Below are 107755 nucleotides of genomic sequence, written 5' to 3'. Positions count from 1 at the left end.
GCTCTAGTGCTATTATATTTTTAATATAGTTAAATTTCCAGATAATTTGCGCATATATTGATTTTCAAAGACCACAATGCCTCATGAGTAAATCGTAAACTTGGTTTGTTGTTGACTATGGCAGTGTGAGAAAACGGTGCCACGTAGGCACCACATCAGAAAAACTAGTGTTTTAGAGAACGGTCTTTTATTTAATACCATTTTTTCAGAAAAAATGTTGCTTCAGACCACACCTTGGAAATCGGGAAAATGTGGTATGAAGAAATGCTAAATTCAATGATTTTTCAGAAAACAGCCCGTTGTTGCCAGCAGTGCAATGATGTAGCATCATCTTTGGTGTTGGATAATGTAGACTAATTCTGAAAACTGTTCTACAGCACTGGTATCAAACAAAACCAATGCTGTTTTCCCAGAAAACAGCTTATGTGGTAGCATCAATGCCAAACAAAAAATAAAGAGCCATTTTTTGAGAAAACTGTACAACAGACCCTCATGTATACAACACCATTTCCTCAGAAAACATCTCTGAAGCAACAGTATCAATCCCAAACACCTATTGTATATATAAACAATTGTATTATACAACACCGTTTTCTCATGTAACAGCAGTGTAATAATTGTTTTCAATTTTATTATACTATTTTATTTAATTATTGTATATATAAACAATTGTATACATCAAAATTCATATAAAATAAAAATTTCAAGATTTTTTCAATTTTTTTTAAATAAATAGCTTTGACCCGATCCATGGACCAACCTGGCCCGTGGCCTGACACGGGTCTGTACAGCCTCGGGCTGTGGGCTATGCTAGGCTGACCCCCAAAATATCAAGAGGAGGGAGGCACAGCCCGAGACGTTCTATGGGCTGAGACAACATGGCTTTCACTTTGCACAGGCCACACATGGGCCATGACTTGCTGAATTTGCCAACCTAACACAGCTTGTGACACGGGCGGGACCTGTACAGATTCGGGCATGGGCTGTGCCAAGCCAACCCCTAAAATATCCCAAAAAAAAGAGGCACAGTCGAGATGGCCTGTGGACCGGCATGGCATGGCTTGCACATTGCACGGGACACACGAGGGCCATGCCTTGCCAAATCTGCCGAGTCAACACGGGCCCGTTTTACAGCTCTAAGTTAAACTTAAACGCAAGAGCAATTAATGGAGCGCCTATCTATGTGTATACACATGGTATCTGTGCTGCATGCGTTTCCCAAGCATATATCTCCATGAATATCTTAAAAAAGAAAAATTGTAATTCTGAAACTGTGATGTTATCAATTACTTTGAAGTTTGAACCTTGGGTGGAGTGTGAAAGATGGATGAACTGGTGGCCAAAATTAGGATGTATGGAAAGATTGTAACCCGTTACCAAATTGAATGAATTGGACAGTGGATGCCTGGGGTATACTATCTATTAAGTTGTATCTATCATGTGCTTATCAAGTTGTATTTCTGAGCACCTATTTTAATTTCTCCGTTGAAGGCCAATAATTAACCAACCGCGCGCGGAAACCCTATTTCTATTCTACATTCACATTTTCAGATTTTCTAGAATTAGCCAGAGAGCAAAGGTGTGGCAGTTGAGATTTGGAAACCCGGCCGTCCCTAATTTGTTTGTTTGTTTCATTTGCCCAAGTTTCATGGAAAAAAGGTCTCTACCAGTCCAGAAAGCAGTCATGGTTTGGGCGGCCATATATGTATATGTTAATTTGGTTACTACGGAATTCGATTAGTCTTGTAAAACTGATGATCATAAGCTACAACAAACAAAGTTTTTTTTTTTTTTTTTTCTGAGTTATTTCCAGTTGCATGTAAAGCCTTGGTTCCATAAATCCATAATAATGTAGGGGGGTAGGGCACATCCACATGTGCAACTTGGGAGATATATGTGTATGGACTAGAGAGGGGTTGGCTTGGCTTCATGCATGCATGCCTCAAGACAACTACGAATCATAATCATACCACCAGGCACCAGATTCGTTGTTAGGTCAAAGTAGCCATTTCTTAATACCACTAGGCACCAGGGTTGTCTATACATTGTGCAGCTTTCAAATCAATAAATAGAAAAACACCACCAAACAAGAAAATATAAGACCTTATATTTGTTGACTGATGCATAATGCTTAATGCATGCATGGTGATCAGCTTCAGTAATTTTATGCATTATTTCATTTTACTAAAACTAGACTCATCATTATGTATGCCGTTGCTTAATTAATTAAATTAAATTACTTGCTTCAATTCAACTTCTTTCTTCGTAGGCTTTCGATATTCATGTAGCTAGGTGTGGGAACATCAGTCGTCTTTTGTTTTTAATTAATTTGATTTTTTGGAAATGCACGGGGACATCTTATTTATTATATGCATGTAATTAAAGAAGAAAAATTAATTAAACCAATGCCCATTAACAACCTAGCTAATTACCCACATATATAGTCCTCCTTGCAAAAATCCCATAGTTTATTTTGTTAACGAGAATTGATCGAAGTTGTTTTTAATTGGGTTGTCTGGGTTTTGGACTAGTTTTTTGTTTTTTTTAAAGGTCCACCCACTTGTGTCATTAAATGGCAACATTTGCGATTTGCCTGCCGGAAACAGATGAAGATTAGGCGATACCTACTCTTGTATAAAATTAGAAATGCGAGGAGCATCTGTCTCTTTTGTTCTCTACCATATATTATATATAAATAAAAACTGATGAAACCATTGTTTCCAACCTTGATACCAACCAATGCACCTTAATAACCATGCCCACGGCAGCAACAAATTCCCATTTTAAAACTGAGAGCCAGCCTTGATACTAACCAAATGCATCATCATCATCATCATCATCTTCTTCTTCTTCTTCTATCCAAGTGATGGAAACAGTGAAGCGCTAGCTTGGGCTACTGATGATCATTTCCAATTTATAATTATATATATAGTATAGTCCACCAATATTAATTAGCATGCCCACGGCGTAATCATTCTTTTAAGTATATAATATAAACAATAATTAATGCCATAATATAATTAATTGTTACAATATTGTTTGATCAGAGTACGTAATTAAGTATGGTGAGTGGTGAGGTTAAATGACAACTGAGAATGTGCATGCGTGTGCCCTTTCATTTCGTTGAAGGATCCAATGCTATTTGCTAATCTGTATGGCGTGATTAACAGCTAGCTAATGTAATTGTAATCAACAAACAATCATCATCTTGGGGAGGTATATTTGGACATCTTTTCGTATTAATTTCTGAGGAATCTATCAATCAATCATCTCACCCTTTCTCTCTCCCCTCTTGCATCCTATTAATATTGTTACTTTCTTACCTTGTACCAACAAGTTACTACGTACCTTCCTCATGGTCATGGGCTCTACTTTTGAATGCATGTGCCCACATCTCAGTCTGTACTACTTGTAGTATAGGCAGTTACAAGAGACACAAAGACAAAGGCCAAAGCCCATTTCTCAATGGGCCCTACCTACCAAAAAGGCTAGAAATCAACCACATCAGCCGTAATGTGTATGCATGTGTTATACCTAAAGCTGGGGACCAAGGTAATGTGATTCAATTTTAGAAATTAGATTAGATGGATTGCATGCTTTTGGCTTTTGGCTTTTGGCTTTTGGCTTTTGGGAAATCACATTCACACCACTACACCACATACATTTTCTCCTTTTAAGAAATAGTAAAATAAGAAGGGTGCATCCCTTCATGCAGCATGTAAAATATTAAAAGTCAGACTCACCGCTACCTGCTGCACTCAACCATACTTTAATTACTTTGTTAATTTCCACATTACAATTTATAATTAATTAGGTTGAGCTTCCAAGAAAAAAAAAGCACTAGTTACGACGAGGCACGTGCTGTAGCCTGTAAGAAGTTGAGGTGATGCTCCACAACCACGAGACAAAGTAAAAAAACTGGTGGGGCATGGCGAGGCACCCACACGGCCGCTGCACCACTAGCTTATCGGAGTAGGAATCGCCGAATCGGAATCGGATAGTGCTTACTGCTTTTTCAGGAACCCCCCAGATTGAAACTGAATCAAGGGATAGCGGATAGGGTTGTCCAGACTCTAGAGTCCAGACAGTAGTATCGTGTAGTGTGTGGTCCTGTCCCCACATGCTCGGATTGGGGTGGTACACCACATTATCTTCCACGTGATTCTTTTCTTCCCAAAACATCATTCTATGTATCTGGTTCTAAGACGAAGATAATGACGATGACGATGATAGGTCATAGCCTATTAGGGTTTAGGAGAGGAAAGTTTGTTGAGGGTTCCTTTTCCTTGTCAAAATCTATGTACATTCCAGCTCCAGTCCAGAGCTCCAGCCCCAGTAATACCATGTTTCCGGCCACCTACAGAATTCAGACTGTTGCCGATACCAGACCAGCCACGTGCCTCGTGGGTCCCTTACCAACTATATACATGCTTCCTTTTATATATTTATAAAACACAAAGTTAGGATATTAGGAAGAATGAATAATCAGCGTTCCTAATCCTCTCTCCTTTGGTCCTCTCACTCTTTTATACTCTTTTGTCAACAGTCTTCTCTTCTGTTGATTGAGAATTGGCCCTTAATCAATTGCTTCGCAAATCACAATACAATTACAATTACAATTACAATAGAGAGGCAGTGCACGGTGCACCTGCATGTCACGGTCGCCTCACTTTGGGCAAAAACAAAAACACTGAATTGGGCCCTTTTTCATACATATATGATGGGTCGGGCCGCCGGCCTTTATATAACTTTTGTCATCTCTCCTAATATTAATTTCACATACTACTTTTATTTAGATGGACGACCACGACGGAGATGAATATATATATTATTTTTCATTTTCGGATAGTTGTACAAAATACAAATAATGTCCGATAAATAAAATGTTTCTTTTATTCTTTTATCTGGTCCATAATAGTTTGTCTTGCCTCAGTCTCAGACTCAGACTCACTCTGTGTTGTGTGTTAAGTATTATGTAGTGAATAGTGCTGTAACCAATCTCCAGCTAGCGTCGCAGGTGGCAGCGTGGTAAAATTATTGAAAAATAACACCTACACCTACACTTACACTCGATCGGTAGAGAAGAAAAATTAATGTTAAGCTTTGAAATCTGGTCTATCCCAGTAGATGTAGGGTATCAATTTCCCAACCCACCTATGAGAATAAGAGCATAAATTCCAGTCAAACTACTTCTACTTGCGTATTTTGGAGATATTATTTTTAAATGGGATTGACACATAGTTAAGGTTGCAAACGATCATGTCGTAACTGGTTAAAGGGCTGTGTGCCTCTTCACTCTCCATATTTTTTATTTTATTATTTTTTATAAACAAAATAAAAAGTTCTAAATCTTCTTGCAATCAGCTTAAGCCCCCAAATTAAATATCAAAATGTTGATCAAATTGGGTGCCAAACATAGTAGTTGCGGACGTCGCATTCCTCTCTCTCTCTCTCTCCTCTCTCGTGTGTGTGTGTGTGTTAATAGTTAATACTTATGAACTTAAATCCAACCTCACCAAAGTATATATCATAGACAGTTCAACGTGGCAAGCAAATTATTGAAGCCCTCGAGTAGAGGCAGAAGCATAGCTGTATTGCCACCATAAAATTATTTTATATATTCCTTTCACAATGCGTCAAAAAAATAATATTTAATACTAATAATTTTTTTATGGATTTATTTAATACTAATAATAGTGGCACCATCAGCCTACAAAAGGACTTGCACACTGTCCCTTTTTTCCCACAGGGAACCCTTACCCTTTCTCTCATTCTCTCGCCCTCGCCTTCGGGGTAATCCACTTCCCTTCCATTTCTACTCTTTCGTTTCTCAGCGACTTTCCACTGCGTGGGTTTAAGAAAATTGCATTGCTTTTGTTTTTGTTTTGCAGAAATATGGCTTCTTTTCTCTGGGTTCTGTGTTTAGGTTTCTTGGCTCAGGGAACATTGGCTGCTCCACCAAGGAAGCCTGTGAATGTACCCTTTTATCGGAACTATGTTCCAACATGGGCTTTTGATCACATTAAGTACTTCAATGGAGGTAACGAGGTTCAGCTCTCATTGGATAAATACACAGGTAAGAAATCAGAAAACCATCCCATCAGAACATTTACTCAGATTGCTTTACCTACTCTAGAAACAACCTCATGGGCTTCTGCTTCATCGGTCTTTCTCTGCTTAGGTACTGGCTTTCAATCCAAGGGTTCTTACTTGTTTGGCCACTTCAGCATGGATATAAAGTTAGTTCCAGGGGACTCTGCTGGAACAGTAACTGCTTTCTATGTAAGTGGTTTCGTTCCAGTTGTATTCTAAACCCATCCATTAGAACAATATTGATTTTTCACCTCTTCTTTTGTCTGTGTTCTAATCTATCTTGTTGTTGCATTGGTTTTCCTTAGTTATCTTCTCAAAACTCGGAGCACGATGAGATAGACTTTGAGTTCTTGGGAAACAGGACAGGCCAACCATATATTTTACAGACAAATGTCTTCACTGGAGGGAAGGGTGACAGAGAACAAAGGATCTATCTCTGGTTTGACCCAACCAAAGACTTCCACTCCTACTCGGTTCTCTGGAACCTGTATCAGATAGTGTAAGCTTTTCTTTATCTCTTTCCATTGTGTTATTTTAAATGCTGAACGAACAATCCAAAATCTTTCTTCTTCACTGGGTTTAGAAATTGCTGATGATAAGAGCACAAATACTAAAGCCTTAGAACAGAAAATTTTGTTTTTTTTTTTTTTTTTAACATTAATGAACAATGATCATCGTGTCTTTCATTAGTAGTTATTAGCATTCACTGTTCTCATGTTCCCTATTAATTCTGGAAAAAAAAGGAAGAAATTCTAGAGGTTAAATTAAATCTCCACTAGAGAATGTGAATAAGAATGCCCAAATTCAAAAGAAAAGGGCATATTGTATTACAGAACCGTAAGCTCAGTAATATTTTGCTTTTAAGCTGTACTACACACCCCCACCTAGGGTCTCTTTTTTCTTTATTTCTTGTCAACAACAATCAGCATCCAAAGTTGAAACATAACCCCATGAAAGCTTTCTGTCAAAATTAAATGGACCAAATCGCCATGGGACGTGCTTTGTGAACTCTTATCCTGTAGCTTCTCACCCTTCAATAAATAAGATAAGAGGCTGAGAGTGAGAGGCTCACCCAGTCTTCCTTTTTCCCTTTTAATATATTTAATTTTTCCCATTTAGCAGCTGGAATTGGGTAATTGCTTAATTGGGTTTATATATTCCTCTTAGTTTCCTTTTTCTACTGCCTTTGCTTCACTACAAATGCCACTTTTATAGGATATGTGATATATGAGTATGATATGATATGGGGTTTGATTGGTGGATGCCACAGGTTTTTTGTGGACGATGTTCCAATCAGGACTTTCAAGAACTGCAAAGATTTGGGACTGAAGTTCCCTTTCTACCAGCCCATGAAGATATATTCGAGCTTGTGGAATGCGGATGACTGGGCCACGAGGGGTGGTCTTGAGAAGACGGACTGGTCCAGAGCTCCCTTCCTTGCTTCTTACAGGAGCTTCCACATAGATGGGTGTGAGGAGTCTGTGAATGCTAGGTTTTGTCGCACACAAGGAACCAAGTGGTGGGATCAGAAGGAGTTCCAAGATCTGGATGGTTTCCAGTACAGGAGGCTTAAGTGGGTCCGCGACAAATATACCATCTACAACTACTGTACTGATAGGGTGAGGTACCCTAAAATGCCACCTGAATGCCCAAGGGACAGGGATGTATAATTGATAATTCAAGCAAGCTCTGTTTGTTTCATTATATGGTATATTGCATCCGCTGGCTGGTGGCTGGATCATCTTCTATTCTCTACTTCTTGTCTCTATTGGGTTGGGTATATATGTATATGATGAAAAGTGTTGGGAAGAGAGATGACTTGGTGGATGTAAGATTGGAAGGGAATCCTACTTTTATGTATTTCTCCTCTCTGTCGAATCGAGCGTCGACTATGGTTATTGTTTGTGGTAATAAAGACTGAAATTAATATTATTATGTATTTCATTCATGTCTCTATAAATTTGATTCATGGGGGTGCCATTAACACTGCCAATATCGCAGAAAGCCAGCCAGCCTGATGAAGGTTTGGAGAAAGAGTGAAGCAGTGTTGCTCTTCTCACTGTCCATTTGATTTGCTCAACTTTTTTCTACCTTCTCTACTATCTTCTTAAGAGATAAAATTAAGGGGAATTCTTTGTAAACTGCAAAACAGGTTTGGTAATTAGTATGGTTCCTATCTTGTTTTCAGAGCAAGGTATTCAAGACGAACACCTCCCCTTTAATTTCAATTTAAATTGTGATTCTCTTCTTAACTCTTTTAGTTGAGCCAAGCGCTTTCTTCCAGCGGCATCGATTAATGCGCGATTTTAGGCGTATCCATATATGTAGTAATAATCTACTCTCTCTCTCTCTCTCTCTAAGTGGTGTTTTACTGTTTTATATAATTGACCCCTCCTAAATCTCCGCTGCTACCTCGTTGAATTACCCACTTTCATCAGTGCAGTGCAGAACCCAAGAACCGGGCCAACCGGCGCTTCATGAATCATGATAGGTTGCCATTTGCCATTTGCTTGAAGACAGGACTGAACCAGATGTCTTGGCCATAACCCATTCAAGCTTAGTCATCTCATTCTTGTGACTCCCCGTTTAGAGGAACTGAAGCTATGTTTTGGCGAAAAATCCGGATAAAACCCAATCGACTCATTTGGGAGGGCTTCTGTGTTTGGGTGGGGTGTAGTAATTGAGCTGTGGTTTGAGCATTTGAAAGCCCATGTCATATTGGCTTTCCGAAATTTTACCCCCCAATCCAAAACACCAGAAAGATAGGGACGGTCAGGGGGAGGGTTTTGTAAATTCTAGATTTTATCCGCCTCCTGCACCCGTTTCAAAACTCATTGTAGGTTGGATTTAAAAACCTGTATGTAATTTTCTATTATTTTTTGTAATATATAAACAATAAATAAGTAAAATAACACAAATAAACATCATGATTTCTAATTATTTGATAAAAAAATATAAAAAATATATATAAACTATTAATTATTCTTTATATAAAATTCAAAATATTATTAAATTTAGCACCTAATATATAAAGTTTAAATACTTTTTAATAATATATAAATCGGGGAAGATTGGATTTAACATAATACTTTATCCGTACCCATACATGTTATAAAATTGTAAAACCTATACCCGCCCCAAAACTCATCATTTAAGTAAAAAAACCTGCTCCATTGGAAAAGGTAAGAATAAATACCCCCGAATAGTATAGAAATTGCCATCCCTACAAAAAGCTTCCGAAACGCTTCATTCATCCAATTTAAAGAACCAGCTTAATTAAATCTTCAGCTCAGCCCTCTCTACTTTCAAATCAGCTGAAATCCACAACAACAATATCCATCCGAAATCTTAGGACTGCACGTGGACGGTAACACGGATCATTGCATTGGGGCCTTGGCTTCACGTCCAGACCACCACGTGAAAAAGTCTAATCCCCGCAGTCCACACTATCTACCATATAGGCATTGATAATGATACATGAGGTTTGGTTATGATTCCAAGTAAAGTAAGGCTCAGGTCATGTGAAGTGATCAATGATCAATCAAGTTGCTACGACTAGGTAATTGCAGCACAAGACTTTGGTAAAGCCGAGCCGTGCCATGTCGGTGCTCTCCAACGTCGGCACATAGTCCAATCCTTTGAATTTTGGAACAAATCAAGGCGCCCAACTACGCATTATGCATTGCACAATACTGTTCTGTTCTTATTTTCTCTATTCTATGTGTGCCATAGCTATAGCTGTGAGTTCACATCATCCCCCCCTTTGAGAGCACCCCAAAACGTCACACAGCACATCTCAGCTAGAGACACGGCTGAGATGCACTGTGGGTGCCCCCATATGAATAGCTGTTTCCTGTTGCGTTGGACCACCTGCACCCGGCCAGTTGAGTAACGTGGGTGCGTCGGCAGACAAAAAAAAAAAAAAAAAAAAAAGGAATACAACCAAAAGCAACTTTTTCTTAGGGCTCAACATATCATGGGGATATGGTCATATGGTCTGGTCTAAGAAGAAGGGATGCTCTATGACTTGACTTTAGTCTACAATGGGGACCCCCGCTTCTTAGAAAATTGAAGGAATGGGGAAGGGCCATTCCTGATTTTGGCTTGAAGGAATGGGGCAGGGCCATCCTGATGTTGGCTTTTTTCTTTTTGATTTGGCAAGCTAATCACACTTCATACACCTACCACCATCATTTCCAGGCTTTAAGTAAGTTTCCAAGTTTGAAACCCTAGGCTGAGCAACAGTAACTGGGAAAGAGAGCCAAGCCAAAAGGGCCAAAACAATACAAACTATCAGTATCATAGGCTTTGATTCAAAACCCAGGCACAAACCCAATTGGTACAGTGTGTGTGTTTAAACTTTAATCTTTAAATTAGGATGCTTTTGGCATTGCATCTAATTAAGCTGAGCGTGACCAACAAACCAATACCCTTCTTATTATGCAATCAAATACTGTTTTTTAATTAATTAACTATACACATATTATGTTTAGTAAACTTATATCACAATTAGGTGTTTATATAAATTAAGCGGAAATTTGTTAAACAAGTCACAGTAACACAACTCAAAACATTGGTATTTTTTACCTTGTTTATGTTCTAATGTTCCGTTTCCGCATCATGAGGACAAGGGCGTTGTGACAATGACAACTGATTGTGGAAATGCTACCCACACATCATTTCATGTTTCTACAATTGTCATTTGTCATAGTACAAAATTTTAGAGTCTAGCTACCATTGCATATTGCGTTCACGGTTTTGCACAAACGGACATAAACAAACATCAATTTTTGCGCACATATGCCCAAAACATTGGTGTGCCTAATTGCTTATTTATATGCTGTGGTAATTGGTAAATAAATACTTACCAAGATCAAGATGCCACAAACACTATATATATATAGTTGGGACAGGTTGGGATGAATTGGGACTGAGCCAGTGGAATTGGAGGTACCAACTGTTTTAATTACTTGTTGCGTCTTGCATCTTCTATCTTGACTTGAGTTGAGAATTATTCATAATTTGGAATGGCTCAAGAAAGCATTAGGCACACAAGTAGGGATATGAGCATCTGCCCATACCTGCACTGCTACACAACATCTTACTGGGTCAGGACGCAACCCTAATTCAGTCCAAGGTGCTGACGTAAGTGGATGGTCATGCATGAACCAGCCCAATTATGTACTACCAGCCTCAACTCACTACACCAATGTATTTGACTTGGTATTCTATGAGTAGCCAGTTGTGTTTGCAAAAAGTTTGGGCCGATTGGACAGCGCCTCAGGTCAGTTTATTTTTTTCCTTAAAAAGTCACTACTAGCATAATAGAAATAGGAGAGTGTAAAAGCCAAGGGTCTGACCACAGAGCTCACACAGAATCTCCCCTCCCCCTGCCCCCGCCCCCCTGAAAAACAAATGAAACATCTTATTTAAAAATGTGAGTTTCAATAATAATAATAATAATAATAATAATAATAATAATAATAATAATGATGATGATGATGATGATGATGATGATGATATAGTTTCTCATTTTTCATTATTATTTAAATTTTGTAAATATTACTGGTATAACCGTTTTTGGTCACGTACCATTTTTTGTGATGTATAAATTTTTTTGGCTAAGTACCTCGTTATTTGACCTAGTGGTGACGTGCCTTGGTGATGAGCTACTTGGTGGCGAACTCCCTGGTGGAGAATTGCCTGATGGCGAGCTCCCTGGTGGCGAACTGCCTGGTAGAGAGCTCCCTGATGGCGAACTGCCTGGTAGCGAGCTCCCTGGTGGAGAACTACTTGGTGGCAAACTCCCTAGTGGAGAACTGCCTTGTGGCAAGATTCCTGGTGGAGAACTGTCTGGTGGCGAACTCCCTAGTGACGAACTCCCTAGTGGAGAGCTACCTGGTGGCGAGCTCCCTAGTGGCGGCCTGTGACTCAGAGAATGGTGGAGCTCCCTGGTGCAGCACAACCCGACTACCCTCTGCATGAGGTGATCTTCTTTCCTTTGTAGGCAGTGGGAGCTGAGGGACTTGCGAGAACTCCATCTTTTCCTCCTTTTTGTAGGCGGCGAAAGCTGAGGACCTGCGAGAACTTTACCTTTTCCTCCTCTTTGTAGGCAGCAGGAGCTGAGGGACCTGCGAGAACTGAATCAGAGGACCCGGGGGTATTTTCCCGGCGGGGACTCTCCGACGCTTAAGTTAGCACTCTGATTGGAGAGAGCTTTGAAGATGATATTGGAGAAACGAGAGAGCTAGAAAGCAGGGATTACCTCCATTTTTTCCATCCTTCCCCCCTTTGGGGGGGTGAGGTCTTTATATACCAGAGTCCTCGCGGGTTAGGTGGGTGAAAAGCCTCCAAACGGTAAGACTCGTCACATCTCGTTAGAACCGGGGTATGGTGGGGAACTCCTCGAGGTCGTCAGGCTGGCGCTTGTGTCAGGCGGCCAGGTTGGCGCATGGGCCAGGTTGTCAGGGCGGCGCCTGCGTCAGCCGGCGGGTCGGTGTCTGGGCCAGGTTATCAGGTCAGCGCCTGTGTCAGTCGGTGGGTCAGTGTCTAGGCCAGGTTGTCAGGCATGAGATCTTCCTGCGATACGCCAAACTACTCTTGTACCGAGCTATCCAACAAGTGACAAGCTTCCCAGGGGAGCTATGCCGAGCTGCTTGTGGCGAGCTCTACCGAGCTGCCTGGCTCCTTGGCAAGCTCTTTGGTGAGCTACCGAGCTCCTTGGTGAGCTACCGAGCTCGCGGGGTATGCATGCCGAGTTTATCGGTGGGCGTCTTATGGGCAGCTAGGTCGGCCAGGTCGGATCATGTGCCAGGCTAATCCAGGTTGGATCATGTGCTAGGCTGATCCAGGCCGCACCAGGCCGCGCAGGTCACGCAGGCCACGTGCGGGCCACCCATAGGCCGCACCAAGGCCGGCCAGACTAGTGCCCGGGTGGGACACCAACTTGGTAAGTTGTTGCCTGGGTGTTTGCCTACTTGTCGCGAGGTGCCATGTGTTGCAATTTCACTAGAGGGCCAAATTTGCCCTCATCATTTGCCCCCCACTCCCGAGCTGAGAGTAACTCAGCGAAGGGAGTAGATTTCTTCTTTTGGCCCGTAAGTCGATGAGCTAGTAAGTGCTGATCCAATTCCTTGGGCTTTGGGAGTTGCCTATATGTGGCGAGCTGCCAGTAAGGTGAGGAGGTCTCTGCCAGTTCAGTAGTGTAGCCCTTAGGCTTTGGGGGCAAATTATAGTTCACTTTTGCTGATTTTGCTCATGCTGAGGAAGCGACTGGGTATTTAGCAATAGTGTGGCCCATAGGCTTTGGGAGCGACTCATAGTCCACTATTCTTGACTTTGCCCATGCTAAAGAGGCGATTGGGTCTTAAGCAGTAATGTGGCCCGTAGGCTTTGGGAGCGAATCATAGTCCACTCTTCTTTGACTTTGCCCGTGCCGAAGAGGCAATTGGGTCTTAAGTAGTAATGTGGACCGTAGGCTTTGCCTGTGAGGTGCCGAGCTGACCAGGTGCTGAGCTACCTGTGAGGTGCCGAACTGACCAGGTGTCGAGCTGCCTACTAGGTGCCAAGCTGACCAGGTGTCAAGCTACCAGTGAGGTGCCGAGCTGACCAAGTGTCGAGCTACCTGTAAGGTGCCGAGCTAACTAGGTCCCGAACTACCAATGAGGTGTCGAGCTGACCAGGTGCTGAGCTACCTGCAAGGTGCCAAGCTGATCAGGTCCCGAACTACCAGTGAGGTGCCGAGCTGACCAGGTGCCGAGCTACCTGCAAGGTGCCGAACTGACTAGGTCCCGAACTACCAATGAGGTGCCGAGTTGTGATTGCGCTGCATCAACTTCAAAATGTCGGTCACCCGCCCCTACAAGAAGCTACTAGGAGCTCGACCTTCGGGGACAACACTACTAACTTTAGGTCGCCAGCTCACACGGGAGCCTTGGAAGGCTCGACCAGTAAGGGCGTCTATGTAGTCTATTGGCCGCCAACTCTCGCGGAAGCCACGAAGAGCTCATCTTTGTAGGGGGGACCTTGCGGAGAGGACCGATGAGGCTTTATCCGAATTGAAAGTAAGGTTGGTAGAGCTACTTAGTCTGTTAGCTCCCTGCATAGTCTTCGAGTTCATAAAAAATGTAAACTATAAAGCGATAGCTTCAATTTCTCAAAAGTGAGGACTTAGCTTTGGTAAGATGAGAACTTAGCTTTTGTAGGATGAGAACTTAGCTTTTTGTAGCGTGTTCCCACAGATAACGCCAATTGATGTAACCGTTTCTGGTCACAAACCATTTTTTGTGATGTATAAATTTTTTTGGCTAAGTACCTCGTTATTTGACTCGGTGGTGACGTGCCTTGGTGATGAGCTACTTGGTGGCGAACTACCTGGTGGCGAACTACCTGATGGCAAACTGCCTAGTGGCGAACTGCCTGATGGCAAACTGCCTGGTGGCGAACTGCCTGATGGCAAACTGCCTGGTGGCGAACTACCTGGTGGCGAGTTCCCTGGTGGTGAACTGCCTGGTAGCGAGCTCCCTGGTGGAGAACTACTTGGTGGTGAACTCCCTGGTGGAGAACTGCTTGGTGGCAAGATCCCTGGTGGAGAACTGTCTGGTGGCGAACTCCCTGGTGGAGAGGTACCTGGTGGCAAGCTCCCTACTAGGCAGCTTATGACTCAGAGAATGGTGGAGTTCTCTGGTGCAACGCAATCCGACTACCCTCTGCATGAGGTGATCTTCTTTCCTTTGTAGGCAATGGGAGCTGAGGGACCTGCGAGAACTCCATCTTTTCCTCCTCTTTGTTGGTGACGGGAGCTGAGGGACCTGCAAGAACTCCACCTTTTCCTCCTCTTTGTAGGCGGCGGGAGCTGAGGGACCTGCGAGAACTGAATCAAAGGACTCGGGGGTATTTTCCCGGCGGGGACTCTCCGACGCTTAAATTAGCACTCTGATTGTAGAGAGTTTTGAAGATGATATTGGAGAAACGAGAGAGTTAGAGAGCAGGGATAACCTCCATTTTTTCCATCCTCCCCCCCTTTGGGGGGTGAGGTCTTTATATACCGGAGTCCTCACGGGTAAGGTGGGTGAAAAGCCTCCAGACGGTAAGACTCGTCACATCCCGTTAGAACTGGGGTACGATGGTGAACTCCTCGAGGTCGTCAGGCTGACGCTTGTGTTAGGCGGCCAGGTCGACGCCTGGGCCAGGTTGTCAAGGCGGCACCTGCGTCAGTCGCGGGTCGGTGTCTGGGCCAGGTTGTCAGGTTGGCGCCTGTGTCAGTTGGCGGGTCGGTGTCTAAGCCAGGTTGTCAGGCAGGAGATCTTCCTGCGATACGCCAAACTACTCCTGTACCGAGCTACCCTACAAGTGGCGAGCTGCCCGGGGAAGCTATGTCGAGCTGCTTGTGGCGAGCTCTGTCGAGCTGCCTGGCTCCTTGGCGAGCTCTTTGGTGAGCTACCGAGCTCCTTGGCGAGCTCCTTGGTGAGCTACCGAGCTTGCGGGGTATGCATGCCGAGTTTATTGGTGGGCCTCTTATGGGCGGCTAGGTTGGCCAGGTCGGATCATGTGCCAGGCTGATCCAGGTCGGCCAGGTCACACAGGTCGCGCGCCAGGCCACGCCAGGCTGCACCAGGCCACGCGCAGGTCGCGCCAGGCACATGCAGGCCGCGTTAGGCAGTGCGCAGGCCGCATGCAAGCCGCCCGTAGGCTGCGTGCAGGTCGTGCCAGGCCGCACCAAGGCCGGCCAGACCAGTGCCCGGGTGGGACACCAACTTGGTAAGTTATTGCCTAGGTATTTGCCTAATTGTCACGAGATGCCATATGTCACAATTTCACTGGAGGGCCGAATCTACCCTCATCACTTACCTTTTTCATTACTTATTATACATGTTTAGGTATTAAATTAAAGAAAAATGATCAAATCGCTTAAATGATTTATGCTCAAGTAAGACATGGTCTTTGTAATCATGAGTGTTTTGGTTCAAATTTTTATATCCCAAAGCATTTTGAGACTTATTTCAAGGCAAGTACCACTAAAGTCAACCAAGGCCAGTTCTCTAGGTTGGTTCAATTAGGGTAAACCCTTAGAGGCTTAGACCCTATAACTGGTATAAGTGGGCATTGATTCCAAGAATTTAGAATCATTCCCTGTCAATAACAGATTGTATAAGATCGATTCAAAGCAGATTCAAGATCAGTTGCATTGGGTGCCAACTTGAACTTACCCATTTACTCACCCTTACTTGCTATTTCCCCCGCCCCTAAAGGCCTTAACCCCGTAATTCGTATCATAATAATCATGGAAATTCAGAGAAAATGCTAAAAGATAGATCTATAAAGAAGGTTGTTTGTTAATGTCGGAGGTTCTTGAGAGGGATAGACTTGATGGATATGGAGTCTAGGGTGTAATTTAGCCGGGCTGGGGTTGAGTTGTTAAATTTTAAATGGACCCAGCCCATACGTCCGATTTCAATGCATTATAAAGATCCCGAGTTTTTAATCTTTAATGTTGTAGAACGAAGTGGTGGTCCTAACTAAACCAATTTAAAATAAAAACTAAAAAAAAATAAATGTGTAATTAGAGACCTACACTCAAATCTCCAATGTTTGACGACTTATCCTACAGTACTAGAAATGTTGCTGGAAACCGGTGATTTTGTCGTAAAAAAAAAAGGAAAACCATATGTAAGAGCACCCAAAAATACAGATTAAATGCTAATAAAAGTACCATGAGCTGATGGAATTTGATCCTATCTTATTCACCAAAAGAAAAAAAAAAAAAACCCGTTGAAATAATGAACCTATAAAAAATAATCAGTTTTTTTTTTTTTGGGCGGGTGAGGGGGAACTCAAATGATCCTTTCCAATCTTGATCCAGAAGAGATTGGCAAAAAAAAAAGTTGTCATGCACATATTTATTGTGAGATATAGAATGGACAGAAAAGGGAATTTGCTAATAAAAGTGAATTAGATAAAAGAGAAAGGACTAAGGAGAGACCATCTTAATTAGACCACGTACTAATAAATTAAGCCTCACTTTTTAGCAGCTGGAAATAGAATCAAAATATCGTATCGCATGCCAATTAGGCAATCACTATCGCTAGAAATTGGAGAATTTATTCAAGAATGTTGCGAGGGCCGAATGTATGGTGGGTTGATTAATTTTCTACTTTTTATCTTATTTCGGGTTATGAAATTTTGCCTATATGATGCCTAATGATACCTAGTGGTGTCCAATAAGCAATAACACTTGTCTAATAAAACAATATAATTGCTGCATGCATTACATTTGTGTCTAATAAACTGCCTCCCAATTTCCATTGCATGAACACAAAGCACACACAACACCATAAAACTAAACATGCTCAACTAAAGTGTACTACATTTCTACTTTTTTTTTTTTGGCAATAAAATAAAATGAGAACTTGGTTCACTCTGGAGTGAACTTAGTCTGTAATTTGTATATTTATAAATACGCCAAGGTCCACTGCATGTATGCTATATACAGTAAACCGGTATGTAGTGCGGCACGGCGAAATTAGATTTTTTTTTCATATTTCAAATTTCAAAATAAATTAATTAAATGCAAAAGAAGGCTAACTAACTTAGGCTCGTTGGGTTTGTATTTTCAGGGTGGGTAAAAGTTCGTTGAAGAGACTTTCTAAGGTTTGAGGCAGAAACTGACAAGGCGCGAGATAAAAGGAAGACTTGGTAGTTATGATGAAGAGTTTTTGGCAGACAGTAAGGGATTTAGGTTTGGTGGGCTCCCCTGAAGTAAAAAATTACAAAGACATTATTTTTTTTTTTTGTGGATGCTTCATTAAAGCAGAATTGAGAAGAAAGAAGGCGGTAAGGGATAGAGGAAGAGGTAAGTCGTTTTGATAAGCTTGTACACTGAATTAGGGCTGTTCACGGGTCAAGTTGGGTTAGTTTACTGATGTTTTTTCAATTGATCCAACATGATCGGGATACTTGAAATTGAAACTGAAACTGATCCTATGTTAAGCAAAACTGACCTAATCGGTTTGAGTCGGTTTTGGCTCCACTTAGTGGTGACTTAATTGTTGTACAACCTAACTTAAAGTTAGGTTGTAACTAGAATAGAGACAAATTAATTAAGTAAGAACTAAGTAGGTAATAACTACTAAGTAGGAACTGACTACTAAGTCGATTCGGTTTGAATCGGTTTCGATTTTCACACACGAAAATCAAAATCGAATCGAATCAGCGGTTTATGATTTTTTATAACCCGAAACCGACTGGTACTGAAAAAAACCCGGCCAACTCAGGTTGAATCGATCCAGATTGATCGGTTTGGTCGGATTGGATCTTCTTATGAACAGCCCTAACTGAATGTTGGGTTGTTATTGGAAGTCCTGGTTTCGGTTTCAGTAGTGTTTGACCTTTGGAGTCATTGGTTATATCTTTGTGCTTTTTGAGTTTTTGTGTCGCCTAGTTAGTTTCGGTTTGTATTATATTCTTTTCTTATTATTATTCAAAAAAATGTTTAACAAAGATAAAGTGAAAAAAAAAAAAGCAATTAAGGAAAGAAGAAATAAAAAAAAAAAAGAACAAAGTTTACATTATTTCAATACATTTTTGACAAATTAGATCGATAGAGCTCGTTTTAAAAATGCATGCATGGCACCCTCCTGAATGGTGACTCATGACGGAGCTGATTACTGAAAGAGTAGTAATGTATTTGGTCATTTCCAGTTGTTGGCAACGATGTCGGCCAAATCAACCACCCTTTGAGAGTAACCCCACTCGTTATCATACCAAGCAATCACCTTAACCATGTCATCTCCCATAACCATGGTGAGGGAAGCATCAACAGTTGAAGAGACATCACTGCACCTGAAGTCCACGGAAACAAGTGGCTCGTCACAGACGGAGAGGATGCCCTTGAGTTCCTTGTCGGCAGATTCCCTGAATGCAGCATTAACCTCCTCAGCAAAGGTCTTCTTGGACACCTGGACAACCAGGTCCACGACGGAGACATTGGGAGTGGGGACACGAAGAGCAATTCCGTTGAGCTTGCCCTTGAGGGTCGGCAGAACAAGCGCCACGGCCTTGGCAGCACCTGTTGATGTTGGGACAATGTTGAGGGCTGCAGCTCTTGCACGTCGGAGGTCTCGGTGACTTGCATCAAGTAGTCTCTGGTCTCCGGTGTAGGAGTGAGTGGTGGTCATGGTACCCTTAATGATGCCTGCAACAGCAGAAGCCATATATATATATATATATATATGTGTGTGTATATGATGATCATTGACTTGCTAATTAATGTTAATGAATCGATCGAGTTTCGAGTCATGCAAGCATGGCGACTACTGCTAGCTAGGCTAGCTGCATGTATGTGTAGCTCTAGTATCGATCAATTATTAATTTAATCAGTAGTGGTGCTTACCAAACTTCTGATCCAAGACCTTGACGAAAGGTGCAAGGCAGTTGGTGGTGCAAGATGCATTACTGATAATGGTCTCGTCCGGGTTATAGGTGTCGGCATTGACCCCAACCACATAGGTTGGGATATCACCCTTCCCGGGGGCTGTTATCAGCACCTTCTTGGCCCCAGCTTGGATATGCTTCCCTGCACCTTCCCTGTCAACGAACACACCCGTTCCTTCGATCACCAGATCGATCCCTAGATCCCTGCGGTGATATATTTATATAGCTAATTAATTTGAAGGTACGGTCGAGACCAGAAAAAAAAAAGGGGAAAAACATTAATATCGAATTCGAAAGTGGGTCTTGCTTGCTTACTTCCAAGGGAGGTTGACGGGGTTACGATCCGAGACAACCTTTATGATCTTACCATCGACCGAGATGGCTTTGTCACCAGCAGGTTTGACATCAGCCTCAAAGATGCCGAGGGTGGAGTCGTACTTGAGGAGATGTGAGGCCTGCTTCACACCGCCGGTGTCATTGATGGCGATGACATCCAGCGGGGAGTCCTTCCGCCCGTGCCAACACCTCAAGAAATTCCTCCCTATTCTTCCAAACCCATTGATTGCCACTTTCAGCTTCGCCTCTACCACTCCTCTCTTCTGACCGTTTCCTCCAACCTACACAGCGACAGGGCAAAATATTTAAATTATATATATATTTGATCTTCAAGCCTCAATTCATATCCCCTGCCTATAGGGAATTTAGATTGTATTGATTCTACATCACAATACCCCGGCTAAGGGCTAAGGGTCCCAGATTTAAAGACTCGTTGACAGATCTGAAATCTAACAAAACAACTGTTACCGGATAATTAATTACATAACCACAATGATTAATCGTGGACAGGTAAGCGGGGGAGGGTGATATTCTGGCCCATGGGAATTGGGATGGATTAGGCCTAAGAATATATGTATGCTGGGCCAGATCCACCTAGCATTGTCAAGTTTAATATTCTCTCTCTTCTCATACACGGGCAATATGACCATAAATTGGCCCCATTTGGCATGGGCTGTTGGTTTTTTAGAAGCCCATCAGTTCACATTTTGATCTTTTCCCGTTTAGTTGGGAAAAAATCTAGTTGTTAAAAGCCGTAGCCACGAAAAGACATGGAAAAGATGCTCGAATAGATGTGCCTTAACCAAATGGTCTTTAAGCTGTTAATATCTTGATGCAAAATCTCTCATATCGTTTTTTGACTATCAAAACTTTCAGAAGATCTTTTAAAAAAGACTTGCCAAATGACCTGTTTGTTTGTTCGTTTCCTCTGCATTTCAATTTAGGTATGTTACCTGAAAAACTTTAACCAACCACAAATTCACGTACTGAATAGCAATTCATTGGTTACTGATTGATTGCTTGCATGATACCAGATGGTTAGTGGCTCATTTTAGGCCCACAAAGTGTTGGGCTACACTCTCTCCTATCTCGTTTTATTTGGAAATTGTTTAAAATTTATCATGACTTTTTAATAATTCTCTTAAATTCACCATATCTTTTCAAAACATTCACAGGTTAGTGTTTTTCTTTTTTTCTTTTTTTTTTTTTAAATGCTCCACAGGACAAAATTGTCTAGGTCAGCATAAATGTAAATTTTATGACCAAACTGCCCTTAAATGGCATAACAACCTTATTAAACATATTTTTATGTCAGCCTAATTTTTATTCAATACACCTTTGTTCTGACATAGATAGAAGTGGATGTTGGGTACTACAGGAGCCACATTTCTTCTTCTTGACCATAAATATTTTCTTGATCTCGATGAGTTTTAGACAATTTCCCCTCTTTTTCTTTATTGTTCATTTATTTTGCTTAATTTCAACTTTCAAGGTTCTCTTCAGTTCTCACCTGAGGGTCTGAGAGTCTGAGAGAGTGAGACACGAGACAATTGATTGTCATCTTAACATCAAGGACAGCATGGATTTGGGATCGGAGGACCACAATACCTTATTAGTTCATCATTGTATCCAGAGTGGATTTTTACCAGAGGGAAACTATTAAAAAGAAAAGAGGTAATAAGTGAGACGTAGCAAAACTAGGCGCTTGAGTAGACGAACCAATGCAAAATGGGTGCTATTTTTCCTGATAACTGAATGAATGGAAAATAATCTTCAAAATCCAAAACCAACCGGCCAGCTTCATGACATCTACGATCATCGAATTATTTATGGAGGATTCAAATTCAAACAATTCAATTAGTGATAATCGCCATTGATGTAAGCGAACTCTCTTTCCCATAACTATGTCTATGTCCAAAGATGGTACTGTATTTGCATGTAACTTATGACAGACTCAAACGGGAGATCATCATCATCATCATCCCTTCTGTGCAACAAGGGTTGTGGTTTGTGTAACAAACTTAAAGAAAATTTTAGCACACACACTGATCATGACACAGAACGAGAGCGCATACCACGGAGGTCTGGAAGGCAATGACAGATAGAAAATCGTCGGAGGCTTTTCTGGCGAAGGGAAGAGAAGCGGATGAGTTGCGGAGGCCAGAGAATTCCGAGAAGCCCTTGCCGTTGGCCTGCACAAATATATCAGAATGATTATAATCATCTCTGTGACTGTGATAGTCTACTAATTAACCACTAATCACCACTAGGATACCGTAAGTGAAAGAAAGAAGCCGAAAGGCGAAAACCACCTGCAGAGCAGAATTGGCTACAGAGAGAGTAGCCGAAGCCATGGTAACGAACTAACGAAGAAGAGAAGCAGCAGTAGGTGAAGGGGAAGCGGTGGAAGGAAATGCATTTGTTTCAAGTAAGCAAGGGGATAATAAAAGAGAGGATTAGATTCTGGATAGTCCCCTCAACGAACGAATGGCTGTGGTTTGTGCATTGTGCTTAATTTGGACCCATCGACTGGTCTACTGAATCCCGATGACGAATCACCGTGTTCGTGTTGGGCCTTCGTTTCCTTGGGCCTGAATCACTGGGTGTCAATTCAAATGTGTGGGTATGAATAGTTAGGAAGGAAACCCAGCCACAGTGGTTTGTGTGGATTTGAGGAGTGTTGTACTTTGGTTTGAAGTCTGTACTGATTCTGCTTGCGAGTACAAGAGACGAGGAAAGAAAGAAATAAGAATGCATCATGGATGGGCAATATTTGCCCCATTATATCAGCAATCCTATCTCCTCCTGATTTTCCACTCGACCTAACTACGTCTGCAAACGGATCATATCGAACCGGTTATACCTAGATCCAAATTCGATTCCTTTAAATTTAATTAAAACGAATTTTATCCATCAGATTTGGATATTAGCCCAAGTTGACGCCCTCGGCCCAGTAAGTTCCCCAGTTCCGACATAAATATGGTATGCTAGCTTATTTAAAGCCCAAAGATCATCTATCTATTCATGTTTAAGAGAAGTGGACATGCAGTGGGCCATATTAATTTCCAATTGTTTTGCATTTTGCGTGCAATTCTCTTTTTAGAGTCTAATTTATCTATTAAACTCGAAAAGCTAATCTCAGTTATCCAGTTTTGATTTTATGTTTTTTGGATTAAGCATGATTTACAAAAAAAAAAAAAGGCTCAAGAAAAATATTAATCGAGCTTCAACGATGCTTTTTTTTTTTTTTTTGGTTCAAGTAAAGAAGCATTGCATCTATTAAACTAATTATGGAAGACCATTTACAACATAAACATGTAATTAAGAACCCCAGTTCAGATGACCAGGTCTAGATAGTAGATACAACCGAGCCTCGCAATGCAATGTGAACGTAACCCTATTTGAAGATCTTCTTACATGAGAGAATGTGCATTTTTGAACATCTTCAATGAGGTTCTAGGCTTCAAGAAGTGTTGCTTCAATTCACTCATCTAGTATCAGTAATATATATGTGAAAAAATATGTATAAAATTGATGCAGTACGGGTTATTACACTCTTCTTGATCTTAGTTCGATTTAGACTCTGACTTTTCCCAGCATATTAAAATTGCCAAAAATAGTGAATTTTTTCCCAAATTAGGAAAAAAAAAACATCAATAGAACATTATTGATTTCCTAACTCTTGGATTCAAAAAAAAAAAAACATATCTAAGGCTCAATAAAAATAATAAAATTCATGAAATGGCCAATGTCATTTCATTTTAAGGGCTTTATAAGCAAAACATAATATGATTTCAGTAGTCAGTACCAATATTCTTGACCCAAATTCACTGATGATTGACATTGTTGTAGTCGTGTAGATTGCATTGAACCCCATACCATACTACTTTCATATATCACATATGTCGTTTGAATAACAAATCCAAAGTTATTATGCCCTTGGAAGTTTTAAGACATTCTTTTAATTGCAGCCCATCTTGACCTTTGACTAGCTAGTTTTTCTTTTTCTTTTTAAGTTCACTAGCTCTCATCTTTGTAACCTTGAAGACCTGCGTGGCCAATAAACCTCCCGAAATGCTAGAAAAAATAAGAGCTTGAACTTCACTAATTATCAATGATTAAAAGGTACTATAGAGGTTGTTCATAAAGATGAAATTATTGATGATGAAAATGAAATACATAGTCTAAAACTAACCAAAAATGTAATTATTTTTCTATTTTGGCAAAAGATCAATAGTTCAACTTTTGGGTAAAATGTATCAATTTTTAATGTCATAATTAAATAATAAAAATATAAAAATATAAAAATATAAAAACACAAAAATAAAAAAGACATGAATTTTACCAAAAAAATATTTGGGAGCATGTATAATATCATATATTTGTCGTATCAAACAAAAAAATAAGAATACATAACAGAATTATTTTTACAGACATACAAATAAAAAAAATTATAGAAAAATTAAGAATATTTATAATTTTATATTAACACTACCATTAAAAATATGAATAAGATTGTGGAACTTTCTTTTGACTAAAATACATATTTTTTTAATTTAACCTTTATTTAACTGTGAGGTTTAAAATGTAATTTGCACTACTACTTTTTACATCATTCAAGTCCCTCTCTTTAAATATATCTTGCATTTTTTTTTATAAGTGAACAAAAAAATATATATAGTAAGAAGATAAATTATTATGTCATTACCAAAAGAAGAGCCCAGTTAAGTAGGTAGGCCTATCAATGATACCCAAAACTTTGTAGCCCAATATGGGATGTTTAAATAATCAAAATTGAATTTTGTAATGTATATCTGATTAATATTGAAAAACAAAAATATAAAAAAAAAACATGAATTTTATAGAAAATTTTGGATACATTATTACTATTATTATCATCATCTAAAATTGCCACATGTAAAGCACTTACCCATTTACTAGTTATTAATACAAATCTTTTTTATTAAGGCTTATTTTGTAGAGCACAAATACAAATATCTAGAATGCAAAATCTTGTAATTTGTGTTATTTTGTATGTATTTACACTGTACATATTTTAAAATTAAAAAAAAAATTAATCAATTCCCATTTGACGTTTGTATATTTAAGTCGAGTAGGGCCACCCTACAAGGACAAGGTACGTTTAAGTTGATTTGAAAATTTCATGGTATAATTAAGTCTTTTTTTACCCTATGAAATATTGTTTGGTTGCATCGATGTTAACACATGGTGTAATGTTTGTCGTGGGTTACATATTGCAAAAGTGCAAGTTTCATTCAAAATTATCACACATTCACAACACTTGGTCATCTTCTAAGATTTCCTCAAATTGTTCATGTAATTTTTGTTTCTTCTTTAAGCATAACATCCCATCTAAAGGGAAGCTAGGTTCCAAGTGTAGCTGATGTGTAGCAATATGAATGGAAGAGCATCCTAGCGTTCACCAAGATGAGTGCAGGAGATTTAGGTGCCTCCAATACACGACCCGCATTGTAATCACACTACTAGTAATAGTAAGGTAAATTTAGTATATATTAACTTGTTCAAAGAAAACAAAGATTTTGATTATACTTGAAGAGGATAAAAACCAATATATTTAGATTTTATAATGCTAATTCGGTACTTTTAAAGATAAAAAATTTACATGACCAAATGTATCAAGCTGCATGGTTGATATATATCGTTCCAGCAAGATCCCATTATATGGAATGCATCGAAAAAGGCGAGTTTCAATTTTTTTTTTCTTTGTTGTTTTGGATATGTATCGTGCTCTATCAGTCCTATGTCGACTGTATCTATATTGTATCGGTGTTGTATTGATTGATATAGTACGAATAATAGGAAAACAGAAAAATAATTTTTAATATTTAGTGAAATATGACTTATAGCCCTCTTTAGAAGCTTTCAACCAAAACTCAAAAAAGTTTTCAACATAAACTTGCATTGTGCAAAAATTGTAAAAAATAGATATGTTTTTTTTTTTCTAGTTCATCCATAATATGTACAAATTTTTTCGTGCTTTTTTTTTCTTTTTTACTTGAATGCATGAAATTGCTTAAATATATGTTGATTTTTTTGTATTGAAAATTCAATATTTTTTTGTGCTATAAGTAAATCCATGTAGTGTTGTGGAAAAAAATGGGGAAAATATAAAATAATAGAAAAATTATATTTTTGGTATGATCTAATAATAAAGAATGATTATATTGTGAATATATGGATAAACAATCATATCCATACATCCATTAAAGTTTCTTGTTAAAAATTCATCTTTTTTTTAATTTTTATAATTTTTGAATAAAAATATAGAAATAATCATTTTAAATAACAAAAATAATACATATCCACTTAAAAGTTGTATCATTGTATCTTGGATGGTTGGATAGGATTATTGGACTCTTCTCCCTTGGAAGTTATTCATTTTCGAATATTTTATTATTTTAAAATTAAAATAAATACAAAATAATTACTTTAATACCAAAAGAATTACCAAATTGAAAGCTTAAGTTATAAGTTTGATGAATAATTTATCAACTTATAATTTTTTAGTTATATCTTTGTTAGAAAATATTCATTTATTCCCATATATTAATTATGATATATTTTTTCATGAGACCATTAAAGTATATATACATCATTTAGTACTTATATTTAGTATTTTTGATGTGTTTTTATAATGTTTTTATGTGTATTTATGTGTATCCAAATATTCATGTGTTTTTTTTAGGGGGGGGGGTTGTGGATTTGAAAGTTAGTAAAATAGTTTGTTTGTGCCACAGTTGGAGTTATAGGCATTATGACTCAGTTTGGAAAGAATATAAATGCAAATACATACAAAACAATAAAAAACATAAGGTTTTGCACTCTACAAATTTGCATTTGTACTTCTTCCAAATATGAAAAAACAAATGCAAATGTATACGGTTAGAGTTATAGGCCATTGCACTGTGCATATTTGCATGTGTACTCTTTGCACTGTACATAGTTTCAGCTCAAGGAGGACAGTCTTGCTCTTCGGAGACATCCGATAAAAAAGGACAGTCTTCAATATGTGGACCAAAGGAGGAAAACGTTGTGACCGGTGAGTGGTGACTTTTGCGAAAAGCAAATGGCGGGAGAGTTATACTCTTAAGTCTTAATAAAGCATTTCAGCATTTGCACGCACACAGTAGCCAAGCAGTTCCCGTTCATACTCGCCAGGAATTTAGTTCAAATTCTTCAAGAGAGGGATAGATACTGAGGAAATGGAGGGAGATGGGATTTTAGTTGGACAGGTCCTTCCTGCCTTGCGCATTCGTCTCCCGTCTACGACCACTGAGGTCTGGTCTTATCATCCCAGCCTCGTTAAATTATTTCTCTCTCACACCTTCTATCGAATAGCTTAAGAATGTATTATTTGTGGTCTCTCATTGAATGTCTATCGGATTAATCTCGATTCATGGAGGTTGACGATTGTAATAAGAGGGGAAGAGGGGATATGGTTCTTCGTCCCTCTCATTCTTTTCACAAGAAACAGAGAATCGTTGCAAATGCGGGCTTTTGCTATTTGAAATCCTTTGATGTTTCTCCAATTTTATCGAGAACAGGTTTTATTTATAATTCAATTTGTCTAAGGTCGGATTGGCTTTATACCATTGGTCGGAATAATCGATGTTGTGAAATTGTGTTTGAGGATGCTCGAATAAGCAAGCGGCATTGCCAGATTTTCTTTGATGGGTTGCTGCAAAAGATTTTTATTGTGGACGGTTTCTTCATGCCTTGTAGTCGTGATTTGGATGATATAAGGAGAAGATTTCGATGTTGTCTTGAAGGGAGAGAGACCAAGGAGGGCTTTAGTGTTAGGGGTTCTTTAAATGGGGTTTTCGTTAATGGCTTTAGGCTTGGCAAAGGATCTGTCATGGAGTTATCTGTTGGGGATGAAGTTTCCTTTGCTTGTAGAAACGAATTCAATTGCAGTTCGGGAATTAGGATTCGTTTTGTCGTTGAAAGGGTTATTTTCACAGAGGAGGTTCTCAGGTTAAATGGGATTACAGTAGATAGGCAGTTAAATGGGGAGGCAGAAACTATTGCAGGATGTTCTGTGGGACAAGCAGTACATGGAGAAGGAAGCGAAAATGTACTTGGTTTAGGGGAAAATGGTGTAAGCAAGCACTTAGCTCTTTGTAGATCAGGATATGATGACGTTACTGGCAGAGCTGTTTTTCTTTTAAGTCAATGTAGGCAGATGTTAGACAGTCTGGATCCCATAAATTACATTCAAGGTTCTGTGTTTTTGAATAGTATACATAAAAATGGGAATCAGGCCATCAGTAGAGAAAACAAATCTCAAGGTGTGACTTCAAATGACATTGTGAAAGTTAAATTGGTGAAAAATGGTAGGCCTGCTTTTGTGCGTGAACCAAGTCCTTGTTGTGTCTTGGATGCTGGAAGGCTTAGTGTGGTGAAGAGGAGCTTAGTTGGGGAGGCTGTGTTTGCTTCAGAAACAAACCCCTCTCCTGCATCTAACTGTGCTTTCAATGACAAAGAGAAACATGCTAATGAAACTTCTGTTGGAAAAGCTGTTTCCAGTGGTGAATTCAAGAGTCTGGTACCAAATTCTACTAGAAAAGGCCATCAAGATAACAGTGGTTTCAAATTAAAGAACAACAGGACATTTGATTGCTCATCATCAGGGGGGACATTCTGCCTGAACCGTCTTGAGTTTATGGAACACCGTTCACTAGCTCAGCATTCTGTGATTTCCTTGCCGGAGCTTCTTTATCCTATAGAAAGCCTTTTGCGCATATTTATTGCAACCTTTACTAGCGATATTTCATGGTACATCTAAGTTTTTTTCTTTTTTTCTTTTTTTCTTTTTCTTTTTAAACTTGTGATATTATCATATTAATTGTGATTCTTCTATGCACTGCCATAGCTAGAAGACATGTACCTGTACATGCATAGAATTGGCATAGCATTTATAGCAATACTTCTAGGTACTAGTGAATGCCCAATGATTCTTTCAAGATTTTATTTAACTGATATCCTATATTGTTATGATAGTTACTGTTAAATATGCCATCATGCTGCAGAATAATGGTTCTATATTTTCTGGTGGCCAATGATAGGATGGCGTCATGAATGATGGAGTCAATGATGTTGCAAATGGCTTCATTGGGGAAATCCCAAATACAGCTTTAGTATTTTTTACAAAGCTTCTCGAGCACTGTTAACAGAATGCAATAAGCAAAAATGACCTGAGATATTCTGGCTCTAAATGATGTCAGAAAAGGTCAAAAGGAAAAAGAAAAGCAGTAGATACTTTGATGAATTAATAAAAAGTGTTTAACTACACTTTGGCTCAAAAATATATTCTGAATAAGACATCATTATGTACTCAGAGATATGTCTTTATTACGTCAAAACCATAAAAAGTTGATTATATCTCCATAAATATCTGAACAATTCTAAACAAAATATGCTAAAGTTAGTTTCTTTTTTTTTTTTTTTTCACTTTCCATGAAACAACCTTTACTAATCTGTTTGTTCTTCTAGGAAAGAGTGGATTGGGGTGGAAGAAAGCTAGTATTACATGTTAAAGAAAACCACTAAAGCAGGTTTTTTTATAGACAAGAATGTCAACAATTCTTCTCTTTTTGTTGTTTGTCTAAAGTTTTTAAATAAATTTCAAAAAGTTTTGGATTCAAATCATCTTTTGCTTTCTGAAAGAAAAGAAAACCAATAGTTTTAAAGACAGTTTTGAGAATTATAATTTAAGAAACAATTCAGACTTACATTTTTTCCCCTGATGAGGACTCTGATAATGATAAGATCTTAGGGTCCGTTTGGTTCACAGAATCGGAATCAGAATCCTTCAGAATTGGAATCGGAATGGTCTATTCCCCTCGCCTGTTTGGTTCAAACTGGAATTGGAACTGGAATCAGTATTAGCTGGAATGGATTCTCATTCCCAAGGGAGGGGGAGGGAATGGCCATTCCCTCAAATGGGGGGATGCCATTCAACCAGTGAATGAGAATGGGATTCTGGTTCTGCCCAACCAAACAGTTGGAATCAGAATGGACCATTCTGGTTCAGATTCTGGAACCCTATTCCTGCAAACCAAATGGACCCTTAGTGAACATGTAACTGTGAACAACTCATGGAATTCGTGAGTTTGTGAGGACTGGGCGATGGATGAGACTAGTGAAAATCAAAGCCAAAAGTTTGTTGCTTGAGAGATTCAGAACTCAAGGAAGGCTGCGCTGAAGGTGAGAGAGTTGAAAATGGTGACAGTGTTGCTGGTGGGTACTGGTGTAATAGAATGGTTTTGGAACTTTATAGAAGGTGCCATAAAATCGAGAAGAGATGCTATGTGGAAGAGCTCAAAATATGAGGAAGCCTGAGAAAAGCAGGTGGTTTGTTCCCAGAAGGCAGGAAAAGTGAAGGGTGGAAGGAGATACTTACAGTGTTACAAAATTTCTTGAATGAGAAAGAAGAAGAAGTTCAGGGCCTTCAGGCCAGAATTCAGGAAGGAGAAGCTCAAGTAGCAGTAGTAAACAAACCACAAGATTGGAAGAAAAAGGTTTGAGCATAAAGAAATCAATTATAATCACCCCATTTGAAATGTGCAAGGCTTTAGTTGAAATGGTGGAAGATGAAATAGATGTATGATGTATCAGCATTGAATATCCAAACGGATTCTGCAGGTATAACAGTTTCAAAGTGGTGTCCCCTATCTAATGAAAAAGCAATCGGTGTTGAGAATGAAGTTATTGTTAGGATCCTTGGGTTTCCCTTTCATCTCTGGAAGGAAGGACTGTTTGAATCACTGGCATCACTATGCAGCACTCAACTTTATGGAATTCATATTGGATCTGCACTCAGCAGCCATAATCTTGAGTGGGGTTAAACCAGAGGAAATCCCAGAAAAGTGGAAGTTTTTGAAGATGGGATGTCCTACTCTATGTGGTTGACAGCCTCCATGGAAGCTTCCCTGTGGAAGGATGCAAGAAGGGAGGAAGATGAAGTGGCAGAAAGAGAATGCTTACATGGAAGGCATTGGTTTGTTTGCCCAAAAGGGATGGGAAGTTGATAGCTTGAGACATGTGCAGGAAGTTGTATTTTGAATGGAAATTTGAACAACTGAGAAGAGGGACAAGGAGTGAACCAGACCATGGTGTTGATTTGGGTGACTCAAGCGAGTAAACAAAGTGGGATAGTAATCAAATCCAAGCCCAATGATGGGGAGGCATGTGACAACTTAAGTCTTCCTCAGTTAAGGCATGATTCTTTGGCTTTGGAAGAGGAATTTTAACAATGAAATTGTTCCTCCTATAAGGTAGTAGAGGATTCCTATGAGGAGGGCTCACAGGTGGTGGCTGCAAGTGATATTGGAGTGAAACAGGAGCTGATGGATCAAATAATAGCAAAATGAAGGCAATGATTGAGACAAAAACTAATATAGAGGTAAGTCCTATTGCTCCGATTAACTTGAGGTGGATCAGTCAACTAAGAAGAGTGGGGAGAGTTTTCAAGAGATGAGAGAAGGAACCAAAGGGCATTCTAGGGGGGGGGGGGAGAATAGGGGTGGACACAAACTGAGATCGAGCCCAATATATAGGCTCGTTTGGTAATTGAGCTGAGCTCAAGCCTAATTTTTTATATATAATAGTAAATATTTTTTACATGTTTATTTCTTTTTTATTTTTTTAATATGAAGTTTGGCTCACTATCGAGCTTGAACATATGAGCTTTTGTGTTGAGCTGAATTCGGTCTCATGTGTCTAGCTTGAATCGAGTTCAAGACTAAACTCAAACCTCATGTATTTCTACTGAGCCGAGCTCAAAAGTGAGATATTTGGATTGGCTTGGCTTGAATCCACCCCTAGGGAAGAAGCAGAGAAGGAAGGAGGAAATAGAGGGGACTCAGAGGTGGTGGTTGGGTGGCTGAACAAAGAAGATAGTGGTTTATGGAGTTATAGTAATTTGAAGAGTAAATTCAGATGGCTGGTTCAAGAAATGGAAGTTAAAATTAGTTGGTAAAAAGATCAGCTAATTCTTTTGCTGATGGGTTAGCTAAGCAAGGGGTGGACAGGGATGTCATGTTCTGGGCAAAGATGTAATTTAATTTTCTTCTTTTTCTGTTCTCTCTTTCTCTCTTGTTTCCTCTCTTGGGGCTCTTGATGTAGTTGGAAGATAAGAAAGTTTGTCTTCCTCTCTGTAATTTATTGTGATAATTAATGAATTGTGTTATTGATAAAAAAAAAAAAAGGAGGAAGTAGAGGGGAGGAAGAAGAGGAAGACAATTCAGAAGAAGAAGAGATTACAATGGATGAAACCCATATTATTGAAACAGAGGTTGATTTGGAAAGATTGCTATTGTAGAAGTTGAAGTGAGCAGGTTTTGGGTATTAATTGTTTGGGGGGAGATGATTATGCTAGAAAAAAAATTCAGGGAATTAGAAGATACCCAATGTTTTTGAGGGAGGCTGATGGAGATCTTCAAGAAAAATTTTCAATGTCTGAAGATGGCCACAACATGTTTTCAGAATAGACTTGAAGGAGTTGTCATAAAAAAAAAGATGCGGAACTGGTTGGTGATTAGTTCTTTGAGAAAAGCACAATCTTGGACCTAGAAAGGATTAATGAGGAGCCTAATGTTTTGCTGGACTCAGGAAGGATACTCTAGCAGTTAGAAGATTCAGAAACGAGTGAAAGCAAGATATGGTTTCAGATGTCTTTTCTAAACTAAAAGGGCCTTTTGAAGTGTGATTGCTTGAAGCTGTGGTAGGTTTCTGCCTACCTCAGGAGCTTCTTCAAGGGAGCTCATTCCTCCTACAGAAAGAAAGAGAAGAGAGGAATGGTTTGATGCTCAGAAAAGGTTATCCACTTTACTGAATTTTAATTATTTATAGCCCTTTACATCACATGGGGGCTGAGTCAGTTGTAACTAACTAGCTGACGTGGCCCTCTCGCATAGGTATTCGGATAAGGCTGTATGGGTATCATACTAGTGGGCGCAGCAGTGGTAGTGGGGTGAGCTGTGTTCCTATCAAGTTGTTTTTGGGGGTTTGTTGGTTTGGGTAAATTGCTGGGCTATGGTTGTTGTTGGGATGTGTTAGTTGGATAACTGGGTTTTTGGGATTTTGTGTTATCTTGTTTTGTCGAGATCTGTCTTTGGTTTGGAGGTTTCGGTGGTAGTTGAAGTTGTTTCTCTTTTCTCTCTTGGGTGACTTTTGGTCACTTTCCTTGTAATTTCTCTCTTTTTCTTTTAATAATTCTTATTTTATTACCAAAAAACAACTCATGGAACAATTAACGAAGCTATTACATGTAACTCCTGCTTGGCTACATTATAACTGGAATGGAGTAAGAGACTGCCAAAGCTGTGGTCAACTATTAACGTTTATTAGTCTATCCATGGATAGTCAGATGCTCGTGATGTTGAATATATAAGCCTTGTCCCATTTTACCTAGAGTCTTCCAAAAGTAGCTGATGAGCGTTATTTTATATTTACTTATTGTGACAATCTTCAGAGTCTGATCAACTGCCACAAGGATGTAATTAAACCCTATCTGTGGCCTTGGTAATCTAAGCACAGCATTCATATCTCATGGGTTATAGTGTAAGCTAATATTTCATCATCTTAGCCTTATCCCAACTATATGGGGTGTAAAGAGACTGGGCCGAATGGGTCCTAGTATTTTCTCTTGTAATATCTTTTCTTTTCTTATTGGATAATGGGCCTCTCTTAATGGGCCTGTTATTTCTTTTTGTTTAATCACTTTATGTTACTGCCTAGCTGGCTGCCCACTTAAGGACATACTTGTCATTACTCTAACATTAATTCTTAATAAAAAAGGATTAGAGGAGAAAGGGAAGATAATTCAAACCTTTCTTCTTCTTCCTTCTCTTTTCGCCATTTTCTTCTCTTGTACTGCTGCTCTTACTTCTCTTCTTCCTTTTTTCCCTCTAATCTTTAAATTTACACCTAATATTTGAGGACTGATTTACATCTTGGTATTAGAGCAGGTCTATTTCTTCCTTTTTTTTCTTCTTCCTCTTTTCCCATACACCCTTAGATTAAGAGAGTGTATGGAGAGATAGGTTCTCTATAGTTCAGAGGATCTCTGGCCTAGTTGGTAGAGGGTTTGGAGAGTTTAAATCTGGTTGAATATTGCCAAGAAGTGGTGCTATTCTGTTGCTGCCCAAAACCCTAGCCGATTAGAGATTTTCGAAGGTACAAGTAAAGGTGAAGCTTTGGGTGTGGTGCTCTATGCTTGGGAGGTGTCTTTTGACTCCTAAAGGAGAGGGCGGTTCAGGTTTGGAAGAGATTGGGAAGCTCTGGTAGGAGCGGCTGCATCTTCTCTCTTCCTCCCCAACAGCTGGACGGAGTAAAACCCTAGTTTTCAAGCATCTGGGTTCTAGTTTGACTTCAAGTAAGTTTATATAGACAAAATTTCTGGTTCTTTGATTTTCGTTTGATTAATGGAGCCATAGGGAAGTGAGTTCAAGCAAGTGCCGGTTTCTGGCCTTGGTTCGGTAGATTCCGTTTTGACTGGTGTGACCACAATCAAGCTAGATGGGACAAATTATCTTGCTTGGGCACAGTCTATAAGAATTTATGTCTGTAGTATAGGAAAACTCGGGTATCTCACAAGTAGTAAAGTGAAACCTGAAGAGACAGACCCTGAATTTGAGAGATGGATGCAAGAGAACTATACTGTCATAGGATGGTTGGTCAATTCTATGCAACCTCATATAAGTCAGCATTATCTCTGGATGTCTTCGGCTAAGGAGATATGGGACAGTGTTACTGAGACCTATTCACAGAAGTTGAATGTAGCCAGAGTCTATAAGTTGAAAAGTGATGTGAAGATCCTAAGACAGGGGGAGAAGAGTGTAGCAATCTACTACTCTATACTGAAATCCCTATGGCAAGAAATTGATTTAATGGAGACAGTTGTATGGGAGAGTAAGAATGATGCTGAAATGTATAGGAAGTTGGTGGAGAGAAATAGGATGTTTGAATTTCTTATTGGACTCAACCCTGAGTTTGACATCATTAGGCAAAATATCCTGGCCAGAGATGAGGTTACTCTTTCCCAGGCATACGCTATGATAAGCAGTGAGGAGAGTAGGCGGCTGATTCAGTGGCAGAGTCCACCTACAGAACACTTTGCACATGTTGGAATAAAGCCAAAGGGTCCTACTGAGAAAAGGGAGTAGATATGTGAATATTGCAAGAAGCCGAGGCATACAAAGGACACTTGTTGGAAGCTTCATTCTGAGCTTCTTCCTGATAGGTTTAAGAATAACAACAACTCTAAGAAGGGCAGTCAGGTAGGAAAGCGTAAAACAACTAATGTTGCTACAGTACCTGAAGGAGGAAATAAGGAGAGTGAAGAAAAATCAACCATTGAGCAATTGGCAGCAATGAAAGCGGATTTTGATAAGTATGGGAGGCTACTAAATCACTTGGAAGCTACTGTTTCTTCATCTCACTCTTCCAACAACAACACATCATCTTCATCTGCATTTGCTCACTCAGGTATTCGTGCTTCTGCAAATCATGCTTCGGTTTCAGGTAATCATAAAATCCCTTGGATTATTGATTCCGGTGCATCAGACCATATGACCGGCCTGTCTAATCTCTTCTGCTCATACCACCTTCTCTCTGGAAAAGAGAAAATATCCCTTGCTGATGGGTCTCTTGCTCCCATCTTTGGTAAAGGGGATATAAAGACCTCTGACACCCTTTATTTATCCTCTGTCCTTCATGTCCCTAAACTTAACACAAACCTTTTATCTGTTAGCAGCTTAACTAAATCCATGAATTGTAGCATAACCTTTTTTCCCACTCATTGTGTTTTTCAGGACCTGCAATCTCAAAGGATGATTGGGAGTGGCCATGAGGCAAACAGAATATACTTGCTGGACACACCGAATAGAGCTTTTGGACCACCTCATGGAGTTGCCTTAGAGTCAGTTTTGTCAGAGTCTGTTAACAAAGTCTTGTTGTGTCACTTTTGGTTTGGCCATTTGTCATTTTCTGCTTTGAGTCATTTGTTTCCAGATATGTTTAAGGGAGTGTCTATCGAGTCTTCATTGTGAGTTGTGTGAACTGGCAAAGCATTGTAGACATTCTTATTCAATAAGCAATAAAAGATCTCTTTCTCCTTTTCATATTGCTCACTCTGACGTCTGGGGGCCATATCATTTGCCAACTATGGGGGGTTATAGGTGCTTTATCCTTTTTATTGATGACTAATCTCGTTACACTTGGATTTATCTCATGAAATCCTGGGATGAAGTACCAGCTATTGTGCAAAATTTTCATGAACTCATCCTCACCCAGTTTAACACTCGGATCAAAATATTCATTTTTGATAATGCTAAGGAGTATTTTGAGAAAACCCTCTCCGCCTATCTTGAAACTTTTGGGGTTATTCATCAAAGTTCTTGTTCCTACACTCCACAACAGAACGGGGTGGCGGAAAGGAAGAATAGACATGTGGTTGAAGTTGCCAGATCCCTCCTGTTTGCATCCCATGTTCCTATAAAATTTTGGGGAGATGTTGTTCTTACTGCTACTTTTTTGATCAACTGTATGTCCTCCCGGGTCCTTAACTTCAAAACCCCCTTTAGCCTTCTCTTCTCGGATGAGGATATTTTTTCTCTTCCTCTCCGTGTTTTTGGGTGCACTTGCTATGTGCATGTTCACAGTCATCAAAGGCACAAGTTTGAACCTAAGGCTCGTAAATGTGTTTTTCTGGGACACACAGAAGGGATATTGCTGTTTTGATCCAGTTAGTGGCACCCGCTTTGTATCTCGGGATGTCACATTTGCTGAGTTGACTCTTTTCTTTAGCATTTCTCCTGAGGGGGAGAAATATGGAGAGCCCTTTGCTATGTCTTCAGTTGTTCCTCTTCCCATTCCTCTTGAGTCCTATCATGAGGTGTCTACTTCTCCCACTAGACCTACCTCCGATATTCCTATTCCTCCTCCTCCTCCACCACATTCTCCTATAATTCCTCCTCATCTTATTCTCCAAAGGTGGTACCAAAGGCACAAATTCAGACATGGGCAGGTTGTTTCCACTCCTACAGAAGAGTCTCTTGCTCCTCCCATCATTACTGAGGTAACAAGTCAGCCTTCTTCTGACCCATCTACATATTTCCCAGACCTTGACCTTCCTATTGCTCTCCGCAAGGGCAAGCGGAAGTATACAGCCCATTGTATCTCCAAACACCTGTCTTATAGCCTTCTCTCTCCTTCCTACTACTCTTTTCTTGCTTCTGTTTCTTCTCATGTGATACCCAGGTCCGTACCGGAAGCCTTGTCTAAACCTTAATGGAGGGATGTTATGATGGCTGAACTGGATGCTTTGCATAAGAACCATACTTGGGATATTGTTGACTTGCCTGAAGGCAAGGAACTAGTGGGTTGTAAATGGGTGTTTACCATTAAATATCACTCTGATGGATCTATTGAGAGGTTTAAGGCTAGGTTGGTTGCTAAGGGCTACACTCAGATGTATGGTATTGACTATCTTGAGACATTTGCTCCTGTAGCTAAGATGACCTTAGCCAGGGCTTTGTTGTCTCTAGCCGCTACTTTTGATTGGCCTCTACACCAGTTTGATGTTAAAAATGCCTTCTTGAATGGAGACCTACATGAAGAGGTCTATATGTCTTTGCCTCCAAGGGTGTATGGGAAGGAAATGCAAGGCAAGGTGTGTAAACTGCAAAAATCTATCTATGGTCTCAAACAGTTTCATCGGGCTTGGTTTGAGAGGTTCAGGGCTGCTCTTGTCTCCTTTGGTTACACACAAACTCAATCTGATCATACCCTGTTCTTGAAGAGAAATGGCTCTTTGGTGACCTTCTTGATAGTTTATGTTGATGATACTGTGGTCACGGGTAATGACACTCAAGAGGTCAGTAAACTAAAAAGATTTCTCAACTCTGAATTTGAGATCAAGGATTTGGGAGATCTTCGGTATTTTTTGGGCATTGAAGTTGCTAGATCTAAGGATGGTATCTTCATTTCTCAGCGTAAGTATGTCCTTGACCTCCTTGCTGAGACTGGTAAACTTGGAGCTAAACCAATCTCCACTCCTATTGATCCCAATCATAAGCTTTTTGCTACAGATGGTGAGCTTTTATCTGATAAGGGGGTGTTTCAGAGACTGCTTGGGAAGTTGTTATATCTTTGCATGACTCGGCTAGATATTTCTGTTGAGTGGGCCGGTTTGTTTTGTTGAGTGGCCCGGTTTGTCTTTAGCTTGTTTTTATTTCATTAGGAAGTTGTTGGGCCTTTGGCCCATTAGTTTTTTATTTTTTAAAGTTGTGTCTATTCAATTTTAGTAGTCGCCTTACTAAGGGTATCCTTGTAATATCTCATCTTTAAGTTAAATATAAATATAATGAGGGGCTGGCGGCTAGGGTTAATTTTTCTCATAACTCTAGTTGACCTCCTACTCTTTTCTTCTTCTCCTTCCTTCTCTACTGCTGAAATCTTCACCTTCCCCCTCTTTCTCTCACAAGAAGCTTGATTGAATCAACAATTAGTGATTTCTACTATTTCTTATGCAGTAAGTGTTATTAGTCAATTTATGCATTCTCCCAGAGACTCATTTAGCTGTTGTAGAAAGGGTTCTATGTTACTTGAAAGGTACTCCAAGGAAAGGTATTCTATTTGCCAAACATGGACACATGAAGCTGGAAGCCTTTACTGATATTGACTGGGCAGGATGTATTGATGATAGGAGATCCACCTCAGGTTATTGTGCTCTAGTCGTCGGGAACATTGTGTCATGGAGGAGTAAGAAACAGTCTATAGTTGCTAGATCCTTAGCTGAAGCAGAATACAGGGCAATGACACATGGTGTGTCAGAATTACTGTGGCTACGATCCCTTTTAGAAGAATTGGGTGTTGACTACGAGAAGCCAATGATGCTCTACTGTGACAACCAAGCAGCTATCAACATTGCACATAATCCTGTTCAACATGATAGAACTAAGCACATTGAGGTTGATAGACATTTTATAAGGGAAAGAGTTTCCTTAGGAGAAGTTTGTTTGCCATTCATCACATCAGACGAACAATTGACTGATATCTTGACCAAGGGAGTTCCAAGAGGGAAAATGACACACTATATAAGCAAACTGGGCATGATTGACATCCATGCGCAGCTTGAGGGGGAGTTTAAAGAGACTGGGCTGAATGGGTCCTAGTATCTTCTTTTGTAATATATTTTCTTTTCTTATTGGATAATGGGCCTCTCTTAATGAGCCTGTTATTTCTTTTTGTTTAATCTCTTTATGTTACTGCCTAGCTGGCCGCCCACTTAAGGGCATACTTGTCATTACTCTAACATTAATTCTTAATAAAAAAGGATTAGAGGAGAAAGGGAAGATAATTCAAACCTTTCTTCTTCTTCCTTCTCTTTTCGCCATCTTCTTCTCTTATACTGCTGCTCTTACTTCTCTTCTTCCTTTTTTCCCTCTAATCTTCAAATTTACACCTAATAGTTGAGGACTGATTTACATCTTGGGGTCGTCTACATAATAAACTTAAATCATTTCTTATAAAGCAATATCTATCATTGAATTATAAGCACTTAAAATCATTTCTGGTAAAGCAATATCTATCATTGAATTATAAGCACTTAAATCATTTCTTGTAAAGCAAATGCTCTTCCATAATTAAAGAAAATAAAAAATTATATGACCATCACCAGATTCTTCAATAATGACTCAAGGTATTTTCTCTCTCTCTTTCTCTCTTATTATTAGGCTTCTGATTTTGAATCTTGAATACTTTTTCTTTTCTTTTTTCTTTTTTTAATTTATGTACCCCAATGTAAGAGAATTTTGTTGCACAGGTTTTTATCATACTGCGAAGTCCCCAACCATCTTCCAATAACGATTGCATGCCATAATACTGAAAGATGTTGGAATTCTAATCCTGATAAAAGAATCTCAGTTCCGTATTCAGATTTTCCAAACTTGGTAGTAGTGTAAGTAACATCATTATCTTTGCTATTGGAAGCCATATATATATATATATATATATATATATCAAAAGTTGCAGTTTCTAATAATCAACAGCTTTCTAATATGTGTTGTTTCTCATTATAGTAATCCACCATTTCCTGAGGTTATAGCCTTTGGTAGAAACCAAGACAAGAGACAAGGCATTGGATGTCACCATCCAAAGCTGCTTGTTTTGCAAAGAGAAGACAGCATCCGTGTTGTTGTAACTTCAGCAAATTTAGTGTCAAAACAGGTGATTATTATTATTTTTTTTATGTGCAAGCCTATGAGTCACACATTATGAGATGTTTGTTTGCATAGTTCTTGTTCTTTTTATCAAAATAAAAATTCTTATTTTCTTTATATTTAAATATTCATTTACATTGGTACCCATAAACCTCCTTTTCTTTTCTTTTATTTATTTATTTTTTTTTGGGGGGGGGGGAGGTGCACAACATAAACATTTCCTTTAAGGTTACTTTCATGTGATCCTTGATTATTGGGTTGATGAGATATTGAGTTAGGATCTTTGATCTATGGGTTATTGTCCACATAATGGTTGTGAAGAAATTCATGCAACAGTGGAAAGAAAGAGTTTCATCACAAGTCGGATACTGTCCTGCTTGTGTGCAAGGACAAGATGTTCACCTATTTGTTGATTTGATCCCACAGGTTATTCCAGCCCTAAACGTATTTTTACTAAACCTTAAACTTCAAACTTTCTGAAGTGTTTTTTCTCTTTGATCTATGGGTTGATGAGATATTGGGTTAGGGTCTTTGATCTATGGGTTTTTCCCACATCACGGTTGTGAAGAAATTCATGTAAGAGTGGAAGGAGTTTCATCACAAGTCAGATACTGTTCTGCTTGTGTACAAGGACAAGATGTTCACCTATTTGTTGATTTAACCCCACAGGTTATTCCAGCCATAAACATATTTTTACTAAACCTTAAATTTCAAACTTTTTGAAATATTTATTTTCTTAGTTGAATCAATATCAGGAAAAATACTTCATCCCCTTCACATGCTATACAGATACCGCCATTAGTTGCAGCTATGAGGTTCAATCAATGTTTTGAAAAGCGAAATCATATTGTAAATCGTAAGTTTATTTCTATTTTTTATAAACTTGTCAAAAAATTAAATATAGATATATTAAAAGGCTAAATATTTATATAGGAAAGTGACTTTATCCTATTTTTAATCTATATATACCATATATGCACCTGAAATAATAGAATTTACCACTTATACAATAGAAGCCTGAGATGATATAATCAAGTTTGACTTGAAAGTCAAATCCACATATAGTGGCTCTTTAGCCTACATATGATGGAAACTATACTCAATTTTTAGTCTTAAATAACATAAATAAATCATTTTCTAGTAAGGGCCTTATAAAGTGTAGAGAACACTGATGTGGGCCCCACTGCAGTGGTCTCCACTGTGTTCGTAGGACAGCAGTGTAGTTATTTGTTTCAGTTGTAGTAGTGTCAGTTTGAGTCAGCTTGTTAATTCAGTTGTTATTTATTTCAGCTTTTATTTACTTCTGATTACGGTCTTGATCTTCTACTTGGTATCAGAGCCTATCTAGGGCTTCTCATGTGTGTCTAGTACAGTCGACCACATGAGGACTAGCTAGGGCTGGAAGCTTTGAAGAAGTTTTTCGGTGACTGAATCTTGGAGATTACTAGGAGAGGTTCGCAGCAGTTGAAGACTTGCCGCGGCTTGCAGAGAGTTGGTAATCAGGAAGAGGCAGCAAAGGTTAGGGTTCAGGTAACCCTAGAAGACAGTAAACCGAAGTACATAAGTAAGTTTTTTTTACTGAGTTTTAGAGACTGCAACCAACCGAGATAGGTTGGACCTATCTAGAAAGAGGGGTTGAACTGTGTTCAAGTTTGTTCTAGGGTTTGGCTTGCCGAACAGTGTTTAAGTTGTTTTTAGGGTTTGACTGTTGGGCCGAACCCCCCTCTTCAAAGGTGATTAGTTTTAGGGTTTCATATTACCCTACGACAAGTCCCACTTGTCCGGACTGCTTGGAGAGTGCAGCTGAGCACCTACTTCAGACCTACAGTTGAAACCCTAATTTTGCTCTCATAGCAGTGGGCCCCACTGCAGTGATTTCAGAAAATAGCATCTCAGATTGATAGGCTGCCTGGTACTGTGCATGCCGATTGATTTTAGATCAGATTTGAGTTGGTTTCAGATCGGATCAGATCAGATTTCAGATCAGATCAGATCAGATTTGTATTGGTTTCGGATCAGATTTCAGACTTGCTTGTTTGACTCTGTTTTCTGGTATAGTTGCTCTAACAGTTTGTAGCCACTGAATCTTGATCAAATATGGAGTTTAAGGGTCAGGGAGAAAGTAGTTTTGGAAACCACAGTTATGGTAGTGTATCTGAAACCGGGTTTCAGATTACAACTATGAGATTTGATGAGTCAAATTATTTGGAGTGGGCGCAATCAGCCATGATGGCTATTGGAGGAAGGGGAAAACTGGGTTACCTCTTGGGAGATGTGAAAGAACCTTTCAGGGAGGACCCCACATACACCAAGTGGGTTCAAGAGAACTATTTGGTTATGGCATGGCTGTGTAATTCTATGCAGCCACAAATCAGCCGAAATTATTTGTGGGCAAAGACAGCCAAAGAGATATGGGATGTTGTGAAAGAAACCTATTCCCAACCCCTTAATGTTGCCAGAGCCTATGAACTGAAGTGTGAGGTGAACAACTTTAAACAAGGAGAGAAGCCAGTTTCTTTCTACTTCTCTACCTTGAAATCCTTGTGGCATGAGATTGACCATCTAGAGACCCTTGAGTGGGAGAGTCCCAAAGATGCACAGACTCACAGAAAGCAAGTCGAGACGAATAGGGTATTTGAGTTTCTAGCTGGTTTGAATTCAGAATATGACATTGTGCGACAACAGATATTGACAAGAGATAGTGTGACCCTCTCTCAAGCATACTCCCTGGTGCATAGTGAAGAGACCAGGAGGAAAGTCATGATGCAGCCTCAGCCCTCCTTCCCAGCCTTGACAGCTATTAAACCCAAGCCAGGGGGTGACTCAGAAAGGGACCGGAAGAAGGAAGATAAAAGGGATCTGTTATGTGAACATTGCGAGAAACCCAAGCACACAAAAGATACTTGTTGGAAGCTACATCCTCACTTGGTCCCAACAAAACTAAGAAATAAGAAGGGTAATGCTCATATGGCAGTGAACACCGATTCAACATCCTCATCAGGCACATCCCTAGAGACTTTAGCTGCCGTTCGGGCTGCCCTCATACAGTTGGAAAAGGAAGTTGGGAGTTCAGCTCAACCATCTCAGTCACCATCAGTTCCTGCCACATCTGCATTTGCACATTCAGGTATTCGAGCCTCAGCTTACCATGCTTCAGCTCCAGGTAATACTGATCACTGCTGGGTAATAGATTCAGGTGCATCTGACCATATGACTAGCTTGCCATCTTTGTTCACTTCTTATCACTTGTCCTCTGGCCAAGATAGAGTATCCATTGCTGATGGCTCTCTTGTTCCCATTTCGAGCAAGGGTGACATCAAGTTATCGGATACTATCTCTTTATCTTCTGTTTTGCATGTTCCTAAGCTTGATACTAACCTGCTTTCAGTTAGTAGTATTACCAAACACATGAACTGTTCAGTAACCTTTTTCCCTGACCGATGTGTTTTTCAGGATTTGGAGACGAGGAAGGTGATTGGGACTGGCTGCGAGACGAACGGGATCTATCTGCTTGGTAAGAGTTTTCGTCGGGAGGAGTCAGTGGATAAGAAGTCTTTTGTTTCCCAGTCTGTGAGTTCGGTTATGCCAAAGCATAACCGATTAGGTCATTTGTCTTTTAAGTGTTTGAAGAGTCTGTTTCCTGCTTTATTTGAGTATGTTGAGTTATCAAAGTTTAGGTGTGAGAGTTGTGAGTTTGCCAAACATTGTAGAACCTCTTATTCTTTAAGTAATAAAAGGAGTAATTCCTCTTTTGGTATTGTGCATACTGATGTTTGGGGGCTATATCATATCTCTTCTATGGGTGGGTACAGATATTTTCTACTGTTTGTTGATGACCATACCCGGTTTTCTTGGGTCTATCTTATGCGTTCTCGGGATGAGGTTCCTGCTCTGACCCAAAACTTCCATCAGATGGTTCTCACTCAGTTTGGGACCAAAATCAAAGTCCTTAGATCTGATAATGCAAAGGAATACTTTGCTCAGCCATTGACCTCCTACCTTCTTAGCCATGGGGTTATTCACCAGAGCACTTGCCCTTATACACCACAGTAGAACGGCGTTGCCGAAAGGAAGAATAGGCATATCTTGGAGGTGGCTAGAAGCATTATGTTTACCTCCAATGTACCTATTCGCTTATGGGGTGATGCTATCCTCACGGCAGTTTATCTCATTAATCGAGTTCCTTCCTGGGTCCTTGATATTAGAACCCCCTTTTCCCTTCTATACCCAGACGAGGAGTTGTTCATTGTTCCCCTTAAAACCTTTGGTTGTACCTATTTCGTTCAGCTTCTCGGGCCTCATCATTCCAAGTTTGAACCTAAGGTCTCCAAATGCATTTTCCTTGGTTATGCACAAACTCAAAAGGGTTATTGTTGCTATGATCCGGTTTCAAGGAAACGGTTTGTCTTCATGGATGTCACCTTCTTTGAGGAGACACCCTATTATCCTATGGTTTCTCCTCAGGGGGAGAGCAGTGAGGGTGGGGTTGTTTTGAGTTTCCTTCCTCAGGGGGAGAGTAGTGAGAGTGGAAGTGGGACTGGTAGAAGTGGGGTTGTTCCTTTACCTATTCCACTGGATACTGAAGGTTGTAGTGGTGAGGGTGGTTAGAGGGAGCCGGAGTTGGGAGTCTATCACAGGCGATGCAGGCAGGTTGATCCTAGTCTTCAGCAGTCTCGGCCAGCTCCAGTTCCTTCTGCGGCTTCAGATCCAGAGCCTACTGAGATACCTCTCACTGTTGCCACTTCCCCTCCTGTGGATGACCTTGATCTCTCTATTGCCATTCGCAAAGGGAAACGACATTGCACCACTTCTACAGCTCACATCATCTCACAGTTCTTATCCTATGATCGTCTATCACCATCTTACGGGTCCTATCTCACTTCCATTGCCGATGTCCCTATTCCAAGAACATTGCAAGAAGCCTTATCAGTTCCAGAATGGAAAGATGCAATGCAAGTCGAAATGGATGCCCTGTTGAAGAATAATACTTGGGCACTGGTTGACCCACCAAAAGGAAAGAAACCGGTGGGATGCAGATGGGTGTTCACTGTGAAGCATAATGCTGATGGCTCTATTGAAAGGTACAAAGCCCGACTGGTTGCAAAGGGGTTCACTCAAACTTATGGTATAGACTACTTGGAGACCTTTGCCCCAGTAGCCAAGATGACCACCATTCGAGTTTTGTTATCCCTTGCAGCAAATCATTCTTGGCCCCTATTTTAGATGGATGTTAAAAATGTCTTTCTGAATGGAGACTTACAAGAAGAGGTTTACATGCAGTTGCCTCTTGGATTCTATGACACAGAGACAGGTAAGAAGGTTTGCCGACTGAACAAGGCATTGTATGGTTTGAAGCAGTCACCTAGAACCTGGTTTGATAGGTTCAGATTAGCCCTTGGAAGGTTTGGTTATGTACATGCCCAGTCAGATCATACACTATTCATCAAGAGGGTGGAGTCCTCTCTGACACTACTAGCAGTATATGTTGATGATATTGTGGTGACAGGAAATGACAGTCATGAGATTGAGTCCCTCAAACAGCTCCTTCATCAAGAGTTTGAGGTGAAAGATCTTGGTGCACTACGGTACTTTTTGGGTATTGAGGTTGCTAGATCCAAGCAGGGGATTTTTATCTCTCAGAGAAAATATGTTCTAGATCTGTTGGTAGAAACTGGAAAGTCGGGTGTTAAGCCGGTTGATACACCCATCGAACAAAATCACAAGATTAGTGCAGAGGGTGGGGAGCCTCTTGAAGACAAAGTTATGTTCCAACGGTTGGTTGGAAAGCTTCTATATCTCTGCCTCACTCGACCGGATATCAGCTATGCAGTTAGTGTTGTTAGCCAGTACATGCACTCCTCTAGGACTTCTCATCTTCTTGCGGCAGAAAGAATATTAGCATACTTGAAGAGATGCCCGGGTAGAGGTATATTGCTCAAGAACAATAATCACATGAAGGTGGAAGTCTATACAGATGCTGATTGGGCTGGAAGTGTTGATGACAGAAGGTCTACCTCTGGATATTGTGCCCTGGTGGGTGGTAACCTTGTCTCTTGGAGGAGTAAGAAGCAGAGTGTTGTTTCCCACTCCAGTGCTGAAGCAGAATACAGGTCAATGGCTAATGGAGTGGCTGAAATCTTATGGCTGAGGTCACTACTTGAAGAGTTGGGTATTGACTATGAAAAGCCCTTAATGGTGTATTGTGATAATCAGGCAGCTATTAATATAGCCCACAACCCAGTGCAGCATGACGGAACTAAACATATCGAAGTTGATCGACATTTTGTGCGAGAAAGGGTCACATCACAAGAAGTGTGTCTTCCGTACATCACATCTAATATGCAGCTTGCGGATATCCTCACCAAGGCTGTACCAAGGAAGAAGTTAGAGACAGACCTATCCAAGTTGGGCATGATAGATATCTACTCCCAACTTGAGGGGGAGTGTAGAGAACACTGATGTGGGCCCCACTGCAGTGGTCCCCACTGTGTTCGTAGGACAGTAGTGTAGTTATTTGTTTCAGTTGTAGTAGTGTCAGTTTGAGTCAGCTTGTTAATTCAGTTGTTATTTATTTCAGCTTTTATTTACTTTATTTATTATGTAAGTACCAAGGGCATAACCTATAAATATTAAGAGAGTGGCGGCGGCAGATTTGTAAGAATCTGTCCCTCCTTTCAACAACTTGTGTTCTCTTGTTTCTCTTCTATTCTCTCTCCTTTCTCCCTCCTTTTTCTTCTGTTTTGCAAACCTAAAACCTATTAGGATTCAAGACTAATTACAATCTTGATCTTCTACTTAAAGAATCTCCCTTGACAAAACTAATTATAAGCAAAAACATAACAAAGTAAAGAACTAATTCTTAATTGAATTTATTTGAATTGTAGAAATTGTATAAATCATAAGATTTATGAATCAAATTGTAGGATTCAAAAATAAATCAAATATTTTTTGCAGAAAAGGATTTGGACATAAGATTTGAATCAAAACCCTTGGGTTTCATGATTCAGATTGTGAATTGTATCATAAATCGTAAGATTTTGACAACATTTGAAAGTTCTACTTTGAGATGTCTTCTGGAAAATTTTGAGGAGGTATTGAGCATGGTGGGACTACCATATTGTGATTGTTGACTTCTAGAAACACAACTAGTTGCACACGGCTAACCTTTCTAGAACTAATTAAGATGAAAAGGCTAACCTTAATGGAGTAATCAAACCTCTTATGCAATTCAGTCCCAAACCTCACCCTATAATACTCCTTTCTATGCTTGAAGAAGGGAGAAAGAAGGACTTCGATCATCTCCTCTTTCTCCTCTCTAATCTTTTATTAATCTTACTAAGATTCCATAAATTACAAGTCTGCCCTTAAGTGGGCATCCACCTCATCAGCATACTTAGAAAACATAAAGAGAATTAAAGGCCCATATAGAAAAGGCCCATTAAGAATAAATAACAAGAAGAACTAATCAATAAGATAGAAATGGGCTAAGGCCCATTCAGCCCAGTCTCTTTACACCCCCCTCAAGCTGAGCATAAATATCAATCATGCCCATCTTGCTTATATAGTGAACCGGCTTTCCTTTAGGAACACCTTTTGTCAAAACATTAACAAACTGTTCTTCAAAAGCAATAAATGGCAGGCAAACTTCTCCTGAAGCAGCTCTCTCCCGTATAAAGTGCCTGTCAACTTAGTGGCCTGGTTGTCAATATAATATCATTGGCTTCTCACAGTCTATACCCAATTCTTCTAAAAGTGATTTCAACCACAAAAGTTCTGAAACTCCATGTGCCATTGCCCTGTACTCTGCTTCAGTCGAGGATCTAGCCACTACAGACTGCTTCTTACTCCTCCATGATACAATGTTCCCTGCCACCATAGCATAGTAACCTAAAGTGGACCTCCTATCATCAATACATCCAGTCCAGTTAGCATTAGTGAATGCTTCCAGCTTCATGTGTCCATGCTTAGCAAACAAGATACCTTTCCCTGGAGTCCCTTTTAGATAACATAGGACCCTCTTAGTAGCTGCTAAATGTGCATCTTTGGGAGAATGCATGAACTGACTAATTACACTAACTTCCTAACCAGTCTCTAGAACACTCCCGTATTAGTCAACAATTCACCATCAATAATTAGCTTATGATTTAGGTCTATAGGAGTGGAAGCTGGTCGAGCACCTAGTTTTCCAGTCTCTGCAAGAAGATCAAAAACATACTTACATTGAAAAATGAAGATACCATCCTTAGACCTGGCAACATCAATTCCCACCGGGGGCAAAAGTCTCTAGGTAATCAATACCATACATCTGAGTGTATCCTTTAGCAACCAAACGGGCCTTAAATCTTTTAATAGTACCATCTGAATGATACTTGATAGTGAACACCCACTTACAGCTAACCAGTTGTTTTGCCTCAGGCAAATCCACAATTTCTCAGGTATTGTTCTTATGCAAAGCATCTAATTCAGTCATCATAGCATTCCTTCATTTTGGTTTGGATAAGGCTTTTGGGACAGATTTGGGAGTCACATGTGTGGAAACAAAGGCAAAAAAGGAATAATAGGAAGGGGAAAGAAGGCTATAGGACAGGTGTTTGGAAATGCAATGAGCTATACATTTTCGTTCGCCTTTGTGAAGAGCAATAGGGAGATCAAGGTCAGGGAAGGTATTAGAAGTGAATAGAAGGGGGCTGACCTGTTACCTCAGTAGTGATGGGAGATCAAGGTCAGGAAAAGCTCATTTGAAGGTGTGGAAACAACTTGCACATCCCTGAGTCTTTGTCTCTGGTACCACCTTTGAACAATAGGATGAGAAGAAAATGTGGGAGGATGAGTAGGAGGAAGGGATGTAAGAACATGAGAAGAATACCCAATAGAAGACTCAATGGGGATTGAGTACCCAACTCCTCTGAATGCTTCCCCTTAGGAGAAGTACCAAAGAAAGGAACAAGTTCAACAAATGTGACATCTCTAGAAACAAAGCGAGTGCCACGAATTGGATCAAAACAACTACCCCTTTTGTGTGGAAGCATATCCCAAGAAGACACACTTATGTGCTTTAGGCTCAAACTTATGTCTCTGATGACTGTGAATATGAACATAACAAGTGCACTCAAACACTCGGAGAGGAAGAGAGAAGAGATCCTCATTTGGAAATAGGAGGCTAAAGGGGGTTTTAAAACCCAAAACTTGGGAAGGCATCTGGTTTATCAAGTATGTAGCTGTAAAGACAACATCCCCCCAAAACATAACAGGAACATTAGAAGCAAAAAGGAGGCACCTTGCAACCTCAACCACATGTTGGTTCTTCCTTTCCGCCACTCCATTTTGTTGTGAGTGTAGGAACAAAAACTCTGATGAATAACTCCAAAGGTATCAAAGTAGGAGCAAAGGCTCTTTTCAAAATATTCCTTTACATTATCAGATTGGAATATTTTGATTCGAGTATTAAACTGGGTAAGAATGAGTTCATGAAATTTTTGTACAATATTTGGCACTTCATCCCGGGATCTCATAAGGTAAATCCAGGTGTAACGAGAGAAATCATCAATGAAAAGGATGAAATACTTGTAACCCCCCATAGCAGCTAAATGATATGGCCCCCACACATTAGAGTACACAATATAGAAAAGAGAAACTAATATTTTATTACACACTGAAAATGATTGTCTACAATGTTTTGCAAGTTCACATGACTCACAATGAAGACTCGATAGGGATATATTTTGATGAATAATAATAAGTTTATTGATTCAAAAGCAACTTTAGAGTGAGCTCATACATCATCCCAACGAGAGGCACGAGCTGCAGCCCCTCCTTGAGTCTTACAAGTAAACTAGGAAAGAAAAACAATAATCACAACTGAGCCCAAAATAATTCTTCCCTATTTACCCCTTGCTTAGCTAACACATCTGACAAAGTATTTGCTGATCTCCCCACCCACTGTACAGTGACCAACATATTCTTTGTCAACCAACTAAGTTTCTTCATTTCATTCTTGTATCGCCACATAGCCTCTTCAGAATTTTTTAACCAACCCACCACCACTTTGGAATCCCCCTCGATTATTAGGTGTTGTACCCTCAGCTGGTTTGCAAATTGCACCCCTTGTACAATAGCTAAGAGTTCTGCCCTGATGGAGTTCCCAATTCCCAAGGGACCTGAGTAGAGCAACAAAATGTCTTCCTTCTCATTTCTCAAAGCACCCCCACTCCGGATAATCCTGGATTACCCATGCTGCTTCCATCAAAGTTCAACTTTATTGAGCCTTCGGGTGGAGGAGACCAGCTTGTAATTGATTTGTCCTTTAAAGATGAGCAACTTGCTACTGCTGACCAATTTCTCCAAAGGTCATTAAAGGAGAATGATGGAAGATTTCCAAGGTCTTCAGCCAATGTATTGCCCTGTTTAACACACAGTCTTTCAAATCTTGGCTATTCCTTTCCTTGTCTTGAAAAATTCTGAGATTCCTTTCTTCCCAAAGAGTCCAAGCCAAAGCAGCACGAGCACATCTCCACATAATTCTCCCTATTTTTGTAGGCCAATAAAAGGTAGAATGGTTGAAGAGCATGTGAACTTCTACTGGTAGACTCCAACTACCCCCAAACAACGAAAGTAGCCAAGCCCAAAGGTCTGCAGAAAAGGGACAAGATACTAGTAGATGGTAACAATCCTCACCGTGAGCTCTACAGAGGATACACCAATTAGGAGAAATATAGAGAAAAGGTCTTCTCTTTTGTAGGTTGTCTAAAGTGTTTACTTTCCCATGGAATACTTCCCAACAAAAAGGCATAATTTTTGGGGAGACTGGCCTGCACCAAATTTCTTTAGACGGAAAGGGTTGGTGAGAAGAAAGTTGAGAGATGGACTTGAAGAAAGAAGCACAAGAGAAGGTTCCAATGGGTCTAGGAGTCCAAATTCTCTTATCTGGCTTGGAGGGATCCAAACAAACCTGATTAAGACAACCAAGCAAAATAGAAAGAGACTCAATTTCAGCATCCCTAAGTCCTCTACGAAACCCAAAATCCCAAGTAGGATCTAAGGGTGTTCCCAAAGGTGAAACAATTTTTGAGACCACCTCTTTTACAAAGAAATAGAAAAAAGTGAAGGGAACAAGTCCTTTAACGGTGAGTCTCCTACCCAAATATCCTCCCAAAAAAGAACAGAGTTGCCAGAACAAACTTCATACTTGATAAAATTGAGGAATTGAGGAAGGGTATTGTGAATAGCCTTCCACGGTGTTGCTAGGTTAGCTTGCCTCGATACACCAGCATCCCATCCATTCTCTGACCTCCCATGAATGCTTCCCACCACCTCATGCCACAATCTCTCTCTTTCCAAAGGCCATCTCCACAACCATTTCCCTAACAGAGCTTGATTCTTTCTAATTACCCTCCCAATTCCCAAGCCCCCCTCTTCTTTACCACACAATTTCCCAATTAACCAAGTGATCATTTTTTTCTTGTCCTGGCTCCCATAAGAAGTCTCTCATCAACTTCTCCAGTTTCCTGGCTTCCCTAATTGGTATCCTAAAGACAGGCAAATAATAGGTAGGTAAGTTAGCCAAGGTAGCTCTTATTAGGGTAATTCTCCCTCCTAAAGAGATATAGTTCCTCTTCCATGAGGTTAATCTCTTCTCAAACTTTTCTATCACTGGGGTCCAAAATCTACTCTTCCTCGGATTTGCCCCTAAAGGAAGCCCTAAATATGACATAGGCCAAGCAAAGGTGGAATACTCAAGACACTCCGTAATAGCCTCGACCTCCCCTACCTCCAAATTTATACCCACTATGCAGCTCTTTTCCAGATTTATTCTCAAATTAGAGACACTTTCAAATCCTTTTATTATCTCTTTTAGGTTTGCTACCTTTTCACTAATACCTCCACAAAAAATCATTAGGTCATCTGCAAACTGAAGGTGGGTGACAGGGACTTGGTGTCTCCCTATTCTCCAACCCCTAATGGCATCTTCGCTGTCAGCCTTAGTAATGATCCTACTAATCACATCGGCTACTAAGGTAAAAAGGAAGGGTGAAAGTGGATCCCCTTGCCTGACACCCCTGCAAGCTGGAAAGAAGTCTCTCACCGTACCATTTACCAAAATAGAGTAGTGACAAGTACTGATACACCCAAAGATCCAACTACACCACTTGTCCCCAAGTCCACAGTTTTGCATAACCTCCAATAGGAACTTCCAGTTCACCAAATCATAGGCCTTTTCAAGATCCAATTTACAAATGAATCCTCTCTTACTAGACCTTTTCATTTCCTCCACACACTCATTCGCAATTAAGATCTGATCTGTTATTTGTCGCCCTTGAATGAAAGCCCCCTGGGTTTCACTAATGATGGTAGGGAGGACTGTTTTGATTCTCAATGAGAGCACTTCAGCTAGAATTTTATAGATGCTTGTCACCAGACTAATAGGCCTATAATCTTTTGGGTGGTTGGCATCATTCTTCTTAGGTATCAAGGCCAAAAAGGTGGCATTAATTCTAGGGCTTATAGTGTGATTGTTTGCAAATTCCTTAAAGACTTCAGCTAGATCCTCTTTCAACACCTCCCAACAGTCTTGATAAAAACCCATTGTAAAGCCATTATAAAGACAGCTTTCTTAATCTCTTCTTCCTCGAAATCCCTTTCTAGCCACCTTGCCACTCCTTCATCAATTCTTGGCCAATCCACCATTTCCATGACTGTCCTCTCTCTCAAAGGCCTTCTATAAATCGATTTGAAGTGGTCCACAAATTTTCTGGCTATGTCATCCTAGTTGGTAAACACCTCATATCCTATCTCTAGCTTGGTCACAAAATTCTTTCTTCGTCTCCCATTTGCCAAATCATAGAAGAATCTAGTGTTCCCATCGCCTTCCTTAATCCACTTGTGTCTAGATTTTTGTCTCCAACTGATTTCTTCCCTCAATAACACCTCTTCCAAATCCTTTTTTAATTGTCTCCTTAACACTCTGTCCTCCTCGGTCAACCCATTGTGAGATTCCTTTACATCCAAGTTCTCTATTCGAGAGATTAGGCCCAATTTTTACTCCTCAATTCTACCAAACTGATCTCTATTCCACTCTTTTATTTTGGCTTAACCTTTTTAATTTCTTGTGGAACTTGATCCCCTTCCATCTTACCCCCCTCTCCTCCTCACCCCACCACTCCTTCACTTTTTTCACAAAATTTGGATGGATAAGCCACATATTTTCAAATCTAAAAGGTTTGGGTCCTATAGGAAAAGACTCGGTACCTATTTGGATAGGACAGTGATCGGAGGTGACCCTGGGTAACGCCCTAGCAACCAAGTTTTCCAAACTATTCTCCCAGGCAAGGTTAAATAGGAATCTATCCAACTTCTAGCACAAAGGGGTTTCCTGAAGGTTGGACCAAGTGTAATTGGCTTGCAGCAGAGGTATTTCCTTCAGATCACAATCCTCAATAAAACCATTAAATTTCCTCATGCTTGTTGAGATTACCTGTTGGGGATTACTGGTTTCATCAAAGAATCTAATGACGTTAAAATCCCCGCCCAGGCACCAAGGACCATCCCATAGCCCCTTGATTGCATATAGTTCCTCCCACATCTCATTCCTCTCTCTATAGGAATTAGGGCCATAAACATTGGTTAAAACCCATACACACCCATTCTCTACATTCTTGCACTTAATGGAAACTGAGAATCTGCCTATCAATTCTTCCACTACTTCCACCACATCCTCGCTCCATAGTGTTACAATCCCCCCTGAGGCTCCCCAAGAAGGAGTCGAGCTCCAACCTAAACCTCTAGACCTCCAAAAACTCCTCACCCATCTCCCATCTAATTCCTTCAGTTTGGATTCTTGTAACAGCACAATATCAGGTTTTTCCCTTCGGAGTAGGTCTTTGATCACCCTTCTCTTCCTTGCACTCCCTAACCCTCTTACATTCCAGCTAATAATTTTCATCAAGACAAAGTAGCAAAAGAACCCAATAAGAGGCCATATTCTCCTTATTTTAGGCTCTTCCTCCTATCCCCTCTACCACTGAATTCTAAATCCCCCTCAATGTCTGAAATTAGCCTTTCCACTTCAAATCTTTTTTTCTTATTCGTTCCTTCCCCCCCCCCCCCTCCCCATCCTAATATAACAACCATCCTCTTTCTTTTCTCCATCCTTTCCAGCCAATGTCTGAGGAAGAATTTTACCCTGCTCACACTTATTTTGGCTACAACATCTTTCTCCAAGTCCTTCCTTTTTATTTTGTTCCTCCATCATTGTACAGATCAACTCCCAAATTCTATCCACCTCCCCCTTAACTACTTCCTTCCAACACCCTCTCTCCTTCCACTATCACCCTCTTTCTTACATCAGAACCTCCAGGATGGGAAGCTGGGATATCTGTTACAGGTAGAGCAAACAAGTCAGTAACTAAAACGGAATTGACACCCATACCTGATAGAATGGGGGTAGGACTAGAATCACTGGAAATGACTTGTTGACAGGCGACAACTGGTTTTAAAGCCTTTCCCCTTTTTGGACAAGGATGTGAAGTAGACATGGTGAAAGAATCACTTTCTGACGACCTACCCACTTGGAAGACCTTTCTCTGTGTTTCCGACACTGGAATACCCGCATCCATCCTCACAGCCGATTCTTGTCCCTCTCCACCAATATCCTGTAGTTCATTAGACTCAGGGTCAGCTCCCTCGACGAAGGGAGGAGGAGTTTTCACAGCTTTAGAACCATTTTCTTCACCATTTCTAGCCTTCTCGCCACCTGCCTCTTCAGTCTCTTCCTCTAGAAACAACAGCTCTGTATGCAAACTTTCTGTTTCAAAAAAATCATTGTTGCTTTTCAGAGACAGACTTCCCATACTTAGCGTTTCGTCTCTATTAGAATCGTCGTTGCTGTTTTGTTCACTCGACCAGTCTTCAATCCCTGTTTTGTTCTCATCACTAGGTTTGAGGTATCTCGGGTTGCGCCTATCTGGTGAGAGACGGTTTGCCAGGTTGGATGGGACCCACTATAGAGAGCCTCACGACTACGAATCTGGAGATTTTTTTGCGCCTGAATTGTTCAAACGAGAGGAGGGGTTCGGGGTAGAAGAAGATAGACTCTTAATTTCGTCTATCAGCTCGTCCCTCCTCCCAGTCACGTGCTTACTTAAAGTACCCCTCGGCCCATCTATCTTGTAATGGGCCTTGGGCTGAAGCCTATGGGAGCCCACCTTTACAGCCTTTATTTGAGATGCCTTCTCCGGCCTTTCATCAAGTGGATCCACTCGATTGGGCCTTTCATTTCGTCCCACGTGACCACTTAAAAGGTCACGCCCCCTTGATTTAATGGTTGAACCAGCAACCTTCCTTGTCTGACGTTGCTTGTTCAACCCTCTCCCTTTCAAAACTAGTGAATTTTTGTTTGTTTCCCCTGACACCACCTACGCAAATGATCTTCCATTTGTCATAATTTTTTCTTGCTTTCTCCAGGTTTGACCTTCCAACTACCCCATAACTTTTTGGCTTCTCAGAATTTGTTGGCCCTTTTTAGTGAAACATCCCTTCCCATTTGAATTAACCACTCTCACAAGTCCACGTAGTGCTTCTTCTTCCTCCTTCCCCCCTCCAACCATACGAGTCTCCTTCCATAGCACTGCTTCAATGGAGGAAGTTAACCATACAGAGACAAAGCTCCTCTCTGTTTGTACCTCTACCTTTCGTGGAATGTCTTCTGTCTTCACACCACTTAGCAGCTGAGTAAAGATCTCCCCAGAAAGCACCTTTCAAGATTCCTCCACACAACACAGCTATAGATTCTGCTATTTCTTGTTTCCATAGATGGAATGGCAAGCCTATTACACGCACCACCACACCATCTTCGACAAAAAAAAACCTTGGAGTTAGATGTTGGATTCCATTTGAAGACTGTGAATGATCCAAACTCAGCCTGAACGTTGATAACTGATATTTCCAAATCATTCTTTAATGGATCTAGGATGGCTTTACAGTTATCGAAGGGGGTTACTATGAAGACATTCTTCAGCTTCAACTTGGTTGCCAGTAAGTCAGCTACCCTCCTCCAATCATTAACCTTTTCCTTGGCTTGTATCACAAGCTTACTATCCCACTCCTCTCTCTCTAGACCTCCCACCATTCTGCAATGGCCTTTTGTTTTTGCCATGACCACTGGCCCTTGTTTTACCCTGCTGTTGCTGAGATATACCTTCTCCTCCCTTACGGAGGCTTTTTTCTCATTTGCTACTCTTTGAGCTAAGAATTCTTTGAGCAACCAGTCAACTTCCCCCCAACCTTGGTTTTGTTTTCTTGTTGGTAGACACACCAGATGCCTTTGTCCCTTACCAAAGAATTCAACCAAAGCTATGAAGAACCCCTTTCTATTCCTCTTACATTCAACAACATATCTTCTCCCTTCTAATGTACTAAAATTCTGCCAGTTTATCTGCTTACCTTTTGAACAGGCTCCAGCTATGAACTCTCTTAACCACTCGATCACTTCTAATCCTTCCAGCAGTATTGTACCCTTTTTTGCTTCCCTTACCTTCAGGCTTACCTTCCCCTTAATTCTCATCTCTTTGAACAGGAGATTTTTTGCTTCTATCTTCAAGGATCTCCTCCACTGACCTGCCTGCACGAACCCATCCCCTCCATTTTCCCTTCCATCTTAGTTCCTCACTGTTTCAGGAGTCAGTTCCCCTTTTCTTATTCTATCCTTCAGTGAGATTCTTTAACTTGATAGGGATATTCCCTTAAACATTTTTGGAAACAAACGACTCAAAGTTGAAAAAGACAAATGACCAAATCTTAAATGACATAACATGACTCTATCAACTGACTTTGATGAGATAGACTCCAAAGCTACTCCACTAGGTGGTCCAGGACTTTGATAAGAGATATCTAGCAAATATATTCCATTCGCCTTATGGCCACTCCCAATCATCCTCTGAGTTTTCAAGTCCTGAAAAATACAATGAATAGGAAAGAAGGTTACGTTGCAATTCATTGATTTAGTTAAGCTACTAACAAATAAAAGGTTAGTGTTAAGTTTGGGAACACGAAGGACATAGGACAATACAGCGGAGTCAGAGGCTCTAATATTCCTTTTACCAGAGATGGGAGCAAGAGACCCATTGGCAAGGGAAATCTTCTCTCTACTAGAGAGGAGCTGGTATGAACAAAAAAGGTAAGATATGTTGGTCATATGGTCTGATGCACCAAAATCTATAATCCAAGGAATTCTACGATTACCTGAGGTTGTAACATAATTTGCAGAAGCACGGATACCTGAATGGGCAAATGCGGATGAAGAGATGTTGCCTAAGGAGGAAGCTACAACAATAGTCTCCAAGTGATTAATTAACCTCCCATATCTCTCAAATTCTTCCTTCACTGCTGTTAGCTGCTCCACAACAAATTTTTCTTCACTTTCTCTATTTCCACCTTCAGATGTTGTAGCAACATTTGCATTCTTGGGCTTTCCAGACTAACCACCTTTCTTAAAGTTGTTGTTGTTGTTCCGAAACCTATCTAGAAGAAGATCTGGATGAAGTTTCCAACAAGTATCCTTAGTATGTTTTGGTTTCTTGCAGTATTCACATATCACCTCTTTCTTCTCAGTTGGCCCCTTTGGTTTTATTCCAGTATGTGCAAAATGTTTTGGAGGTGGTGGACCCTGTAACTGTGCCTATCGCTTGGTCTCTTCACTGCTCACCATAGAATATGCCTGAGCAATTGTTACTTCATCCTTGGCCAAAATATTCTGTCTCATAATATCAAATTCAGGGTTGAGTCCTGTAAGAAATTCAAACATTCTATTTCTTTCCACAAACTTCCTGGATGTCTCTGCATCCTTGGTGCTATCCCATACAACTGCTTCCATAACATCAATCTCCTGCCATAGTAACTTCAACATTGAGTAGTAGACAATTACACTCTTCTCCCCTAGTTTCAGATTTTTCACATCATTCTTCAGTTTGTAGGCTCTTGCAACATTCAATTTCTAAGAATATGTTTCTGTAACACTATCCCAAATCTCCTTAGTTGAAGTCATCCAAAGATAATGTTGAATTATGTGGGGCTGCATAGAATTTATCGACCATCCAATAATTGTGTAGTTATCCTGCATCCATTTCTCATATGTAGGACAGTCTCTTCCGGTTTCTCCTTACTGCCCATGAGAAACCCTAGTTTACCTCTACTATAGACATGAATCTTTATGGATTATGCCCAAGCTAAATAATTTGTTCCATCAAGTTTGATTGTAGTCACTCCTGTCAAAATGGAATCTACGGGACCAACTCCCATCACTAGGATCTGCTTCATCTCTCTTTCAGATTGCTCCATTGATCAAACGAAAATAAAAAAACAAGGTTTTCAAACTTTATAGACCTAACTGAGGTTAGTTCAGCACTTAAAAGTCCCAAAACTAGGGTTACCAGAGCTTCCCAAACCTCTTTCAACAGCAACCGCCCACTTTTGGAGATCAAAAGGAACCCTCCAAGCCTTTAGTGCCACACCCAAACAATCTCTTTAACCTATAACTAGAAAATTAAAGGCCCATAAAGAAAAGGCCCATTAAGAACAAATAACAAGAAGAACTAATCAATAAGATAGAAATGGACTAGGGCCCATTTGGCCTAGTCTCTCTACAGCTTCATTGTCCATTTTCTTCCACCCATGTGCCCTTGCTTTCTCTAGCATTAACTTGCATGTAGCCTCAATGATAGCCCTAGCATACAGTAGGACAGCTATATTAGATTTTATTTAATAATGAAAACCATGAAAATAAAAGCATATTAAGAGAAAATGGAAGGAGATTCAAGAATGATGATTGAGTGGCTGCAAAATGGAGAGGAAACTCTTTGGTCATACAAAACGAAAAAAAAAAAAAACAGGTGGCAGACTAGAGATATGCGAGTGAAATAACAATGGGTACAAAGGACAGCAAACACCATGGCTGATGCCTTTGTTAAACAAGGGGTGGAGAGGGGTCATATTTTCTGAGCACAGTTGTAAGAAAAGAGTGAGTTGGGGGATAAAAAACTTGTAATTTTTTTTTATAGGAGATGGTAACTTCCATTAAAGAGATTAAAAGAGTGCATCTATCACCACCCGAAGGATGGCTAAAGAGACCAGTAGCATAATCAGTCTACAAGCAAGCCCAAAATAGCCCCCCCCCCCACCCCCCACCCCCACCCCACCCCACCCCATTTACTCCTTGCTTAGCTAGAGCATCAGCCATTCCATTTGCTGACCTTCTTACCCAATTAAAACTGTCCATTAACTCCCTTGGTAAGTACGGAATTTCCCTTTTCTGTTGCCTGAAAGGCCATGCTCCTCCTAAACTTCTTGTAAGGTCCCTTTTGCTTTTTGTCTTATGAGGGGGAAGCATTGAAGGATTCTAGTGGACAAGCATCTCCTAAACACTTGTGATGTTGTACAAGGGAAGAGGATCTGAAGATGCTTTCAATGGTTTAGGTCTAAAGTTTTGGAGTTTGGGTTTGTGGGGATTGGTGAGGTCCATGGGTGGGCATATAACATTTCTTAGATTTTCTGACAAATTGAAATGAGTTATTTTCAGCTACATGTTGAGTGCTTGGACATCTGGGTTTTGTTTGCTTTTGCAGTGGAGTAGTGTAACCAATACTGTTTGGTGGCAAGATTTTCCGAGCAGAAGTGCACCTGATTATTCATCTCTTTTTACACATCCTTCTGATGGTGAAGGTCTTCAAGATTTAAATTCAGATTTTGCTTCTCAGCTGGCTGGATTTATGGCATCTCTTGTAGTTGATGCACCTAGTCAGGCATATTGGATCATAGAATTGACTAAGTATGACTTTGGAGGGGCTGTTGGACATTTGGTTGTTTCAATCCCAGGAATGCATCTTCAAAAGACTCACCCATCAGAATGCATGCATGTCCTATCTGTAAGTATGCTTTTCTTCTCTCTCTCTCTCTCTTGCATCTTTTGAAAACAGGAAATGAACTAATTTGAATTTGTAACAGTTACCTGCCACTTCTACTTAGTGCTGCCCCTTTGTATGCCTATGCATGCCTTCAAGTTTTTGGATATATAGCATGTTTCTTGTGCAATAGGTTGATCATAAGTTGCCAAAGATTAGTGCTTATACATGCATGGGATATTCAAATGTTAAAAACTACTATTTTGTCTTGGTTATTGTTTGATTGCTTCTAAGGAGTTAATTAACCAATACCCCACTGTCTGATATCTTAGGGCGAGCTTACTCGAACAACATGGTTTTTTCCTCCCATTTCAAAAGAATGTTGTATTGTAAAAGGAGTCCTTAACTCATACAGTTTACTAATAAAGCAGGCAATATGTGCTTCCCGGTCATCAGGCATGAAATTCTTTGGTTCTATTGAAACATCTGTAGTGGGTTTAAACCACCGGTTTCATACCGCAGCTGATTCAAAAGGTGTGCAGCTTAAAATGCTTGCTTCTTTTCTCTCAAAGTGCAGTGAAAATACACACGGACTGTCTGAAGTTGTCTTAAGAAGAAACACTAATATACCTGCAGATGTAAATGCTATTAGTGTTCTCATTTCTGACTTGGATGAATTCTCTGAGGGAGGTAACTTCACAAAGATCTCCTATGCCTTGATGTAGTTCCATCCTTGTTTTTCTTCTCATTTTATTTTGTTTTCATCTTTCCATATAAGAAATTTTCCTAGCTAATTATATTGTCATACCCTTTGGACCAGATTACATTCAACTTGGTTTTCTGCCTAGAGATGTGGCAAAGTGGGTAGCTCCTTTATGTGATGCTGGCCTTTTCAGTTTCTCTGCTTGTATTTGTCGTAAAGAAGCACTAAAAGCTGCATTAGAAGGAAGAAATGGCAAAGTTCTGATGATATTGTATGTGTCACAGGCATGTCCTTTCTGTTACTCACATATTTGTTTTCTATGATACTCTTGTTGGGGAGGCTGCACCAAACCTTGATGGTTCATGCCATTGGCAAGCCTGTATGTGCATGGTCATGGAAGAGTTTGTGAAGGGGATGCAAAAGGGAAGTGTTAGGGCGCATATCCTGACACTAAAAAAAAAAGCTACTTTTGGCACGTAGCACTAGTAGGCAAAAAGCTACTTTCAGCACAATTTGGAAGGTTTCTTTTGAGCCAAGGAGAGTGGGTAAAGGAGGGGAATATGCAGAGTACCCCCATTTTTATCCTACTACCCTGGGCCTGAAGATATCTCCTATAAAATGACCCCAACCAATGGGATAAGTGGCAAAACCAAGGGAATTAATGTTGGTACTCTGTGGATGTTGAAGTCAATGTTTTAAAAGCAAGAAATACAACTAAAGTTCAAGGGGTTCCTAGGCACAAGGCAAGGTGTGCACCTGAATGAAGCATTAAAATAGTATCGTATGTAGCCTTGTATGTTATTCGTGCAGTGGAGTTTCTATTTTGTAGGTTAGGAAGAGGAGGTCACGCTTTTCTTTTTGGCTGGTGTTGTCTATTGCCTTTTTCTGGTTGATGTGGTCATTGATTTTTAGGGTTTTGTGGTGTCTTAGGCTAATAAGGCTAGTTGTCTTCTCTTTTTTGGTGATTTCTTATAGATCTTGTATCTTCTTTTTTATTGTAATGACAATTTTCCTTTATTATCAAAAAGTAAGGAAGTTGTTTCCCAAGTCGATCTGTTCCAAGTTTTTGGAGCCTGCTAAGTAGCAAATCCTGCAACCAATAAAATGTTTTCATTTTTGGTCTGTTATATGACATCTTTGATTTTAATGTGCAGGGACCTAACTTTTCAGAAATACAAAAGGTGATGAAACCTGAGCATGTTCCTGCAATATGTTCACTCGTTGCATCAGTTCAGAGGTGCTTTGGCCTCTGGCGATTACAAGAGGTAATGATTGTAGAGTCAACTAACTTTGGTCTGCTCATATTCCACTTTTTTTTTCCTTTTTCCATCTTTTAGAGTTGTAATTTAAATTTTCGAATCAACACTTTCCAATCATTGGAGATAGATTCCTGCACATGTAATGTACTATTACTTTCACATTTGCTGGTTTTGCCATCTGCAAGCTCCTTGGGGACTGCTTCTTTCTAACCTGATTCTTATAGAACATTCACTTTTCCTTTACTCTTGGCTCTTTTGCTTCATACAAGGTACTGGGTCGATACAAGTGGCCTGAATCACTTGAAACTGATTTTGTTTATGGTGAGTGATTTGCATGGTTGTAGACTATTTTTAAAGCTATTGAGGAGCATCTGTCATGATTTTCCTTTGCTATTCTGTTTGTTAAGGTTCATCCTCAATTGGTACATCAGTCAATGCAAACTTTTTAGCTGCATTTTCGGCAGCTGCTGGAAAGAGGTCATTCCAATTCTCCGAGTCGGAGGAATCTGATCCAGAGGTAGCATACATTTTACAATCATCTGGTTCATTGTAAGCAAACTCAAAAAGTTAAATTAGTGTAAATTTGCTAATGAGTTCAGTTATTCATCCATGCCTTTGACAGTGGGGCTGTTGGAATGCTAGTCAAGAATTAAGAAGTCCATCTATGAGAATAATCTTCCCTACCATTGAAAGAGTGAAAGGTTCATCTTGTGGAATCTGGCCTTCTAGACATGTGCTGTGCTTTTCAGAGGTATGGATTTAGTTGCCTTTGTTTGCACTGTACAAAAAAAGCCAATTTTGGATATGAGTTCTGGTGGACATCTATTCCAATGTTGGGCATTCAATATGCAAACTAGGGATGGAATTTTTTTAATCCAACCCACTTATTTATTATGGGTTGGATTGAATGTTCTAATCAATGTTGTCAGACTCGAACCATTCAGAAAACTGGAAAGGCTATTGGATCACATGTCGAGTGGTCTGAGCACTTTGTTGATCTAGTGATCTGTGATGTCATATGTAATCATATAAAATATTGTGGTTAGATGACTCTTTTCATGGTTCCATACAGCAGAGAGATTGGGCCGAATAGGCCCTAGTGCTCTTTACTTTCTTGTCTTCTTTGTATTTATGCTAATGGGTCATGTCCATATGTGCCTGTTAACTACTTTTTATTCCTTTTATGTTATGTTTATGATCTGGCTGCCCCATTAAGGCATCATTTTGATCATGTCCAATGTGATTTAAGTTAATAAAAGTAATTAGGAGAAAGGAGAGTGAATTGATCGAACTCTCTTCTCCTTCTCCCTTCTCTCACCATCTTCTTCCTCTCCTGATTTCTTCTATCTCTTCCTCTTTTCTTCTACTTTCAGATTGAAATTTTATTTTATCCTTTGGGTTGATTTTCTTCTTGGTATCAGAGTAACATTGTCTTCTTCTTTCCTTTTAATCCCATACACCCTTCAATTGGAAGAGTATATGGAGAGTTAGTGATGTAGTAGGGCTGGAACAAACTATCACAAGATAGAGGAAGAGAAAAGAGAGAGAAATCCCAAGGAATCACTCCAAGGGGTTTTAGAATCGCTCTAGGGTTTGTAGGAATCACTCCATACAGCAAACTTGCAAGAGAGCTCTAAAGAAATCTTCATTCATTCATTAGCTCAAAAGGAAGAGAATACATCTATTTATAGAGTGACTTGTGTGGCCCGAATACTGTTCACCATAATTACAAAAATGTCACTCCTTGTCTTGTGCATCAAGAAACACAATAGCTTTCTATCTACTAATGCAAATCAACTGAAAATTGAAAGACAAACACTACTAAGCTAGAGGAGCAAGATGCTATATCCCAAATCCACATAGGACTGGTCAAAATGACAAAAATACCCCTGACCAGATCAGTCCAAGTCCCAAGAGTCTTCCCCATGCCAAATCAGAACCTGTTTGTTGGCCTTCTTCTTATGAGAATAGGTCTTATAATGCTTGGACTAATTCCCACCAGTTAGATTGTTGATTTTTCTTAGTTGATTACTACTGTTGCCTAGTTTGAGAGGGGTTTGGAGACCTAAAATCTGGCTTTTGGGATGCCAAGAAGTTGCTGTTTTTCCTCTTGCCCAAAGCCCTAGTCGACTAGAGAGATTTACTATTAAGGGCTAAGGGAGCTGAGTTAGGCTAGTGCTCAGAGCTTGGTAGATATTATTTGACTTCTAGAGGAGATTGATTCCAATTGAGAAGGTTTCTAGAGTCCCTGCTTGGAGTGGCTGCAATTCTCTCATTTCTCCTAGGTTGTAGGGTTTGGTGAAACTCCAAAATCTTGTGTTTTCAGTGTTGGATTGACTACAAGTTAGTCTATCTAGGATAGTAATACCATATTTTTATTTCCATTTGATCAGTAGAAGAGTCGACAACCGAGACAAAGCAAAACCCAAAGCCCGGGGTTGGTCCGACAGGGTTTATAGAACCTTTGTTGAATGTTATGACTACAATCAATAGATGGAACAAATTACTTGGCTTTGGCACAATCTATATGAATTCATGTTTGTGGTAGAGGCAATACACTTCCTCTTTCCTTTTTGGAGTGCAATAGGGAAATCTAGGTCATCTACAATGAGGCATACCTGGATCTGTGTCAGTTGAACTTGGAATCTCCAATGAGCCAATAGGGAGTAACGTGGGTTTCTCTACTGTGGAATCAACCTCCCTGTGTTGTCGTAGGTGCTGTCGTGTAAACCACTGAGAAGTAGGATGCAATGGAGGTGGCAAAGTGGGTGGAGTAGGTGGGTCAAACACTGGAGTGGACAAAGGAGTTGGAACAGGAAATGATATAGATTGCTCACTTCCCCAAAACACTCCCCCTGAGAAGATCCCCTCGAGAAAAAAAGGTGTGGACTCAAAAACGGTGATATCCATAGTAACATACTGGCTCCCAGAGACTGGATGATCATAATAACAATACCCCTTCTGATTTCCCGCATACCCAAGGAAGACACACTTCTTTGCCTTAGGGTCCAACTTTAAGTGATGAGGACCAAGAACATGGACAAAGCATACACTTCCAAAACACCCTTGGAAGAATATGGAACATCTCCCCCTCAGGAAAAGGAAGGCTGAACAGAGTGCTATATCCAATAACACGAGAAGGCACCTGATTAATCAAAAAATTGTTGTAAGAACCATATCACCCCAAAAACAAACCGAAACTATAGAGCTCAACATCATGCTTCTTGCTACTTCTAGAATATGTTTGTTCTTCCTTTTTGCTAAACCATTCTGTTATGGAGTGTATATACAACTGCTCTGGTGGACTACTCCATGCTCCAATAGGTATGATGCCTGGTTTTTTAAAGTATTCCTTGGCATTATCTGATCTAAACACTTTTACTCGTTCCCCAAACTGTGCCAACACCATCTGATGGAACTATTGAACCAAAGAAGGTACCTCATCACGGGATTTCATCAAATATATCCAAGAGTCGAGAATAATCATCCACAAAAAGAAGAAAATACTGATAGCCACCCATATAGGAAATATTGTATGGCCTCCACACATTAGTATAAACAATATAAAAAAAAGAACATCTTTTATTGCTTGCTTTAAAGGAATGTCTACAATGCTTTCCAAGTTGGCAACCCTCACACTCCAAGCTAGACAAACTGACAAGCTTGAACAATTTTGGAAACGAAAAACGGAAAGAAGAAAAAGACAAATGCCCTAACCGATTATGCCAAAGCATAATCTGACCCATTGACTTTTGACTCATTGTTCCCGTTGACATGATGACTCTGATGACTGGGAAGCTCATCAAGAAGATAGATTTCGTTCACCTCATGACCACTCCCAATCGTCCTCTTTGATTCTTTGTCAAGCTACTAATAGAAAAAAGATTAGTGCTCAGTTTAGGAACATGAAGGACAGAAGGTAGGGTAATGATGTCGGTTATCTTGACAGACCCTTTCCTAGCAATGAGAACATGTGATCCATCAGCTGCGGAAGCTCTATCTATGCCAATGCAGAGGTGATATGAGGAGAAAATGGTAGAAATATTGGTCATATATTTTGAGGCTTCAGAGTCTATAATCCAGAGAGGTCCCCCCTTACTTATGGTGGATGCATAATTTGTAGTGGCATGTGAACTACCTGTATGTGCAAACAAAGTAGAATGGCTACCTCCTGATCCACTTGCACCTTGATGTCCACCTGATGTTGAGTCGGAATTGGCTGTATCCCTCTGATTCAAAAACTGCCCATATCTCTCTAATTTGGCCCTCACTGCAGTTGCTGCAACAGACACTAGAGAAGCTGTAGTAGGTGGTCTTAATAAATCACTAGTCACTGCCATATTCACATTTCCCTTCTTGTTTTTGAGCCAGCTCGGTATAAGGTGTGGGTAAAGCTTCCAATAGGTATCTCTAGTATGTTTGAGTTTCTTACAATATTCACAAATCAGATCTTTCTTGTCCTCCTTCCTCGGTTCGTTTCCACCTTTATCCCCACTCGACTTAGGCTTCATTGTGCTAACCATAGCTGTCTGTTCAAGGCTTGGGTTCCTCATCATCACATTCCTCCTACTCTCCTACTCTCCTCATCATCACATTCCCACTCGACTTAAGTTCAAGGCCTAGGTTCCTCATCATTTCCACCTCAAATACCCTATTCTTCTCTACCAACTTCTGATAAGTTGTTGCATCTTTGCTACTTTCCTAAACCATAGTCTCCAAATGATCTATCTCTTGCCATAAGGTTTTGAGGGCTGAAAAATAAATTGCAACAAACTTATCTCCCTGCCTAGTAGCAATCACCTAGTTTCTCAACTGGTAGGCTCTACCAACATTCTCATTCTGTGAATAGGTTTTTTCTACTCCATCTCAAATCTCCTTAGCTGTGTTAGCCCATAGAAAGTTCTTACTTATATGGGGTAACATGGAATTGCATAGCCATGTCATCACCATGTAGTCCTCTTTTATAGACTCAGGTTTCTTTTCTTCACCAGTGACATACCCCAATTTTCCACAAGCTCCAATAGCCATCTTTGTAGATTGTGACCATTCTAAGTAGTTTGCACCATCCAACTTGACTATAGTGATGGTCCCAACCCCGAAGAGATCACCAACACCTCCTCCACCTAGTCTCATTTCACCTGCAAATTTGTTTTCAACTCCACAACCCTCCATAACTCCCAGAACAGATTAGCAAATCAATTTGAGATGAAAAGAAAGAATTTTATCTCCTTTAGAAACCTCAAACACCTTCCTAGTACCCTAGAAGCCCCTCCTTCCAAAGATTCCTTTCTCCGTGGGAGCAGGAGAAGAAAGAGAAGAGGCTGCTGCTCCCTCCAGAGGCCTCCAAAAAAGCTGGGACCTGAACCACCCTCTTTAGAAAACCTCAAAGAACCCTAAAAAACCAGAGCGCCACTTCTTAGGTCAAAATTGAAGAGTCCTACTAAATCAGGACTCTTCCCCTTTCTCCATTTCTTCCTGATTTTGGTGTTAAACCCTAGACTAGCTACAAGGGATTGCAAATCTGCCAAAAAAATCCAAAAACTGGGCTTACCTGAAGTCCTCAATCAACACTTTCTCTCTAAATTTGCTCTGATACCAAGTAGAAAAGTGCAGAAGATCTGTTTTGATATAAAATCTGTGTAAAAAAGGGAAAAAGAAAGAAAAGAGAAGGTTTGTGCAAAGAAGAAAAGAGGGGAGAGATTGAAGAGAGTGGGAGAAGCCAAAATTAGGTCCGGTCGCCCCTTTCATTAGCTTATATATTAACAAATATAAGCTGAATACAAAGACAAGTATGCCCTTAGTAAGTTGGCTACTTGTAAAAACTAAGTAAACACACTTAAATATAAACTAATGGGCCTTGGGCCCAATAACTCTCTAACTATGCTTATGTAAATAAACACAAATGATATCAGCCCAAAACTCATCATATAAGCAAGCTAGGCATGATTGACATCTATGCTTAACTTAAGGGGGAGTGTAGAGAGACTAGCCCAAATGGGCCTTATATGGTTCCTGTTAACTACTTTTTATTCCTTTTATGTTATTAAACTTCTCCTTCTCCCTTCTCTCACCATCTTCTTTTCCTCTTCTGATTTCTGCTATCTCTTCCTCTTTTCTTCTACTTTCAGATTTAAATATTTATTTATTTTTCTTATAACAGTAGCATGTTACACCTTAAAGGAGAGGTTGCAGGTTCAAATCCCACCATTGTCAATTTACGAGATGTGATAAAATAGTGACCTAGGCTGGTTGTTGAAAACCGGTTGGGTTGCTGAAACCTGGATGGTTTTCAATGGTTCTCATGAGTTCATAATAGGTCAACTGATAATAGGTTTTCAGAAATTTGAAAACCTGTGATCTAAAAAACTAGAAAGACAACCAACTCTTGATTCTGATGGTCAAGTTTGACAACATTGGTTCTATCCATGACCATAGATCATTTAAGATATTAATTGGTTAGAATTCCCATTGGATGTTTCGTTATACACAGGTTGGGCTATGGGTTATCCATTGGACAACCTGTTAGGAATCTTGACAAGCTCCCTATCCAACAGCCTCTCTCTCTCTCTCTCTCTCTCTCTCTCTCTCACACACACACACACACACACACACACACAAATTTGTTGACTCTCCCCATTCAGATCTGGCCAGTTTGTCTTCTCATTATCATGGTGGAGTAAATCCATTAAAACAATATGGAGGCAATTCCTCTTGCTCCTCTTTCTTCAGATATCTTGCATCTGCTAGCTCCCAAGGGGTGGTTCTCCCGGTGAAAGAAATATGGAGCAAGCCTATCCTGCCAAAAATTCAAGCTTTCTATTGAATTCTTTTCCTTTGTAAGGTAAACACATGTGGTTTTCTGCAGAAACGGAGGTCTTCCACCTGCCTCTCTCCTCGTGTGTTTTCTTTGTAGGGATAGCAGTGAGTCTCTCTCCCACTTATTGATCTCCTGCTCCTTTGTGCTTCGTAGGAGTGTGGGAGGAAAGAATTAACAGAATTTTTGCTGGAAAAAGTAGAACTTTGGAAGGGATAATTGACAACATAAAAGTGAAGGTTGCATTCTGGATAAAAACCTAGGAAATTTTACAGTCCTCTAGAGGAAGGAAACTCTAAGAGTTGAGTGGAAACCACCAAATGGTTAGCGAAGTAAAATTGAATTTTGATGGAAGTTCTATGGGCAACCTGGGATTGGCTCTATATTCAGGGCCAATTGGCATTACAAGTTTAACAAAGGCAGAGTTATTGGCCTTACTACAGGGGCTCCGGTTGGCAAAACAATTGGGCTTTCAACAGGTGGAAGTGGAAAGGGATTCAAAAGTTGTTATATCTTGGGCAAGATGCAACATACATATCCCATGGACCCTTGAACATATCTTCAGGGAAGTAGATAGATTAGCAAAGGATATAAATGCTGAATTCAGGTGGATCAGGAGTGAAAATGGGTTAGCAGATACTTTAACCAAACAAGGGGCTGAAGGCAACATCTATATTGGGCCTCTGTAATTTTGGTATAGTTCTTGGGGATGACATTAGGGTCATCAGACTGTACTTAATCTCATATATTTTTATTAATGAACCAATCTTTATTGCTGATGAAAAAAAGGTTGAGATCATTGTATTCTTGTAGGCTTGGATGGCCAAGGTCTAGGGTTTTGTTTTTATATAATGTTAGGAATAATTTTAGTTAACCATGAGTCCAAACAAAAGAGAACTTGTGGCATTGTTGCATGAGAAGTAACTATGTTAATGAATAGGGGATTATCCAGTTCACAGATGGTAGATATGGCTTTAGTCAAAACTGTAGCAGATAAAGATTAGCTAATTATAAGCAATCATAATTGCTAATTAGGTATTTAGGTGGGTGCTGGTTGGTGTGTTGGAGTTCATGAAGGGTGAATTTTTTTTACCTATCTAGGTAAAACTTGTCAATTGCCAGCCCTTATTACAATAGCAAACCAATACTTTACTGTCTTAAAAAGTGTACAGTAGTAACACCTTTAATTTAAAGGATATATGCCATTATGCCCTACCCCTAAATGCATTTCTGATGTTTGCTGATGACATGTCATTAATTGATAGGGGTGCAACTTGGGCAGGACCAACCCAAGCCCGAACTGACCCAACCCGCAACTTTAGACGGTCTGGGCTTGGAATTTTGGTCCTCAGGCTGGGCCTGCACCCAAAACCTCGGGCTTTTGAATTTTTCAAGCAGGGCTCATGCCTAGCCCTTAGGTAGTTTGAACCCAGCCCGATTATATACATGTTTATATGGATATATAGACATATTTCCATGCATACATGCATATATGCATATTTTTTTAATAAACCATACATATACCCACCCATACATGCATGCATATACATATTAATGTATATCAACTTTTAGTATGAGCTGATTGACTAACCCAAGCCCAACCTGGGCCTGGGATCAACCCGAGTGCATCAAATATTAGTGTGGGCTAGGTTCGGGTTGGATAGTCTGGGGCTTTAAGCCCAAATTTTAAGGTCGGGTCTTGGTTGAGCTAAAACTCAACCCAGCCCACCCAACTTGCACCCCTATTAATTGATGAAACTGTCGAAGGATACAAAATTAGGTTTATGGACAACTCCATGAGATCATGAATGAATCAGATGGCCCCTGGTCTTGGAGAATGGAGAGGCACAATAGAGAGGTTAGACCTTGGCCTAAACAATGGGCACCTTGAGCTGGATATTGGTTAACCTCTTTCTTCTAGCCTTTTGATGCCCTTTTTTTAATACATCTTTTTACTATTGATGATTTTTTCAATCAAGATCAGGAAATCAAGAACTATTAATCTCCAAAAACATAAGATTTGAGAAAACGATATGTTATAGGCAAGCCGGAAAAGCTACTGACCCTATGGGCAAGTATTCTTAACAATATCAGAGGCTTCAAGTATAAGCATTTCAGGGATCAACAGGAGCAAATAGTTTTTTATTCCAGCATCAAAATTTAAATTACATTTTTAAAATCTTGTGATTACATCAGGCTTGTATCTATATACAGCTTTGAGAGAACCTCTCCCTCCTTGTAATAAAAATACATGTACCAGCACCACTAATAAAAAAATGCACTAAAAATTCCTCGCTAAAGAAAAAGTTTCTTTTTCTTAAAGAATCATCCATATTAATACATTATTGACATGTTTATAAGTATGAAATAGAGGGTATGCTAGACATTTTCTTTTCTATTTAGTTACTGTTCTATTCTGGTTATATTTCAGCAGTTAATATAAAAGATAGTAGGGCTATGTTCTCCCTCCATTCTATTCTGGTTATATTTAGTTACTGTTCTCCCTCCATCCTCTATTTTCTTCATCTTGGAACAAATGTTTTGGGGTGTAACTACCAGGGAAAGCTTGTAAGAAGCTTGAAATGTAAAAAGGATTAGGTGGTGAGGACTAGACTAACACAAGTCCGCATATCTTGTAAATAACGTTGATGATAACATACACAACTTATCTTAATAGGCTACCCTTTATGGTATTCATCACTTCAGTTTATTTCATTGTTTTCACAGAGAACATGGCAGAGGCTAAGAAATGTTGGCATATTTCATGATGCAATTCCTCACCCCAGTGAGAGAATAGGTTACCCAATGCACATCAAGGTAAAGTATATTTTCCCCTCATGTGGATGATTAGAATCACTAGATGTGAGTCAACAACGTATCTGTTTGTCCTATCTGCATGTGAATTTTGCGCATTATGGTATCTCATCATTCTTCTGGACATTTCGTATGCTATACTGCCATACATTTCGAATAGAAGCCAACAAAGAAGTTGGTTCCATAAATTTGATCTTAACAAATACTTTACCCAATATTGATCCCATTTCCGTGGGGTCTGGGGGAGGGGTGAACTGGACTGGAGACCCAACTTCTGGCATTTTTTTTTTTTTTTTAATGAAGTTGCGGCTTTCAGACTTAAAACTATATTCACATGTTTGTCAGCTCAAAATTCCATTAGACCAATCAATGATCCCTATCATTGCAAATATTGTTTGAATCAAATTCTTTTCCTGGTAGGAATGTGGTGGAATGTAAGAGATTTCAGTCCAACAAACTTTGTAATGGTTCTGCAGATCTTGCTGTAGCCATGGCTCTACTCTTCTAACCTCCCTACAGCGGAACAAAAGTTGTTCCAGTCTTATGACGGCCTGGTTTCCCAATACAGTGGAACAACTTTTGGATCCCAACTTCTGAGCTTTCCTTGTTCAGTGCTTGGTTGCAATGATAATGGCCTGGCACCAACGTCCCTGAATATATAATTTATCCACCCAGTGCAGTGTTAATACTCTTAGGTGTTTACAATATGAACTCCATCATAGTTGTATGACAACAGGTGGCACGAAGGCGCTTTCAACGCACAACAGATGGGGCTTCTTTTGGATGGGTCTATTGTGGATCACATAATTTCAGCCCAGCTGCCTGGGGGCGCCCGATGTGCAATACTTCTGGTTTAAAAGCAGATGAAGCTGCAGGAGCCACCTGTGCCTTGGGTTCCAAACTTCATATTTGTAACTATGAACTTGGGATCATATTTATCATACCCCCAATGGATAAAATAAATGGTACTAACCACAAAACTTCGAGTGTGGATGACATTATATTGCCTTTTATCATGCCTCCCCCAAAGTACCAGCCAGAAGATAGGCCAGCCACAGGTCAAGCCATGAAGGAGGCCTTACTTGAACTCGCTAAGCTGGAGAAGGAAAAATTGACTGCAAAAGTGAATATTGAAGATTTGATGGATGAAGAGTTTCCAGATGAAGAGGAAGAAGGGAACACGGTAGAGGTGATGCATTATGTTGTCGAGGAGAAAGAAGAGGAGAATGCCTATGCACGGATGTTGTGGAGCCAAGTGGAATCAACCCAGAATTAAAACTTAAAGATAAATCTTAATTGCAAGTTTATTCCATAAACCAGGGGTCTGGAAAGCAAATAATCGTTTGTATGCTTGTTTAAAAAAAATCATTTGTATGCTATTATTGATGTGGAGTTGTGGACAGAAAAGTACTGTAAATACTATTGCAGCAATTAGTGAATTACTGTAATAAAAATTTCATGCCATTTACTGGGATTTGAACCCACGTTGCCTGTATATGACTTGTTAGAATTGTATTTTTGTGCATTCTAATAACTCCACTATGTCCAACCAAACTGGTGGTGGTTCAGACGTTCAGTTAGTAGGAACTCGACTCGTTGTAGGGGAGGCCTGCGATCAAATCCCGTTGTCAGTTGTCACCAGGGTGGGGAAGGGGGTTTAGGGGATGGGCTACCCGCCTACCCTTAGGCTACAACGAGTATCATATCCCGTTGAATACCATGTTCCGATGTGTGTATTTAAAGTAGCATGCATCTTATAATAGCCTCTCCTGTATACGCTTTGCAATAAAGTGAGATTGAAACGGGAGGTAAATCCCGAGTCCCGACACCGAGATACCAGAAGAGAGGACCGAGGACGTTGTCCACTTGTCCCCACCCCATATTAAATAAAGAAAACTTAGAAAGTTCCTTCCCTTCTATTTGGCTAGCGTTAACGTTGCAAGTTCCTTCCCTTTTAACGTCAACAGCTGCCGCTTCACTGAAAGGGTGTATATACTAGAGAGAGAGAGAGAGAGAACCCCCTAAGAATTAAGAATGAAATGCCCATGTCGGTAGAAAGAGATGCTACAGAGGCCAAGTTCCCTCCAGGACCTCATGGTACTATTCCGTTCATCTCACTTGTGTCACAGTTACCTTTCATCAAACACGTACTTCCCATGCAAACCCATAATGACTACCACCGCAACAAGAAGCACCGCTTTTGAATCCGGATGCTTATACAGTCATCTTCTACATTCTTGTAACACTCTCAACTCACTTAAGCAGATTCACTCATCTCTATCCACAACCGGTTTAATCAAGCAAAACCCCCATTTGAGTGCCCAGATCATAATCAAATACTCCAAATTCGGGGACCCGGGTAGCGCCAGGTCCCTGTTTGATGTGATTCGTGGATCCAATTCCTTCCTTTGGAACACGATGATCCGAGCCTATGCACTTGGTAACCACCGCGTAGAAACAATTGAGCTGTATTTGCTTATGCGCAAGACAGGCGTTGGACCTAACAACTACACGTTCCCCTTTGTTCTCAATGCATGCGCTTCGAGATCGTCGCTGTTTGAAGGGAAGATGGTTCACGGCGATGTTATAAGAACCGGGTTTGAGTCGGATATGTTTGTGGAGGCTGCTCTTGTTGACATGTATGCTAAGTGCGGGGATACGGATGATGGATGGAGGGTTTTTGAAAAAATGTCAAAGAGGGACCTTGTCTGCTGGACTTCCATGATTACGGCGTATGAGCAGTCTGAGAAGGCTGAAGAGTCGTTGGTGTTGTTCCAAAAGATGCAGCAAGAGGGTTTTCTTGCAGATTCGGTTGCAATGGTCAGTGTCGCCTCGGCAGTTTCTCAGCTTGGAGATGTCAGGAGGGCTCAATCAGTTCATGGGTATATAATCCGGAATGGATTTCTTGAAGATGTGTTTGTTGGGAACTCAATCATAGCCATGTATGCAAAATGTGGCAATGTTGAAGGAGCACGTCTTATTTTCGATCTAATGAAGGAAAGAGACGGTATCTCCTGGAATTCTATGTTATCAGGTTATACTCAAAATGGTCAAGCAAGTGAAGCTCTTCTGCTTTTTGATCAAATGCAGGTCTTGGGAGTTAAACCCAATCCAGTTACTGCATTGACTGTGGTTTCTGCCTGTGCATACTTGGGGTCTCTTCACCTTGGAAAGAAAATACACGGTTTCATCATCAATAGTAAAATGGGAGTTGATATAACATTATGGAATGCGATAATAGACATGTATGCAAAGTGTGGAGATTTGAATTCAGCCATTCAGATGTTCAACAACAGCCCACAAGGTGAACGAAATGTTATTTCTTGGAATGTGATGATCACAGCTTACGGTGTTCATGGCTGTGGACAAGAAGCACTTAAACTATATTCACAGATGCAAGAACAAGGCATAGAGCCAAACCACATCACTTTCACTTCCATTCTGTCTGCATGTAGCCATAATGGACTTGTTAGCGAGGGTAGGAAGATTTTTGAGGATATGAGAAAGCTCTCCGTGAAGCATGAGGTGAAACACTATGCATGCATGGTTGATATGCTTGGCAGAGCTGGATTTCTGGATGAAGCTCTTGATTTGATTATGGAAATGCCATCAGAACCTAGTGATGAGGTATGGGGAGCCTTGCTTTTGGCTTGTAGAATTCATGGGAAAACTGAGTTGGGGGAATTTGCAGCTAAGAATCTGTTTCACCTTGAGCCTGATCATACTGGATATTATGTGTTGATGTCAAATATATATGCTGCATCAAGCAGATGGCAAGACGTTGGGAAGCTGAGGCAAGATATGAAAAGCAAGGGACTAAAGAAACCCGCAGCCTTAAGTGTAATCGAGTTTGGTGGAGTAGTTCATGGTTTCCACACTGCAGATCATTCTCATCCACAATGTAGAGAAGTTTACAGAAAGGTAGAGAAAATGGTGGTCGAGATGAAGATGGCAGGCTATGTGCCAGACATATCCTGCGTTCTGCATGATATGGAAGAGGAAGACAAGGAACATATCCTCAACTACCACAGTGAGAAACTTGCTGTGGTTTTTGGAATTATGGAAATTGAACATGGCATGCCGATACAGGTAACCAAAAACCTTAGAATCTGCAATGATTGTCATTCAGCATTCAAACTAATTTCGTATATTTATCAAAGGAAGATTGTTGTGAGAGATGCAAACAGATTCCATCACTTTGAAGGTGGATCTTGCTCATGCAAAGGTTACTGGTAAAACTGCTTCTAATTGACAGACTGCGTCTTGATGATTGCTGGATGAGAAGAAATTAATTATCGCAAAGAAACCTGCAGCGGACTGGTTAGCCAATTTAGGTCATCTAAACAATTTCGGTTCTCATAATGAAGTGCTGTGGATGATTGTAGCCTGTGATGTGTGGGGGAGGTCTACCCGTCGGCTTGTTTTAAGTCTTAGGTTGTTTTCTCTATCTAGCAAGAAGAAGAAGAAGAAGAAGAAGAAGAAATTTTCTGCAATACAAAGCCGTGCTCTTGAGTTGGTAGGGTCTGCTAACCAACTCCAACAGGTTGACAACTTGACATACAGAGCACAATGTCTCTACTCCATTAAATGGTTGGGGGGCTTCAGAACAAGGAGATATCTATCATCCACCTGGGAAAGGTGGTATTTCATTCAGAAGCCTTCCAAACCTATGGCTGATATTACCAAGTCTGAAAATGCAAACACGAAGGCAGATGAGTGATCTTCACAATAAAGGAATTATTTTATGAAAATAGATGCCATGAGAAGTAAATACCAACGTTCTGATGATGTTCCTGGGAAGATAAAACCACATAGCTGCGTTATTTGCATACTCTTTCAGTGCCAATGGATTTTGCTATTTGGATTTTACGAGGGGTGGTTATCAACTGCATGGAAAATGGGGGTTGGTACAAAAATGTTTGTTTTCTTAGAACAAAGTGAAAACATCAGTTTGATCCAAGGAAGGAAAAAAACAAAACAAAACAAAGAATGCTTTTATGTTTTCACTTCCTCAAGGATATGGGCTACTATTTGGTTTACGACTTTATGGGGAGCACATAAACCAAAATCTCCCATGTACGAGTCACATGGACTGCTTTAAAGCTTCTATGGATCATACCGCCCCATAAATGCATTTGGGTTTTGGGTCCAAAACACAAATAAAAACAAATATGATAAGAAAAGTGAGTTGATACACATTCGATCAGAATCGTTATCTCAATATTGTATGCAGTATGCTTTGTGAAGCATATGAAAACATACAATCTAACTTAGATAGAAAATAAACCTTATTACGCCAAATTAATTTTTAAAACAAAAAGAAATTGCAAAAAAAAAAAAGAAATTAAGTCAAAACAAAAGCACGATATCAAGGAGTTAGAGGCCAATTTACACATCCAAAGGTGCAAGTCACAAACAATGTCAATAAAACAGATTACCACCCAAATCTTCATTTGAAAAAAGACCCCTGAACTTTTAGTTTTTAACACCCCCCCCCCCTCTGTTAACATTTCATCAATTAACTTCTAAAAAATTCTCAAGTAATTATCACGTTCTTAATTCCCAAGTGTCAATCCTTCGAAATGCATCACTCTAAATTCTAATTTAGGAATACAAACTTTAAACAGCTAGCACTCTAAGGGGGCGTATGCCACGTTCATTAAGAAGAAAAAAAAGGTTAATTATTTATATATACCCTATATATTTAAAAAACTATTTATATACCCTAAACTTTTAAAAATACCTAGTTGGCATTTCCAAGGTTAAGTCTATCAGATTAAATTTAAAAGACAAAAGTATCCTTGATCATACATTAAATTTTCAAAATATGTCATTTTCTTTCTTCTTCCTCTCCTCTCCTCTCTCTCTCTCTCTCTCTCTCTCTCTCTCTCTCTCCTATGGGTTTAATAGGGCTGTCAACTGTTTAGGTCTTGTTCAGGACAAGGTAAAACCATTCCGAACCGATTGTTAAATCAATAAACCCAGAACCAAATCAGACCCTAACGGTTCTATAAAATTAGAACCAGTATCGACCCCACTGGTTATCGGGACAATTGAATTTGGCCCAATAAGAACCGATTAGATTTAAAACCGTTAAAATCTGTAGTTTTTTGTAAACAAGGAACATATTATTCAACGACCTGTAAATAAAGAACATTTAAAAACTGCTAAAATCTATCATTTTTTTATAAAAACTGTTAAAATTATAGACATTAGTATAATACAAATTTCAAGAATGCCATGAAAGCTATGAGGATAATAGCATATACTTGTCTTATTATTGAATATTTAATCGGTTCAGGACAGCCAAAACGGGTCCCGAACAGATGATAATCGAGACACATAATAAAGAACCAGAGCCGACCTAATGGGATAGAATTCTGAACCAAAACCGACATAATTGATTTGGCCGGTTCGATTCTATCGGATAAACCCAAATCCATTGACAGCCCTAGATTTGAAGGTCAACCTCATTTTTAACTATAGTCGGACAATCACCTTGATCAACAACCAAAGGAGAAGAATTTGAACTAAGTGGTGAATACCTGGTGTGATGTCCTGACAAGGGTTTCTACAGCCCCATTAATTATAGATAAAGACCAATATGCTCCTCACTTTCATTTGGTGCTTGGGGTTGGTCATACCCAAGAATCCAAAGAATCTTTCATCAATGGTGTTGATCTCCATTGTCATGTCGAGACAATAAAAACAATTGGATGCAATGAGCTCTTTGCACTTGTTTCTGTAGACCACACTCACCCATCTGGAGAGGGATGTGGAATCATATCCAAGATGGAAAACACATTCACTTGAATAGTTGTATGTTTGGAGGCCAACGATTAGAGAAAAAAGCCAAGACCGAGCTCCAGGAAAAACTACAAATAAGCACCGATTTGGATAACAGACCCAAATCTTCTTTCTTCTACTCATTCTTGGTTTTGCCACTGGTTTTTGCTGAGAACCAAAAATTTGATATCTTCTTTAAACTTTAACACTACTTTTCGTTTTGTAAATAGGATTTTTAATGTACCAGTTAGGGGTGATCATTTCAGCCCGGCCCGGAAACTTCGGGTTTGGGCCTGCATTTTGTATCCAGGCCCGGCTCAAGCCCGGGCCCACATCAGGCCCACAAATTTTAGGGCCAGGCTTGGGCTTAATACTTCAAGCCCGTCCTGATCCGCATATATTTAAACTTATACATTTTGTGTATAATATATACATATATATACATGTTATTTTACATTAGATTATATATTTTATATATAAATATTATAGAATGACATGTATAATTTATATTATATGTAATATTTTATATTAAATAATGTATAAAAGAATTTTATATGCATGTTATGTCATTTAGTATAAAATATTATAGATATGTAATGTTTTATATATGAAAGACATTGGCCCAAACAGGCCCAACCTGGCCCAGTCTGGGCCCGTGTAGACCTAGGCTAGGGCTTATGTTTCTGGCCCGGGGTTCCGGGCCTGGGCCTAATGTATAGCCCTTATCATAAGTGAAAAGCCTGGCCCATGATCACACCCCTAGTACCAGCTCATAAAGTCTCCCAACAAGCTAAAACACATCCTTTGTCTTTTTTTTTTAATATTCTTTTTCAATAAAAAAAAAAAGCATGGTTTTAACTCCCAAAAAACTATATTTAAAAAAAAATCTAAAAAAGGTATTTTCATGTGTTTTTAAGTTTCAATACGTCTTTGTATCGAAATTTTAAACCTTTGGGCCAATGAACAAGGTATGTATGAATTATTTTTAGGTGTTTTTATAGTTGAACCCACCTCAGAAATCTGACCCCCACCGTACAGGTCAGATGAATCCTACCCATGGATTGATGCCAAATTCACGGGCAGGATGCAATTTATAAAGGGGCTACTAGTAGATTAGGAGGGGGCTGTAATTTCAGATTTCTGAGGTGGCTTGCAGTCCACTTATCCCTTGTTTTTAAAAAGAAAAATTATTGATCAATACCCTACACTTTAGGGGTTGTGTCAAGTCAGTCCTTGAACTTTAAAAGGTGTCTCTACATACCCTCAACTTTCAAATTGTGTCTAATAGGTATCTACTATTAATTGACCATCAATCAATAATATTACCGCTATTGTACCAGACACATTTCAATGTATAATTCTTCGTCCAATTCCAAAGCTTGAACAAGGGAGCAGAAGCTTCAACAGTTGATCAATATCCAGTTTCATAACCCTTCTCCTTTCCTTCTTTTAAGACTCGACAAAATTTGTAAAATGGTAAAAAAAACCATAAAAGATAATTTTGCCACTTTAAAATTATATAATGCACACATGATGTCACGTGATGGTGTTGGCTGCCCATCAACTAACTGGAACCTAATAGACACAATTTGAAAATTCCGAATATTGCAGAAACAATGTTTTGAAATTTAGGGACTGACTTAACAGCCCCTAAAGTAGAGCTGTATAGGGTGAGAATTTTCCCTTTTTAAAATTTCAAGGTATATATACTACAAGTAGCTCAAATACACAGAGTATATATAAATAATTAACCAAAAAAATATATGAATGTGATCCATTTTTTAATTAGAAGGGCATAAAGCCTAAATAGAAATAAAGATCATATTTAGAGCAGGGCTCAACAACCAGATAAGAACTTAGAAGACTCATCCCAACTGCGTTATCTTTTTATAATATTCAGAGAATTTCTTCACTGCTGTTGAGCCACCATCAATATATTGTAAAGCAGACTTGGAAGCTCGGGGCTTTGGGCTTTTCTTCAAGGCATTCCATTGTGATTAGGTAGGAGATTAGGAGAATGTAATTGCCGCATGGGTTGCCTTGATTTTGATCTCTTGGGATCACAAATAACCTGACGATTATCATTTATCAATCAAGCCTTCATGGTGTATCTGTAGTACTGATAGCTAGCACCTGCTGACTGTCAAACGGATTAATCATCTCTTTTTAAATTAAAATTGATTTCACCTTGTTCATCATCCCTGCCCAACTGCCATCAAAACCCTTAAAAGATGAATAATTAACATTTCAAGCAAATTACTCCTCTACTCCTGTTGGGTCTCGAAACAACAATCTCGAGCTAAGCCACATTTTTTTTAATATTACGACAAGGAAGAGGACAGAGAGGAGTAATCTGTAGCTATGTAGATCATTAAACCCCGGTACACGACTACACGTATGTGCAGGCTATGGACAGGAGGTACAGAAGGACCTGGTTATATTTTGTTGTGAATCTGGAACATCCAATTATCCAAAGTTACAATACTTAAAAAGAAAAAATGAAAAAAAAAAAAAAAAAACTGCGATGCCCAAGAAGGAAAAACCTACAACAAAGGCCATCTATTAGAAACCAGAAACCAAAATTTGCATTTCAAAACAAAAGCATCCAACTGAAATCTGAAAATTAGAGAAGAAATGACCACAAGGAAGTACGAACAATAAAGAGAAAAGGAAAACATCCATTGGCTTTGAAGGCATGAAAGCAACAGTTAGAAGAAGGCAACCAAGACCACCGAAGGGTAGATCCTTGCACTTAACAAAAAATAAAAAATAAAAACCATCAACAAGACAAAAACAGGTTGAAAAGTTAACTCAAATCACAAGCACATAGAATGGAAACATAAAAGAAAAAAGGGTAACAAGATCAAAGGGGCCAATTTGAAAGGAGAGGAACAAACAACATGAAAACACGAGGGGGGAAAAACCTCAGCAACTCAACTGAACTTTGGTGAATTGATACTTTTAAACCGGATGGATTGGAATAGGCAAACTTGTCCAAATTTCAGAAGCACAGACGAAGAACCAAAGAAACTTTCAAAAAAAATCAATAAAGAACTCAACTCAATTCAGATGTTATGATTAACGCATTTGAACACCATGTAAACCAGAGGAACGTCACAACAGGTAGAGACGAAAGCAACGCACAGAAACTAATTAACTCCAGGGTGAAGTTTAATGAAAACTCTGAAACAAGTGGAAATCATCCCAAATTTTAGATGGAAAGCCTGAATGCAACTAGAGATATAACGCCAGAAATATTCAGAAATTCTAATATGTTCAGTGGAGAAACTTCTATATATAACAATAGAGAAACAAAAACCATCACCTTCAATCACATAAAAAACGTCCATCATTTCCAATTACAATGTAAATTAAACAGAAGAACTCAAACCCTGAGTATCTGAAGCTTGGTCGAGAAAGCAATCGCTACCCAGTCCGGCTGAGTCGACGACCACTGCAGCTGCTCAATCTCCGCCCCGGCCGTATACGCCAGAATCGGGTCCAACCCACCTTCAACCGGCTGACCCATCGAAGAAAGATCCCAAATCAGCGCCTGAGAATCATCACCAGCCGTGCATATGTGACAACTACTATGCGGCGCCCAAGCTATGGCGTTGACGCTCGCCTGGTGTCTCTGCAGCTCCACCACCGGCAGCGTCGGAAACCGAATATCTAGCACCACCACCTTGGCACTGTCCATGATTATGGTTGCCATGTACCTCGGGTCCTGCTTGTTCCACCCCAAGCGCACCAGAGGCGTATCGGGCTCCGAGCTCTCGTAGATGATGGTGGAGTGCTCCTTGTCCCTCAAATCAAAGACCCTGACAGACCCATCTGCGGAAACCGAAGCAAAGACTCCGACGCCGCCCCAGGCGATGTCGTAGACCTCTTTATCGTGGGCGATCAATTGGGTATCGACGGTTTCTCTCTCGATGTCCCAGATGGTGCACGTGGTGTCGATGCTTGACGTACCGATGCGTTTGGGCTCTGCTTCGTTCCAGTCGAAGGAAGTGAGTGGGCCGCAGAACTCGCTATTCTTATTGCCGTTAAGGAGACTCTTGAGCTCGACTCGGTCATCGGCGATTCGCCAGACGCGGAGGAAGTCGCCGGAGGTGGCGAGGAGATCGGGTTTCTGGCACTCCTTGTCGGGGATGAAGATGGTTTTGGTGGGTGGGTAGGGGTGCTCGAAGGAGAGGTTTGGGTCGGAGCGGATCTCGCCGGTGGAATCGTCAAGTTGGACGATCTCGACTCGGTTGGGGTACTGCTCGAGGAGGCTGGCGATGGCGAGTCGGTACTTCTTATCGCGGCGAACGCTCCAGTTCATGGCGTAGATGTGCCAGGGGGCCTCGTAGGTGTAGATCTCCGAGCGCTTTTGCTGCTCCTCTGACCCGTCCAGGGTTGGATCGCTAATCGTCCCCATCGAACTGGATCCTCCTCTCCGCTTCCGACTCTCTGTTGTGGATAAGAATTTTACAGAGAAGGAAAGGATTGGAGTATCAAAGAGAAAAGAAAGAAACACAAGAAAAACCTAAAAAACAAAGTCCACTCGCAAAGGAGCCAGCCGCAGCCGGAGGGGCGACTGGAGTAGCGCTTTTAATTCTTTCTGGGTCCTCGACTCCCGGTTTCCACCCTTCGAATCAGGTAAGATGAGATTTTTTCCGGATAATTGGTAACCGGTATTTGTTTGGTAGTGATATTAGATTATTAGGTATAAATTTCCGAGTTTGACATTTTAGTACGTTGAACTTTCATAAATGTACATTTAAGGCCTCATTCGTTTCGGGATTTTATAATCCCATCTATCCCTTTGCCATTAGGTAATTATCCGCATATGGTTTTTAGAGCATCGATCACTTGCTGGGAATCTGAGTATATCTTGTAGCCGTGAAGTTTGTTAGATTTCCCGGAAAATGGCATATAATTCTGCTTTTTCAACTGTTTTGGGCAAACATCTTTCTCCTCCAATACAAAAGAGAGATAAATAGTTTCATAGGAGAAGGTTGTTTGGTTAATATTGCCTGCATCTGCCAATATAATACAATCAGTATTCTAATTTACTGTGTTATGCGGATATAGTTGTGTTGAAAATTGAGCCGTTGAAAACACTGTTAATTCTGGTTAAAATCGAATGAGGAGTTAGAAATCTGTCTTTCGAACACTTTTCATTGCAAGTAAATCAAATACAGTATAATGCAATGGATACTAGTTTAGAGTTTGGGTGGAGAATTTTAGTAAGTTCTATTATACAGTTTTGCCATAACATTTAAGTTGATATTCCAAGGAGCCGCAAAAAAAAAAAAAAAATAGCTCTAGTATTAGGACATTCCAAAAAGAGATGGTTTATAGATTTTGTATTATTTTGACACAAAACACAATTATCGTGTTGAGAAATATTTAAAATCTTTTCCTTTATAGCAAGATAGCCGAACAAATGCTTACTAGGTTTAATTGTTCCCATAAGTGAGGTTTCAATATTCTTGAATTGTCCGGATAAGTTATTAGGTAAATATAGAAGCAGGAGGGATAGCGTGTTATTAGTGTGCGATGAGGGGTGATTTGGCCGATCAACCACGAAGAAACATGTGGCATGTCCAAACCGTCTAATGATATTTTGGCGCCACGTGGGGCAAGTTGGGTAGAGCTGAAACGACCTAAACTGACCTTCTCGACCAGCACATATCACCTCAGGAGAAGAAGTCGAGGACCTCGAAGGCCGGCTTGACCTGGCTGCCCTGGGTAGCCAAAGACTTGATTTGCCAACTGACTTCTAGGGTATCGAGCTACTGACCTACATGGCAGGTCACCCTTATTTGGGGGTAGTGTGCCTTTCGGTTTCAAGTTAGGTAGCAACACATTACCTACTTGGTGTGGATGACCCCAACTCTTACACGACTCAGAGAGATTGGATGAGGATCACTGCCTACATGGGATGAACGTGCCCCAAAGATAACAAACTGATAAGTCCCAGATATCCCGGACATGAAACTCGAATCCCAACACCTAAAAGGACCTCAACATTCCTTTACAAGGTACGTGCAATTAAGTGCAAATAATGTCACTCTTAACTCTTGATTCTCCCTTGCTTTCTTGTAACCAGACACACTAATCCTGTAACTATTACTCTCCGGTATTTTGACATACCACGGGAACCCAATATAACACCATACAAATGTAGGGATTGTGGTCAATTGCTCATTGACCAATTTAGCCCCCGCTAAATACTAGCAAACAAATGGAACCGTAAATTCACTTGTTCGGGTAAGTGTTACCTACGTAACACTCACACAAGTAGGTTCATTTACCCAAGTAAATAGCTTTCTAAGTCCACCATTAAATTAAGATGAAAATTACTAAAATGCCTATGTTCATATTATCCTTTTTTTAATTTTTTCCTCTTATGTTACCTTTGGACGCAATTCAGTGGCATCACAAAGAAACAAATATTCACATAATAATAAAGTAGTTAAAGTCTACACTAAATAAAAGTGTTTAGAAATAAGTAAGAGAATTCTCTAGTAAAGACTCTAGATGACAAGGATAGATGAATACCAAACAATGCTTATATATTGGATTTTATACAAGGATAGATGAATTATCCCTACTAGAGAATTCTCTAGTCTGAACATAAGCATTTTTGTAATTTTATTCTTATTTTAAGGTCAATTTTAGCGGTTGGGCTCAAGTAAATACTTAGAAAAATTTAATAGCTGAAAGTTGAATTCTTCGGTTAAAACTGAAAAATCGAACCAAAATTTTTGGTTTCGGTTTGTTTAGTTTGGTTATTTTGGTTTTCAATTTTTCTGATTCGGTTAATTCAATTTTATAAAATTACAGTTTCGGTTTTGGTTTTTAGGATTAGAAATTTAGTTAATCGGAAAAAATCGAATTGATCAAAATTTATAATATATAATATGTATGTATGTATGTATGTGTATACATGTTTTAACCGAAATAACTGAAAATTTTGGTTTCAATTTTTTGGTTTTCCAGTAATTTGACTTTGGTTTGGTTGTATATTTAGCAAGTTCGGTTTTTAAAAATTTTGGTTTATCTAATTCAATTTTTAACTGAACTGAATGCTTACCCCTACTTATCTATAATTTACCTTTTTTTTCACTAAATCCATATGGATTCTTGGAACCTAGATTTCCTGCACTCTATTTGGTGTAGGACATGGTACACTTCCACTGAAATTCAACCATGTCTTACTCCACATGCTTTCCTATCTTACATGTGCATATTAGGTTTAACGGTAAGGTTTGGGTGTTAGTCCCCAAATTCAATTTTTGATATCTGAAAAATAAGAAAAAGGTGGAGAAAAAATAGGAAATTTGACTGTCCAGTCAAATTAGGGAAGGGGCTAATTCGAATTTGGGAAGAGGCTAAACAAAAAGAAAGGAAACTTAAGCCTTTCTAAACCCTAATGTGCAAACACCATTAAAAACCAATTTAAAAATCTTTTTACAAGAACTCAATCCAGGAACGGAAATCCTTTGATAAGAAACATTGAAGAGTGTTTTTTCACTCAATGGTGGCTGTTTTTTATATAAGCACATGTAATGGCTCCCAAAGAAGAAATCTGTAAATCTCTTGTTTATAGCTCCCAAAGAAGAAAATGAACCAATGTAGAAGAAACATTGTTTCTTGCAAAAAGATTTTCACCCCTGTTCCTAGGTTAAGTTTCTTACAAAACAATTTCCGATTGTTAATGACGCACAAAGAAGAAAATGAACCAGTGAATAAGAAACACTGTTTCTGGCAAAAAGATTTCTGCCCCTGTTCTTGGGTTAAGTTTCTTGCAAAACGATTTCCAATTGTTAATGGCGCCCAAAGAAGAAAATAAACCAATGAAGAAGAAACATTTTCTATCAAAAAGATTTCCACTCCTGTTCTTGGGTTAAGTTTCTTGCAAAATGATTTCTGGTTGTTAATGGCGCCCAAAGGAGAAAGCAAATCGAAAAATTGTTTCTAGCAAAAAGATTTCCACCCTAGTTCCGGGACGATTTTTGGTTGTTAATAGCATTTGCACGTCTAGGGTTTGAGCAAGCAAGCATTGGGTTTAGTTTTCCTATTTTTTGTTTAACCTCTCCCCTAATTCAATTGGATGATAAGTTTTTTTTTCACCTTCATTTTTTTAAGAAATCAAAAATTGATTTTAGAGACTAACGCCCCAAACCTTACCGTTAAACATGTGAGATGGGGAGACATGTGGAGTAGGATGTGGTTGAATTTCATCCGTACCACGTCCCACACCAAATAGAGTGCAAGAAATCCAGGTTCCGATTTGCCTTGGTCATAAATACTTAAATCTTACCGTTAAAAAATGAATACTAAAATCTTCTCCTTAAATTTCAAAAATAACTCTCACATTCCAATATCTTTGTCTTTAATTAACTTTAGTAATGAACTACAAATTTCATTTTAAGAAAAAAGAAGGAAAAAAAAAAGGATCACATTGGGGCTTGTCCTAAAATACCCCACGCCAAAAAAGCAATGTCCATAGACTTCTTCACTGACTTGTCCCCACTCCCCAATCTGACGCTTCAACTTCGTCATCTTCCTGCTAAAATCTTCGCCCCTCTTCGTAATTTTGTATAAAACTTCCTCTCAATTTCTAGGGTTCTTTCTCCAGCAATCAAATTCGGAGTTTCATCGGCGTTTCGAATCAGTTCGAGTATTTCCCCCCGTGTAAGCTTCCGTGCTCTGTTCCTTTTCTCATTCAATGTTCGGTTTTCTCTGCAAAAGACTGATGCAAGCAAAACCCACTGAATCAACGAGTAGAAGCCATGTTTATTTTCTTTGTACAATATCATCTCCGAAATCGGTCTCAAACATCTCAAGCTCCTTCGGGGACCAACCTTCTTCCTTCACAGTCTCCTACCTCATGGAATCATGCGGCATGTCGTTAGAATCCGCTATTTCCACAGCAAACAAACTCCGCATTCAGAACAAAGAGAAAGAAGATTCGGTGATTGAGCTCTTAGGAACGCATGGCTTCACCCAAGCGGACATTGCGCACATTATCGACAAGAGCCCTAGACTGCTTCTATCAGACCGTGGGAGTCGCACCTGATGATGGAGTTAAGAGGTTGAAGTTCCGGGAGGAGAAGGCAAAGAAAGGTCCATTAACAGGGCATCAATCTTAGCCTTTTGCAGATAAAGATGAAGATGAGAAGCTTCCTTGCGACGTTCTTTTCTAGCATTTCGTCTATGAAAGCTGCTTATGCCCAGCTCCAGATTGTTCAGTTCCCTTACGATGATAATGGTATTTGACGAACTCAGAGTTATGTGACACGTGGCAAAAGCAATAGTTCGGCACAAAAGCAAGTCTAAGGCGCGAACACCAATGGAAGAAATCAGCGGACTGAACTCCCTATTAGGGGCCCGAATTCACCCTTGGCTCCAAATCGGAAAGTAATCCAAACTGGATTGCCTTGCAACAGTTCGGGACATACCTCGCTGAACTGACCTTGTAACAGTTCGGGATATACCTCGCCGAACTGGCTTACCTTGTAACAATTTGGGATATACCTCGCCGAACTGGCCTGCCTTGTAACAGTTCGGGATACACCTCGCCGAACTGGCCTGCCTTGTAACAGTTCGAGATACATCACCGAACTGGCCTGCCTTGTAACAGCTTGGGATACCCCTCGCCGAACTGACTTGCCCTATACATACCTCCGAACTCAAGACTTCGCCTCGCTCACCACTCCACATCACCTTCAGGGCACCAAAACCAAACAAACCGTACTATGCCTGACATTGAGGGCGCCACACCTGACTGACTTGGGATCTGACGCTTGACGATCGCACTCTAAACGGCCACCTGCCACCGCCACCTGACACCGCCATCTCCAGTTAGAGAGACGGTTAGGCAATGCTGGTTCTGTCCTAACAGAAATGACGACAGTCGAATTGACAGACGCAAGGGTAATCATACCCGACCTGACAAGGGCCTCGGAGCGAGTGCGCGAAATGATTATAAGAACCCCCTTCCCCCCCACAAACAAGGTATGTGAACTTTGCGCTATCTGGTCTACACTTTGCCTTTGAGAGATTACTGACTTGAGCTTCGGAGTTGTCACACCGGGTTCCCCCGGAGTTCTCTCATCTTTCCCGTTTTAGGCTCCCCGACGCTCCAGCTCAGAAGCGAGTTCGTTGACAGCTAAGACCGATCGGATTGTGTTCCGTCAGTATTCAAACTACGGATGCGATGGTAGTGTCATTGCTGAAGCATCTCTCGGAACTGAAAACAGTGTTACTTGAAATTCAAGAGAAGAAAAATCTCTTGAATTTAAGGAGAAGATTTTTGTCTGCTGAAATTCATTATATGTACATATACATATAGATATAATATGCCGTGGGACGTTATGAGGCAGGACACTGTAGGGCGGAGATGTGAACTAAGGGTGGGGAAGTACAACGGGATCCTTTGTAAGCAAGGTTTAAACTTGAACTTTTCTGAGAATTCGCTTATTCTTACTTACCTCAACATTAATGCTTGAAGCACCATTATCTTGGCACAGGTCATTATGAAATTGCTAATAGGATTTGATGGTGGTGGCTTCTCATTTTTAACACCCATCTTATCACAGGAAATCTCTTCACCTTCCGAACCTAATCTCACCACCGTAAGTTCGAACGTTGGAGTTCAAATTTTTATCTTCTTGATTTAATGGGTATGGTTTTCGGCCTTATACAACGAGTGTTGGCGCGTGGCGCCTTATGATGGTTCGCCCTTTCAAAGCAGTATATCAGCACTCAGCTGATATTGCTATATCCCCCCCCCCCCCCCCCCCAATTTCTCAAATATTCAAATGGATAAATAAAGCATATTAGGGGTGTCCTGTATGATTAATTTTGTTTTTCAAAAAAAAAAAATGTCACATTAGCACAATCACAACTGCCACATCAGCATATCAATATATTTTTGCTGATGTGGCAGTTGTTTTTGTTTTGAAAAACAAAATCATACAAATTGATGAACTCATGAACTCCCTCTTAATAACAACAAAACTGACTAAACAAACAGAGACTCCCGTAGCAATCATTTAGCATACCCGGAAAATGCATGAGCCTGACCATTCAGATTTCTACTTGCATAACAGAACTTAACATCATCAAAGTTAATACACAAGTCCTTAGTTCTGTCCAAAAAAAGGATAGCAAGTCCAAGGAACAGATAAGCTCCCATGAGTAAGAGCATTAAGTGGCAGAAGGAAAGGGAACAGTATTGAAAATGGCCCTAAGCTCAGCTTCCGAAACCCCATTCTGAATTCAATATCTACCACCTGCAGCTGCATAAAAAGAACAGTTACAAAAATACACTACAAATCCATGAGAGCCAACACCAGAACTAAGCAGTAAGCACTCCACCGTCACATTTAATTGGAACAACAGTCTCTAAAACTGAAACCTGGACACCACCACTAGAATTACCAGTGGTCACGCATTGATCACATCTGTTACACCCAGAACTAGCAATATACTGGATCTCAGAGACTATAGCAGTGATCCTTTTAATGACCAAATGCAAATCAGTTTGCTTTACCTTCAAAATTCTTCTTGTTCCGAACCTGCCAAATATAATAGAAAGCTATTGCAACCTAAGACAAATGATTGTTTTTCGGATTTTGAAATTTTTTTTTTTTTGATAAGTAGTTCATATTGCAAATTAGATTACTAATAATATTGTAACAATTCTATATTCAATCTTCACACAGAGGACCCAAGGAAGCTATTTCAATTCCAATTAAGGGTAATTGGAATTAGCAAAAAATAAATTTTTTTTTCTTTTGCCATTTTCATTCTAACAGTGGGATGTGGCAATTTCCTAACAATATAAATACCAAAGTAGGTTACAAAGCCAAACAAAACCAAATAAGCACATTAGATAGTGATTCGTACCATTAGCACATAGATACCAGTGGGTGTTTGGTATAATGGTGTTTTAACTTTTAAGTCAAAACATTGGTACCTGAATTATAGCATTGGAAATCGGGAAAATTAGGCGGCTTGACACAACAAAATACACTTACTGTAATTTTAAACAAATAAGCACCACTAGGCACCTATAAGACAACTGAAGTGGAGACCCCCTGCTGAGGGAAATGGCAAAAAGACGATTCCTCCAACACCCTTGCACGTAACCTCATGAAAAGGGTGGTATATATAATCATTTGAAATTATTAATCTGCCCAGACAAACATGATTATTGTATGAAAAAGTAAAAAAACAAAAAAAGTTACACGGTACTTATGTGGACTCTAAACAGGAATGCGACACCACAGTTTCAAAAACCTCCAAAGGCAGCTAAGTTGATGCTCCATATCTAGTTTTCTGATCCAACCTCCTCCATCTCATCCTCTCTAGTCAATCCAAGCCAAGAGAGGATCCAGATTCGGCCCAACCCAACCCGATACCACCACTAATGCCAAGTGCCAGCCTAACAAGAACCAAGAAAGTACACATGTATACTAACTATTTCAGTTTCTACTTTCTATTAGCGTCTCAGATAACCAGATATGAATTCTTGAGATCTTTTCCACTTTACCACACAGAGGGAGCAAAACTTCAAGTAAGCAATTATTTGAGACCTTGCCAAAACTGGTTTCTTCTGCCATAACCTGCAAGAGAGGCCATTACCCAATATTTTACCATTATACCTGCCAAGAGAGCATATTGTAGAACAAACAAAAAAAGGCACTCACTCAAGTCTGATAATGCCATGTTTCCTAGTAGCATAAAACTTCAAAAAATAATTCTGACCAATATGCAATTTTAAAAATGCCAGCTTTAAACATCAAAAGGACAGTTTAAGTTTCTGCTACTGTGCTACATTATGGAGAAGATCTGCATGCCCGAGCCTCATTCCCAGCTAAGCAGGGCAATTCTTATATCCAATTATTACATAATCCATTTACACCAAACATTTCAGAGTGATCCTAGATGTTCTAATGCTACAGCACATTAAAGCACCTGAACTAGTAAGTTTTGAACAAAGAAAACAAAAAAAAAAAAAAAAACGAAAGGAAATGACTGCTGCCCACTACAAAGATGTTGAAGCAGTGGAAGTCCGTGGCTTATTTCCAAGGATGATTACAATAACTGTCACATCATCATGATACTTTCTCCTCCTTCCAGCAGGAATACTCATCAGCTCCTCAGTACTGAAACCTGAAATGGAACAATTATAGATCAGGTTTTGGGGGATACAATAAATCCTAGTGCTCTTCTGGTGCTAAGATGTAGAAAATATTAGATTATGCAGATTCCAGTAGAGATTAGATGCTGCACTTTGAAAGCATAGCAATATGCAAAGTATGACAAGATAATGAAGATAGAACATGTAAACATAGTTACAGGCAATTGTGTCAGATAACATGCAAACATGGCCACATTAAGCTAGGTATGCAAATGGATCAGACCATGATCCGATCTTATTTGGTCGAATTCGGATTACCCCTATCCGATCTGATATATGTTATTTATTTATTTATAAACATATTTTCATATTATATTTTTATAAATCTGTTATATTATTTATTTTTTATATAAAAACATGTATATATATGATAAAAATAATAAAAAAATACTTTCACTTTTTGTTTTTACTTTATTTAAATTAGTATATTTTATTTTTCTTTTAATAATTTATAAATTTTTAAGGAAAACAAGTCAGATCAGATCAGATCTGAAGATCTGACTTACCAATGGGATTCAAATTTAAATCAAGTCCTATCAGATCCGATCCGATTGGACCTTTGGATCGAATCAGATCCGACATAAACAGTTTCGGATCGGGTTTGAATATACCCTCATTTGAATCCGATCTGATCCATTTGCATCCCTAGCTCCAGCTGACTTTTTTTTTTTTGAAAAAAGGATAATGTATTATCATTGATGTGAACAAAAAAGGAATCCTTATACAGTAATTGTGCATCAATAAACACAGGCTCCAAAACAAAAAAAAAGGAGCCTGCACCGATCAGCTCAACTGACTTATTAGAAAAATAAGTGGCTCCATCCACATTGCAGAAAAAGACAATGTGGAACAGTAAATTATACATGCATTTTCAGCTGCCCTGAGAACAAGTTGCTCAACCAGATGCTTTGCAGGATCACCAAAAGTGTTATCTTGAATAAACAGATGAACAAGTTGCACTACTTCATCATTGCTGAAAAAGTCGAACAATCCATCACTTCCCAAAATGACAAACTGGTCATTCTCGGTCACTCGATGACTCTTGGTGAATGGTTGAGTATAAACATAAGGAGGACTGCATAAGTTCCGAACTCGAAGGATTCCTATTAGTGCATCATTCAACTTTTTCTGCAGTAAATAAAAATAGAAGAAATAAAAGATCAATAGGAGCAAACTCTGACTCTGAAATGCTTTTTTCAGTCTCCAGCAATAGGGTGGATAATACCTTTTTAAGGTAACCAACTCCAAATGCTCGGGTTAATTTCAGCTTTCCTTTCACTCTTCCCCCAATAATAGGAGAGGAATCATCAGGATGATCAGCCAAAATTTTTTTGTACTCCATTTCATTGTCAACAGTATGAGTTTCTGTCAGTTGGACAAACTACCCTCTTCGATTCCACCTGTTGCCAGTACAGCCCTGCTATCCCCTAAATTCAGGATATACAAGTCATTTCCATGAAGAAGCACAACCAATACACATGATCCAACACACACCAAATCAGGTCGATCTTCCATTTCCTGTTTAATCATGTACATGAAATCACTCTCAGCTTGGGCAAGGGCATGACGGAGGCAATCTAGAACACCAAGACGGAATGAATCACTTGGGAGATCCCCATCAGAAGAATGTAGAAGGATGGATTCTTTCTTCTCAGATTCAGAAAGTTGACATTTTTTAGCCTGAGAAAATTCACCATCCTCTCCTGAACAACCTTTCAATGAATTGCATCGACTCCTTGTACGCCATTCCAGTAAATGCAGATAAAACCCTATATTTTCATAAAGAGATCCAGCTAAAAAGTCAGCTGCATCCCGCCCATTGAATCCATCGTATACCCCACAAAACAGCCATCCATTTTCTTCAGAACAAACAGCTTGCACTCTGTCTTCCCCTGCAGCACCTCCAGCCATTTGCACATCCAAAGCATTTAGAAAACTGGAGGATTCTATCCTTGTAGGAGCACTCATAGTTTTCCACAAATTTTCTCCAATTTCAAGATCATTCTCCATAGAGACACCCCCACCACAGGAAGACATATTACTCTGAGATGACAGTGATACAAGGTCTAACCGTGCAAGAGTTGGTGAAGATTCCATCCGTCTAAATGAATTTGGAGAATCCAAACCAGGCAGGATTTCCTCCCCTATGAGACCATTACATAAATTTGTGTTTGCCAAGGTAGCATTAGCACTAAGAGCAGCACCAGACAAACAAGAAAAGGAACTGCTCCTTATCCTCGTTTTGGAGTTTTGATTCTGAATCTCTGCAGAGAACTCAATATCATTAGTTATTGAGAAAGAGACATCTTGATTTACAGTGCTGCACTGATAACCAAAACTAACACTTAGCTCCCCTGAAGGCTCAGGGAGGTCTTCATACACTCTCGTCATTTCTGGATGGAAAGACCAAAATGAGTGCTCACTCAGTGGTGATCAGAACTGTTCTTCCTTCAACAGAGAGATTTGAGCCCACACTAGATAAAAAGACAGAGCTTAGGGCACTTGGAGACAGAGAGAAATTGAGCCTGCAAAAGATCAAAATACACAACTGCTTAAGAATCCTCATGATGTTTAAAGCTTTTTCACTTCATAAGGTTCCTCGTGCATTTCCCAAATATAAAACAAAATTTGCATAAAAGGCTATTTACACAAATTACTTTACAAAATTTATATCAAATGCATGACAATGCACACAATAATCTTTAATTTCTTATATTAGTAATTCTTCTTCTCTCCCTTTTATTCTCGCTCTTCTAACAAATTATCTCTTACTGGTATTGCTGTTATTGCTTTTGTAACCTGCATGTTAAATGGAGCTTTTAAAGCAGATCATTCTGCAGTGTTTAGACTGATAATTTATCACAACGGGTAAGTAAACAACTTCCTAGAATAATCTCAGAATTTTTTTGGACTGGTCATTTTGGTTCAGACCCTAGAAAAACCTTCCAAAAATTAGGGTAAATTATAAAGACCAAGACCCCGTGTACTTGGGGTCAGTGACAATTACCCCCTGAACTTTCATTTGTGACAAAAACACCCCTCCGTTAGAGTTCTGTCAGTTAACTTAGAAAAATATTCTCATTCACTTGTTTTTATATTTCAGTGAAATGATTCTTGTTATTTTAGCAATTTATCTGGTTTCGTTTGGAGAAAATGGAGGTATTTTTTGGACAATTAGGGTTTAAGAGAAAAGGGTGATGATAGGAAAATAAGAAAAGTTCACGTGGGTATTTTGGTAATTTAATGCATTCTGTCATCTGACTTAACAGCCAGGGTGTATTTGTTACAAAGTGAGAGTTCAGGGGGCCTTTGTCCCAAATGAAAGTTCAGGGGGTAATTGTAAGTTTGTAACTCACCCCATGCTACAGGTGGTCTTGGTAATTTACCCAAAAAAATTACCCCTCTTAGAAATCACTGAAAAATTCAAGAAACAACTTATCTAGAGAAATTTTCTCCTCTCTGCTGTACTTCCTGATTTATCTTGCTTGATTTTAATAAATATTTTTTATCTGTTTACAAATAAAAAAATATGAATAATCTCACTCCCATAAACAATTTGATCAAATTCCCAATGTTTCCTCAGTCCTAGCACCTTATCCCTTTCTCTCTCTAGAAAGTTCACCCTTCAACAACAATGCTTCACTGATTCTCTCTCTCTCTCTCTCTCTCTAGGATCCATTTGTTTTCTCTGCAAAAGAGGCAGAAAATTCTCCGATCTGTAAAATATTAGTTATACTTTTGGCCCTTTCACGACCAAAACTCTGTTTTTCAGCCCTTTTAAACAGCTGTGATTTCAATTCAAACTATATTAATACACTTAAATCCATCTACAAGATCATGAATACCTATGTAGCCTATTTGAATGAAAGCCCAACCAAAGCCCTAATTTGTGTTTGATTTTGCTTGCTTTTTAACCAGTCTTGCATTATTATCTATCACAGCCTTGCATCAAAACTAGCTTATCATTACATTTTCCCTCTATTAGACTGTCAGCTGCTCTAGCTATGTTCTACAAATAAGAAGCAGCTGGCCATGGTCAAATACTCAAAATCAGATAATTAAGATTTTTTCTGGAACAAAAATACAAAGTTAATAAAAAAATATAAAAGCTAAAGTCAACCAACACAAAGTTTAACAATATAACTCAATTTAAGAGCTCCTATTTCTTACTTAAAACAGGAACCAAGCAAAAATTATTACTTGCCACAGAAGTCAGAAGTCAGGAGCTGCCATTATCATTTAGTGGTATATTTAAAAATTAGAAATAGAAAAATTAAATTCACCAGGAACGGCACACACCTGCCACAAGAACGGTGGTCTTCTCCTTGACATATGAACCCACGAGTAGGGTAAAACTGTAGCAGCTCCAAGAATCCGTTGCTTAGATGCTTTTATCTGTTCATTAAAATGAACAAAGGCATGAATTACAAGACATATATTAAAGGAAGAATTAAGAATCTAGAACAAGAACAAGTTATTCATAAACACTCTCAAGAAGGTAAACAAGAAAAATACCAGTCTTCCCATTATTTACATGAAGAAAATCATATACTTGTCGGAGTCCTTTGTTTCCCCCTTTCTTTCATGTGGTCTCTAGTAACACCTCAATTTAATGCCACTGAATATTTATCTGAAATTCAAGTTTTGAATGAACCATGAGCAATTAACATCAGAAAGCAAATCCATAAGTGAAACCTAGACATAGGAAATTATACACATATTCTACCTGTCATTAATACCCAAAAATAAATATTATTAAATGAATGAATATCTCCACTGAAGTGCTCTTGAATATGGTGGATCAGAAATAAAGGCAAATAAATAATATGAAGCAAAGTAGCAGAAACCAAGTATAGCTAGTAGAGGCATATAATCAAAGTAAGATTCTAATTACCAACTAACACCCCCCCCCCGTTCTTACAAGTAAATTTAGTCTAAAAAATTCTTTCGTTCGAAAAAAGAGAAGAAAATTTTAAATTCTGCAGACTGAAACGTCTCAGAAGCAACAGCAGGGTACTCAATCCCAAGTGCTTTGTCTAACTTAGGCTTGAGAGGGTAGAGTCCATGACATATAAATAAAGGTTTTAACCATGGATTAAGGTCAGATCAAATAATCCAAAATGGAAAGGGTTGAACCTCTCTACCATCATATAGCGGAAGGATGAAAGATTTCCAAAAGAAAATCATGCACAGAAGCACTGGAGGTCATCCAATCACCCAAGTCATACGAAATTGTATGTCATAGTCAAGTCCTTCGAAGAAATATCTTCCGCTATATGATTCAAGTTAAAACTCACTGCAAATTAAAACTGAGATAAGATTCAATTCCATAACATAGTTTCTTGATCCCAAACTTGGATTCGAGAAGGAGACCTGGGTTTAAAAGTTAGATAATTTAAGAAGAAAAAATGATAGCAATCCCAGAAGAAAATAGTAATAATAGTAAGAAGAAAAAACAGAAGATTTGTAGCATAAATGCTCCATTAGGGGATGCTAAACGTAATATCAAAGCTTCCGAATAGTCGATCCAATCATCAAAGGGGAAAGCAAAAACCATCTATATAAAGTACTGAAACCTAAAGAGAAATGAAAACCCAAAAAATGAATAATGAAATTTAACTAAATTCACTTACATAGATCAATCTCTGTCCGAGATTCCAGAGAGAGAGTGATTGAAAGGAAGCTAGCTCGAGAAGCCAGAGCTCCAAATCTCCAATGACGTCTCTGATGTCTTGGGTTGGCTTTGTCTCAAGAATATAAGAAAAACTCAAGCAAAAAAGAAACAGGTTGACCTTTGGACCTTTCTCAAATCTCAATCAGGAGAGAGAGAGAGAGAGAGAGAGACTGGCGCAGATTGATCACTATTCAAATCAGCCCCATCCGAATTTCCCATACGCCACCATCCCACCCAACACCAACCAACAAATTATGCTCGATTTGCCACGTTGGTACTGCGCGCGTCCAAGCCCCACCCCCTAGTCCACCATGCAGTCCCTTCAGTCTTCTCCTCCTTCCTATTTGGTCACGCTGTCAGTTGGATAAGTGGTGGGGGGACCCTAGCATCAATGATGGGTAGGCACGTGCAACTAACTACATTCTTGATGGTAATATATCGACGGTTTGAGATGAGTGGTGGAAAACTCGTAGTCGCAGCCCTTTTTCGGTGGATAATTCCAGGCCAAGGCCTTTTTAATTCGGTGAATAAAAAAGAGGATTTTATTCGAGAGCGTAAGTTACAGAGACTTGGAGAGGGACGGGGACCCACAACAGGCCACAGCCTTTCTGGTTCATGCAACAAGACATTTTGGTTAGTTAATATTGTCATTATAAAACTTTTAGTAATTTGTTTTCTTTAATTAGATGGTGACAACTGACAACTAAATATAGTAAAATATTATTTCTATTATTTATAATTTTAAGATAAGATGGTGTTAAATGTTATTATCAATCCACTTTTTTCCTCTAGAAGAGGAGAGAGAGGGGGGCAAGGGTCTAGTTGTTGCAAACCAATATTATATTTAAGAAAAAGGTGTCTAAATAGCAACGAACCTATTATATAGTAACAAATTCGTTTAAATTTTTACATTTACATCTTATAAATTTATTTAGTGGTGTAAAAAAGGATAGATTGTGTTGTGAATACCCCTACCTTTTATATGATTTATCCTCACCGCAATTATAGTAAGTACATCAAAGAAAACCATGTAGAGAAATCAAGGTTGGGACACTCCTACAATGGCACATAAATATTCCACCAAAACAAATAAAGCTCACGTGTTTGCGATGAGTATATAAAGTCTCTCGATGCATGTGATGAGTTAATCGTTTTTGTCACGTATTATTTTTTTGTGATGTGTTAATTTTTTGGCTGAGTATCTCGTTATCTCGTTTGCTCCCAAATGGCCTGTGACTCGTAGATTGAAGTGGAGTTCCCTGGTGGCGAGTTATCTAGTGGTGAACTGCCTACTATAGAGTTGCCTGGAGGTGAGCTACCTTGATGAGCTGTCTAGGGGTGAGTTACATTGATGAACTACCTGGTGGTGAGCTACCTTGATGAGTTGTCTGGTAGTGAGCTACCTTGATGAGCTTTGTTCCCCTTTTTAGAGGCCTGCAAGGAACCAAATGTCAGACGACTCAGGGTGGCTAACCCAACGAGGTCATTCCGATGCCTAAGTTAGCACTTAGTGGAGAGCTGAGAATGAGAGAGCTAAAGAGCAGAGGTTACCCATCCTTTTTCGCCTCGGGAGGTGAGGTCTTTATATACTAGAGTCCCCGTGGGTTAGGTGGAGCAGTTCCTAGATTCCCACTGTGATGGGACCTACTTTCGTGTTAGGTGGGGATAAAGCCACCAACTGGTAAGGTTGCCCATTTCCGCCTAACTCGGGGAGTGGGCTAGCTAATATAGTCGTAACAAAGTACGGCCCCGAGGGATGCAGAGCACAGAGGTGTGTTCCTCGAGGTTGCCATGCGGAGGTCGACCTGACTAGGCAGTGGGCTGCTTGTGAAGTGCCGAGCTGCTTGGTCACAAGCTATCTATTGGCGAGTTGCTTGAGCTCGCGTTCCACAGACTTGATCTCCCCCAAATGCCAAAGTGCTTTGGTACCAAGGTGTTCTTGCACCAAGGTAGGCCTGTCCCGAGATGGCTCATCTGCCCGAGCTCGACTTGTAGCAAGCTTGGCACTGTTGTCCTGGTCGCGAACTGGTACTGGGACGATCTTGGCCAAAGTAACTTTAGTACGGGGTGTCAAGTGTCATAATGTCATTGGAGGGCCAAATCCGCCCTCATCAAGCATAAAACACCTTCTGAGATTTACAATGAGCATAGAGACATTAGAAACCTGCGGTGATCCTTGGAGATCCCATCTCTGACACGTGTGTGTATAACAAATCTGAACATGTTGACTAAACCGAGATCCCATCTCTAACACGTGGTCGTAGGAGAACTCCTAAGGGGACATAGCTAGCATATGCCATGTGAGAATCCTTGGAAGAAAAGGAAACTTTATTCTAAATGATCTCGTTGGACACATGACGAAACTCCAATAGCAGTCCCACGATGATCATCAATGTAAAGACAAATATTCCCTTTCTTGGTAAGAAAGGGCTCCTTTATAGATCCTTCTCTTAATAGCCCCAGGATCCTCCTTATAAAAGGGAGAAAGAAGTACAACCCTGGGACATAACTATCATCCTCAATGTCACCCGACATTCCTAAGGCTCCCAAATAACTAAGAACATACTCACTATCTCAACCTACAACCTCACTCCATCTTCGTCTTTCAAAAAGACCACCATGTATTGCCTCACCACCATACTTACATTAGAATCTCTAGTTGCTCTCTTGATCACGAAAGATGGCCAGTCGCCGAACTTCAAGACCATATTCCCCAGGAAGCCAATGATCAAATTGACATCATAATCCTATCTCACGAGGTTTATGGCTTTGAGACCTGCTTCAACTGGCTAGAACAAATGCAGGCCAAGATGAGGAGCACTCTACAATTACTCCTACAAAGGACCGCCTCACTCGAGCACTCCCCATTTATTAGGGATGGCAATTTTCCCCATTCCCAACAAGGACCTGACTTGCCCGACCTGATGGGGTCGGGGATGGGGATTGTTTTGGTGGGCGGGGACGGGGACAAAGATTAAATAGGAATCCCCGATCGGGGTCAAGGTCAGGGATGGGGATTAAGGTCCCTGCCCAGCCCTGACCCCAATTATATATATATGTATATGTATACGTATGTATGTACCAAAATATATTTAAACATTATTTATAATTTAAAGTTTTATTTATTTTAAATAAATTTATTTTTTAAAATACTGTTATCTAAAAAATTTTGGGGATTTGGGTCCCCGCGGGGAACCCATCCCCATCGGGGATAGGGGATGGAGGACAAATTTTATCTTGACAGGGATCAGGGATAGGGATGGGGGTTAATTTCATAATCGGGGTTGGGGACAGGGAATATGACCCCTACCTCAAACCTACCCCATTGCCATTCATACCATTTACTCCTGCTAGTCCTTCTATACTAGCACCCCCTAACCACCGAGGAGCTTCGATCCTCAAGGTACCTAAGCAACAATTGTCAGGAGCCAACCACATGCTTGTACCCAACATCACTCAGAGGACCCAATGCTTTGTTGTTATCATATCATCATCCGATACGATCCAATCCGAGATCCTATCCTATTTGGTCGAATTCGGATCACCCCCTGTTCAGATTAGATAATAGGATCCGATCAGAAATCAGATCACCCCCTATTCGATTTGAGAAGATCCGATCCAATATATATATTGTATATTTATAAATAGAAATATATATAATACATATATATGTTATTTATTTATTTATAAATATATTTTTTATATTATATTTTTATAAACTTGTTATATTATTTATTTTTATAAAAAACATGTATATGTGATGAAAATAATTATAAAAGTACTTGTATTTTTTGTTTTTACTTTATTTAAATTAGTATATTTTATTTTTCTTTCAATAGTTTATTAATTTTTAAAGAAAACAAGTCATATCAGATTAGATCCGAAGATCCAACTTACCGATAGGATTTGAATTCAAATCGAGTCCTATCAGATCCGATTAGATCAGATTCGACATGAACAGTGTCGGGTCATGTTCGAATATACCTTGATTCGAATCTGATTTGATCTATTTGCATCCCTAGCTACATAACAAACTTATTCGGGGGAGTAAAGCAACACAATAGCTGAAGCGCCAAGCAGCAGGATGGAGATTAGGAATACATGCAAGGCCTCATAGAGGAAAGCTAGAAAAAGTCCCAATCCATGCTCACACTTCAAAAACCCTACTCTAACAGCATCCTATACAAAAGTCTACCTTGTAAGCTATACACAAGTGTAACAGCGGCCCCTGTATGATAGTCAAAAGGGAACTCCACAGGAACATGTCAACAAGTTTGAAGACGATTTGGGTGCGTTTGTCTTGGATGGAGATCTAAAGTCCAAGAATTCAAAAATTCGTTCACCAGCCCAGCTTACTCCTGGTTCATCAACCTAACGGCCGGAAGCTTGGAATCTTAGGGGATAACTCACTAAGAAATTCCTGTCCAAGTGATTCACCCTCGAGTGAAGGCTAACAATGGTTGAGCTTCAAAATACAGAACAACGTGCTGGGGAAGACCTCCTAACCTATGCCATGTGCTTCCAAAAACTGGCCCATTCAGTCTTCAAAGAGCATGCGGCAGAGAAAAGCTTCGTAGAACAGTGTATACAGGAGATGCATCCAGCCTACAAGATTGACATTGAAAATGTCAATGTTAAGACTTTTAGCTAACTTTGGAAAATTGCTGAGAGGACGATGCGAATTGTCATTGGTCCTGAAGCGTAGTCTGCTACACCAGGACTAGCATATACCATGCCAGAAGCATACATTGTCAACCACAAGCCTCACAACGCGAGGGGACTCGACCAGGGACCATATTATTGTGGTCCACTACAATAAGAGCGATGTAATTATGGTCATGAACAAGTTAGTAGAAGAACATGTCATCAGTCTGTCACAATTGCCTGTTGGGGTCGACCTTGAAAAGGATAAACACGAGTTGAGATGGTGCGACTACCACCTGTAAGTACATGTGGTTCATCATCACCGTGAATACAATGAGGACATCAAAGGAAAACCATGTGGAGAAATCTAGGCCGGGACATCCCTACAATGGCATAGAAATACTCCACCAAAACAGTAGAAAGCTCATGCGCTTGCGATGAACACATGAAATCTCCCAAGGCATGTGATGAGCATAAGACACCTTCTGGGACTTGCGATGAGCAATGAATGACAATACAGAGCAGCGATAGACGAAAGATGGCACCACGTGTCTTTAACAAACCCAAACATGTTAACTAGACCGAGATCCCTCTCTAACACGTGGCCACAAGAGAAACCTTAAGGAAATGTAGCCAACATGTGCCATGTAAGAATCCCTAGAAAAAAAGGAAACTTTATTCTAGAGGATCTCGCTGGACACATGGCAAAACACCAATGGTGGTCTCGTAGTCATCAATATAAAGACAAAGATTCTCTTTCCTAATAGGACATGACTAGGGGTGATCATTTCAGCCCGGCCCATAATGTATACATATGTATACATGTTATTTTACATTATATTACATATTTTATATATAAATATTATAACATGACATGTATAATTTATATTACATGTAATATTTTATATTATATAATGTATAAAATAAGTTTATATGCATAATGTTATGTCATTTAATATATAGATATGTAATATTTTATATATGAGCATGGTTCAAAGTATCAATACGATATGCCCCGTATTGGGAGTACCGTATCATATCTTTTGAAAAAGATACGGTCCAAAATGCTTGTTTCTAGGTGTTTTGGACCCCCAATTTTTTTAATAATAAAAGACACGTTTTAAACTTCCCAAAAAATCAAAATTTGAAAAAAAAAGATGTTTCGCTCATTTCTAAGTACAGATACAATATGGCCGAAATGTGTATCGTATCAATACTTTGAACCTTATATATGAAGGACATTAGCTCAGAATCAGGCCCAGGCCCGTATAGACCTGGGCTAGGGCTTATGTTTCAGGCCCAAAACCTCGGGTCGGGCTGGACCTGGGCCTAAGCTATAGACCTTATTGTGCAAAGCCCGGCCCGGGCGTGGCCCATGATCACCCCTATACACGACTATCATCTTCACTATCACCCGACATTACTAAAACTCCACGCACTATCTCGACCGACAACCACAACCCAAACCCAGGCCCCTGGCAACTCGAGACGGTATCGGCCACAAAATCCCCTTTCATATGGCAGAATTAGGTGTAAGGTGCTTTCTAAATTCTAACGCTACACAACACAGCCTACGCTATTTTAGTGGCACTGAGAAATTTCGTAGCCAATTCAGAGGGGACCCACCTTTTGGGCTTTGGATTGGACTATCCTAATCTAAGTTTATGTTAGAATTCTGTTTGATTACATATAATAGACCCCAATTATTCTTTTTATTTTAACTCCATAAGAGAGCATGTGGTAAGATGTTTTGGGCCAATCTTTGGTAGGGACTTCTTTTGAGTCTCCTCCCATGCAGACGTAGACAAATGTAATTAATTGATGTAAATAGTTGAACGTTTTTATTTACACAAGTTAGCTTTAGAGATTACGCTTATATTCATTTAATCCTGTTGTATGGTTTTAGTGTTGAAATATTAAGGTAAATATTTGAGCAATAATCAATCCCAACGGTTTCCTGGAAAAAGGATGCTTTAACCTTCTTCTATCCACTACTTGCATAGTCAAATTGGATGTCAAATAAGTAGATGTTCTTTGCTTAACATATGACGGAGCACATGCATCTGAGATCACTGAATAGAAATAGAAATATTCCTTTTGTGCTCCTTGTGAACCACCTTCAAGGGATCACTCTAAGTTACCGCACTACTGAATTGAAGGATTGAATAAACCATAATACTAGGAATTGGGATAAATCGAAGCTTGTTTCTTTGGTTCTTGAATTAATTGTGGAAGATATTCTAAGTAGCTAGAATAGAAGAATTCTCTATATAATTAAGGAATTCTATTATCTTCAGTGCCAATATAATATTAGATTTAGGAGAAGCAATTGATATTCTAAATTGTTGGGTGGTGTATAGAAAAGGTATGGCAGTTCCAATTACTTTTTTTTTTTTTTTTCTTTTTATGGAGAGTACGTAATATGGAATTTTGTAGGCATATTAAGAAAGATTCGATATTTTCAGAAGAGCATTCTCATTCTAGTTTTTGTGAGGGTTGGCCGAGTCTGCAAGTGACACAACGGGCAGTAGTTAATTAATTATAGTTTTTCAGAAGAGCATTCTCGTTCTAGTTTTTGTGAGGGTTGGCCGAGTCTGAATTCAATATTTTCAGAAGAGCATTCTCGTTCAATATTTTCAAGATTCAATGTTTGAAAATTTGTGAATATTGTGATGTAGGTAGGATGTAGTTGATTAATTATAGTAATAAATTTGTTGAATAGGTCTCTCGGTTATATCTAATCATTAATTAGTGTTTTCTGAGTTTGCAGGATGAAAGGCTCTTTTTAATACAGCTGTAGGTGGTCGTTGTCAAGTGACACAACGGGCCCTACCCTTACTTCACATCTCCCCCCTACAGCGTCCAGCCTTATAACGTCCCACAGCCCTATATTGGTTGGAAACATCTTTTGATCTTTTGATGATGACATCATCATTTATGGTATATTATTGAGAGATGTTTTTAATACACCGCACAGAGCCGTAGTTTTAATTATTAGAGGGTTAGAAAATCTTTTGTTTTGAAATCGGATTCATTAATCTTGCTGTATTTGGCATAGTTTGACCAGGTTAATTTTGATGGTTTTGATTTATTTTTTAAACTGACAATAAGAAAAACAATTCATGTTATAAAATGCCCCATCGTTGATAGACTCCTAATTAGTTGAGTAAGAATAGATAATTGAACAATCTTCTAATATATTCTTTTAAAGCAAATTGTCTCAACGATTATTCTTGCTATGTTTTAAAGCATATAATAATTATACGTCCACTCTTAGGAAAGATGATATTATATCATTTACACAACTCTAGCTAGAAGCATGACGGCATATAATATATATATATATATATATATATATATATCACAAGTTGTCTATATATATATAAGATTAATTGGGAAAGGGAAAGAACAGACAGCTCAAGTTGGTTATCTTTCCCTGTTCACTAATCACCCATCTATATAAGAAAAAGACCTGCATTTAGTAATTTACAAATAAATGCTGTACAATTGTCTTTCTCCCCCTAGAAGAAGAAGCCTCAATGTATTTATTTGTAATATAATTCTAAAAACAATGTATCAAGCATACGTCAGAAACTGTATTTTTGGGCAACATATACATAGTTCAAGCTATTTCGACGTTCACACTTCATACTCCAATTAAGTGAATAGTTTTCGGTTTTGAAAATTTATTATACATAATCACAATGGGCGCCCATTAATTAGGTAGCCCATGTATAATTTAGTTTCCAAATGCTGCTCTATTCTTACTAGACACGTTATATATTAATCATTCATCTCTCCTTTAGGCTGTGTTTAGTTGTATAGGTTTTCCTACTTTTTCCTTTTCTTTTCCTATATTTTCTTCCAAACGAAATACGGCCTTATTTGGTTTTTCCCTTTCTTTTTTTTTTTTCTAATTTATTGTTGAATCCATATGATTATGGGTATGGTTTTCCTTTTAGTTTTAGTTTTTACATGCTCTAATTTTAACGCCATAACCATTGTTTTACTTCAAGGAATTCGTTGAAACTTCGAAATGAATGACCAAATAACAATTTTATACTCAGCTTGAGTAAATATTGAAACTAATTTTAATAAGATGAATAGTCCGCGTATGCATACAAATTATATTCTATCATGATGATGAAAGCATGCATGCATGCATGATAATAAAAATAAGTGAAAATTATGGTCTATTCCACCTTATAATTTTTTATTTATTTATTTTATTTTGAAAAACCCCTACTTATTATATATATATATATATATACTAATTATCAAAGTGTGAATGAGGAGGTATTGGCTTCTAGAATTTTTCTTTACTACCCCCTCTTGAATTTAGTCCATATCTCCATTGAAAGTTAGAAAATGTAATTAAAAAAATATCATTAAGTATATTCAATTACCTCTCTTAGGTATAAAAAAAATACATCTCATTAAGTCTCACATTTAAGTCATTAAATAAATCGCATTTTCTCTCATTTAACCCAACATTTATACTTTTATTTATCATCATTAAATCCCACTAATAAATCCATACACAATAATTATTAATAGAATAAAATTTTATATTTTTAAAATAAACATAAAAATAAAATCATATTTTTCATTTAAGTGGTGGATAAGTAGTTCAACCATTTGGGTCAAATGGATAATTTCATGATGTCATAAATAAATAATATAAATTTAGAAATATAAAAAAAAACTTTTGCTTATCATCATTAAATTCCACTAATAAATCCATACACAATAATTATTAATAGAATGAAATTTTATATCTTTAAAATAAACCTAGAAATGGAATCATATTTTCCATTTATGTCGTGGGTAAGTATTTCAACCATTTGAGTCAAATGGAAAATTCCATGATGTCATAAATAAATAATACAAATTTAGAAATATAAAAATACAAAAAAATATAGAAAAAATTTTGAAAAAAAGGACATGTTTCTATTATTATATATTTGTCATATTAAAAAATAACTATGATAAAATATACATAATTTTATTAATGATGGACATCAAATATACAACTTAAAACTAATTGGAAATTAAACCATCTTCCTATCTAAGGGTGGGTTAGTGGTTCAACCTTTTAGGTCAAATAGGTTAACACATGATGTATAATTAAAAATATTTTTTTTAAATATAATAGTACAAAAAATATGAAACAGTTTTGGGCACATCTATAATATTATATACTAATAATATAAACAAAAATAAGTATAATAAATAATAATTATTTTATCAATGATATAAATGAAATGCAAAAATTAAAACCAGTTTGAAAATGAAACCATATCCATGTCTAGATGGTAGATAGGTTAATGATCTAACATTCCGGGTCAAATGGATCAATCTATGATGTCATAACTAAGTAACAAATATTAAATATATACATATATATGTGCGTGCATACATACATACATACATACATACAATTCTATTGTTATATATTCACCATATTATACAAAAATAAATGTAAAAATAAGAATTACTTTCATCGATGATGAAAATGGAATACATGATTTAAAATCAACCAAAAAAGCAAAAATGATTTTTCCATCCAAGTAGTGGGTTAGTGGTTAAACTATCCATGTCAAATGGATGTTATTGTTAAATAATAAAACTATCCATGTGGAAATCTGTCGATAATTTTGGGTACATTATACATCATATAAAAAAGTGTGATTAATGAGAATTATTTTCATTAATGATAGAAATGGGATAAAAATTAGGATAAAATAAAGAGAATTAATGTATAATAAATGACCCAATTAACCATGTCAAATAGTTCAATAATTTAATTAGCTAGGTCATCATAGGCAAGTGGTTTGGTAG

At 39.3% G+C, this 107755-nt stretch overlaps 5 protein-coding genes and 1 pseudogene across 13 annotated transcripts; 3 read left to right on the top strand and 3 right to left on the bottom strand.

Moving 5' to 3' along the window:
- The first annotated feature begins 5557 nt into the window (after positions 1 to 5557).
- Positions 5558 to 8037, top strand: LOC148862255 (xyloglucan endotransglucosylase protein 34-like). Its single transcript, XM_088974645.1, has 5 exons — positions 5558 to 5793; positions 5892 to 6076; positions 6182 to 6282; positions 6399 to 6592; positions 7364 to 8037. The coding sequence occupies exons 1-5, from the start codon at positions 5672 to 5674 to the stop codon at positions 7761 to 7763; spliced, it is 1002 nt and encodes a 333-aa protein (XP_088830771.1). The 5' UTR covers positions 5558 to 5671; the 3' UTR covers positions 7764 to 8037.
- Positions 8038 to 18542: 10505 nt separating this feature from the next.
- LOC148862254 (glyceraldehyde-3-phosphate dehydrogenase A, chloroplastic-like) lies at positions 18543 to 22615 on the bottom strand. The gene is made up of 5 exons (XM_088977061.1): positions 22173 to 22615; positions 21936 to 22052; positions 19840 to 20141; positions 19484 to 19728; positions 18543 to 19285 (listed from the first exon to the last, which is right to left on the bottom strand). Exons 1-5 carry the CDS (start codon positions 22212 to 22214, stop codon positions 18783 to 18785), a joined length of 1209 nt encoding a protein of 402 aa, XP_088833187.1. The 5' UTR covers positions 22215 to 22615; the 3' UTR covers positions 18543 to 18782.
- A 4120-nt stretch (positions 22616 to 26735) lies between these two features.
- Positions 26736 to 73090, top strand: LOC148862253 (forkhead-associated domain-containing protein / FHA domain-containing protein). Of its 8 annotated transcripts, none has more exons than XM_088974351.1 (13): positions 26872 to 28677; positions 39731 to 39865; positions 39987 to 40134; positions 59741 to 60040; positions 60448 to 60550; positions 60653 to 60706; positions 60837 to 61003; positions 61874 to 61984; positions 62248 to 62299; positions 62386 to 62495; positions 62601 to 62729; positions 71520 to 71609; positions 72343 to 73090. In XM_088974351.1, exons 1-13 carry the CDS (start codon positions 27299 to 27301, stop codon positions 72880 to 72882), a joined length of 3318 nt encoding a protein of 1105 aa, XP_088830477.1. In that variant the 5' UTR covers positions 26872 to 27298; the 3' UTR covers positions 72883 to 73090. The 8 variants fall into 8 exon arrangements, with proteins under 8 accessions (XP_088830472.1, XP_088830476.1, XP_088830474.1 ...); XM_088974349.1 differs by having other exon boundaries at positions 60349 to 60550; XM_088974346.1 differs by having other exon boundaries at positions 26736 to 28677; positions 60349 to 60706.
- A 298-nt stretch (positions 73091 to 73388) lies between these two features.
- Positions 73389 to 76448, top strand: LOC148862252 (pentatricopeptide repeat-containing protein At3g12770 pseudogene; annotated as a pseudogene). Its single transcript, XR_016109460.1, has one exon. The product of XR_016109460.1 is annotated as a pentatricopeptide repeat-containing protein At3g12770 pseudogene (transcript).
- Positions 76449 to 81635: 5187 nt separating this feature from the next.
- On the bottom strand, positions 81636 to 83187 carry LOC148862251 (WD repeat-containing protein LWD1). Its single transcript, XM_088977706.1, has one exon. The coding sequence runs from the start codon at positions 82810 to 82812 to the stop codon at positions 81778 to 81780; it is 1035 nt and encodes a 344-aa protein (XP_088833832.1). The 5' UTR covers positions 82813 to 83187; the 3' UTR covers positions 81636 to 81777.
- A 7983-nt stretch (positions 83188 to 91170) lies between these two features.
- On the bottom strand, positions 91171 to 97456 carry LOC148862250 (putative protein phosphatase 2C 39). Its single transcript, XM_088981264.1, is given in 7 exon segments — positions 91171 to 91568; positions 92460 to 92724; positions 92822 to 92973; positions 92976 to 94121; positions 95896 to 95991; positions 96112 to 96226; positions 97230 to 97456. Coding segments are annotated over 4 exon segments (1557 nt in total). The 5' UTR covers positions 93988 to 94121; positions 95896 to 95991; positions 96112 to 96226; positions 97230 to 97456; the 3' UTR covers positions 91171 to 91440.
- Between the last annotated feature and the right edge of the window lie 10299 nt (positions 97457 to 107755).

Source organism: Nelumbo lutea, chromosome 3, assembly GCF_056320005.1.
Source record: "Nelumbo lutea isolate HS-2025 chromosome 3, American lotus-T2T, whole genome shotgun sequence".
NCBI classification, from domain to species: domain Eukaryota; kingdom Viridiplantae; phylum Streptophyta; class Magnoliopsida; order Proteales; family Nelumbonaceae; genus Nelumbo; species Nelumbo lutea.
Note: the sequence above shows the minus strand (reverse complement) of the source record. Positions and strands in the feature narration are given on the sequence as shown.

What these genes read in the sequence shown, in the direction of transcription:
- LOC148862255 (XM_088974645.1), top strand. Translation starts at nt 5,672, where the DNA reads ATGGATTTATTTAATACTAATAATAGTGGCACCATCAGCCTACAAAAG. An exon ending in GAACAGTAACTGCTTTCTAT is followed by an intron (nt 6,283 to 6,398) that starts GTAAGTGGTTTC and finishes GGTTTTCCTTAG; the next exon opens with TTATCTTCTCAAAACTCGGA. An exon ending in TGGAACCTGTATCAGATAGT is followed by an intron (nt 6,593 to 7,363) that starts GTAAGCTTTTCT and finishes TGGATGCCACAG; the next exon opens with GTTTTTTGTGGACGATGTTC.
- LOC148862254 (XM_088977061.1), bottom strand. Translation starts at nt 22,214, where the DNA reads ATGGCTTCGGCTACTCTCTCTGTAGCCAATTCTGCTCTGCAG. An exon ending in CCCGTCAACCTCCCTTGGAA is followed by an intron (nt 19,729 to 19,839) that starts GTAAGCAAGCAA and finishes ATATCACCGCAG; the next exon opens with GGATCTAGGGATCGATCTGG. An exon ending in GGTCTTGGATCAGAAGTTTG is followed by an intron (nt 19,286 to 19,483) that starts GTAAGCACCACT and finishes CTGCTGTTGCAG; the next exon opens with GCATCATTAAGGGTACCATG.
- LOC148862253 (XM_088974346.1), top strand. Translation starts at nt 27,299, where the DNA reads ATGGAGGTTGACGATTGTAATAAGAGGGGAAGAGGGGATATGGTTCTT. An exon ending in GGATGAATTCTCTGAGGGAG is followed by an intron (nt 60,707 to 60,836) that starts GTAACTTCACAA and finishes CCTTTGGACCAG; the next exon opens with ATTACATTCAACTTGGTTTT. An exon ending in CGGAGGAATCTGATCCAGAG is followed by an intron (nt 62,496 to 62,600) that starts GTAGCATACATT and finishes TGCCTTTGACAG; the next exon opens with TGGGGCTGTTGGAATGCTAG.
- LOC148862251 (XM_088977706.1), bottom strand. Translation starts at nt 82,812, where the DNA reads ATGGGGACGATTAGCGATCCAACCCTGGACGGGTCAGAGGAGCAGCAA.